General features: G+C 37.3%; 1 long non-coding RNA gene across 1 annotated transcript; it reads left to right on the top strand.

Moving 5' to 3' along the window:
• The first annotated feature begins 95168 nt into the window (after window positions 1–95168).
• LOC118921878 (uncharacterized) lies at window positions 95169–124840 on the top strand. Its single transcript, XR_005028537.2, has 3 exons — window positions 95169–95346; window positions 115632–115849; window positions 124605–124840. It is a non-coding gene; the product is annotated as an uncharacterized LOC118921878 (long non-coding RNA).
• Window positions 124841–144179: the final 19339 nt, after the last annotated feature.

Below are 144179 nucleotides of genomic sequence, written 5' to 3'. Positions count from 1 at the left end.
AAATGGTTAGTGGCAACCGAGATCCTAAATCATTTGAAGAGAAGAGTTCTACTCATTTCTTCTGATTTTGATTAATGTGTTAACACATTTTCATTTTAACATTCTTTCCTACAACAAAGATTTGTGTGCCTACTCTGTGTCAGGGTTTATACCCTGGCAAAAGAGCATGGGACACAAGAGATTAAGTGCCTGTCTTCATGGAGAAGGACATCTACCAGATATACTGATCTCTTAATTATCTCAGAACAGAATATTTATCATTCATCATAAGGTGGATATTATGTTATCAAGGAATGCTTCTTCATTGTCTGTTACATAGTACATAATCATCATATCCATGATGTTATACCATTTTCCACCTGTACTTGTCCCTATCGTATACTGCTGTGTAACCACCCACCCCAAAGGCTGCCACTTCTTTCTCAGCATTCCTGCTGGTATGCCTGGGTGTGCTGGGATGGGGAGTGTCTGGGGAGCAGGGAAGGAATGAGAAAGGAACAAATTTCAAGCATATTTATCTCATGTAATCCTTAAAAACCTAATGGGACAGGTTATATTACCTGCCCACTGTAGATGAGGAAACAAACTTAGTAAGATTATAATTTCAAATGTCATGCAGTTTATAAGTGGCAGAGCTGGGGGTTGAGCCCATGTCTAACTGACTTCAAAGCCTGTGATCCTCCCTGGGCTGTGCTGCCGCCTTCGGATGGAATGCAGGTGAAACAGGACACAGAACGAGGGCCTTGGGCAAATCCTCCCAAGCCAAATCTCCCTCTCAGGCACCTACTTGTTACTAAATTTCAAGCAGTTAGCCAACTCATCAATTTTCATTTTTAAGTTTCTTCTCAATTGTTTAGAAGAATAAATACCTTCCTTTGAGATCATTATTCCCCCATAAATTGGTTTTTAATGAAAAAAATAAGAAAGAGAGAGAGAGAAAAGAAGGGAGGCAGGCAGGCAGGGAAGGTGGGAGACACCGATGCCTGGGTAAAAACTGTTTGGTTAACTTTCCTTTCTCTTCCTCCCTCTCTTTCTTCTTTCATTTACTTATTCATTTATTCATTCCACACGTATTTGTAAAGCACCTAGATGCTAGGGATGCAATTATGAATGAACAGACCAGAAGACAAAAAATGGGAACAGAGAGAGAATTTTGTGAAGAGAAGAGAGTGGGCAAGTTTTTAGACAAGCAGTTCTGTCAGAGGAACCTGGAGGGCGCTCACACCTAGCCCAGGAGGGGGAAGGGCAAACGGTTCACGGGATTCAGACAGGGGGCATTTCCAGGACACTTTGTGCTCCCCCATTTTGCCTTAGGACCCTGCTTCCAAAGCCAGTCACCCTCTCAACCCTGATTTTCATTTTAAATCAATTTCATTGAGGTAATGTTTAATTTAGTAGCAATAAAAGTCATCCATTTCAATGTACAGTCGGATGAGTTTTGAGCAATTATTATACCCATGTAAACAAATGCCCAAAGTATGGAACATTTCCAGAAGCCCAGAAAGTTCACTCATGCCATTGGCAGTGAGTTCCCACCCCGCTGTATACTCTGATCCATGGTGACTGTGACGTCTCATTGCCGTAACTTTGCCCAGCTTCTTGGCTGCTCACTGTTTCTCAGAAAAAGGACAGACTTCAAAGTCAATTGATGCCAGTCATTTCCCACAGGTAGCTACAGAACCTATTATCCCACAGGTAGGGATTTCTTGGAGGCGGAAGCTGGCCGCAGCTCTGGCTTCTGGGAATGTGGCTGAACTGGTTAAGGAGGTCTCCCTTAGGTTGCCAGGAATGATAGTCACAGTTGCCTAAAGAAAAGCTGTCGGGTGTTTGAAAGTCTGTTGGATGCTGGGTGCTGAGGTTGTTCACCCCTCTTGCAAGAACTTCGGTGAGGACACGGCAGGTATTTGTTCTTGCTCTCTTCTAGCCTTCAGACAATCGCTCTGTTCCATGATTCACTGCCCGGGAGTATCATTCACAGTACTAGAGGCCCTAATATATGTGTAATTGCTGTACAAGAACAGGAACAAACTGTTTTTGTATTAAAAGCAAAAGCAACTGTGTTTCTGCGAGATAATAGAAGCATGTATACATTTACCTTCTGAGATATAATAACCGAGAATCCTTATCCTTCCACCCTAGCAGAGAATTCCATTAGGAGAGAAAATTAAAATCCATTAGAATCCATAAGACCCTCTGCTTTAAATACTGATGATTCATATACCTGCCTTCTCTAATATTTACCTTTTGGGAAATATATGAGAAGTTTATGTACATTCTGAGACAAAGAAGGGGATGTTATTCAGAATTCAACAGATTGTATTACTTCTATTGAGCAATCAGACCTATGAACCAAAACTCCTCTTACAGAATTAATACTTATAAGGGACAGAAAGGAAAAAGGAAAAAAATCCTGGAAGTTTTTTGTTTGTTTATTCAATTAGAAATGCTATTAACATACAATTTTAAGCAGCTCCATAAATCAGTTCTTCCTCTTATTATTTTTATATACACATATAAGAATAGTTTCTACTAACGTATAAAGCTGTAATATTTTTTGCAACTGAAACTTTTGGTATAGAGACTGCCAGACACCTCTATGCTTCAAAAGTATTTATAAAGTTCCAAGAATTCTCCAATCCCAGCCAATCTTTGTAAACCTGTATTCTGATGACAAAATAAAATGAGCAGAAAGTTAGGGTGTTAGCAATTCTTTATCTTGTAGATTTGCAAGAAGAGAAGGGCCCTGTATTTCCACCCCAATGTTGAGAAACCACCCTGTTTGTAAGCAATTGCATCATGACTTGATAAGGATTATCATGAAGGAAGTGTAAAGGATTACCAGGAAGACAGAGGAGGAAGAGATGTATAACTTTGCCTTTATTTTTCCACATAGAAAATGTGACATTTAAGGTAGGCTATTTAAGGTTTTTACTGTATTTTACTGCCAGTAACATAATCCAATTTGAGCCAATTTAATAAAAAGATATGTTTTATGAAACAAATTAATAACACTAACAAGCATATTGGAAAGATAGCAAAGTGCAGATAGCATCACTGGATTGTGTGGGTTTAAATCTCCACTTTGCTGCTCATTCGCTGTGAAACCTTGAGCAAGCCACATAATCTCTCTGTACTTTTTAATTTTTATTTAAAATTATTTAAGTGGCATTTTATGTGTAAATGCTTCTTGCTAGGTTCTTGTTTTCAGGCTGTAAATCAGAGGGACTTGGAAGAACCCAAGGAAGAGCAAACCGTAAAGAGCTTTATACACAATGCTGTGACACTTGAACTTACTGTCAGATAACAAGAAGCCAGTGTGTTTGAAGCACTGGAGTTACATGCCCACTCATGGTTGTTTTGATGCTGAAGAAAGATCACATAGGAAGGCCTACAGATTAGAAAGACAGCTGAGACCAAATTTTGTCCTTCAGATATCTATTTATTATGGGTAAATATTTTCCCTTATATTTTGTAATCTAAATAAGATGAAAGGGAGAAAGAGAGAATGTGGGTATGATGTGCTATTAGGGAAGACTAGAGGATCTTTTTAAGGAAGATATACTAGTTGGCTAGAGCTGCCATAACAAAATGACACAGACCAGGGGACTTAAAAAACTGAAATTTATTTTCTCTTTCCTTCTTTCTAGAAGCTGAGGCCAAGATCTAGGTGCTGGCAGCTGTGGTCTCACCTGAGGCATCTCTCCTTGGCTTGCATATGAACACCTCTCTGCTGGGCCCTCCTGTGGCCTTTTGTCTATGCAGCACATCCCTGGTGCGTCAGTGTGTGCCTTAGGTACCCGTTTAATAAGGATGCCAGTCACACTGGATTGTGGCACACCCTAATGGCCTCGTTAGATAACTTACTTACCTCTTTGAAGGCATCTTCCAATACAATCACATCACTAGGCACTGGGGTTTAGGATTCAGTGTATGAATTTGGGGGCAAGGGCACAATTCAGTCCATAGCAGAAGGTGTAGTATTTTTGCTAGGAAGACAAGAATATGTAGTGATAGTTGTAATACAAAGAAATGGATGGCAGATCATTTTTTTCAGGTGGAATTAAGAGGATTTTATGATTGATTTGATGTGGAAGGTGGGCTAGAGGAAGAATTGAGGATGTCTCTAAGTTTTCTACTTTGGCCAGCTGGATGTGCCGTGGTTCACTTATATGAAAACTATACAGGACAAAGTAGGACAATCATTTATTAATTCAACAAATATTCAGCATGTTTTCACTACATATTTAGCACACTGTTTGAGAAACAAAGTCCCCAACTTCACCAAGTTTAAACTCTGTGATTCTTGAAATCTGTAATCTTTGAGGTATCAATTAGGTACTGAAAAGATGAGATACAGAAAAGTGGAGATGTTGAAAACAGATTAATGTATAAATCCAGAGCCCAGGGGTTGGGTCATACTGCAGTTACGAATCTGGAAATCAGAGTATATGTGTTATTAAAGCCAGGAACCTGAGTGAGTTCATGTAAGAACTTAGAAAACTGAGAAAGAGTCTCTGAATTAGACAAATGTGTATCAGCTATAAAGAAGAACAGTAAAGGAATGAGACAAAAAAAAAAATCAGCAAAGTAGGAAGAAAAATAAATAATGACTTCAGTTTTGACTGTATCCAGTTGAGATTATATGCAGAATTTTCAACATGTCCCTTCAAATTAGCATTATAGAATAATACTTTTAAAATCCACAGTTTATATATTCAGGTCATACCAGTAACTCTAACTGCTGCAAATGTAGACATTCTAAGGAAAGGATCTCAGTGCATCACCTACAACAATCTATGACCAACAGGAAGCAGCCCAAGCCCTTACGGAGGGAGTCTGTTTTCTTGTGCAGATGTTACTCTGCCTGTGGCAGTGTTTAGAACACTAATTTGCTTGATGTCAGCTGTGCAAAGGTAAAGTGGAGTCAGTTGGCCTCAATGGCAACAACTTTAAACATCTCTTACAATATTGATAGGTGTCCCCCCACCGACTTCTGCTTGCCCATCTCAATTTCCCTTGGTCCCCATTGTCCCCTCTGAATCCGCAGAATGCAATAAGAATTTGTTTTCCTGTTCTTTTAAGAATTAGGGCAAAATTATGTCTTTGTCATGTTAGTCCATGTGAGGCTGGGCCAAAGAGGCGGCTGGCAATGTTCCTTCGGGAGAATGTTAAGTAGTCCTTCCTCATCAGTCACAGCTGATAATGATAATTCTGGGGAAAATTAAAAATGAAATTTTTTTGGCTCCCATGGTCGGAACTTCATTTCCTGCTGGACATTGTTTTTGCACTGCCATCCCCACATCCATGCTGCTCGTGGGGAGCCCTTTACCGCGACCTTGTTGGTTTTCTCCCAATTCTCTCCCACTCCCCAAGTCATTACACACAATCCACCTTTTGATTAGTAGTCATCTTTTCCAAAGCTGTTCGAAATTTTGCTTTCCTCAAAACGTACACAAGAATGATTTTCTTAAAGAAATACCTAACTATTTTGGTTTCCTTTCTGCTCCCTTGTGATTATAAAGCTCCTATACATTCTCCGGTTCCCAATGTGGTGAAAATTGGAAGGGGACTTAGATTTTAGAACCCTATTTTAAATGAGTGGCACATTATAAATTAAATACAAAATCAGCACGAGCTTGTTCTGACAGATGAGGGAGAACGGCCAAAATGCTGGTTTACTTCTGTTCTCTACCATTTCCTCTCAAGTCTCCTTTTCCCACCTCACCCCCTGCCCCATTTTTTTTCTCTGAAGCTTCTCTCCTCAATTTGGGCACAGAGCAAAGACAACCTACGGCCCTCACTCAAGATGCACACCTTAGTCCAGGAGGCACAGACTAGTCTCAGGCTCTCTCAAGCTGGTGAGGTGGAGCAGGGAAGAAGCAAAGCCTGGGGCAGATCAGCAATCCCTGGGGGTAGGGGCGTCAGGAGAAGAAGTCCCCCAGGAGATCATGTCATCCAGGAGGAGCAGACGCAGACATCTTCAGGACCAAGAATGTGGCATAAGCCAGTAAAGTGAAACAAAAATGAGTGTGGCCGACTGCAGAGAACACATCTCAAGTAGATAGAGCTGCCTCTACTCAACTCCACAACCAAATATTGCCCTTCAGAACTGTGGGGTCGGTGTTGCGAGAGCTCCTGATTATTACTATTATTTTTAAGAGAGTCGTAAATAAGTTAGGTTTTTTAACTATTATTTTTGAGATAACCAGAAATAAGTTGGTTTCTTTTTTTTAACGTGTGTATAATAACCCGAGTTTCTAAGTCAGCGAGTTTTTTCTTGACACTTTATGCTTAGGGATCACTTAATTGAAACTTCTTTTCTTACAACAAGAAAAGAGTTATCCAGATGTCTAACCAAAGTCACATGATGATTAGCAGGCAGAGCCCAGATAAGAGAATAAATCCCATATTCTCAAATATTCCCCAATGGTTATGGGGATGAGTTTCCCAATTTATCAAAAATTTAAAAAGAAAATATTGGAGGCAAGGGTAACAAAAAGTTTCTTTAAAAAAAGAGATAACAAAAGGAAGAATATTAATATTCCTCCCCCATCCACTATTTTGACATACTCTTTGGTTTCTTTCATTATGCATTTTTTTTCAGAAAAAGAGAGAGAGAGAAAGAGCACAATGCTCCTGAAGAAAGAATTAGTCTGTTTTGAAGGCTTGTCATGTACCAAACAACTTCCATAGGACTCCAGGTATATTATATCTCTTAAACTTATTTAAGGCATTAGAGAGTAAAGAAGGCAAACAGGAGATGAAATGAGACCCCAAAAGCATAAACAGTGTAAAAATTCCTTCAGGTAGATTAAAAAAGAATTAAATAACTGAGGAAATTTAATTCCTTAAACACATTGTAATGCAACTCTTGGAATCTGGGACAGCTCTAAATGTATGCAAGATCATCTAAAGGTCACTTCTGATAGTGAGAGTTAGAGCTCTGCCCTCTGACCCTCCCACCTCCACTTGAGGACATTCAGGATTAAAGTATTTTTAGTGTGCATCCGAATGGGGCTGTACCAGGAGCAGTGGAAGAGGGACGTCTCACTAAAGGCTCAATTTGCTGTGTTAATGTGAGCACATAAGGGTGCAAATTAGAGTGTCTTGCCCACCCATAACTATCTAGTGATTTTCACTGTCATTCTTTCCTTCATTCATTATATTCATATTTGTTATATTCAGCATTAATTATATTTAGTTCCAAGGATAAGGAGATATACCAATGAACAAGTCACAGGAGACCCCTGCCCTCATGGAGTTTATATTCCATCAAGAACAGACAGACAATAAACAAGAAAAGCAAATGAATGAATGACATAATTTCAAATAATGTTAAGTGCTAAGAAGAAAAATAAAGCAGAGTTCTATAATAGAGAATGAAGAGCATGATGATAGATGGGAACTGTTTTTGGATATTTGCATCAGAATGATTATAAACCAAAACTGAGTAAAATAGGGGCTATAAGAAAGGAGGGATAAAGAATAGCAAATACAAAGGCTCCAAGGCTGGAATGAGCTTGAAAAGTGCAAGGGACAGAGGAAGGTTGATGGGGTTAGAGGATCCTGAGCAAGAATCAGAGAGGTCATGGGAGTAATGTTTTCCATCATGGGGACTTATGACTTTATTATAAATAGTACAGGAAGCCACTGGAGAGTTTTAAGCAGGAAAATGAGCTGTCTCTTGGTGAAGACTGAAGGATTTGAAAGTCTCAGTGATAAAGTAGGAGCCATCACTTCTCTACAGCCTAGAACAAAAGAAACCCCTGAAACAAAAGGTGTTTCTAGCTCTCTGTGCATGTGACCTTGAGGCTAGAGATCTCCAAGGGAAGTTTCTTTCTGACTTTTGGCACCTCTGTGCTAAGGAAGGGATTTGGCTGGCTGAATAAGCACTGGCCAGACCTGGGATACTGCTCAAACCTTGCCTGAAAAATACCACATAGTGCTCCTTAAACATCCTGTCTGCTTCTTCAGAACATGGATTTAACAACAACCACTAGAACCAGTTCTGACCTGAATACAAACAGCCTTCTCCAAAGACAGCAATTCCTACTGTGGAGACCTGTTCATCTTACCTGTTACCATTATGGTTTGTGTCTGCTTTTTAATATAACCTTTATAGTATGTGCATAGATTGCTTGTGGGAGTATAAATTGGGACAATCTGAACAATTACATCAAGAATGATAAAAATGTACATTTGCTTTGATCCCACAATTTTTCTTCTATGAATTTCTCTTACAGAAATGATCAGAGATGCTGTGATAAGATAAACAAATGGAGGAAGCATAAATGTTCAACAACAGTACACACATTCATCAATGTTATGGTACTTTTGTAGCCATTCAGTGTCATATTCTGGGAAGATATTTCAAGACAGAAAATAATTCTGCAGCACAATTTGAAGCAAAAAATGGAGACTGCAAAATACTATGTATCGTGAGCCTCATTTTTTTAGCTTGTACATTTATACGTACATTTTCTTTTACATTTTGTATTTTAACATACTAAAGTGTTGTTAACAGTGAGTCTTTCTCAGTAGTTAGACTTCTTAGTCAATTTTCCTTCTCATTTATTCTGTATTTTCTAAAGATTTTGTAATGACCATATTTAGTTTTGTGATTCCAAACAAATCTAACAAATGCACCAATACCTCCCTTGAAAGCTTTGTTTCCAAAATGCTTACCTGTGGCATTCAGCTCTAGCTTGACCAGTGGGGCTTGGGGAGACACTCTGTTCAAAAGAATCATAAGGGACCTGCAGTGCAATCCAGGTCCTTCCAATGGCCATTCGTCACAAGAATTACATATGTAAGTGTTCCAGTGGTCCCCATAACTACATCAAAATCAGAGATCAAAAGCAAGCCATTACACCCTGTGGGGTAAATGGAAGTTTACAACCAGAATTTCCCACCTGGCCTTGATAGTGATACACATATAAGGGCCTGTTTGCACTTCAGTGGGATGTTTACCACAGCAGAGCCACCTGTCCATCCGGGGTATAGGGATGGAAATTTCCCTCTGTTCCTGGTATGTAACTGGTCAGGCGACCACCATTCACCAGGGACCCACCCACGGGGATTCATCCTGGTGTAAGGGTCAGGGGGAAGCAGAGAGCGAGGCACAGCTGGAGGGACAAGTCTCAGAGAGTGGAGCAGAGCAGGAAGGGGCAGAGACCAAGTGGCAGCTGGAAAGGGAGGACTTGGGAGTGAGCCCTGAGAGAGACTGAGCCGTGAGAAATAAAAAACGCTTTTCCCAACTTCTCACCCTTGTCTTCCCTCAGTCTCACTGGATTTATAGGGAACTTACCCAGAGCCACACACACCTACTTCGTAATTCCAAATTATAACTTTTATGATTTTTATTTTTGGACTGAAGTTTTTAAAGTTTTGTGTGTTTGATAGTGATATTCTTCTTTTCCTACTAGAATGTATGTTCCACAGAGTAAACAAAAGTCTATTTTGTTTGTGCTTTATCTTCAGTGCTTTGAACAGAGCCCAGCAAATACTAGGAACTAGGTGAGTACTTGATGAATAAACTAAGAAAGAATGAATTCAAACCCTATTAATGGAAAATAAAAAGAAATGTGGCATGAAAGCAATTATAAATGTGGGTGCATTCAGGACATTGTTCAGCAAAAACAAAAGTATAATGTTTAGAAGGACTGAATTAAGCTTTTTGCAAGGGTGTACTATCCTACAGACATAGCTGAAAAATTTCTTTCGGCCCAGAGGTATTTTAGGAGCTACTAATTTCTCGTATGAGTGGCTGTAGAGAGTGGTTTCTTTTCCACAACAAGCAAGAAGATTAAGGCCTCTGGAAAAAATTTGATATTCATAGACTGGTATTGCTGCCAACTTACCCATGAAGGCAGAGAATGAAAGGTTGGAGGAAACCTCATAAAGAAGAAAGAGAAGTAAAATAAATGAGGCTATGCAAATCACAAGAATTCTGTAATTATTTTTCCTATGCTATTCAATTTAAAAATTATAAATGCAGGGAGCACGTTACAAAGCCCCATGGTATTTTGTATAACCAAATGAGTGTCAAGTATCTTGAAAATGTTATTCCTGGAACAGTGATTCCACTTCAAGGATACAAACTAAGGACAGAAAATAAATACAAATATTTGTGTACAAACAATGTTGAACTGTAGATTGAAATAAAAATTATATTTTATACATAAAACCTAGGAAGATAGAGCTGAGCTGAAAGAGGCTTAAGCTGTATTAGTCAGAGTTCTCCACAGAAACAGATCCAATAGTTTGTGTGAGTATGTGTGTATGTGTGTGTGTGTATGTGTGTGTGCAGGTGTGTGTGTGTGTATAGAAAGTGAAAGAGAAGTTTATTTTAAGGAATTAGGTCATGCAATTGTGGAGTCTGACATGTCCCCACATCTGCAGGGTAGGCCAGCAGACTGGACACCAAGGGAAGAACTGATACTGCAGTCCAAGGCCAAAGGCAGACTGCAGGCAGAGTTCCCTCTTATTCAGAAGAGGTCAGTCTCTTTCTATGAGGACCTTCAACTGATTGCATGAGGCCCACCCGCATTATGAAGGGTTATCTGCTTTACCCAAAGTCTACTGATTTAAATGATAGTCTCATCTAAAAAGCCTTTCAGAGCAACATCCTGATGTGTTTGACTGAATATCTGAGTTCTCCAGCCTAGCCAAATTCACACAAAATGGACCATCACATTAACCCTTATGCACATTTGGAAGGACTCTCAGAGAAGTGAACTTCCCACACTGTTGATGAATAGACCACTGGAATTTTTCCTTAGTGTTGGCATAAATCTTTTCCTGAAGTCTACAAAATGCCCTTGAAAGTCATATGTAGAGCTAGAAAATAGTATACAATACTTTTGTTCTTTTATTTTAATTTAAGTGATGGCATGCCTTATTCCAAAAACTTATAACTTATCTCTCAGGGATATAGATCATCACTTTGCATCCCAGGAGGTCTTCATGCCATGGTGTCCATGTCCCAGACATGCAGTATCTGCTTGTTCAATCAAACTCAGCTTTGTTCTAAATGAACTATCAAAAAGTTGTCTTGTCACATCACCTACCTTCTCTGACTTTCATTTTCCTTCCTATAAAATAACAGAGTTTACTAATAATTTCAAACAGCATGTAAGTAGTAGCTATGCTAAGTATGTAGAAGTTTAGCATAGAGAAATGTCAAGGAAAGCTCTTCATGGAGAAGGTGAGACTTGAAATTGAAGTATGGTACATATAGTCAGGGAGGAATGTGGAGTAGTGCAATGAAGGAAAGTAGTGCATGAGGTGAAGGTGGAAATTTACAAGGCATGCTCAGTGGATTCTGCAGGAAGTTGTTGAAAATGAAATGGCAGATGTGACTGAAGAAGTAAGTATGTGATGAACTTGAAGACAATGTAAATAGTTTATACTGTAAAGGGTTTGGGATGTTATTGATAGTTTTTGAATTGGGTAGTAATATGATTAAAGTGGTATTTTACAGACAGAAAAAGAACTATTTTGGCCATATGAATGTATCCTCTTTTAATTAATCAACTTGAAGTTTTCTTTCTGTTTCCAATTCCTCTGACTGTTTTTGTAATTGCAGACAGAATAACCCAATTCCATGTATAAACTATGTAATATTAAACTGAAAATCCATGCACTACAAAAATAAGTTAGAAGTAATTTTGTCATAAAAAGTATTTCAATGCGCTTGTCACAACCAAAGCCTGTTATTACATTTTTACACCAGTACTTGTCAGAGAAAAAATTTAAACAGGAAAATGTGGGCTGTGGAGAACCCCATTAAAATGAACTATAAATTAAAGTTGAAGGGAAGAGCAGGTTGAAAAATTAAGAAAGAAGACATACAGGCTGTACGCAGATGTCACATTAAATCTTCCAAGGAGGAATAAAGATTGGTGGCTTGAAAGTTATTTCAAGCAGTAAAAAAATTGACTGTTTCAACATATCTGATGGTGTGGCTGGTATTTGGAAAAGAAAAGAGTGTGTGGCAATAGCAGAAGTTGCTTTGGGGCCTGAGTCCCATCCCTGCTACTATCTGGCTTGGTGACTGAGCATATATCCTTATCTCTAGGCCTTAGTTTCTTCATAACTGTATAGTAGAATTAATATGCCTAGCATATTGGGTAAAAGTGCCTAGTACATTGCCCCACACATAACAGGGCTCCTTAAGGACACAGGTCACCATCCCCCACCTTCTTTGCTTTTGCCATCATTGCCTTAATTTATAAAGTGGTAAAAACATCATCACAATGATTCTGTGTTTCTGCACTTTGTTCCTTTTCATTGCTGAATAATGTGCCATTGTATGGAAATACCACATTTGTTTTTCCATTCATCAACTATTTGACATTTGAGTTTCCACATTTTGATTACTATGAATAATGCTGCAGTGAACATTCATCTTTATGTAGACATATGTTTTTCTTTCTCTTAGGTAGATAAGTATTATTTGAATTACTGACTCATATAATAAGTCTATGTTTGGTTTTTTAAGAAACTGGCAAACTGTTTTTCAAAGTGACTACATCATTTTACTTCACCACAAACAGTGTATCAGTGTCTCAATCTCTCTATATCTTTGTCAGTACTTGCTATTTTTGGTCTTTTTGATTACAGCCATCTTAGAGGGTGGGAAGAGATAATGATTTGCATTTCCCTGATAACTGATGTTGAGCATCTTTTTATGTTCTTATAACCTATTTTTATATATCCTTTGGAAAAATGTCTATTCAAAAGCTTTTTCCACTTACTAGCTTATTATTTAGTTGTACATGTGCTTTATGTATTCTGAATAACAGTCCCTTATGGGATATATGATTTTTAAATATTTTTCTCCCAGTCCATAGGTTGTCATTTCACTTTTTTGAATCATATTTTGAAGCACAGAAGTTTTTAATTTTAATTGAGTACAATTGATCTTTTCTTTGATTGTTTATACTGTTAATGTTTTATCCAAGAAATTATTGCCTAACCCAAGATCATTAAGATTTACTCCTGTGCTTGCCTTTATTTATTATTATTTTTTAAATACTAAGTAATGTAGGAGCAAGGGCTTTTCAGAAATTTGAATAAGTTGGAAGTGAAATTATCTAAATGACATAAAAGAAAGAGAATACAGAAATAGCCACTTAGTAATATGCACAGAGAAAAACTTTATCATCTACTCTGCTATGTTAAAGTATATAAAATACAAAACATTTCCTTTAAAATCACTTATAGGCAACCGGCTCAGAGCTCAGTAAGACTGAACCAAGAGGGCTAGAAAGAGAAGCTAACCAATAAGAATGCCAACTGAGAAGCAAGGACATATCTAACCTTTACTCAGTCTGGACAAAGTCAAACTAGAGAATACATGTAATAAGATGCTGAACCTATAAGAGACATCCAAGTCCATAGTCTTTTACTCTTTGATGAGTAAGAACAGGTAACAGGAAATATGGGACAAATGTCTGTCAACTGAGAAAGCTGTTGAATTTCAAAGCATTGTATTATAAAAATAAGGGCCATTTTTGTAAACAGTAAATTCTAAATTGTTTGCAGTTTAAAGAAACTTTAATCTAAAAACTTCCTTTTTATAGATGAGGCTGCTTAGAGAGACTAAAGATTAGAACCCAATCTGATGAGCTACCTATTACATTATTCCATATTCAAACTACATAATCCAGTAGTATTCCAGGATATCATATACATAAATTTCATTCCTTTAATAATATCATAAGCTTTTCAGGTCAAGGATTTTTTTCTTTCAGTGCTGGTATCTAAAAGAGTGTTTGGCTCAAAAAACATTGTTTGAGTATAATGCTTTAGCTATCCATAGAAAGCAGAATTATTTCTTTGGAACTAAATTTTCTATACCCAAAACCTCACTATTGCTAATAAAGAAATTTTTTAAAATAAAAAAATAAATAAACCTCACTATTGTTTTAGATTTTTCAGCATTGTTCTCTTTTATTCACTGTCAATTTTAACTTTTATTCAATGTTCAACTTTTATTCACTTATTTGTTGCTCTTTTTTATTTCAGTAATCACATAAAGAATTCTAAAACTAATTTGACATTTAAAATATTTTTAAAAAGTGTAGATTGAACAGAAAGAAAGGTTTTTATCTTTGGAAGAACAAATACTCAAACAAATATGCTAGTCAAAGGGAAACAAAAAATAATGTGGTAAAAGCATTAAATTAATCAACCATCATTTATGCAACTTTTCTTATGTCTTTTGCACTGAAGATACAACTGTTAGGCAGAAGAATAGACATGAGGGGCTAGAGAGAGAATAAGGTCAGTAAAACCCACTACCTGTCCTACCTGTCAACTAACTGCCACTTATCAGTCAATTTTATTATTTCTTACAAATATATCACCAAAATTAGAATTTAAGATTTGCTGATTATTTCACATTAGGAAGGTAAATCTATTTTTGCCTTTGACAGACTCCTTATACAGAAGCAGTCTGAAGATTAAAAATACCTTTACAAATAGATGACATCATTAAAACATGATTTTGATTTGATGGAAAGACATATTAGAAGAATAAACAACTGCTACAGCACATACATGCATTCCTGAAAATCTTGCAATATGCTACATTGCCCTCAAACTTACACAGCTTATGGGGAAAAATAGAATTAATATAGACCACTCAAAACCTATGCCACCTTATGGCCCCAGCACTAACACCATCACCAACAAAAATTCATACTTAAAGACAATGTGCCAGTTTTTTGTAAATGTTAAAATCATCACAAATAAATACTGAAGTAATTGTAGGACTTTATTCTACAATACAGTGAAAGTAGACTGATGGCAAGAGGTTAAAGAAAGGCTGCTGAATTGGAAACATGCACAGCATCACAGATTGTGGTTGGATAAGCAAATGCAGACTTTGCACACACTGGAGCAAAGATACAGATCGATGGGTTTGCATCATCATCTTGCCATGGTTTCTTTTGCACACGATCAACCTCAAGAGAAGGCGGGATGGATGGATGGACACCACGCACAGCACTGCATTCTCCTGTGGGTTGCTGATTTCAGCTTTGTAAGTAATACTTCACATTGTGCTGCTGTTACTGGCAGCACCAAACATTAGAATGCTGGGGGAGCATCACATGAAAACCTTCTGGTCTTCCGAGTTACATTGACATCATCTCCCTCTGTACCAGTCCCATTTGAATGTTATGCACATTACAGAGCCTGTGCTGTAGCAGGAAAAAAGTGTATTTGGAATGGATTAAAATGAATGTGTAGCCTTACCACCAGAAATATTTCTTAATTTAGGTTCCCTTCTCCTTTTCCATTAAACACACTTTAAAGTTGAAATGGATATTTTATTCAAAGCGAAGTACTAAATCAAGTCCAATTACAGCTAGAAGCCTGTGGGTCATTGCACAGAGTCCTGCTTTCAGTCCCAAGCCAGAGTGTCCTAGAGGTTATTCAATTTCAGCATGATTGCATATTTTCTTCTTTCATCCCCATCGCCATTAATAAAAATTAAAAATAACATGGCACGACTATTAAAGCCTTTCATTCCTGATAGCTGTATTTAAGGGCTGAGGGATTAGGTAAAATCCAGTGTCATTTAAAAGAACAGAACAAAATAGGTAGAATATGGCACTTTCCCTAATCATTTCAGAAGAAAGGTTTTTCTTTGTTCAATTTACAATACATTTCTGCTGTTTAAAACCTACTGTACACAGTCCAAGATGATGTTACTCTCAAAGCTGTTATTTGCATAGCCAGTTAACTTTCTACAAAGAACCAGGCCTGGAGAACTTGAGTTGTTTTCTGTAGTGTTGCTTTAATTTGGCCCTGATCAGGAGTTGAGCCCTTCTGGTAGCTCTGTTCCTCGGGTTGCTGAAGGATTGATACTCATCCCAGTAAAAGTCCCTGCTTGTTCACCTCCTTCTCTGAACAAAGACTGATTTTCATAAGAAAAGAGTTGGTGAATGTTTTCCCTTAGGCATTAAGACTAGCTTTTCCCAGAGAAGTGGGCTGTTGCATTACTTTTTGTCATCTTTCATCACAGAAATATTTCAAAAGGCTGCTGAAACCATGATAGTCAAGTTGGTTTCCACTTTCCTGAAGAGGGTGATGGAAATGAATTTTAACAATTTTAGCAACAAATGTTCACTGGCACGTGAGTCCAGATTTATAACAATTAGAGAAATGCACATTTTGATAGAATAGTCTGGGCATAGTCCCTCCTGCTTTGGTGTACTAGGAGCTGAGTCCTCAGTGTTGTTTTGGTTTCCCTGTTACAGCTGATAACATCAAACATTTAAAACAGAGCTGCCTGCAGCTCCGAGAGCAGCTTCAGGTTGAGTGATGTTATCGGTGGTTTACAAGAGGAACAGAGAACTCCAGGGTCTGGACTTGGTCTTGGCTTGTAAAATGTCTTTCAGTTCTACCTCTAGTATGTTTATGTGGAATGTAGCTTGGTATCGGTATGTTACTAAACACTAGGAATTGTTTTGAAAGAAACTAAAGAATTTTGAAACATTGAAGAGATGGTGATAAAATGGACACTTGTACATATATATTAGCAACAAATTTGGGGCATTCTGGACAACTCTTAAGGACCTGTTTACAAGCATTTTCAATGAGAGGGAATTTTTCACCCCTCCTAATAAAGCCACGTCTCATGACTTATTGATCATTTTGTACGGCCTTGCTGCACAAAACGGGTTAATCCCAGAGTACAGGGCAGCTGAAATGAGGGAGTTAAGGAGACTGAGAGCTTTCTCGGGAGTGCCTGGATTTTTGGGGTCTGTACCTGGGAGCCTTGGGAAATGCAGATGACCTAGGAGAAAATGAGAACATGCATCCTATGGCTCTAAACCCATTGCCAGAGTCCCTGCTCCCAACCCTGTTCCCAGCAAGGGACCTGACAGTTTGCACCAGGACCAACAGAAGACATCTAGCTGCTAGGGGGCTGGCTGTGAGGCAGCCACACAGAGAAAAGGCTAAAAAATAAACTTTGAGTAATCTTTTTTAAAATATAACTTTCTAGAACACACAGGCTTTCCCAGAGAAAAATGTTTAACAAGTTAGTGTTCAAATATATTAATTCAAGAACAGTGTCAAGGTATTTAAGTTTATATAGTATTTGCATCTAATGGAGTACCAGGAAGAATAATAATGGGGAAAGCAGGAAATGATGGAAACCACCTTCCCCTGATGTAGTTCTGACCTAGAGCAGAGTTTAGACCAAGTGGTTATCATGTACACCCACTGGATCTCTGATAGAATTTCCTGCATTTGTTTCATTTTTATTCCTTTCCTTTGGGTTTAAAAAAAGAAATGGATGATTAAAATTGTATTATTATAATTCAAAATATTGGGGTGAAAATAAAAGTTTGGAAATAATATTTCTCAATATTGATGAACATATAAAGATGTGGAATATATACACAATGGATTATTACTCAGCAATAAAAAAGAATGAAATCTTGCTATTTGTGACAACATGGATGGACCTAGAGGGTATCATGCTAAATGAAATATCAAAGAAAGACAAATAATGCATTATTTCACTTACATATGGAATCCAAAAAACAAAACAAATGAGTAAACAAGCAAAAAATAGAAACACACTCAAATACAGAGAACAAACTGGTAGTTGCCAGAGGGAGGAGAAAGGAGGAATGAGGGAAATAAGTGAAGGGGATAAAGAGGTACAAACTTCCAATTAGAAAACAAATTAGTCACAGGGATGAAAAGTACAGCATAGAGAATGTCATCAATAATATTTCCATAACTTTGCATGGTGACAGATGGTAACTTCACTTACTGTGGTTAGCATTTCATTATGTATATAATTATTCAATCACTGTTGTACACCTGAAACCAATACAATATTGTATGTCAACTATATTTCAATTAAAAAAATGTTCAAGTTAACTTTTTTGGATTTGGCCAGTTTACTTTAGGCAAAGTGCATAGATAATTCATCTGTAAAATGATCAAAGGCATTATAATATCCCAAATCCCTGAAGTCTGCCTTGACTCTTGTAGCAAGGTACATTAGCTGACTAAGAGTATTTCCAGATAGAAAAATAGAAAGGAAAATGCTGAGCCTGACACACAGAGAAGAGCTTAATAGACTTGTGTACATACATTAGCTTTATGCTCATGATTGATTTGCAGAGCACCACTGCCAATTTCTATCTCAGAGGGTCCGTTATTAACACTTCTGATCCCTCCAGCCTTTTCTCCCCTCGAATTACCTTAAAAGCTGTTCAAGTAGATGCTTTAACTCAACATTTCCTCAAGGTTGAGAAAATTCATCAGGTTCAAGACAAATCAGTTTGAAATCTCATTTTCTTGGCTGATTTCAACAAATACTAAGTTCAGGATTTTGTTTTATTTATAGAGTCTATATCTCTACTAACCTACAAAATCAGCTATTACTGAGTTCTTAAAAGACTGAGAGGAAAATAAAGAAAAACAAAGTTCTTCCCTGGTCCTTAATTAATGACAAATTTCTTTCCAAATTTTAAAGTTTAAAAAAAAATTTTTTTCAAACAAGTTAGATAATATGTAGCTAAAATGTATCAAACACACAAAAATGGAATAACTGGTAATAAATTAATTTAATTTAGTTATCAAAATTGCTTCTCCCATCTCATTTCCTACCATCTATTATCCTGAGAATAGAGACCATTTTTTTAAATCAGAAATTGATAGTTTCTATTACCATCGATCAAGTCCAGAAATGATGATCTCCAAATCCAAATATTCATTGAGATTTGTGTGGTGGTTTCTCTTCCCCTTTCATACTTCCAGAAAGATGCTGTAAAGACATCACTTACAAGAATCATTTAAACATTCTTTCTACTATACTGTTTCTTGGTGTGAGGTAGGTAACTTGCATCTCTTCTAAACAAAACATTGACAGACTAAAATTATATCAATAATCTAAAATGTAAAAAGAAATAATCAGAAACTTCTACAGACCACTATTTATGAGTTCTCTAGATACTAATGCTATTTCGAAAACAGCTGGAAGAAAAGTCTGTTTAAAATGGCTTCTGTTAGGTTGCCATTTATCTCTCCTTTAGATGGACTTTTCTACTTGTCTCAGGTTTATTAGGGAATTTCATCAGCATCTCCTCCCTCTCCTGTGCCTTCAATTTCTTCCTTCTGTATCCCCACATTCTAACTGCCTTCAGCAGATAATTATCTGGTTTCTGCCCCCATTCTGCTAATAGGTCTTGGTGAGGTTTGGCCATGATCACCTCATATCGCTCCACACACTGGTTTTAGTTACATTAGCTGATACCCTTTTACTGTTTGACACAGTTGATCATCCCATGCTTCTTAGATTCTCCCTCTCTCCTCTTTATGACCACATACTTTATGGTTCTCCTTTGTATTTCAGACATTTCCATTTCACTCTTCTTCCCTGATCCTATTTTTTATTCATCTCCTAAATTCCTGTGATCTTGGAGGGAGTTAAAGTAGTAAAACCAGGATTCAGAGGCAGACAGTAGAACTCCAGAGCTCAGCAATACAGACTCTGTATTGCATAATAGCTAAACCCACTGGATACAGAGCTAAGCAAAAAATGTTCAAATCCCAGCTCCTCTACTTACTAAATGGATGCTTTGGGGCAATTTAGTTAGCTTCTTTGGTAACTGATTTTCTCATGTAGAGAACATAGGTAATAATACTTTTCGGATGGCGTTGGTGGGAGGAATATTTTGGTAATAAATTCCAAGTGCCTGTAAATAATAGCTTTTCAATAAATGACATCTATTATTATTTTATTGGTTTTATGTTTCCTCAAATATTTACCTTTGTTTTTAGAATCAAGCATCAGATAAAACAGAAAGATAGGGAATAATTTAAGGCATCATTCTTGCTATAATCCAATTGAACCAGTTTAACAGTTATCTGAGCTATTTACCTTTAGCTTAATTCTCCATTAAGTTTAAGAGGTTTCCATTCTTTTGAGGGGCACACTGACCTGAATACATCACCAGCACTGTTAGCCAGAGCTCCTCACTATCTCCTTCATCTTAACTTAGACTCCTTATAGACCAGTGATCCCGTTTACAACTTCCAAAACCTATCAATACATCATCTCATTATATTTAGGACTATCTTTGAACACAAAAGACAGAGAAATTTGATAAGAATCAATTAAGCAAGTCAGAACACTTCAATTCTATGGAGAGTTTCTCTACCTATAGGATTGTAATTCAAAAAAGAATAAGTCTATAAAATGTTTTAAGTTCTTGATAAAGGGTAATTTTTTTAAAAGGGTTGAAACCATGATTCTCATATAAATATAAAGCAAATGTGTTAAATATTTTATTTAACTCATTAATGAATGAAGGAACCAATAAGATGTTACAATCTAGTCATTTAGAACATATATATAGAGGTCCCCAAGAAAGTGGAAATGAATGTACAGATAGGTATGAAACTATCAATATCCATCTGGAAATAGCTAAGTTCTGCCACACACAATACATCTGTATTTCTATGGATAAAATTTGCATGTGTGTTATTATTAGAGTTGTAAAAGCACAAAGACAATGAAAGAGAGAAACACCCCTAATAAAACACACAGTGATATTTTGCCCATTTCAAAGTTTTTCACATTTTTTTTCTTACAGTTTCTCTCTTTAAAGCCAGGAAGGATCACAAATATACATCTTGCTGTATCCTGATACTATTCATAGAAAGAAAAGTTCTTACTCAATAAGATAGATTTAGCATGTGCTAGGAGATTCCAAAAAACTATTAGTCTGAGTAGGTTAGAGAATTCCCAAATTCTACTCCTAGAACCAGTGCTTTGAACACTATGTGTCTCCATTACCTTATCTATAAAATGGCATTTAGATTTGTTCTATCCTAATTTTAGAGTAAATGGCAGAAATTACAGAAGCAGGAAAAATAAGATTCATCACTTTGGGATGTAATAGAAGAGCATAGAGCCTGTTCTGACTCTCGTTCCCTCCTCATTCTTCCTCTCTTCATCACCCTTCTGGGTCACATTTTCAAGCCTGTTACAGGACGTCACAGGAAAGGAGAGGGGTGGGTGTTGGTGCAAAGTACACCAAGCTTGCAGAGAATCATCAAGGCATTTCCATAACGAGCTCACAAAGGAATCATTGTCAGAACTCCCTTTGCTTTGACCCTGATGCTGAACATTCAGTCAGGGCACATGCCCCGCAGTTCATCCAGCTGGAGCTCCATGAGAGCAAGGATGGTGATGTCAGTCTTGGCACTCTGTTTAAGGGCAACAAAGCCTGCGCCTAGTGAATTACATGAAGATGGATCACAGCCCACAGCTCTGTGTTTACAAAGACTTCAGCAATAAACACACGTACCTTTTCGTAAAAGGAAACCACAGCCACTTCAATCATCATGAGAAAAGAAGAATCGATTATTTTCCTTAAAAATCATGGGTGATTTAGAAAATATAATAAATATAACATGAGACACCCTCTCCCTTTGGTAGTTAGTCGATATCATAACAGCATATGGAAATGCTATTCTGCCTTTGTTTTCCATGAACTATAGCCTTTTGTCACTTTTAGCCATAGTTATAAACAATTATAATGTCAGCCTTCAGAAAATTTTACAACCTTCATTCCAATAATAATGTGGAAAAAACAAGGATTTAAGCTCTAGAAGTAATTCAGGTTAGGCTCTCTTCAGCTTCCCAGAGCACTGCTGGCACTTCTGAAGAGACTCCACTCTTTCTCAAGGCGCAAAGTTGATACCGGGTTTCAGCACCCCCATATAACAACAGCAAGTGATTGAGCAGAAGTGTTTTCATTCTCTATAAATGACTTTCAATTCTAATCTGCTCCTTCCAAGAAATAACTAGTCACTGTTTCTTTTACAATTGTACCAATTAGGCACGGCTTTTAAAAATAAAGTTAATATATTTAGGTGCATCATTGGAGAAGACTGTCAAGGTAAAACAGAGGGGAAGGACTTACCGTAGAGACCTCAACCTGATGGAGTTTAAGCTCATTTAATATCCGGTTCAAAAACAAAATTCAACCAAGTAAATCTGAAATCTAATTGGCTTTACTAAGCAAGTAACGAATTAGGCAGCTTCCCATCCAGCAAGCAGAGAGATATTCCAAAGGGCTGCAGAAAGGGAGACGTTTTTAAAGGCAGGACAAGGAAGTCACAAACAGGAAAAAGATTATTTTGGCTGAGGTCACCTTTGGGGACAGAAGGGTCTCATTAAGTGGAGTCCTTTGGGGGATGGAGAGGACACATGTGACAGATTATCTAATTAATGCTGACCAGAAAATCCCTGACCGACCGTACATATCTGGGGAAGGTAAAAGCTGCAATTTGATTAGGCATTAAGCCTCAGTTTGGTGACTTGGCCTAGCTGAAGTGACCCCATGTTAGGCTTGTGCTTTGCTTTTTAACAATCTTAAACCAGTCTTTCCTCTTTTCATGAAAAGAAAGAAAAAATCCTATTATTCCCATATTGCCTCTCAAACTATTTCTTTAAAGGACAATTGTGTAAGTATTTAATTGAAAACAAAGTTAGAAACACTTGTGACTATATTGTTTCCCTAAGCACACATGCTCACAAAGCCTCAGAGAAAAAGAAACTTGCATATTACTATTGAATTTCTACAGAGAGAAACAAAAGGTTGAGAAAGAGAGCTGTTTGGAGAATGAAAGTGGAAGTGTTTAATGATTAAAAGCACTATAGAACCGACTAACTCAAAACCTCCAGTCAGTTTCAGTTCTATACAACAAAAACAGTTCTGCGGTTTTTCTAATTCTTGCCTTTCAATAGATAACATATGATGAGCATTTAACACATGACAGACACTGAGCTAAGTCTTTTACATGCATTAACTATTTCTAACCCTTAACAACAATTTATGAGGCAAGTACTATGTTATCAATCTCTTACCCTGGATAAGGAAATTAAGGATTTGAGTAGTTAAAACTTGCCCAAAGTCACATAGCCATAGAGACCCAAGGCAAGCATTATCTTTTCTTTGTTCTGCTACAATGAGTGGCTTAAAAATGCAGTAGTTACAGTATTGAGATTCTGGGACACAAGTAACTATGCCTGGAAATGCTTCTTAGGCTCTTTAGCAATGTTTCCAAACTCTTTGCATTTTTTCTTAGGGTTCCAACATGCACCATACCTTAATTTCTTTGTGTTCATTAGTTTTATTCTCATTCTCTTTAGCTCAAATATTGCCTGCAAAGGTCCTTTTCCAGGTCCTCCTGTGTCCTTTCTGTATTCCTCTGACTACACTAAATGTTTAAGTAATACTGTCCTTTTATCCTTTACTTTTACTTATCTTTTTTGCCCTTTAAGGACATGAAATCCTTTAGACATCCTTTTGGTCTGGTTCAACAGGAATTGAGGTATGCCACAAAAAATAGATTCCCTTTTCAAGCCTTTAATTGAAGATTAAAGCCCCCCCTCCTCCCCACTCTCACTCTCCTCTGGCTTAGCACAGTGCTTTTCTTTTCATTCTCCTCATATTTCTGGATGTTTAACACAGTTTCTGGAGTAAGGTCCCAGTGATCACAGCCCTGGACACTTGTCAGATAATGCCAATCAAATATTTGATCCTGAATTAAAGTCCACTCCCACTTTGCTGGGATCCCTTTCCCATAAAGGGAGTCGTAGGATGGAGGAGCCGCGGAGAAGGCAAAGGGCACCGAACGGTTTCCCGATGGTTGTGACTCGCCAGCGGAAAGGGCTACAGCCCCGCTGGGCATGGGCATCAGGCTTCGCGCCCGTCACCGGGGTGCTGTGGCCTCTCCAGCAGAATTCGAGCACCTAAATATTCGGTTGGTTTAAGATTAGGGCCAGGTAGGTGGGGCAGGTGGGGTGTAGAAAAGGACAGGAAGTAGAAGTGAAATGTCCCCGCTAGCAAAAGTGACTAAAGTGATAAGGAGAGCTGCGGCCTTGCCGTAGGGAAAACCGAGCCTGGGTGGAGTCCTGAAATGAGAGGCGAACCAAATCGCTGAGGCTTCTGTTGGCTGCAGACCGGGGGTATGGAAAGAAGGGTGTTAGAAGCTTAAGAAACTTGACTCATGCTGAATTATTCTATTGAAGAGCGTAAAATGATATCATTAAGGCCAAATTAAGTTATTTATTTAGTTTTTCAAAACGGTTTAAAAAAATTTAAAGCGACCTCAGTTGGAATCTGATTCAGGCAGAAATGGCTTTTCTAGTTAATACTTATGAATAAAGTGGTTTGAATAATAGCAAAGGGGGACTTAAAAGTTATGCACTCAGCCGCCTGGCTTCCAACTAACCTATTTGGGGTTTTTGCCATTTGAAGATGGGTTTACTTCAGAGCTCAGATATGAGAAACTGAAAGGAAAGAAAAGTAGTTTGGGGAGATGTAATTTGTGTTTTTTATGAGCTGCTGGACGTTTTGAGAATGTTATACATAGGGGGCAGTTAATGTGTATTAAAGACTTTTGAAGCTAAGTGATGACTCAATCAATATTTTAGAAATACATTATGCCACAGCATAGGCAATGGAGAATTAAGAACTAAGTCAGTTGAGCCAGTTAAGAGTGTGTGTGTGTGTGAGGCTCCAAATAGTTCCGTATGTTTTCGCATTAGTTTTTAGGAAAATACCATAAATGGATGTTGTAGTCTTTTGGTAGGTGTCTGTTTAACATTTAAATAAACTGTCAAACTATTTTCCCAAGTAGTTATATCACTTCACATGCCCCCACCAGTGTATAAAAGTTCAGGCCCTCATATCCGCACTAACACTGGATATGGCCAGTCTTTAATTTTGGCAATTTTTATGGGTGTATAGTGACATCTCACTGTGGTTTTATTTTGTGTTTTCCTGATGACAGGTAATGATAAGCATCTTTTCAAGTGCTTGTTTGTGATGTGCCTGTCCAACTCTTGTCCCTTTAAAAACTAGGTTTTCACTTTTTGTAGCTGAGTTTTGTTAAGTTCTGAACATATTCTGGATATTAGCCCTTTTTCAGACACATGCTTTGCAAATGTTTTCTCCCAATCTATGGCTTATCTTTGTATTCCTTGAGCAGTATCTTTAAAAGAGTAGGAGTTTTAAATTTTGATGGAGTGCAATTTATTGTTTTTCTTTTTGGGATTCTGCTTTTGTTGTTACAGGCAAAGAAATCATTGCCTAATCCAAGGTCTCATTTTCTCCTAAAAGTTTTATAAGTTTAATCTTTACATTTAGGTTTATTGTGCATTAAGCAAAATTTTTTACATGATGCAGGATATAGATATGCTTTTTTAAATTTTGATAGTGAATTGTTCTACCACTGTTGGTTAAAAACACTATCATTTTTTCATTGAATTGCCTTTAAACCTTGTTAAAAGTCAGTGCCTGTATGCCTATGTGTCTATTCCTGAGCTCCATCCTTTACCTGTGATCTCTGTCTATCTTGATGCCAGTGCCATACTGTGTAATATGTTTGTAATTATAAAAATGTTTATAATTTGTTTTGAAGACAATGTTAGCCCTCCAACTTTGTTCTTCATTCTTCTCTGTTAGCTATTCTAGGGCTTTTGCATTTCTGCTTGAAATTTAAAATCGGCTTGTCAATATCTACAAAAAGGCTACATTGTATTTTGGTCTTTTGACTGGAATTGCATTGACTCTATTGATCAGTTTGGGAAGAACTGACATCTTAACAATACTGAGTCTTCCAAACTATGAACAAAGAATGTCGCATAATTCATTTTTGTTTTCTGTAATTTCCCTAACAGTGTTGAAAGTTTTCAATTTAAAGATCATTGTCAGATTTATCCCTAAGAATTTTTACATTTCTGATGTTTTAAATGGTATTGTTTTTTAATTTTAATTTTAATTTTCAAAGAGACTTATTAACATGAGTTCACGTCACCCATTTAATGTTCTAGGACACTATGTTCAAGTCCCCATTAATTCAAAATTCCTGCAGAAATTTTCAAGTCATTGCATGGCCACTTTTCTCTTTTCCAGTTAATCCCTTGAAAAAAAAGTCCTGCTTTTCATCATACAAATATACCCATCCTGCTGAGAGTACCTTTGGGAAAGGCACTTAGTAAGAAACTAAATGAGGTTATTTACTCTATTGTGAAGATAGCTTTAAGGGAAATTTCTTTTTATAAACCAAAAGTGATTCATTTGATAATAATACCTCAGATATTGAGCTCCTTTCAAGGACAGAAAAGAAAATAAGAATATTTTGATTAAGCTTCCTTTGAACTGCAATGGATAAAATACTCTAGGGGTTATGTGCTTACCTACCTATATTGTGTTAATTACTGGGATATTAGAGGGGCCATTTAGTAAGTTACTCTTTTTCAGATCCCTGGATAGTGTTTGGTTCTTTAATGGGATTAATTTAGCTAAGACAGTTAATTGAATCAATTCATTCCCCCAGAGAAGGTTTTACTCACCCTCATTTTCCACCAAATTAAGGGTAGAGTGCATTTCCTTTCTTTCATGCATATTCATATTTAGCATTATTCCTTTAATAACAATAGCATTTAAGTTACAAAATCGGTTAAGTAAAAGATTGACTGTGGACTTCGGCAGAAGCTGTAAAGCTGTTTGATAAAAGCTTAGATGTAATTTATTTCTAAAGTCACAAATGAGCATGGTCTTTTCCTAAGACTCACTGAATCACTCTCTGGAATGTGGGTCTTGAAAAATGAATTGCTACCCAAATTTAATAGATTTTTAGAAATCATGTGAACTGGGAATCTGAAAATAGACAGACCCATTATTTTATGTGTGAATATTCATAAATGATTTGTCATATTCCTGTAGTCAGTGTCAGATTTAGAGCCAATTTTACAGACGGATAAGCATAACCAGAAGTTTTAAGTGGTATGCTAGTCAATCACAATGCTAACCAAAACACTGTTCAAAATAGCATTTTAGGTAGTCACATGTATGACCCAAGTTAATGGCTGCATATGTGAATCAGCAAAAGCACTGGACTGTGACTTAGATTGGGATTTGGGCCCAACTTTTGCCATGGATAAAAGTGTAATGTTGGAAAACCAATCATTATATATATAATAAATGTTATTCTTTATATATATTATATATAATAAAATGTTATTCCTTTATGTTAGTTTTCTAGGGCTGTCATAGTAAAATGCCAAAGCCCGGGTGGCTTAAACGACAAAACCTTATTTTTTTGGGAGTCCAAGATCAAGGTGTCAGTGGGTTTGACTCCCGCTGAAGCCTCTCCTGGTAATGCAGATGGACACCATCTTAGTCAGTTCAGCCTACTGTAACAAAAATATTATACATTGGATGGCTTAAACAACAAATAGTCATTTCTGACATTTCTGGAGGCCAGGAAATCCAAGGTCAAGGTATTGGCAGGGTCAGTAACAGGTGCAGGGCTGCTTCCTGAGTCTTGGAGAGCTGCCTTTTTGCTGTGTTCTCACATGGGTGGAGGAAGGCCCAGGAGCTCTCTGAGGCCTCTTTTATGAGGGCACTAATCCCATTCATGAGGGCTATGCCCTCAAGACCTAAAAAACCAATCACCTCCCAAAGGCCTTACCTACAAATAGCATCGCATTGGCAATTAGGTTTCAATACGTAAATGTAGGGGAATGCAAACAGGCATTCTATAGCAGATACCTTCCCTCCATGTGTTCACATGGTTACCTCTCTGTGAATGCATGTGATTGGTGTTCTTGTCTGTGTCCTAACTGCCTCTTCTTATAAGAGCACCATTCATATTGGAATTAGCGGCCAGCCTAACAAGCTCACGTTAATGTAAGTACCTCTTTAAATGCCTTCTCCGCACATAGAGTTGCAGTCTGAGGTACTAACCAAGGAGGTCAGAGCCTCAACGTGTGCATGGGATTGGGGACACCATTCAGCCCACAACAGTATTTAAGCCATTGCTTTTTCATTCACAAAACAAATGAATTGGTTAAAATATCACTGAAGACTGTCCAAGGTCTAAAAGACTAACATTATTTTTAGAAGACGACCATTGTATTTTCTACAAATAACTATTGTGACCCTCAGTGTCCTTGGTTGCACACATCACAAAGTGACCTTAGCTGCCTTAAAGTAGAGGGAATTTATTGACACCCTGGGCAGTCAGAGAGGAAGGGCAAGCCAGAGGCCTTGATGAATCAACAGGAGAGATCTAGGGAGCTATTCAGGGCCAGGTGAAGGGCACCTAACTCTTCCCCATTTCCTTGGGTGCAAGCAGGGAGAGGAGGTCTGGCACAAGGGGTGCTCACTGTGGGAGGCTGGTGCCGACTCCCTTCAAGACAACGAAGGGGAGGCCAGAGACTCCTGAAAGGCTGGTGAGGAGTCACAGCGAGATGGCATGATGGAAGGGGCACTTCCTCCCCTGAGAGCGACAGACAACCACCGAGTATCTCCCAGGATATTTAATTAACATTCAGTTCAGTGAGACTGGAAGAGCTGACAAAACAAGAAAGCAAACAATCTCCTGACATTTTTAATGACTCTTGGCAATCATATTTGATGATAAATTTTCTACATAAAATTCAAATTAGAAATGGAAGAAGAGAGTGCTAGGTTAAAAAGCTGCACCACTTTTTTTCCACTGAGACTTTAATAAGCTCATCTGTAAAATGGGAATAAAGCTTCTTTATTTATTAAAAGCAGGATTTAGAAATAGATGACTTCTGGGTTTGTACCTTACAGCTGTATGCTTTATGATTATATATTGAAGAAGGGATATATTTTCTCCCCACCTTCCATCAGTGCCCCCACTATTAATCTTTCATTGGTTCTTTTGGGAAGGTTACTTTTCCCAAGGGAGGAAGCCTGCTTTTTATAGATTGTTTTTTTTTAATTGATTTCCATAACCTCAGTTTTATTATAGATATTCTCTTATGATTAATTCTGCTATACATTTTTTCCCAACAGGCTTCCTGGAAATTACTATCTATCTTGTATTAAAATGCTAGTAATCACATGTAATTATCCCTTCTTCTGTAGATTTTATTACCTTTCCTCCTTCCCTCAATTCTACTCTGAAATATGAAGTGTTTGGGTTTTTCTTTAATTTTAAAATATGTTCTGTTTTTGGTCCAAATACCATATACATAAAACAATTATTATTATAGGCTAGCTATTCACAACTTCTCTTCAGATACGAAACTTTATTTTGGACATTCTAAGAATTTCAAGTTTTTATTGAACTCTGTTATTCTCATTTCATTTTTGAACTTTTTGAAACTTCTTTATTCTGATTCATATTTTACTCATTTTTACTTGAGTAAATGATCTCTAAAACCCTGTTTTCTCTGTATTTGGCCTTTCCTTTCCATCCCCAGCATGTATTAATATTTTGAATTCTCATCATTCCACATTTAATGAGCTGCTACAATGCATCAATTGCTGTTCTAGACATAATAGTGCCCACTGATATTACTTTATAAGCCATAATTGCACTATTTTAGTTTTGCTTAGTTGTTTTTGTTGTTAACAAAATTTTACTAGTGAAAACAAAAATCTACTTCGTTGTACTGTTTTTATTTTATTCATAAGAATACTGGGGGTTCTTTTCTATCCATGGACTTCTAGGAAACACACATCAAGGAATAGGGAATTCTTTAAAATCAGAAGGGATAATTAAATTATCTATATGGAAAGGATCTCATAAAAGTTTCCAATCTTTTAAATTAGCCTTTTTTCCTATAAGCAAAAGTATACATAGTGCTCCATTTATTTAAAACAGTCAGAATTGCTATTTTTCTAGTAGAGATACATAGAACATACTTAAATTTGTAACTTTTTATAATTTCCACATGACTAATGAAAGCAATGAGCCAGTTTTGATAAACAAGAAGTTGTAAATTGGAGTGACATTAGGAGTGACACAGTCATATCAACCTCATTTACTTTTTAACTTTGTTAAAGTTACACAATTTCACAAATATATGTAGTGGCAACGCAGTAATCTTTATTGGCCACTTTGCCTCACACGTGAAGAATACTCCTCAATTTACTCTAATCTACATGCTGGAAACAGGAGAGTGTTGGCTGTTTTTATTGTATGGTTAAATCCCTGACAACATCTGCCATCTGTTCATGTTCCTCATTACAAAAAATAAAAGTCAGACAAGCAAGAAGCTTACAAAACCTTAATATAAAAAAACCTGTGAAAGATATCCACGACTTGGCATGCTGCCCACCCTGTCGCTCTTACACTACTGCTAGGCAGCGGTGAACACATGTACGGAGCAGAGGCATCTGAGCCTGGGCCACTAATTAACTCGACTTGGCACACACGTGCTATGGCAGTGTGCTCACTCACATGTTTTCATTTGAAAGAGCAAGCACAGGCCTGAATTTAAGACAGAAAAAGAAAACAAGTCTTCCTAATCTGTGCACATTTGCAAGAAGTTCAAGTATATGCCTATAGATTGTAGGTCCTTTTCCCAAGGATTTTCTTCCAGCAAGTTAACTTAGAACTATTTAATTGGTCGACTGTGTCTTAAGAGATGTAGTTTGAAAGCTGCATCTTGTCCAACTAGTTCTTTTTATGGGTGAGGCAGAGACCAGGGGAAATCAAGTGAAGCATGTGATGCTCTTCTTTCCCATCACTCAGGCTCTGGAGTTAACTTCTGCTCCACATCCTTTCAATCCTGTCAGACTTACTCTCTTTTTTATAGCGTCTCTCAGATACATTTACTCTATGAAATTTTTATTTATCCTCAAACAAATCTCCAATCATTCTCTTTCTGTGGAGCCCCAGAGCATTTGAATCACAATTAACACATTCTTTTATTTCATCTTGTATCTGAGAGCAAAATCGTCTTGCTCCCACTTTGTTGTAACTCTTACTACACCTTACAGCAGGCCCTGCACATGGCAGTTGGACTAATTAAATAATAAGTTTAATTGCTCACTCAAAAACATAATCCTTAACAGATCATTCACATCAAAATGGTTTATTGTTTGCTTGATTTAATGAGTGTTTTCTGCAATCTCTTTCACATTCTTAAAATTCTATATACCTCGTCCAAGTCTTCCACAATACAGTATTTTTTCAGCTGCTTTGGTTCTTTTTAATTAAATTCTCTTTAAAAAATATTACTATTTAAACTGGAAATTTTTATAGCAAAAGAGCAGATGCTACAATCAAGATAGACAAGTGTCAACAGTGTATAATTTGCCTGTGTTTTGACTGAGGGTTGACAGATTAAACAACTGACACAAGAGCTTTTGGAAAATTATAATAAATAAGTCTTTCTGTTTGTGTTTCATAATAAATTCTTTCTTAATTTTTCATAATCTTCCAATGTGTACAGATGCATATTTTTCATAATCCCTCCCCAAATAACACCAAATAGTATATATCTCACTTTATCTTTTGTTGAAGGTCTTATTCTCCAGAGGCAGACACCAAGATGGAATTTGGCCCACACAGTTATTAGCCATCATCATCCTTGGAAGACAAGGTGGGGGAAGCAGGATGGAATGGAGGGAAAATTCCCTGTGGAGAGCTCAGGAGTGCTTATGTCCCATAAGTGGTGACCCACAGTGAGCTGAAATGTCTGGACCTTTATACCCAATCTTGATCAGTCATTGCCTGTGTCCTGCTGGGAAAAACATGTGCTTAAGCAAACTGGCTCTCTGCAGATGGGTCAAACCCTGGGGCAGCTGAAACTGGAGGCTATCTTCTGGGGCAGAAAGTCCTTCCTTGGGGGTGATCTGGGTGCACATCAATGCCGACATTTCTTTATGGAGCTCTTCACCCTGAAATGGGAACATAAATTATTATTTTTTAATCTTGGGGGGTTGAAAAATAGAGACAACCAGTAAGCTGCCCTTAAGCATTCTGTGGCCCCAGCTAGGTTTTCGTTAATGAGCCCCCTGGCCCTCTTGACAGGCATTGGGTGTTTATTTCTCTATAATCGGAATGCTGTAGTTTCACAGCACTGATTATGTTTTGGTTTATAGTTCTACACAGCATATCCTGGCTTCACGTGACATTGGCTACACTGAAATTTCCAAACTGAAAATTTGAGAGAGTGTCAGATTTTCTAAAGATTTCAGTTTCTGAGATAAATAGAATTAGCTAATTAGCCAGAGCACATTTATTCAATTTCTATGAGCATATCAACCATTTTAATACTTAGGGATTTGGGTCACTTTCCTTTGAAATGTGGCAATTATGACAATGTGATATGAATGATTAAATAATTTTGATGATAAGCTGCTTTGATGGAATCACAGATCAATCTGACCTGTAACAAGCCAGTCCCTAATAACAGGGGATCTACTTCCTTAGAGCAATTGGATTTGGATAATGTCTGAGGCCAAACCTAAATGGGAATATTCTGTAATATTTCAATAATTCAAATATCTCAACAATTCTGCACTATTAATTGGTAGCTGGGAAATTCTCAAAGTGCTTTTTTAACATTGTCTATAACACACTGATCAATTTATTTCTTTGGCCTCTGCTTGTATTTATGTTTTAAAATCTTAAGGATAAAAATAAAACCTTTACAATGAAGTAGTTTGGGGGAATATTAACTTTTATAAGAACAATTCTACTAACAGTTCTACTACTCAAAGTTATTGGTTGTTCTGTTGTAATTTCCTATGAAATAGTACTCTGAGAATTATCAGTGATGAAAACTTTAACCAGAGAAAGGCTGGATCGAGGAGAAATGACTGAAGACATCCCTGGAAAAGTCAATGAGATGCAACAGGAAGAAAATTCCCAGGCTGTAGCGACAACATCTGGGGTCTACTGCACAGCCCCTTCTTTGAAAAGAACCTGGAAATAAGTTAAAGGCAAGATGATGCATGGTTATTTTTTCATCATAGATATTGTCTTATTCTGATCTACAGTTCACTCCTATCAAGAGAATCTTTTTTTACATATGTTCTTGAAATTCTTGAAGTATCTATTAAAAATGTGTATGCACATTCTCAAAGTCTCATATATTAATACCCAACATTCCAGTTGGTTTCAGGATCACAGAGAGCCTTCTTAGTGTCTTATCGTTAGTGTTCAGTAATTTTTTTAATGAATGAATAAAACCTAGCCCTTTAATTTTTGGTTATCAAGGAATCTAGGGTAAATTTATAGACCTATCACTATATATAACTATACAGCATTTTCATTAAAACACCGCACAATATTCAAAGAAATATGAAACATTCTCCATTCTGATCCATGGGATATGTTCTGATGATTACACCTGCCTCATCCGCAGATCAACATTCTTATGCTTTAGAATTTGAAATAATGCTTTTTTTAAAAAAAATGCAGGGGGTGTTTAAAGAGAGAGGTTTTTCTGAATTCATATATTTCATTTGCCACTGTTACTCTTCTACCCATCCATGTTTATCTACTAAAGCTGTTGTCAAAATGAGAGTCTTACATGTCCACTTAAAACAATTCATGTTCTTTGAAAAAAATTAACTCTACAAAATATAATTATTAACACATTCTTCCTCCACTTCTTAATTCACAGACTAGCATCAAGTTTCCTGGCCAGGGCAGATTTGTGAGGTGCCAGCACATCGCACAGTCTGAAGAGGTCACTGCTTTCTCTGCAGTCCAAACAGATGGCTGCCCCAGGAATGACCCCGTGCACAGCCACACACTGTAGTTCTGGCAAATAGAATGAAAAAAGGCATGGGTAAGGGCTCAGGACAGACAAAAAGGCAAAATGTAAATGTGATACAGTTAGCAATTTTGATTCTGTGCCTCTTTGTAATTAGATCTGGGCACACTCTGGAGATTAAGAGGCTAAGGGGATAAATAAATGATAACAGCTGGTCCAAAAAGCCCAGAGTGAGGGAGGCATCAAGACAGAGTTCCAGAGAGCCCAACACTGATGGCTGGTGACTTTACAGTTGATATAATCTGGGAATTGGAAGGATATCAGGTAGGTTTCATGGTCTGAGATCACACACTAAGAGCTGGGAATGCTGCTGCTCACCTCAAGCAGGGCACAGAGGGCAAAAACTAACAGCGAGCACTTAGAAAAGAATTGCCCCAGTAAAGGTTGTGTGGGAGATTTCTATTTGGCCTCTTGTTTCTAGCAGTCCCTGGATCTCACAATTTTCTCTTTCCTGAACACTTCCATGTAACATGTATCTGTACATTAAAACATGGGATGTTGAAGGACCAAAATATAAATTTGAATGAATTTTAAAACTCCTTTCACCCTTCCAATTCCTTTCTTTACTGGCCAAGAACCATCATGCCACAGGTATTTTTAATAAATGAAGTCTTTATTAATATGGTTATGAATATATATCTCTGCTCAAGAGAATAGTTGTGTATATATCCGTGTGTTTGCTTTATTAAGAGAGAAATAAAAGCAAGCCCTGGAGAATATGTTGACTCAATCAACTGCAAGAAATTCTCAAGGAAACTTGTGGCTTTTAAGAAAAAATATGCCAAAGTAGAAAGTCAGGCTCATTTCAGCCATCAACAAACACTGATGGCTAGGTAGGTCTGCAGGAATTCCATGACTGGTGTAGGAGAGATGAGGTGTGCCTGTGAGGTACGCAGCCCAAAGGGCAAGAGCACCACCTCCCAGTGAATCAGACTTGGTATAACTACTGGATCTTCACTCTCTGGCTCTGTAACTTGGGCAAGTTATTGAGTCTTATTAAGACTCAGTTTCTTCTTCTGTAAAGTGGAGATGAAACTGTTCACCTCATAGGGTTATGGTGAGGGTGAAATAACATGATGCATATAAAATTCTCAGCATAGGGTCGGGCCAGGGTGAGCAACAGCAAAGATAAATAATATTATTATCAGATACCATTTAGAATGATCAGCACCCAGGAAAAGATACAACAGTGAGAAGGGGTGAAGAGGTGAGAATACCCAGGCAGTCCCAGAAGCCAGAATGAACTTTAAGAACAGGTGGTCAAGAATAGATTCTTGGACATCAAAGACTGAGGGATAATAGGAGAAAGAGCTTGAAAGAGAAACTTGAAAAACTTGTAAGGGAGGACAGGGGTAGAACCTGATCAAAACCCAGGGTGAAGACAACATCAGGCGTGATTAACAGGGTTATACAAAGGAGATTTACATTTGTCTATCAGATTTGGTAAGGTGGAGATGGTCAATGGCCTTTGTCAAAGTGGCCTTGGAGGAAGGAAACAGAGGCAGACTGTATTAAGCTAGTGTTTGGAAAGTCAGAAAGGAGAGTAAGCCACTGGTAAGGTTGAGTGAAAATTAAAAGAAAAGGATGAGGTAGCACTCAAAGGAGAATAGAAAAGAAATTAGAGAGTCCTGCAAGTGTTTCTATGGTGAGGAAAAGGGAACAGAGAGGATCCTGGGGTGTGAAAAGAGAAGGCTTTGTGAACTAAGGTAGAGCAGATGGTCTGAACCAAGGCAAGATTGCCTTCATCCTGTGAATAGAGGTGGAAACAAGAAAAGATGGATTTAGATGCTATTAGTACTACTACTAATATAATAATAATAATAGAAAGAGGTTCAGAATGTGGACTGGGCACATGCCAGCTAACCCTCCCTCCCAGAATCCCATAAATGATAATATATAAGTATTCAAAAAACAAAATGATGAACTGACGACACTGAAAATTTTCTATATTGGGGTCACCAAAAGAGGTTCCAACAAATTTCTTAAAGAAGAAAGCAAAGGGATCATTTTGAAGCCCCAACTAAAACAACACAACCTATAGAATACGCTACTGAGAGATGCCCAGCAGCCCTCAGAGAACAGAAGTGCGGCTGACAAACAGGGCTGCTTTTTAAACTCAAGGAATGGCCTCATCAGTCAGCACCTCCCTTCTTTCCTCTGCTCTCACCTACTTGAGCAGAGGCCTTAAATTTTCCTGGAGGCAGAAAGTGGAAGCCTCTTATCTAAAGAAAAGGAATGAACAATTAGCAAAAGCCAAAATTTTAGTGTGAGTGTTAATGTCACAATTAAGAAAGCTGAAAAACTGCCCTCTCACCTTTAAGCAAACTCTGGAAGTCACATGCCAGGTCCCTGTGCACAGACTTCCCAGTGATCTTCTGTTCCAAGGGGCTTCCCTGGAAACATGCCTACTTACCAAGGAAGAAGAACCACAACCCAGGGCTTCATTCATGAACACAAGTGGGCAACTGAGGACCAACAAGAAACCAAAAACACACAGACAAAAGACCAGAATCAAGACAAAACTGGGCACTGGAGTAATGCAGAGAACAGAAAAGAATATGACAATAAAAAACAACCACTAGTAAGTAGTATAGTCACAGAGACCAAAGACAGTTTGTTCTAAATAAAAATAGCATGAAAACAAAGACTTATAAATGAAAAGTATAATTACTGTGATAGATATATTCATATACTCATATATATGCACACACATAAACACATATGTATATACATACATGCATATAACATAAATGGACACATATATTGCATATATAAATGGAAGAGCTGCGGAAGAAAATCCAACAAAACTTTTGCCACGTGGGACAAAATATGAGAAAAAAATGAGATTAAAAAGACCAATCTAGAGAATCCACTAGTCCACTAATTGGAGTCCTGAAAAGGTAAAATCTTAAGTGTAAGGAAGAAAATATTTGGTTTTTCCAAAGAAAAGCATTAAAGAAAATAAAAAGTAGAAAGAAAAAGGAAAGAAATGTAAAAGCTATCTAGAACTAAAGAAGAACTTAAGAATTCAACTTAAGAGACTCTAAACTTAAAGAAATAAAGAAGAAAGTAAAATATACTAAGGGTATAGTAAAAATGCAAATTGAAAAACTAAAATTTATTTCCATTATAATAAATCAGTCACCATAAATCAAGTCACTCATAATAAATATAAACAGATTAAAATTTCCTATACTGAATGTAGTTTTCTGTTTGGGTTTTTTTAAATCGGTCATATATATATATATATATTTTTTAATTAGCTATATCTCCATGCCTAAAAAGTGGAAAATTAAAAGCAAAACAACTGAAAAATATATATGATGCAATTTTGAACCAAAAGGAAGTTGATGGCTCTATTAATGTCACAAAAAATTAAAACAAAAGTAAAGCAAGCTCACAGTATTTGCTTTAAGAAGAAAAAAGTTCAAGCACCACTTAATGATAAAAGAAACAATCAAATAAAAATATATGATGATTATAAACTTGAATGGACATACTCTCAAAATATATGATCCAAAATAAATTTCTAGAATTATAAGTAGAGATAGACAAGTTTTACAATCATGATGAGAGAATTTAACACAACTCTTATTTAAAAAGCAATGACTCAAATTAAAATAAAAATATAGAAGCTATGAACAGCACAATTAAGTTATAAACAGAGATCCAGTAGATAAGCAGAGACCCATGACTTCTGTTTAAAAGTTAAAAAATTAGTTTTAAATTATTTTCATGTATACATAGACACTAACCAAAAATAATCATATCATAGTTTTCCAAAGTAGCCTCAACATATTAAAAAAATTAATATACAGTTTCCTGACCATGTTGTGATTAACATGCAAATCAATAATAAAAAAGATAGTAAACATTTTTCTAACTAAAAAATATATGGCAAAGTAACTCATGAGTTAAAGAAGAGGAAATCATAATGGAAATTATAAACTATTTACAATCAAGAAAAAATGAATATACAATATGTCAGAACTTGAGTAGTCTTAGAAGGAAATATATTACCTCAAATAGATTTAAATACTCTCATTTTTTAAAAAAAGTCAAGATGGAAAGTAAGTTAAGCCTCAAGTAAATTGAAGGAATAAAAAATAAAAATAATGGTAAATGTAAATGAATTAAAAACAATAGAAATAATTAACAAAACAGAATCCAGTCTCTTTGAAATGAGTAATAGGTAAATGTCTAGCCAAATATGTCAAGAAAAAAATGATTGAACAAATATTAGAAGGAACCAAAATAGGAAGGCATACTTATAAAGATTTTTAAAATAATTATACAGGATTTAGAAAAATTATTATTAGGGACAAGAAAAGGTTACCATCTACCACTGCTTCTATCAACTTTATAGTGAAAGTCCTAGGCCAGGCCATAAGAAAATGAAATGAGATAAAAGATATAGGAATTGGAAAGGGAAAGGGAAAGATAAAACTTTCAATATTTGCATTATTTCATTGCCTAAAATATCTATGAAATCTACAAACTATGAGACATAAGAGTGTTAATGCAAGTACTAACCCATTACAATGTAATATGGAAAAGAAAATATAGCAATAGCAAGAAAAATATGAAGAACCTAGGAAATACATTTTCCTATATGTAAATTATTTGCGAGTGAAATCACAAAATAGTATACTTGTGGACATTAAAGAATAACTTCAAAATAGAGATACAGAGCATGTTCTTAGAATCCATGATGCACATAAAGCTTAAAAGCAGGTGAAGCAACGGTATAAGTTGCTTTAGAATATATATATGTACTTAGAATATATACACGCATAGTGAAAGTACCCTTAAAAGCATGAGAAATTAGTAGTGTAGAAGGTACAGAAACGGAAACGATGGATGTGTGTGTGATTAGGAAGGTGTTAAACAGTTACCTCTAGCAGTTTTGCATTTGTATCTTTCTCAGTCTGTTTGGTGAGTATATGGATGGGTTATTTTTCTCTGAACTGTCACAGCCATACTGATTTTATATATTTTATTACTATCTAAACAATTATTTTTATTTTATATATTTTATCATTTAAAAATAATTCTTTAAAATTTTGAAATATCTCTTTAAGTGTTTCTTTTATAGGATTTAAAAAATACAAGCAAAAAAGGTGTGTTATGAAATTTTTAAATGTCAGTAGGCTGACATGCTCATTATGTCAAACTTATTCTTTTTTTTTATCATTAATCTACAATTACACGAAGAACATTATGTTTACTAGGCTCTCCCCTACCCCAAGTCCCCCCCACAAACCCCATTACAGTCACTGTCCATCAGCAAAGTAAGATGTTGCAAAATCACTACTTGTCTTCTCTGTGTTGCAAAGCCCTCCCCTTCCCCCCACCCCCCACATTATACATGCTAATCACAATACCCCCTTTCTTCTTCCCCACCCTTATCCCTCCCTACCCTCCCATTCTCCCCAGTCTCTTTCCCTTTGGTAACTGGTAGTCCATTCTTGGGTTCTGTGATTCTGCTGCTGTTTTGTTCCTTCAGTTTTTCTTTTGTTCTTATACTCCACAGATGAATGAAATCATTTGGTATTTGTCTTTCTCCGCTTGGCTTATTTCACTGAGCATAATACCCTCTAGCTCCATCCATGTTGTTGCAAATGGTAGGATTTGTTTTCTTCTTATGGCTGAATAATATTCCATTGTGTATATGTATCACCTCTTCTTTATCCATTCATCTACTGATGGACACTTAGGTTGCTTCCATTTCTTGGCTATTGTAAATAGTGCTGTGATAAACATAGGGGTGCATCTGTCTTTTTCAAACTGGGCTGCTGCATTCTAAGGGTAAATTCCTAGAAGTGGAATTCCTGAGTCAAATGGTATTTCTATTTTGAGCATTTTGAGGAACCTCCATATTGCTTTCCACAATGGTTGAACTAATTTACATTCCCACCAGCAGTGCAGGAGGGTTCCCCTTTCTCCACAACCTCGCCAACATTTGTTGCTGTTTGTCTTTTGGATGGTAGCCATCCTTACTAGTGTGAGGTGATATCTCATTGTGGTTTTAATTTGCATTTCTCTGATAACTAGTGATGTGGATCATCTTTTCATGTGTCTGTTGGCCATCTGAATTTCTTCTTTGGAGAACTGTCTGTTCAGTTCCTCTGCCCATTTTTTAATTGGATTATTTGCTTTTTGTTTGTTAAGGTACGTGAGTTGTTTATATATTTTGGAAGTCAAGCCTTTATTGGATCTGTCATTTACAAATATATTCTTCCATACTGTAGGGTATGTTTTTGTTCTATTGATGGTTTCCTTTGCTGTACAGAGGCTTTTCAGCTTGATATAGTCCCACTTGTTCATTTTTGCTTTTGTTTTCCTTGCCCAGGGAGATATATTCATGAAGAAGTCACTCATGCTTATGTCCAAGAGATTTTTGCCTATGTTTTCTTCCAAGAGTTTAATGTTTTCATGACTTACATTCAGGTCTTTGATCCATTTTGAGTTTACTTTTGTATATGGGGTTAGACAATGGTCCAGTTTCATTCTCCTACATGTAGCTGTCCAGTTTTGCCAGCACCATCTGTTGAAGAGACTATCATTTCGCCATTGTATATCCATGGCTCCTTTATCAAATATTAATTGACCATATATGTCTGGGTTAATGTCTGGATTCTCTAGTCTGTTCCATTGGTCTGTGACTCTGTTCTTGTGCCAGTACCAAATTGTCTTGATTACTATGGCTTTATAGTAGAACTTGAAGTTGGGGAGTGAGATCCCCCCTACTTTATTCTTCTTTCTCAGGATTGCTTTGGCTATTCGGGGTCTTTGGTGTTTCCATATGAATTTTTGAATTATTTGTTCCAGTTCATTGAAGAATGTTGCTGGTAGTTTCATAGGGATTGCATCAAATCTGTATATTGCTTTGGGCAGGATGGCCATTTTGACAATATTAATTCTTCCTAGCCAAGAGCATGGGATGAGTTTCCATTTGTTAGTGTCCTCTTTAATTTCTCTTAAGAGTGTCTTATGGTTTTCAGGGTATAGGTCTTTCACTTCTTTGGTTAGGTTTATTCCTAGGTATTTTATTCTTTTTGATGCAGTTGTGAATGGAATTGTTTTCCTGATTTCTCTTTCTTTTGGCTCATTGTTAGGGTATAGGAAAGCCACAGATTTCTGTGTGTTAATTTTGTATCCTGCAACTTTACTGTATTTCGATATCAGTTCTCATAGTTTTGGAGTGGAGTCTTTAGGGTTTTTTATGTACAATATCATGTCATCTGCAAATAGTGACAGTTTATCTTCTTCTTTACCAACCTGGATTCCTTGTATTTCTTTGTTTTGTCTAATTGCTGTGGCTAGAACTTCTACTACTATGTTAAATAACAGTGGGGAGAGTGAGCATTCCTGTCTTGTTCCTGATCTCAGAGGAAAAGCTTTCAGCTTCTCGCTGTTCAGTATAATGTTGGCTGTGGGTTTATCATATATGGCCTTTATTATGTTGAGGTACTTGCCCTCTATACCCATTTTGCTGAGAGTTTTTATCATGAATGGATGTTGAATTTTGTCGAATGCTTTTTCAGCATCTATGGAGATGATCATGTGGTTTTTGTCTTTCTTTTTGTTGATGTGGTGGATGATGTTGATAGATTTTCGAATATTGTGCCATCCTTGCATCCCTGGGAAGAATCCCACTTGGTCGTGGTGTATGATCCTTTTGATATACTTTTTAATTTGGTTTGCTAATATTTTATTGAGTATTTTTGCATCTATGTTCATCAGAGATATTAGTCTATAATTTTCTTTTTTGGTGGGGTCTTTGCCTTGTTTTGGTATTAGGGTGATGTTGGCTTCATAGAATGAGTTTGGGAGTATTCTCTCCTCTTCTATTTTTTGGAAAACTTTAAGGAGAATGGGTATTATATCTTCTCTGTATGTCTGATAAAATTCCGAGGTAAATCCATCTGGCCTGGGTGTTTTTTTCTTGGGTAGTTTTTTTATTACCACTTCAATTTCTTTGCTGGTAATTGGTTTGTTTAGATTTTGTGTTTCTTCCTTGGTCAGTTTTGGAAGGTTGTATTTTTCTAGGAAGTTGTCCATTTCTTATAGGTTTTTCCATCTTCTTAGCATATAGGTTTTCATATAGTCTCTAATAATTCTTTGTATTTCTGTTGGGTCCATTGTGATGTTTCCTTTCTCATTTCTGATTCTGTTGATGTGTGTTTATTCTCTTTTTCTCTCAATAAGCCTGGCTAGACGCTTATCTATTTTGTTTATTTTCTCAAAGAACCAGCTCTTGGTTTCACTGATTTTTGTTATTGTTTTATTCTTCTCAATTTTGTTTATTTCTTCTCTGATCTTTATTATGTCCCTCCTTCTGCTGACTTTAGGCCTCATTTGTTCTTCTTTTTCCAATTTTGGTAATTGTGACATTAGACTATTCATTTGGGTTTGTTTTTCCTTCTTTAAATATGCCTGGATTGCCATATACTTTCCTCTTAAGACTGCTTTCTCTGCGTCCCACAGAAGTTGGGGCTTTGTGTTGTTGTTGTCATTTATTTCCATATATTGCTGGATCTCCATTTTAATTTGGTCATTGATCCATTGACTATTTAGAAGTGTGTTGTTAAGCCTCCATGTGTTTGTGAGCCTTTTTGTTTTCTTTGTAGAATTTATTTCTAGTTTTATACCTTTGTGGTGTGAAAAGTTGGTTGGTAGGATTTCAATCTCTTTGAATTTACCGAGGCTCTTTTTGTGGCCTAGTATGTGGTCTATTCTGAATAATGTTCCATGTGCACTTGAGAAGAATGTGTATCCTCTTGCTTTTGGGTGTAGAGTTCTATAGATGTCTATTAGGCCCATGTGTTCTAGTGTGTTGTTCAGTGCCTCTGTGTCCTTACTTATTTTCTGTCTGGTGGATCTGTCCTTTGGAGTGAATGGTGTGTTGAAGTCTCCTAAAATGAATGCATTGCTGTCTATTTCCTCCTTTAGTTCTGTTAGTATTTGTTTCACATATGCTGGTGCTCCTGTGTTGGGTGCATATATATTTGTAATGGTTATATCCTCTTGTTGGACTGAGCCCTTTATCATTATGTAATGTCCTTCTTTATCTCTTGTTACTTTCTTTGTTTTGAAGTCTATTTTGTCTGATACTAGTACTGCAACACCTGCTTTTTTCTCCCTATTGTTTGCATGAAATATCTTTTTCCATCCCTTGGCTTTTAGTCTCTGCATGTCTTTGGGTTTGAGGTGAGTCTCTTGTCAGCAGCATATAGATGGGCCTTGTTTTTTTATCCATTCAGTGACTCTATGTCTTTTGATTGGTGCATTCAGTCCATTTACGTTTAGGGTGATTATCGATAGGTATGTACTTATTGCCTTTTCAGGCTTTAGATTTGTGGATACCAAAGGTTCCAGTTTACTTTCCTTACTATCTAAGAGTCTAACTTAACTCACTTAGTATGCTGTTACAAACACAATCTAAAGGTTCTTTTCTCTTTCTCCTCCTTTTTCTTCCTCCTTCATTCTTTATATATTAGATATCAAATTCTGTACTTTTTGTCTATCCCTTGATTGACTTTGGGGATAGTCAATTTAATTTTGCATTTGCCTCATAATCAGCTGCTCCACCCTCCCTACCATGATTTTACTACCTCTGGTGACTGCTATCCAACCCTAGGAACACTTCCATCTATAGCAGTCCCTCCAAAATAGACTGCAGAGATGGTTTGTGGGGGGTAAACTCTCTCAGCTTTTGCTTATCTGGAAATTGTTTAATCCCTCCTTCAAATTTAAATGATAATCTTGCCGGATAAAGTAATCTTGGTTCCAGGCCCTTCTGCTTCATGGCATTAAATACATCATGCCACTCCCTTCTGGCCTGTAAGGTTTCTGCTGAGAAGTCTGATGTTAGCCTGTTGGGCTTTCCTTTGTATGTGATCTTATTTCTGCCTCTGGCTGCTTTTAACAGTCTGTCCTTATCCTTGATCTTTCCCATTTTAATTACTATGTGTCTTGGTGTTGTCTTCCTTGGGTCCCTTGTGTTGGGGGATCTGTGGATCTCCATGGCTTGAGAGACTATCTCCTTCCCCAGACTCGGGAAGTTTTCAGCAACTACCTCCTCAACGACACTTTCTATCCCTTTTTCTCTCTGTTCTTCTTCTGGTACCCCTATAATGTGAATATTGTTCCGCTTGGATTGGTCACACGGTTCTCTCAATATTCTTTCATTTTCAGAGATCCTTTTTTCTCTCTGTGCTTCAGCTCCTTTGTATTCCTCTTCTCTAGTTTCTATTTCATTTATTGTCTCCTCCACCGTATCCAACCTGCTTTTTAATACCCTCCATCATGTTCTTTAACAATTGGATCTCTGACCTGAATTCATTCCTGAGTTCTTGGATAACTTTCTGTACCTCCATTAGGATGTTGATGATTTTTATTTTGATCTCCCTTTCAGGAAGAGTCACGAGGTCCATATCATTTAAATCTTTCTCGGGAGTTTTATTGACAATTTTACTCTGGACAAGGTTCCTTGGACGTTTCATGTTTGTATATGGCGCCCTCTAGTGTCCAGAAGCTCTATACTGGAGCTGCTGAGCCCCTGAAGCAATGTTGGGGGTTGCAGGGGGGCGGTATTGGTGCCTGGGGGTAGGAAAGAGCTGTTCCCCACCTCCTGGCTGCTGTGCCTATCCCCACTGCCTGAGCCAGTGGGCCGGTCACACAGGTATAAGTTTTTGTCCCAGAGCAGCCAGATATGGATCCCTGCTTTCCACAAGCAGCTGGAATCCCAGTCTCCCCAGGAACTCTGCCTGTATTAACTTTCCAACCCAGTAGTCATACGAGTCTCATGAAAGCACCATGAAATGTAGGTTTGTGCTCCCAGAGCAGATCTCCAGAACTGGGTATTCAGCAGTCCCAGGCCTTCCACTCCCTCCCTGCTCCGTTTCTCTTCCTCCCGCTGGTGAGCAGGGGTGGGGGAGGGGCTCAGGTCCTGCAGAGCCACAGCTCTGGTACATTACCCCATTTGCTGAGGTCTGCTCTTTTCTCCAGGTGTGTGCAGTCTGGCACTGTCCTCTTTCCTGTTGCTCTCTCAGGATTAGTTGCCCCAATTAAATTTTCTAATTGTATCCAGTTTTAGGAGGAAGCCTCTGTCTCTCCTCTCACACCGCCATCTTTAGTCACCAAACTTATTCTTACACTGCACATTCAAGGTCTAAACCTATTAAACATATAGGTACAATAACACAGGCCATTTTATTTATTTCAAGTGCATTGATTCTTTGATTAATAACTCTCATTATTGTATAGGAAAAAACAAACTTCTTTTCAGCCACAATAATCTCAGAGTTACCAAGTTTCTTATCATTTGACAGCTTTCATCACAGGAGAGATTATCATTTTTATCTCAAGGGAAAAAAGAGAACATACTATAAAATGTTCAATTCTGGATTCACTGAAGCGTTAAATACAGGCTATAAATCTGACTGATACCACAACAGTCTCTAAAGTCCAGCTATCATTAGAATACAAACATTTAAACATCTAACTTTTCCCAATTTAGAAACCCTAAGTGAAATATTAAGCCAGAACATTGGAAAGAATAGAACATAATGAAAAGTGTTTTTTTGTTTTGTTTTGTTTCACTTTGCTTTCTTTTGTTTGTTATTATAACATATGGAACAGAAGGAAAATACCCCAACTGAAGAGCAACTGTTAAAAAAAAAAAGCTGAGTGTATTAAAAAAAACTCTTTATCAACATTATCTGATAATTCCTGTGTTGATTTAAGAACATTTGACATAAAAATGAAATTCAGGTCTCAAATCTTTTTCTAAAGCTACTTCTAATTTAGTGTCATTGATCTTTGATTTTAAACTTAGAAATCACACCACTACCCAGAGGTTGTTTTTTTTTATGCATTCAACCCCTAAAAAGACACCTACTATGTGCTCTTTGCTGTGCTCTGTCTGAGAGATTGCAAACTTAAAAAATTCTGTCTTACCATTGGAAAGTTCTCAAAACACAGAATATTCATAAATGTCTAAGACATGCAACATTCAGTTGATTGGCACATTAAAATTTGAACTGGGGTGCATATTCTTTATGGTATTCCTTCACAAAATGTTGATGTTTTGTCAGTATTTTGGATTCTGGCACCAGATTTTTACAGTCTTCTGATTTTCCACATTTATATTATACTATTATATTTTCCTGTGGATTTATGTGTTTAAATCTTATATTCCAAAGATGATAATGCTGGCTAACATTTATTGAGTGCTTGCTTTGCCAGAGCTTACACTAAACCCGGTGTGTAAATTGGCTTACTTAATCCCTATGACTCCCTAAAATAACTATCACTACTATTCCATTTCACAAATGAGGAAATTGAGGCACACTCAGGTTAACTTGCCAACATTACTAAGCTGCTAAGCAGCAGAGCCAGAAATGAACTCAAGCAGGTTGGCACTGGAACTGTAAATATTAATCACCTCACCAAAAGTTAGAGTCAGGTATATATGTCTTGGTGTCCCTTCAGAATATATAAAAGTCATGCCATAGTCATGCCTTTTGAATGTGATGAAATTAGACTACACGATTAGGGAACAACTGACATTCCTCACATCAGCTAATAAGGACTAAATTCAGGTGCATTCGACACCAGATCTAATGATTTTTCTGCAGTATCATAGCTACTACAAAATATGACCATTTAAGGTGATGCTTCAAAATCCAATTTCCAACTAGTATTGAGACACTAATACATGGAAAGCAAATTAAGGTTTAACACTAAAAAAAAGTGGAGGGGATAATTCGGGAAGAGAAATTTGTATCAACTCAAACAAGCACACTTTATTTGCAGAGTTCTAAACTAAAAATCTGACCTAAATTCCTTGGAGAGACATAACAGATTTTAAAGACAGAAGAAGAAAAATAATAGATAAAGAAAAGTTAGGCATTAGACTGCCATTCGACAACATTAACCCAAATCTTTGTATAGGTGTTATGATGATAGACAGTTTCTTCTCTTTAAGTGTTTCCACTCCATGATGGTATATTATAATCACAACAAATGTTATTTAACCTCTCTGTGCCTGGCATTGTTGTAAGCAATTTAAATGACTTGAAGATTATCTTTAAATTTTATTTCACAAAGACTCTATGAGGTATATATTATTATTATCACAGTCTTCAGGAGAGAAAGGAAGCATAGAAAAGTTAAATAATTTGTCCAAGATCAGATAGGTAGTCTGGCTCCATAGTCAGTGCTCTTTACTGTATGTTACATAACAATATAAGTGCCTGACATGTGCCGTGGGCCTTTAAAATTTTTTTTTATAAATATTTTAGCTAACCCTTGCTACAACAGCATTGCAAAATAGATCTGCTTAACCCTACTTCACAGACCATAACATGAAGATCAGCAGGGTTAGGTAATTAATCCAAAGTCACCCATCAACTAAGCATTTAAGCTAAGATTCAAACCTAGGTCCACCTTAATTGGAAGTTCATGTTCTTTCCACTTTACAACATACCTCTCCACTCTAGAAATAAAATCCAGTATGAAAAAAAAACATGTTAGTTAGTCATACTTGATTATTACATTTGTTAGCATGTTTTACATACACATCAACTGCACAAACATTAACAAAGGCCACTGATATATGAATTGCCTTTTTCTCCTTTTTTTAAGTAGACTTTATATTTTAGTTTAGATACAGAGCAATATTAAGCTAAAGGTAGAGATTTCCCATAAGCCTCTTCCCCTACACATGCATACCTCTGGGTTCCTCCATGTTTTTTCATGGCATTTCTTTTTAGCACTGAATAAGAGTCCATTGTCTGGATGTACCATAGTTCCTTTACCCATTCATCTATGGAAGGATATCACAGTTGCTTAAAAGTTTTGGCAATTACAAATAAAGCTGCTATAAATATCCACATGCATGATTTTCTGTAGACATAAGTTTTCAACTCCTTTGGGTAAATACCAAGAAGCCCAACTTCTGGATCATATATTAAGGGTGATGTAGTTATTTAAGAAAATGTCAAATTGTCTTCCAAAGTAGCTCTACCATTTTGCATTTCTACCAGCAATGAATGAGAGTTCCTGCTGCTCTACACTCTCACCCACATTTACTATCAGTGTTCTGGATTTTGGTCATTCTACTAGGTGTGTAGTGGCATCTCATTTTTTTTATTTGTATTTTGAAGTTGACAAATTAGATTGAGAACCATTTCATATGCTATATTCTTTGGTAAGATGTTCATTTAGGTCTTTTTGTAATTGGTTTGTTTTCTTTCTGTTGAGTTTTAAGAGTTCTTTGGATATTTTGGATAAAGATCTTGACCAGGTATGTCTTTTGAAAATATTTTTTCCCCCTATGTAGCTTGCCTTTTCATTCTCTTAACAGTGTCTTTCACTGAGCAGAAATTTTTTGTTTTAATGAAATCCAGCTTACCAATTCTTTCTTTCCTGGATCATGAATTTGGTGCTGTATTTAAAAAGTCATTGCCAAATCTAGGGTCATCTAGATTTTCTCCTATGTTATCTTCTAAGAATTTTATAGTTTTGCATTCTATGTTTAGGACTATGATCCCTTTTGTGAAGAGTGTAAGGTCTGTGTCCAGTTCCATTTTCTTTTTGGCATGTGAATGTCTAGTTTTTCCAGCACTCTCTGTTGAAGAAACTATCCTTGGTCCATTGTATTGCTTTTGCTGCTTTGTCAAAGATCAGTTGACTATACTTATTTGGGTTTATTTCTGGACCTTGTATTCTGTTCCATTGATTTATTTGTCTATTCTTGCACCCATACCATGATGTCTTGATTACTGGAGCATTCCAGTAAGTCTTAAAGTTTGGTGGCATTAGTCTTTCCTTTGTGCTTCCCCTTCAATACTATGTTGGCTCTTTTCAGTCTTTTGCCACTCCACATAAACTTTAGAATCAGTTTGTTGATATCCAAAAAACAACTTGTTAGAATTTTGATTAGGACTGAATTGAATCTATAAGTCAACTTGTAAATAACTGACATCTTGACAATATTGCATTTTCCTGTGTCTGTGAACATAGAATATCTCTCCATTCATTGAGTTATTTGATGTCTTTTCTCAGAGTTTTATCATTTTCTTCATATAGATCTTGTCAATATTTCCCTAAATTTAAGCCTAACTAGTTCATTTTTTTTAGAGTGCTAATGTAAATGGTATTGTTTTTTAAACTTCAAATTCTGCTTATTCATTGCTAGTATACAGGGAAACAATTGACTTTTGTATTTTAACCTTGTATCATGCAACCTTGCTATATAATCTCATCAGTTCCAGGACGGTTTTTTGTTGTTCATTTTTTCAGATTTTCTACTGATGTAATCATGTCATCTGTGAACAAAGACGTTTTATTTCTTCCTTCCCAATCTGTATACTTTTCATTTCCTTATTAATTAATTAATTAATTAATTAATTCTTTTGCCTTATTGCATTAGCTAAAACTTCTAGTATAATATTGGGAAGGAGTGTTAAGAGAGTATATCCTTACCGGTACCTGATCTTAGAGAGAAAGCTTTGAGTTTCTCACCAGTAAGTTTGATGTTAGCTGTAAGTGTTTTGTAGATGCTCTTAGAGGAAGCACCCTTCTAATCTTAGCTTACTGAGTTTTTATCATAAGTAGGTGTTGGATTTTGTCAAATGCTTTTTCTGCATCTATTGATATGACTGTGTGGCTTTTCTTCTTTAGCCTGTTGATGTAATGGACTGCGTTAATTGACTTTTAGGTGGAATCAGCCTTGCATACCTGAGATAAATCCCACTTGGTCATGTGTATAATTCTTTTGATTCCTTGCTTGATTCAATGCACTATTTGTTTTTGAGGAATTTTGCATCTGTGTTTATACTAGATAGTCATCTATAGTTTTCTTATAATGTCTTTGTATGGTTTGGTATTATAGCAGTGTGGCTTCACTGAATGGGTTAGAAAGTATTCCCTCTGCTTGCATCTTCTGAAAGAGATTATGAAGACCTGGCATAATTTATTTCTTAAATGTTGGCAGTATTCACCAGTGAGCCCATCTGGGCCTGGTGCTTTCTGTTTTGGAAGAGTATTAATTATTTATTCAATTTTTTAAATACATATAGTCCTGTTCATATTATTTATTTCCTCTTGGCTAAGTTTTGGTAGATTGTGTCTTTCAGGAATTGGTATTTTCTTTATCTCACCCAAGATTTAAAGTGAAACACATCACTTCTTCATTTTTGTGACTAATAATAGAGTTAAAACAAATAAAGTCCAAAACTAGGAGAAGAGAAAGAAAAAGGAAATGAAACATTTTTGTTCAGAAAGAATGTCATCAGGAGTGGTAGCCAGACTGCCTGGAAACAACAATCTTCCTGTTGAAGAAAAGTCCCAAAGGGAGTGCTGGCCCAGTGCATCATTTCCCTATTGAAAACAATCTTCTCTCTTCCAACAGCTTTAGTTGTAATTTTTAATCAAAAACATATAATTTAAATAATGCTTCTTGTGCTATCAAAATTTTTTTAGACTCTGGGGAAGATCAGTTGAATGAAGTTTTTGTAAAAGCTCTGTGCAGTTACAGAAGTCTGTAACTTAGGAAAGATAACAGTTACCTTCCTAATAGTTCCTTTCATACTTTATTTTCACTCCCAAAGTACAAAAGAGTTCCCAAATGCCTTCCTCTGCTTTATAGATTTGTTCTGCTGGCCATTGCCTAACCCTCAACTTGTGTGCTCAGCAAAATTTGAATGAACTTCTCTACTCTCTTGTTCTAATTCTAGCTTACAGACACTTGTTTTGTTAACAAAATAAGTAGGTGGTTAAGTAAAGATGGACATTGGGGTTATTGGGTCTGTCCCTGAAACCACAAGAAATGGAGATGTTAGCCAAACATTCAATTTTCAGTGCTGCATACATAAATTTGGGCAATCTTTTGCTTCCTTCCTTAACTCTTTGCAATCATCCCCAATATTTTAATCTCATAATTTCCTGAAACAACCTATGCAATGTGGTTTCCACTCCATACACAAAATGGCTTTGGTTCTTCTTACAGATGCCAAAGTTCTATAGTACTTTTTGAATTCTAGTTTTTATCTTAGCTATCCTGTACCTCATGAAAATGAACCTACTGCTATCACTAAAGCGCTGCTTGATGGTTTTAGCTGTACATCTCTAAAATGTTTCATCTTACCCACTCTTTCTGCCACCCTTGCTTTTACTCCCAGGGTCCCTATCTTTGTTTAAGAATTGATAACCTCTAGTATAAATATAAATTGAATTTGTTTTTATTCTTTTCATGTTGTCTTTTACTTATTTAATCTGTGGGTTGTTACCCTTTTGTATGCTTTTGCGTCGCTCTGGTTTCTGCATTATTTTCTGGTAATTTAAAAAGATTCTTTATGTATTTACCATGGGATCATATAGTTCCTATGGCAATAAGAATATAGTAGATAGATATTTATCCTAAAGAAAGATGACTTAGGGAGATAATGAGATTTGTTCATGTACTGGTTGTCTTGGCACACTCAGCTAGACTTAGACCTGTTCTCCCTAGCCCCAAAGGATACAAATTGAACCAATGAAGGGAAGTTGCATAGATGTAGGTTTGGTCCAAAGAATGAACTTTCTAATAGTTTGATCTGTCCAACAATGTGCTAAGAACATGAAATCATATGTGTGGCGGCATAATAGGCAAGACCAAATGAGTGTGCCCAGTGGGACATAAGGTCCCTCCCAATCCTAATATCCCATCATTCTCTAATTCATCATAGGTCCACGCACAGAATATGTATGCCTATACTATTCACAGAAGTCATGGGGAAAATTCAGACCCTCATTAGAACTAGGATTCATATGGTGCTTTTCCATCCCTGACTCTGCCATGACTTGAGTATGGAGATTTGGGGTGAAGGATTTAATGCTTCAGTGATTGTAATTCACTTGTAAATGAAAAGTCAGTCCCTGGGGTCACAATCACTGGAAAAGTAAGACCTGAATTCTAGCCTTGGCTTTCTCGCAAGTACACTGTGGTCTGAATTTTCTCACAGGCAAAACAAATTGGATTAGGAAAACTCTGAGGTCCTTCCTGCTTTGATATTCTAGAATAAGAACATATCTCAGGACTGTTGATTAAAAAGCAACAGGTAAATACAATGGCACTTGAATTTACAAAGTACAAAATTATAGTTGTTTGGTTAATCATTCTTATATAGTGAGAATGACAAGAGTTATGATTGCCTCTCCTGTCTGACCTTGGGGGAAGGGTTGTCAGTAAGCAAGCAGAAAAAAAAAGAAAGGCATTTCTAAATTATTAACCTCCTGTTTAGGGGTAACTATCAACTTGCTCTGACTAGCAGGAGATGTTTTCAAATATTCACCTACTCAGCAACTATTTATTGAGGACCTAAAGGGCCCCAGACACTGGGGGACCAAGCGCTGGGGTTAAAATGGTAGATCACACACAAGAAAAAGCACATGCTTTTTTCACCTGAGAAGTTCACTGTCTGTGGAAAAGACAGACATGTGGTAGGCAGTAATAATAAGCTAGTGTGCTGCAGCATAAACTACGATTGAGAACTAGTGACAGGAAAACGTGTGTGACTTGTTCTGGGCACTCCAAAGAAAAACCACCTGGATGCTGAGTTTTCCGCCCCCAGTTGCTAGGAAGAAGGCTCGGCGCGCTGAGTCATCAGGGCTTAGAATTCATCGGCGGTAACGCCTTCCCTCATGTGGTGCAGAAAGTGCCCAGTTCGCCGCCACAACTTGTTACAGAAACAGATCACCGCTCAGCAAGGCTAATCCACTTTGAACATGATAAGGCACGAAGAGGTGGCACCCAGACACTTCCCTCGGATCCATTCAAATACGGCCCAGAGCCGCACAGCCAGCCAGCATATGTGCTGTTTGAACAAGACATACTTCTCTTGTCTTCAGCTGGCCCATGATTAATACCAGCTTTAGAGTTTAGTTTGGAGAATCAGATAAAAAGATATCAGTTTTCTGCTTTTCTTTCCCACCTTCTGTTCCAATCCACCTTTCCAGCCAGTAAGGATCTCTTCTTTCTGTGGCTGGGTTAAAGAGTTTTGGACAAACAGCAAAAGGCTCCCTTACTGGAAGATTTCAGCTGGGGACTGATGTTTTCAGCCCCTGGAGAACACTTGGACAGTGAATTGCCTCATTGTTTTCAGAAAGAGCCATTCAGTGAGAAGTGTGGGTGTCTAACTGAAAGACTGCGGTTCTTCAGAGCCAGCCTGATGTGACGCTGGCCTCAAGGAAAAGGGGTGGCTCACCATCTAATTCAAAAAGGCTGTTAAAAATGCAAAAACAAAGCAGGCATTTCACATGTGCAAAAGGTCACTTGTAAAAAAACCCCATGGAATTCAGATTAATTTAGATGTGATAATTTTTTGATTTGGACATCAGTGTTCTGCCTCTAAAGTAAGTAAGGCATTAAAAGAGTATTTAAAAATCCTATACTTTTATCATAATATAGTCAAGGCAGTTCTGGACTATCTGTACTGAAGTTTGCATTTATTTATTCTATTTATACCAACTTTGTTTCAGAAATTATTTCAAACAGCCAGGCTCTTATTACGAAGTCTACCCTAATTACAAACTCAAAGGAGACTCTGTTACATTTGGGAACCCTATCCTACTTAACATTTTAGTCCACTTGCTGAGATGACAATGAAATGAAAGCCCCAGGCAGTCCTGAAGGGCTGCCCTGACAGCCATAAAAGACCCAGGACTTAACTAGACATCTCAACTGGACTGATGCTTCAGCAGCTCTAACACTGTCTGGAAAATACTCTTGGCACAAAGTTGGGGCACCAATTGGGATTAAAGCAGCGCCCTCACAGGCTCTCATATCACTCAGGCAGTGAAGCTGAACAGAAAGACAGACCCCATGTTTGCCCAGGTTTTTCTCTGCCTATAGTCAGAGAAGTGGTCTCTACAAATTCAGCCTACTTCAGCATTCCCAGTTGTGAACCTTACTGAATGACTATACTAATTACCTCTTCTATAAGAGCTTGAGTTATTTTCCCAATGGCAGGCATTTCAGGTAATGTGAACAAATGTAAACACCAGACATGTTTTTTAAATAAGTAGCTGCACTCAAGTGTACATTTTCCCACTCCCTCCTTGACTCAATTCATTTCTTTATTTCTATCTAAAAGGTGTTCTGGCCCTAGCACTCCACCAGCATTCTTCTTCTCAAAATTGTCAATGGTCATTTTGAGAAAGTTATATTACTTGACTTCTCAGCAACATCAGGCGTTTTGACCATTCCCTCCATTGCAGCTCTCTTCTATGCATTTTGGCCTTTTCTTCTCAAAGTCTACTTTCTATTGTAGCTTTATCCTTTACCTTTTTTTAAATGTCATATTTTCTCAGGTCTTGATTTTAGCACTCTCCTAGTTTTATGTTTTCTTCTTGACTGTCACATCTGCTCCCAATACTTGAGTTACCAAGTACACTGGGTGATTTCAACAAGCACTACCACATTAGCCCTTACTGAGCGCCAGATCTATATAGTCAACTGTCTCCTGGAAATAACCAGAGAAACCCCATAGACCTCTCTACATGAGTATCTCCAACATGCAACCCTTCCCCGTTTCCTATCCCCAATTTGCCCCCTTTCTTTGCTATCCTATATTCCCTTAAATGGTGCACCATCCGCCAGAGAGAGAACTGGGTCATCATTCACTCTTCCCTTCCTGCTGCTCTCCTATCTACTCCACCACCAGGTAATGTCTCCTGAATCTGTCTATTCTTCTTTTTGCCCATGCCACCAGCTGTCACCTGAATTGTTGATCTCCCTTAGTCACCCGGGGTCCCCACAACCTAATACATTTTCCTGTATTAGCCAGATTATTGGTTTTAATAAATATTTCATTTAAAACGAACAAATGGTTGTCCAAGGCTCTTGGGCTTAACTCTAAAATCCTAAACATGTCCTTTAAGGTCCAGTGTTCACCTCTCTCCGCTCACATTTTGGGCCACAACAGTTCATTAGCTGTGATGAGGCTCAGCTGGTTTCTTTTACTGTATGATCTTTCCAGCCTCAAGGCCTCTCACACTCCATTCTCTCTTCAATATAGAGAGATTTACTCTTCTACATCCTTCCAGTTTCAAACAAAATCCCACTTCCCTGGCCCAAAGCTCTGTCAGCTCCAGACAGCAACCCTGTGATAACAGTCATTGTATTTTATTCTAACAGCTTAACAACTGTTTTCTGTCAGTACATTACACACTCAGTAAAGAGTGCAGGGGTCTAATTTATCTTAAATTCTAATTTATCTTAAATATTGGGGACATAATAGATAATAAATGTTACTGAGAGAATAAATTAATGGGTTTTTAATGCACTTCTGTGTCATGATGAGTGTGCTTATAAACAATTTTTAAATGCCTTACAGAACTTTTGGTTAGGAACTAAAATGTACCTTTGCATTTATTTATAGAAAGACATGCTAACATTTGTGTTGGTTCTTATTTAAAGGAGATAAAAATAGGGTCATGTTTCTATCACCCCCTTAATATAGAAGCCATCTATTCTCTGTAAAACAACTTCTTTTTGCAAAAAGGAAAAACTAAACCCAAGTGAGTTGTGGTAAGATAAAATTTGGACATTTTATGTCAGTTTTTTTGTTTTCTTTCTCCAAATTATTGATGTTGCTGCACATCTCTGATGGATATAGGGGGAGAAAAGAGAGAATGGCACACGTAGGTGGCAGGTGCAGTGGGAGCAGAGGACAAGGCTTAGGGCTAAGGAGGGGCCACCGCTCAGCAGAGGCCAGGGGACGGAAGGACAGGCACATTCCCGTTCCCTCAGCGCGGCTCCTGAAAGCCTCACCCCTGGGAGATCGCCCTGGGGGAAGGAAGGGCACACCGCTGAGGGGAAACAGCTGCGCCTGGGAGGCTTCAGCTGACCAGGTGGAATCCTGACGCCGCTGAACAATGACCTGAGACTGTTGCCAGCCAAGAGAGACGGAGTGACTGAGTTATCCCCAAGTGTGACTCTTGGTTGTCATTATGGAGCAGAAACAAGGGACTGGGAGCCAGTTGGATTTCCTTGGGGGGAAGTGAAAGAACACGACATTTCTGGTCATCTGAGTCATTGTGTGTAAGTTTAAATCTAATACAGAGAGAAGTTGAGTCCTCAGGGAAATATTGAGGAGCTGCCTGCTCATCCGGGTGAGCTCTCTGTTTTCAGCTATGTAAGTGACTTGAAAAGAAAAGTCTCCATTTCAGATGTGACTTCTATTCCTTTTCAAGCTCATTTTAGTAAAAATATAAGAACAGTGTAACATCGCAAGAGAGACCAATCAAACTCCTACAAAAAGGGCCATGTGTTTTCTCCGACTTTGAGTAAGGCTTCTTTGTTTGTTCCATGTCACCTCTTCTCAGCACCTCCTACTTCTCCCTCTCTCTGTCTCTCAGTCTCCATTTTTAACTCTCTCTCACTTTTAAAGGATGAATAGATATTTAAATTTTTCAAAAATGAGTTTCTAAATCGGTTGATGTTATTCCCTTCTAACTTCATGTTAACTCTTTGAAAATGCTGGCTGGGCATATAAATCAGGGATTGAGAAAGAAAAGTCTTAAGATAAAATATGAATGGTGTATATAAATATCACTTGAATAATCGTTTTTCTCTCTGAATAGTAATTTAACACAGAGCAAGCTGATGTCATTTATTTTGTTAGTATTTAATACAAACTTAGAACTATTGGTAATAAAACAATAGCTGCATGTTGATTACTTTTACTCTGTAAAACTAAACTCAGGGCAGACTCTTGTGATTGGCACTCTTGATTAAAATTTATCAGCAAGGTAACTTTATCACATAGTAAAGGAATATCCCCTCCCACTCACTAGATGTACTAAAATTTCCAAACCAGTCTGTGTCCTTAGTGTTATGAAAAACCCTTGCAGAATTCCCCAACACCTTCTTAGAGGATCCATGAACAATACCAAACTTATACAAACACATGAGAAAAACTGAATGTAACTCTGACCGCCCTGTCCAGGAAAGATACACATTGTGATCGAGCATCATTTTCATTGCTGTATTCCATTCCATTGTATGGATGTGCATGTACAATATGTAATCGTGTAACTGTAGAGTTAGGAAACTGCATATCTTCAAGGACAGGCATGAAGCCTTAGCATGTGCAAAACTCCTCAGCAACCACTGAGTGCCATGTACACACTGGGCCTGTAGCAAATGAAATGGGCTCTGACCGCATCAAGCATGTCATGTGACAGCAGCGAGGCAGGTCCTTGAGAGTTCGCCACCTCGGTTGGCCTCTCGCAGCCAGGTGTGGCTGAATTCTGCAGAGAAACAACAGGAGAGGGCAGCCACAGATGAAGCTGCAGCGCGGAAGGTAAGATGTGTTAAGTATATTTAAAGTCCTGATTTTTAAAATGCAGCATGCTCTTGCTTGTAAGGGTATGGATAGGAGTTATGATTCAGGGAAGTTCAAACTTTCTGAAAAATAAATATTAACGACCAGGAAAAGTAGGATTTTTGTAATTAATCCTCTCAGTACTGATGTATTTTTAGTGCAGGACGCTAAAGTGTTAGATTCATCTTGGATAGAAGAATTAGTCCTTTATCACCACAGCTTCCAAATAAATCTCCTTCTTCTGTAAAGCCAGATTTGGCTAGTTTACAAAGATTGGCCTCCTTGGGCTTCTCCCAGAACCTTCACTTCCGGCAGGGCCAGAAATACAACACAGAAGCCCGTCTTGTGATACTTTGGCTTCTCCTCTCTGACCACCAGCCAGAAACTGGGGGTGGAAAAAGAATCGACATCCATAGAAACATTTCCAAGTTTTATAAAACACAAGGTTCAAGCTAACCAAAAATATGGGGGAGAGGTGAGAGGTCAGAAATAAGCGTTAACAAATCACACTTGCATTCTGGCAGCAGAATCATGTAAAAGACATTAAATTCTATGAACTCAGTGGCCGTGTTTGCTGCTAGTTTGTTTTTCTCCAAAATCTAGTATAGGACTTGTACACTGCTGAGCAATCAGTAAATATTTGTGGTATGAATGAATGAATAAAATGAAAGATTAAATTATTTGCAGTATGACTGAAGGACAGAGACTTTAGTCAGCTAAATGCCATTTTCCTGTCTATTTTCTTCAGGTGAAAGTATTACATGCTGGATTTAACTAAAATTAAAGGATTAGTGTAATTACTAGCAAATAGAATCATTAATGCATGATATACACTGCCCTGAGGTGCTTAAGAATCAAACACAAGGAGCTTTTTCTATCTAGTATTTCTACCCCTAGAATCCTAACCTACGTTTCCACTGACCAAAGCCAGGAGGCAGATACTCTTTGGGCTCAGCGTCATCACTGATTTTACTTTCAGAGACGAAGTGCTTTGAAACTTTACCTACAACCAACGTCCTTAAAGTAAATGGGGAAGGATGTGTGAAAGATCCTATCAGATGTGGTTGCAGGCTGAAGAGGTTGAAAGTTGGAGCAAGAGAGGCTGAAGAGAGGCTTCATCCATTCATTCACAGACATTTGCTATTTTGAGTGTTACTTTGTACAAGCAGTGGTTGCACAGAAATTTAGACACCCACCTTTATCCCCTAAAGATCTTATATTCTGCTGATCTTTTGCCAGCTGGCTGTTTCTAACTAAAATTTCTTCCATTCAAAGTGTAATTTCTTTTACTAAACTGTTTAACAATTCTGTTTTTATATCCACATACTGTTTTACAATTGAATTATGTTCTGGTTTTCAGTATTTTAATAATTAACATTTATTTTATTAAACCTCTTCTCTATCCTAACTTTTTTGATTAGTATTTTTATATTCAAGTATTGTTAAATATATTAAAAACAGAAAGCATTCCTACATGGTTAGAATAATACTATCACACTTAACAAATGGCATTAACTCCTTAATACTAGTAATATAAAATCCATATTCAAATTTTGCTTTTCACATCAAAATGTTCTTTACAACCAGCTGTCTTTTTAACTATACATCTTAAAGCTTCCACCCACATCTGCGCCTCCCATCACACATGCACACACACACACACACACACACACACACACACACACACACACACACACTTGTATAGACATTTCAGTCCCTGTCTTCTTTCTTCAGGCTACAGAGAATGGTGATACTCTAAAGTCTGTCCTTCTCTTGCCATTCCCTCCGTGGTCAGCTGCCCCCAACCCATCACTTCCTACTCAGCCCTGCAGGACAGCATAGAAAATGCAGGTGGTCAGTTTTATAATTAAAAACACATTTCTGAATGCACTGTTCCAGAGAAGCTCTTTTCTGCTCCAAACCCATCTTAGGACTTGGACTGTTTGAGCCGTTACAACAGCTTTCAAAGAAGCACTTGTACAATTTGGAAGAAAACTTCCCTTGAGTTTTGGCTGAATTTTTGTACTCAAGGAAGCACACAGGAAGGACAAACAGCTCTCCCTTGTATTGGCGCAGATGACAGAGCTGGGCAATTGTCCCCAGAAAGCCTGGGTCTGCTTTCAGTTGTGACCCTCTGTGATTCCTTCTCTCCTGATTCTGGTTTCTAGAACACACCACAGATAAAGTTGGCATGCACAAATATTTCCAGCCACTAAGAGTTTTAATATGAAAGTGAATCATGTGCACATGAAAAGGATGCTCAAACACACACTCCTTCTGAGGCAGATGTGAACTTCAGTTCTGAACCTTGGGACTTCTACTGATACTCAGAGAACCAAAAATTTAATTGGTTGGGGGGACAGGGGAGCATTTTCTTATTTACTAGAATATGTTTTGTGGAAAGACTTTATCATAAAAAGCAATCTCTACATTTTAAAGTGACCTATTAGTAGCAGAGACTGCTTAATTCGCAGGATCCAACCTGCAATCTTTAATCCTTGAGAATTTAACTCAGAGGGTACTCCTGCAGGAACTCATCCAGTTGCAGGTATCTGCCATTACATGAGGCTGCGTGTGGACAGACTGGGGAGAACAGGAACATGGACGGAAGCAGGGAGTGGCTGTAATGCACAGACTGGAATCCTTTGCTGACTCCAGGCTGTGTGCAATCATTAGAGCACAATCCCTGTGGAGACATATTGCAAATATTCAATGTTTTTAAGTCTCTAGGTTTACCAAAGCAATGCCATTATCCAGAAATCCTTTTTCTTCTAGATTTGCTCTCTCCTGTCTTGTTAGTTGCATTCTCCAAGATCATGTGCTCTCTCAGGTGTCCTATGAGATACTAAAGGACCTTCACCAATTAAGGGCCACCTCTAGCCGCTAGGGTCCTTTTGTGTTAATTAGAAAGAGAGCTCTCTCTAGGGAGACGAATAAGAAGAAATGACCCCCTCTTCCCCCAGGGAATAGCTAGACAACAGAAGCACCTTTGTGAAAAAGAGAAAGCCTTCCTACTTCAGGGGAAAGCAGGGCTGTGTCTCAGTCCCAAACTTCTGAGCTGGTCCAGGGCTCTGTTCAGACTGCACAGCCGTACTTGGCTCTTCTGCCCCCAGATTCCTAACTAAGTAAATCCCTGAAGGTGCTGGCCTTTGTATAAACTTGCATTTTAACATGATGCATCATTCTGTCTCTTTGTACTATCTTAGCATCTGTAGCTTATCATCCATGGCTTTATCTGCATTTGGCTTCAAAAGAGGGAAAAATGCAAAGAAAATGAAATCATAGGGGAGTAAGCAAGGAGGTTAGAGGAAAATGCACCCTTTGCACTCATTACAGGAGAAAGCAGAAAGGAGTCACTCTCCTGGTCTGGCTGATGGCTATGAGACAAATGATATATTATATGTGCAGTTCAGTGCAGAAACAGAGCACTGGGCTAGTACATGTGTTTCTGAGATGATCAGCAGTAATGGCACTGTTGGAGACAGCTCTAAATAAAGGGTGTCAGTAAGCATGGTACAGACCCAGCCTCACATCTTCAGGTAACTCCATCACACAATGGATATATATGCAGGCTGCATATTTTCTCTTTTACATAAAAATGCATTTTTTGTTCATAGCCCACATATTAACTGATCACAATTTAAACAACAAGCAAGCGAGTGTTCATGTCTTTCATGCTTCTTTCAGAAGGTTCCTTTGATCTCCCCAACTCTAATTGTCTGGTGGGTGGAGCCAAAGTAAACCTTACTTTAAATCTCTTTTCTATCATGTTAATGGACAAGATTACATGGGAATTATTTATATTCCAGACAGTCAGATTATAATGTACTGTAGTGATTTCAACAGGGAAAAAAAAAAAATGTGTAAAGCTTGTAGACAGTGGTATGGGACAAGGAAATAACACTTGCAGAAGAAAATATTAACAATTGAAACTGTTCATCATCCCGTGCCTTTGGTAGGTGTTCAGAGATGTTGTAGAGGGAGGAAGTGGTTTTGACTAAATTGGCCCCCTCCCCCTGGAAAAATGAACTCCAAGCCTTTGTAAATGTCGAAATGGAAAACCCTGTATCCTTATTCTACTTTCTTAGGGCCTAAATCTAGCGCCCAGAGCAAATACTAAGGGCACAAATATATAGTTATTGAGTTTAGAGTAATGTAAGTCTACTTCCTCTATATAAGTAAAAAATTTCACTGCTTAGAGTCTGCATTATTTGGACTCATAAACCCCATTAAAATGTAATGTACATCATCCTAAGTCAGGATACAAGGGACTAAGAATGGTGAAGGAGTTAAAAATGAACCTTCCCAAATATGCCACTTTGGCATGTGAATTATTTTGAGCTGAAGACAGTCAAGGCTCAAAAGACTCAGGAAGAGCTTTTTACCTCCCCCTTCTCTGCCTCTAAGAATTTAGAGGGAAGCCCTGGTCCAGGAAGAGGAAAGCTAGTACAACAGGTGTGGTAAGCTGGTGGGGGGTGGGGGGAGGGGATCTGCACAGCCCTTTCGTTCAAATTCTTGTGTCCCATTGCCTCTTCATGGCATGACAAACATCAGTTTACCAACATCTGCTCTTCCTGTAAATTATGTTTCTTTGCTGTGGAGGCCCAGACCCCTACTCCCTTCTCCTTAGCTCAGGATTGCATAGAACCTTCAATTGCCTGCCTGTCTTTGAGTCTCATATCTTTGGAACTCCTATCCATACTAAATGAAATTTGTTTTTCTCCTATTAATCTGTCTTATATCAATTGAATTATTAGACTAGTCAAAGAACCTAGAAGAGCAGAAGGGAAAGTGTTTCTGCCCCTATAATAACATGAAGAAACTCAAAACCCATTCAAAGTCCCTCAGTATTGAGTATGGCTTTTCCCTGGCTGTGGTGATACTCTGCACCAATCTGACAACTTATCTGATTGTAGTAATTCCAAGGAGCTTTGGGCATTTAAGGATAAAATACGACCTATGATAAACTCTGCCTCAGGATTTAAAAACTGAAATGGTCCCTGGCCTACAGGGACCAGATAGAAATATGAGTGAAGTGAGGGGAGGATTTGCCTATTAAACATGTAAAACTGTTTTGTATTTCCTGACGAAATGCACACTCCATTTTTCTTGAAACGTGGTGGTGTTGGCATGGCCAGGCATTTGTTACCTTGTGAACTACAGAGACAGGAGCAGAGAAATATTCCTAGTGCTAAGAGGGAAAAAAGAAACCAAGCCTGACTGTGCTGGCGTGCTGATTGGCAACTGCTACCCGGCCTCAGTATCAGAGAGGCAAAGAGAGCCAGCAAACCCGTGCTGCCTGTGAAAGCTCACATCCTGTCCAGTGGGGGTGGCTGCGTCCCAGCCCAGGACACGGTGGTCACACAGAGACAGATAAACTCCGAGTTTCCCTATCTTCCAATTTTTCAAGGGAAGATGGAAATCCAGATTCTTAGGTCATCTCCCAATTTTAAAATGTTAGCTTAACTTCTTTAAAATTGAGTAAACCAAGGAAAACACACAGAGCCCTTTATTTTGAAAGCTTCTGGTCTACACTGTGCAGGCTGAAATTAAATTGACTCCAAACAGTCTCGGAATTCACAAAAGCTTAGAAGAGAAATCAGTGAGCAGCATTCATCCTGGTGTAGAAGATTTGCTTTCACATCTGATGCACATGAAATCTTTTGGCTGTTTGCATTCACTGCAGAATAAAAAGGGTGTGACTGTCTGACTCACTGCTTGCAGGTTTTCTTTCAGCATTCAGTGTCTATGTCATGTACTTGGAGGAGACATGTTCCTATTTTTGTGGTGTGTTTCCATTCTGGATATGCATTTGTATCTATAGATCACTAGGTAAGAAAGTTCTTTAATGTCTCTCCACTGCATCAAGGATTCTGCCTATGCTGATAAAAGTTTGCCTCAGGAGCTCCTCTAAGGCATAGGTGCACTTAGGGGAGACAAATTGTCAGATGCATTAGTTGCCTGTTAGAGACATGGCTGAGGCCAAGATCCCAGACTCCTGATCTCTCACTGGTACCCTTGTGCTCCGGTATATAGAATATTCCAGACAAACATACACACCTTTACTAGTTTGAGCTTTAGACACAAATCCTCCAAAGTTCAACAGATAGGCTAGACTTCTTGGATAACTCAAAGGCCCCTTGAGCAGGAAGAGGCCTAGACTCTAGAGGAGGCTGCTCCCAGCCCTCTTACACTCCCGTTGTTTCTTCCAAGACCTCTAGACCTCACCTGACCACATCCGCTGTGTTGTAGCAAAGAGCAGTGAAACAGAGATCAAACAGAAAGTCTTTCTTCCTGAAGGCTTGGGCAAGGTGGACAATGGTCCAAGATGGACAATGAGTGCTTCCTTCCTTTCAGGTACTATTCTTTGGGCCCACTTGGCCTTCCAAGGATGAGGACATCTCTAAAACAGAGTATTGCATAAATTGCACTTCTGAAATATCTGCAAACGTTTCCTTTGCTCATCTCCACCTCTTTCTTTCTCTCCCCCACCCTCTTTTGCTCCCATATATCATATCCCACAATAGCCCAGAATAAAATGGCAGTAATTCCAATGTCATTGATTTCTTCTAAGTCATACAACAAGCTCTGAGGATAAATTTAGAATGGTAACTAAACAAATAATACTGCTTGACTTTTCCAGCATTGATCTCTTCTTTCACCTTTAGCCAATACAAGACTTACCTGGATTTGGCAAGGTAGACATTTCCAATCAAGTAACAATTTTTTTGAGACTCTAATCAAGAAACAAAATTTGCTAACAAAAACCAGAAAAGAAAGAAAAAATTCAGAGTCTTCATCTATTTTTAAACGTAGCCCAATGCCCCACATATGGAAAAGTTTTTAGTTGAAAACTCATCTACCTTATGATGCTCAAAGTCAGTCCAGGCAATTCAAATCTGAACTCTTGCTATATAAATGACCTGTTTCCCATTTCCTTTAGTGATTAATCTTCAAGATCCAAAGAGAATTCTTAATTGTATAGACTGTTCTTGGGGAAAGCAAACCAAATCTAACAGAGAAATAAATCATACCCTCTTACACCTTTATTAAATTGCTGGCATTTAACATAAATTCTATAAACACTGGACTGTTGGTAAGTTCTTTAGGAGACTCTTTACAATATGATTCCTTTCTAGAAAGGAATGGACAGACAGGCTGGACTTGCAGCCACTGTTATGTGGGTGTCCAGAGATTCCCTATGAAATGTCAGGCAACCGCACTTAGCTCTGGGCAGAAGATGCCTGCATTCGCGGGAGAATGACAGCATCTGTGCTGAAAGCAGAAAAAGCCTACCCATGGGTGCTGCCCAATCTGTTGCTGGAGAGGAAAGAAAGGTGATGATAAAGCACTCTCTATTCAGTACGCAGACCCCATTCTCTTCCTTGCCGGAAGTTGCTCCCACAGATCAAAGTGAGAGGACACACTTCCGCACACTCAATCTTCAGGTGATTGTCACACTTTTGCAAGTCTTCCTCTGCCAGTTCAGGGATAGCTGTGGTTTCATGAGAGCCATGTAGTACATCATTTAGTTAATCAGAATGTAGTTCAGCCACTTGTATTGATGGAGCAGGCATGATGCCAGTTGAAACATTCTTACACAACCCAACCACTAGGGATGATTTGTGCATCTTGGAACCAGGCACAATAAGCAGCTTAAGATACTTGGAGCTGAGAAATCAAAACAAAGGATGTGGTCTCCCTGTGGCTCCCTGACCTTAGAGATCTGTGTGGTTTCCATGAGTATAAGTTACCTTAAAAGAAATTGAGTTTTAGGTCCAGAGAAATTATTCCGAGCAGCAGGATTACAATGACTAAATTGCCATGCCAAAATATCAGATAGTCACTCTGGTTTTGTTCCTTTTAAAATTTTGTTGTTGTCATGGCTTTTTTATCCCTCTGTCACCTTTTGGCTTGGCAAAAATGAACTGCAGATGGTAGGATATCAAGGAAGTGAGATTTGAGCTTCCCAGCTGTGTTGCTGTAAACGTTAAATAAACCTCCCCTCCTCTTTTTTTCCTCCTCACTTAGAGCCCCGATGACCTCCACCGGCACAGCTAGGCAGGATAAAGTTCACCCACGGGGCTGGAGTTTTGCTAAAAGGACTCCTTCTGCTCAGGCTGATAAGGAAGCATGCTCCCTGTATCTCCCTGAGGGCAAGAAACTTAAAGTTCAGCTTCAGCAGGGCCACAGACTTTCACGTCCTAATTTGAGGCTCCAGCCTTGCTTTTGTTAATCTGCCTTCGGCTGAAGATCTCCTTGGCATCCTCAGTCTTGCTGTGGAGATGAGGAAGGGGCCAGCTGGCCTCTGTCTTCTCCCCCTGACACCAGACTAAAGGGATCCCTTAAAAATGTCAGAACATAGAGGCATGTTACTTTATTCACAATTCTACATTATTATGTTACTATTTTTAAAATGATATGCTTTTACCACAAAGCTAATGTATCACTAAACACTATCTACTCTTCTTATAATGAGCATGTGTCCATTTTTTCTGGTGCCCAGAATCCAATCTTCTTATGCATGAGGAATTATTTTTATGTATATCAGTGGGAGGCAGAGACCTCCTCCCAGAAAAGAACTTGAACAATTGCTTCCTCAGTGTCCCCTGAAGCCAGGGCACAAGCATGTGCCAATCATATGCTATCTGGGGCAATGTTGATTTGCAAACCATGATGCAACGACATATACAACAGGCCAGGGCGGCAAGCCCTTCAGTGTCTGGCATGATGAGTATCAGAGGCTGTGACTAGAAATGGTGGCATCAGTGTATATGTAAGACCAATTCCATTTGGCTTGATGTTAGGCAGAGGAAAGTGGAGTCTATTCCTGCTAAAGTTTCCAAGTCTACCTGAGCACAAATGATATTTCTGCTTAAATAAACCAAATTAATTTCTGTTGCTTGCAACTAAAAACTCTGACTGAGTCACCTTCTGAGCTGCAGTCTGAAGTCTCTCCCCAGCTATTCTCTTCTTTTCTTTCCTTTCCCCCTCCTCTTCCTGTCCTCTCACCCCTTCCCTCTCCCCCTCTCCTCACCCCACTTCTCCTCCTCTTCTGTCTTCTCCCCGCTCTTTCCCTGTCCCCCTCCTTCTTTCCCACCCCTTACTTTCACTTTCTGCCTCTCTCTTTGCTTTGGCTCTTATCACCAAGCAATTATTGACAATCCTATCTTGAAAGTGGGAGAACTAAGAAGAACCCCTCTTCTCTTAACTATTTTGTATTGATAAAACTGAGGCCTAATAGATTAGACAGAACATTCCAATCAAACAGCTGGAATTGAGGCTGCCTTCCTTCCCAGTTAATGCTCCTAGCACTCCTATATTACCTAAAGAGCATACTTGTTTTTGTTAAAGGGAAAGACACAGGCCCAATCTGAGGTTGCTTTGGCTAGACCAAGTCACCAGACCAGGGCTGAATGCCTGACCTGATTGCAGTTTCGACCTCCCCCTAGACATGCAGCCAGTCAGGAATTTTCCAGTCAACACTGCTAAGATAATGTCACAAGGGTCCTCTCCAATTCCCAAACGAATTCACCTAACAAGAACCTTTGGTCCCCAGGTGAAGGTGACCTCACCTGAAATAATCCATTTTTCTGTTTGTGACTTCCTTTTCCTGCCTTGAAAAAAACTCTCCCTTTCTGCAGCCCTTTGGAGCATCTCCTTACTTTCTGGATGGGATGCTGCCCAACTCATGAATCACTTAATAAAGCCAATTGTATCTTCAAGTTTACTTGGACAAATTTTGTTTTTTAACATTCTGTTCCCTGAAGATGAATGAGCTATTGTTTTAATTCTAGAGATATAAGAGAATAAGGAGAAATATTTAGTAGAAGGAAATTTCCAAAGTATTATATATTTCTATATTTTTCCATTGTCTTTGAGATAGAAAACAGTAGATGGATGTGTGTGTTTGCATCTAGCCCATGTGTATTCATGTGGTTTTACTTGCGTGGTTGTGGGTTCGTATGAAAAAAATGGGAGTGGAGACCTGGGAAATCACCTTTGTTAGCTGTGGGAATTGAGGGTGTCTCTTATCTGTATTGGTATTATAAACAGGGAAGAACCATTTAATATTTTGCATAAACACTTACAGTGCTCCTTCAAGAGGTTAATCTTATCTTTCTCTAGTTTCAAATCAGCCTGTGGCTTCCCACTGTACTTGAAACAGAATCCAAAGTCTAAGAAGAATTGGCCATATCACTTGGAGCCCACTCTGGGATGCTTGCCAGATGAAAGGGGCCCTATAAGTCAGCACAGCAGGGTAGCAGGTACTAACTGAGACCACATCAACGAAGGGAGGTGCATGGCTGCCGTACCCACATGGCCTGTGCTTTCTCCCCAGCTTCATGCAGTGCCACTGATCTCCCGGCTCAGTTTGCTTCCTTCCCTCTCCAGCCCTTGGCTCTCTCTTCAACTAGGTTTCCTCCCAGAGCCATTGCACTTGCTGAGCCCTCCTCCTGGAACTCTCTCTCCCTGTCTGTTCACTTGGCTGTTTCCATGTCATTCTGGACTCCACTCAAATTTAGTTTCCCAAGAGTAGCTTCTTCTGTATCCTAGTGCTGCTCACTGCTTCCCTATTTCCCCTCCTAGTAATCCTTTATTTGAAATAATTGTGTTTATTTATTAGGTTAATGTCCATGAAGGGAAGGACCCTGTCTCTCAAGACTACTTTTTAATCTGCAGTACCTAGAACAGTAAGTAGTACACAGCAGATATTCAAGTTTATCTTTGTCAAATGAATGAATGCATGAGAATAGAATTGGAAAAGAACATTATGCAACATTCCTAATGATGAGTGCAGATGTGCAGTCAAGACATGCTAACATTCCTACATGCACACAAATACAACATAGCAAAATCGTAATTCCTGTGAGCATCTTTCTTTAATTTATAGTAACATTATGGAAGATTATATTCACATTAATGGCTGAGACACCAACCTATTTCAGAGAAGTTCATCCACAGCATAGATGAGATTCAATTAATTCATAAACCTCCTCACCAAATTTATAATTATTCACTTTCGCTATTCTTGTTTCATTTCTCCCTCTGCACTCCCCAATTATTTTTTCAGAGAAATCCCAGATAGCACATCATTTTACCTATAGATGCTCAGGTATGTATCTCTCTTAGGTAATTCTTGTTTGTTAGCATAACTGTAGCACTATTATCATACCTAACAAGATTAATAAATAATTCATCGTTATTTAACAAATAGACTGCTTCAGTTTTCTCCAGTTATCTAAAAACATGTATTTTATAATTGGTCTGTTTGAATCAGTGAACAAACAAGAACCAAATACAGCTTTTCATTCAGATGTCTCTTAAGAAGTTTCTTCGGATCTGTAACACCCCTTTCTATGCCATTTAATTGTCGAAGAAACTGGGTAATTTGTCTTATGATGTGTCACATTCTGCATTTGGCAGACTCCATCTTCATGGTGTCTTTAATGTGTCTTTGTTTCCCATATTTCCATAGCTAATAATTCAGAATCTTTTTTTTTCTTCATGTTACATACCTCCCATTATAGCAAAATCAAGAAGAACCAGTGTCTGGATGTCACACTCCCCATAATGCTCAGGTTGATCACTGGGTTTAGATGTTGTGAGTCTCATGCATCAGCCATAACCCTCCCCTCACACATGACAACTTTTCACCTAATGGTTTTAGCAGTTATTATCATTGCCTAAACCCATTACTTCATTAGGAATTTCAAAATGAAATTTTTTTTAAGCCTATAGTTTCTCTTTCCTCTGTTAAGGAGAACTTTTCTTTATCAACTATTTGGTTGCTTAAAATGTGGTCCTTACAAGAAAGCCAGCACAAATGTTTAAGTCTTTCCAATTTTCAGAATAATGAGTTGGTATTCTAGCAAACTACAAAAGTGACCATTGGGATTTTACTTTTAAACATCATCAGAAATTCATTGATTTTTAAATATTTTATTTAACAGTTCAGTTCATAGCAATTATTTTTCTTTTTTTGATACTCATGTTCTCTGAAATCTGGTTAATGGGAGCCCCTTTATGTTTACCTCTGTGTTCTTTGGACACCACCCAGTTTTCTTTGATAGTTTCTTTACTTCCAGGCATGACAATATGCTCAAAATTCATCTCATACGTTTCCTGCCCCAGATCTGGAATCAGCAGTTTTCCAAGGAGTCGTCTTGACTTTTAATGAGAAATACATTTTTTAAACCACAATCTGGGCACCAGGAGTGCTCATTGCTTCTAGGCTTTTTTTAGTGGAAAGAGAAAAATATGTATTTTTTCAGAAAAATAAACATCATTCCTAAGTTCATGCTGATATTTTCATAAATTCAAATGAAAGATTATAGCAATTTTTACTTAAATTCCTTGGTTTTATATTTATATCTCTTTTTCCTTCCTTTGAAAACATCTTGGCTCATGAAAACATTAACATAATTCATTATTTGCCTTATTTAAATACATATAATAGTTTCAAAATAAAAATAACATTATTTCCAGTAATAACAAACCTAGTGAATGCATTTTTAATTTCTTTGTGGTTTTCTTTTCTATCCTTAGAATGTACAGTCAAAATATTCGGGTTTAAAGCCATTTGAAATGAATCTTCTCCATGTCATTGCCACCTACTTGATAAATAGTTTGGCTCACTTATTTCAGATTTTTACAGTCATTATTTTTGCAGGTTGGTTTTGATTTAACTTTTTTAATTGTGCGAAATATAAGCATGATTTCAAAATCCAAACTATGAAACAAGGTATTTTCAGTTTTAGAGAAGTCTGGTTTCCATTCCTGCCCACACCTTGTTTTCTCCCTTCCTTATAGGTAACACGTTTATCAGGTTTTCCTTTAATCATATACATAATCCCCCTAACTTTGTGCACAAAAGGTAGTATATTTCCACACTCTTGTAGAACTTGCTTCCTTTCCTTTTAATTTTCAATTAAAAATATATCTTGACAATAGTTCTATTGAAGTCTAGAGAAATATTCCTAATTTTTTAAGCCTGCATATTTACTGTACAATATAGGTATACTTAGTTTATTCAATCTGTCCTTTACTTTTGGCGATTTAGGTTGTTTCCAGACTTTTTCTATTACAAATAGTGGACCAGTCCAATTTTCAGACTTTATTTCCCTGGGAAAACAGAAAACCATGCTCTGTCATAGTCCATTCAATGACCCTTATTGAGTGCCCACTATCTTAAATGTCCTAGACAGACATACCCATATTGCAATATTGTTCCTGCACTAAAGGAATTCATACCCCAACTGTAGCAGGAGTACTAGATGCTTTTGTATATATGGCTCTGTTACCAAACCCCCAAATCCTGATATACGTGCCCGATACATAGTTAGCCAATCTCTGAATCACTGGGTTTGAAGAAGAGAAAGCTTTACTATCAGAAGGGCAGCCCAACAAGAAGGCAGGGGACCTTTCCCAAATCTGCCTTTCCCACTTGGGCCAAGGGATGGGTTATATACTATAGCAAAGGGATGTGGGGTTAGGGCAGGAAATGGAAGGGCCTTGAAACTCCTTTGGATCACGCACCTGTCTGTCTTCCTGGAACCACCTGAGGGTCGTTGGCATTGCTCATGTTGACTCCACGTCGGGCATCAGCTCTGTAGCAGAGACGTCATCCAGGCACATTCCCCCTGGTCTTGTGGCCGGCTTCAGGGAAGAGAACAAAGGACAGAACAAGTTCATGATCCTCACAAGTTCATATGTCATGGAAGTTTACTCTGTAGGGTGAGCCTAGTAAGGTCTATGTGAATAAAGATAACTATGTCTGGATTCAGTTTCACCACTATTGAGCTGTTTCGCTATGTGGTCTGTGATCTTGGCCAGGTCACCTCTGTAAAATTTAATTCACCTCTGTGTAAAAAAGTGGTATGTGATCTACCTCCCACTGTACTAGGTATACTGTGCAATACTTTATATAAATCATCTTCTTTAACTTTCCATGACAACTGTATAAGGTAAATATAATTTCATTACAATTTTAAAGATGAAGAAATGAATTACAGGTTTGAGATTCAACAAGCCAAGGTTCAAATTCTGGTTGCACCACTTACTTGTTATCTGCCCTTGGGAAGGTTACTTAGCCCCTGAGCCTACATTTTCCCATTTAAGTTAATAATACCTACTTCTAGAATATCACGAACAGTTGTAAAGCTTATGTACCACACAAAAAAGTATGAATCGACACTAAAATCCAGCCTATACTCACCTCACTAAGCCACTTTGCCTTTACAGATTTCCAGGAGCCTCTTCTAGTCTGCACAAAAGCATTCTACAGGCTAGCAACAGCCAGCTTTGCAACCCAGTATTGTTCATAATTTTTGTAAATATTTAGGGATATAAATGAAGAGTAGCTTGTTCATAGACAGCATGTAATTAATGTCTGTTTTTTCATTCCCTATAATATCTCAGTAAGGGATTTTTCCTTCAACAGAAACTGTAGATGGCTAGTAGCAACAAACTGTACTTTAGAATTACTCTGGCCAGCTGGCTTTGCCCTCTTAGCAGAGATATTCAAATTGAGAGTTCAGTCTCCAATAGCTATTAGCAGGAGATAATCAAGAAAGGTGGGTCCCCTCATCCTCTAACTGTATTAAGCAGATTGTCACCCATGCTACTTGTTTACAAGGGCAACACTTCCTGTGTAAACTGGTATCTTCACTTAAATCTGAAAACTTGTCCCAGCCTATCTCAAAACTCCAGCCTACTTCCTTATATATAAAAATCAGCTTTGCCAATCGTCTGCCAAAAGAAAAATTTCCAAGTCTATTAGATCCATAAAACTCCATGTGAACTAAATAATTTTCATTAGCACAATCCATGTTACGGATGCCACCATCATTTCCTTGCACTATTTTGTATGTTAGCAGTATCTTTAGCAGATTCAGCAGACTCAAATGTATCCTTGCAGCATGCCCTTAAACAACTCTGTATCTCCAGAGATTCAAGGGGAAATAAACCTGATCCCATGACAAAGGGTAGAGAGGAGAGATTTTGTTTCCTTTCCAATTACATGTGCTTCATGCCATTGATTTTTAACCTCTGGGAATCTACTAGTACTCATTTCTATGATCATAGAGAGAAAGAATCTATAACATAACAGTAACCACTCTGCAAAATATATTTTCTTGCCATCTAGTCAGCAGTATGGCCAACGAAGCCACAAAACATTAAGCTATATTTGTGCTGAAAGGCATGAGTGTTTCCAGCAATGGTAGAAGCAAATGGGAGGTCAAAAGATCTTTTGTCATGGGATGAGGCAGGGTGATGCCAAGCATAGGTTTCCTTCAAAGGCATGGGAAAGGGGTAACTGTGGCTGTGTCAATGCCAGGGACTCCAAATCAGAATGACTTGAAAGACTGTCCTCTGCCACGCTTCTGGGAATTCTTATTCCTGCCTGAGAACCTCTTATTTGAGGTTCTCCTGAGTCATCCCACAAATGCTTTCCCATCCTCTTACTATCCACTTTGTACTTAGTTCATGTAGTTGCACAATTTCCCAGAAAAGACATTCCATCCTTAGATACTACGCTTTCTTTGCTATCGCTCCCAAACAAGGGATAAATTCAGACAGGATTTTACCATCCTCAGACTTCAGTTCAACTCAGTATTACCTTGCTATAAATGCCTGTACTCGAGGAGCTTATAAATTTCTCAACCGAATCAGAAATATGTGTCACCTTGTCTGTGTCCCACCACTAGCCTGGGAGCCACAGCAGGCCCAGAAATAGACTTCTTCAGTCCTCAGGAACCTGGTTGGCACTAGTTACACACACAATGAATATTTATTGGTTGGATAAGTGAATTGACCAAAGGTTCCCAAGGATGTGCCTTGGTTGGGGTAGCAAATACTTCTGGTGGAAAAGAAAAAGCAAGATAAAACACAGAAATGAGATGAGGTATAATAGGAAATATATGAAGCATCAAACAGCTTGATCCAGAAACAGTATTGGGAGGCAGTGGGAGAGAGAACAGGATGGCCAGCACTCAAGCCTTTGGTTTTGGGTAAAGGAGTTGGGACTAAATTCCATCTGCAGAAAGTTGCAGATTTTATGTTCATAAACAGAACTTAAGTAGATTAACCATGTAATATTGTGCAGAATGGAGAGGTGCAGATGTGTTCCCCTTTATTCATAGTACATGTATACTTGTACAAAAGGAAGAATATAAATATAACATATGTCTGGTGACTATGGAGAACTGAGATTGGTCCCCTTACCAGTGGAGGCAGTTGGCTACACAATTTTATGGCTTCCCTGTGAGAACTTTCCTTCAAGTGCCATTGTAGTAATTGTTGTTTGTTATTGCATCGTCAACCAATAATCAGGAGTTGAACCAAAGTGTGATTTCTTCCCTTGTTACTGAGCTGAGGCACTCAAAGTCTCCTGTTAAGAAAAACTGTGGAAATCGTGAGAATGTAGAAAGGAATTGCTACGGTCTATGTTTTTTTTCACAAGGCTTATCTCTACAAAGCTTCAGTCTGACAGGATCTATGATTTACCTGAAGTAGCTGTTCTGTGTAGAATCTGCTACAGCTAAGTTCGATGTTCATTTAATTAACAGATTTACAGTAAGTTGGAATGATACAGATTCGGCACTCCTAGCCCATATCCTCTTCCCCACCTACCTCCATTCTGGGTTGAGGTGCCCTAGAGGTGGAATGTGTCCTGACTTAAGGCATTTTCCACCTTGTGAGTAACGTTTTGGGAATTGCTACAGTAGTTAATTTAATCCCACACATGTTCTAAACCTAGACTCCACAGTAAGGACAAAAGTCTAGTCTCCAACTCACATCTATTGGGAGGTCAGACATAAGAGATAACGAAATAATATCTTCATAATAGCTAACTTTTATTGGATGCTTGCTGTGTGTTAATTAAATCATTACATTAACCCTATAGGCTAGATATAATTAATGTGGTGTTAATATCCCCATTTTAAAGATAAGAAAACTGAGGTTTAGATCAATCATACAAATTTCCTAAAGTCACACTGCTGGGTCTTGATTCATCTTTCTCTGACCCTAAAGCAAAATTCTGATCATTAAGGTTGTGCTCACTGGCTATCCTTTGAGGGTATTTTAATGAAGGAAAAGTCTCAGGTTTGCATGTTCAGAATGGCTGAGTCTTTTCCCCAGTGAGTAATCAAATAAGGGAAGATTGCTAATTATTTCCATTTACTCTGGAGGTATCTTGTGTGGGGAGACTATCTCAACATGGGTAAATTTGTAATCCAGGGCTTTGGAAACTGGTTCTCAGTTTGCAGATCCATAAAAGAAGTACTTGAAATGCTCTTAAAAGTTTCTTCCCCTTTTTAAACGTCTGTGGTCTCCAACTTGTAAGCCAAGATTCTATTGCACTAACTTCACTGATTAAGAACTGCTGACGAGTTTAGAATGTTCACTGGCTTCTCTTACAACAAAGAATGTAGAATTCGATGTTAGAAACTGTCTATATTGGATATCATTCTATCAGATGGCTAAAATCAGGACAGAGAGACCACTTTAATGGAAAACACCATTGGTCTCAGGTATACGCTGTTCTTCCCATCAACCCTAAAAAAATAGAGCTGAAAAGGCATCATGCTACTTATACTGAGCCTGGAGTTCTGCTCAGAACACTAATGCTCTCTCAGTCATTATCTTTCTCCACTGCCTTCTGCTGTCCACCTGCTGTTTTCTTACATTAAAGATACATTTTCCCCCCTTGAAATTGGGAAGATATTGTTACCCCATCACCAGTAAGCCCACAAGCAAACCCACCCAGGGGCTGGGCTACTCTAAGCAGTGAACTTCATTTAACTGCAGCAGGAAAGGCTGACATTTTCCTGTACCTTGGTGCCAACTTCTGGGGTGACACCCTGTCTGGAAACTACAGACCATATGTACTGATAACGAGGAGACTTTGTGTAAAGGAACAGACTTTTCCTCCCCAGCTGTCTGTGGAGAACAGCAAAGGAAGTGTATCTTTCATGCAGCATGTTTATGAAGTGACCATTCATTGTAAAAACAAATTCATAATTGGTGTATGTGGGTAGGAGATGTCTGCTGGCCATCAGGGTGCTAATATGAGTAAAATTCAAGGGCATTTGGAATTTGGGAAGCTGTGGCCTTGATGCCCAGCATTGCTCATTTTAAAAAATCTTAGTTATCTGACTTCTATTTCTGCAACCTGATTTTTTGACATTGCAACATCCAGGCATTTTATCAGGAAGACCAACATCAAAGTACACCACATATAGAATATTTTATTCAAGAATACAAAAATCGGGGTGGGGGGGAAGGAGAATGATCTGATATTTCATAAGCCTTTGAGCACTCTCTAATTCTCTGGGAATATGTGTGTCATAACCAGCATAAAGTAATCAAATGGAATAAAAGGAAGTAGAATTGCAGTAGACAGAATCCCTTAAGTACTATAAAAGAAAGTATTATGTTGTGAAATTTTCAGTTACATGTGTGTGTGTGTGTGTGTGTGTGTGTGTGTGTGTGTGTGTGTGTACTAGAGTGAAAAGTAAAATGCATTTCTTATGTGGGCTATGGTTGTTTTAAAGCCCATATGTTATGGACAACCTATCAAACTTAGCACAGTTGGATAGAAAGAGGTTGTAGCCTGATTTCATGCTCTTCCCTAGTGGTCTATAAAACAGACTAAGTAAAAATTCACAAAAATATGCAGGGATCCAAGATTACATACAGAAGATCTGTATAGTATTTACATTAGAGTTTGCATGAGATGTGTGTCCTGGCTTCCAGAATGAGCAGCTATATTTCATACAGTTTCGGTGGCCCTTTGAACTCTGAGGTATGGGCAACTGGCTGGAAAATAATCCTTATAAACATGTTCTTTTGCCAGCCAGGATTGCATGGATGTAAAAAGATCAAGGATGGAGCAAGTACATTCTAAACCCAATGATTAGTAGGAATAAGTCCCACCAGGGCCCAGGGGATGATAGGACCAACTCACCCAGGGACAGGGGCAGAGAAAACCTTGCTGAGGAAGGACTGGTGGAAGGGGTCAGTCAGAAGTGTCTTTTCTTGTTTGCGGAATGCGGAGCAGTGATACAGGGATATTTCTCATACCTCTTGTTTATGCAATCACACAGAATGAAAGGATGTGAAAAGTGATTTGTGAAGAACAAGTTTTATAATGTGCATCAATACACAAGTATTTCATGTCATGTTCATGGTTTATGGTTGGTCGCAGATGTAGTTAACATCTGGTTGATGCTTACCATTTGTAGGCCCTCTACTAGTAACTTTACATGTATAATCTCATTTATTTCTTATCTCTACAACCTCATGTAATAAACAGCTTAATTTCCCTTTTATAAACAGGGCAAATAAGCCAAAGAGTGGCTAAATAACTATCAAATTTATACATTTTGGAAGGTGGGGAGTTGAGTGCAGACCTAGATTCATCTGACTTTAAGGTTAACTCTTCTAAGAACCACCTGATTCTTAGTAAGAAACTAAGTCCAGTTGGAAGGTTTTCTGGCACTCTAGTTGCCCATGTTTGAATACCTTCCTTAGCTAAAGATGCGGCAAACTTCCCTGGAATTTTTGTGTTTCTATTATTAAAAGAAGAATGTCTTAAAATTCCCCCTTATATGAATCAATGCCATTTCTTAAGTTGTGGCTTCCAATATTCAAGTGATTATTTCTTGGGTATTACCAATGACAAGTCAAGTCAAAGAGCTCCGTGAAAGGCACTGTCCCCCAGTAGAATCACTCTCCACATTGTGTTAAAGGATTGATTTTGAGAAGAACTTAATGCAGGGTTTTAAGATTTTCAGAAGATGGATATTTTGAAAACATCTGATTTAAAATGAAAAAGACATGTCAAACTATGACATTCCATTTGGCTCCTGCCTTGAGGTTAGTATTTCTATTTAAAGTGATAATTTTTCTGGTTTCATTTAACAGAAAAATCTCCCCTACTTGCCTCAAAAGGCTAGTAGAGATCCTCTTGATACTGGGAGACCCCCCTTCACCTCCAAGGGGGATGCTGTGATCTTAGTTCAGATGTGAAGGGAAATCAGATGTGAAGGGAATGAAAATAACCTTTATGTCTTCTTTGGAACGTGAGAATGATATGTCCTTTAATTCAGTTTTTTCGAAGTTCTCTTTCACTAACAGCATACTCTTTTTAACTAGAAAGTTTTTCTCCACAATTTTATGATTTTATCAAATCTTAGCTAATATAACTAATATTTATTGAGTATTTACTCTGTGCCAGATGCTGTTTGGAATGAAGTTTATAATTAAACTCTAACACAAAATCTTTAAGAAAGATAGTCTTATTGTTCCTTTTTTTAGATAAGGAAACTAAAGCATGACAAGATTAAATGATTAAGGAGCTATAAACCTGGGTTTGTACCCAGGAAGTCTTATTTTAGCACCAAAGCTTTGAAGCAAGCAACTTAGCAGTGTTTCTTGAACTGAGTTCTGGGGAATGTTAGTTATGCAGGATATTAACAGTTATTTTTCAAAATCAGATTCCAAGGTCTGAGAAGTTTTCCAACGCACTAAAATGTATTGGGTAATTTTGCAGAATTTTAATGTAGTAATAGGCATTGTGAATCTTCAAGAAAGAATATTATATATGCAATTTTTCTCAGATATATTTTCATGTTTGTGTGCACATGCAAACACATGACCTGAGTGCATATATGCGTTATCTTATTTATATTATTATTATTGTAGGTTATAATTACATACCTATATGTGTCTTTTACAGTACACTTCATAAGGAAACACAAATATATATTCATCAAATGTTCACATCAGTAAGGCCTGATATTGACCTTTGCACACCCGGTCATTTGTATTCCTGTGCTCTAAATATAACACAACTCAACAATGAATAGTAAGTTCCTAATTTTGTAGGGCATAGCATTAAAAAGAGAGCATTTGATACTCCCTTAAATGTTGCATAAGAGTGATAGCAAGCTCCTAAATATTTCAGAGTACAGCAGACAAAGAAAACATTTTGATACTGCCAAATTTGCAACCCCCCCACAGGGTGTAATACTCAAGGGGTTAACAAACACTGACCAAGAATAGTTACCTATTTGAAGCGTTAAAATTACAATAGCCCTTAACACATCTGGCCAGCTGTATAGAAATTTTCAAGATACACTGTTGATTTTTCAGAGATTTCCAGCAATAAAAGTATGTAGGTTCCATTTTTAAACCCTTTCCTGAATTATATTGACCTAGACACATAAAAGTGGCTCTTAGTTGTAAAAACAATTCCCTGCTTCCCCCTCCCCGCCGTTTTGTTTGAAACCCTGCCTTTAGAATTGGGGTGGTTACCCTTAGTTCTCTCAAAAAAGTAAACTTTATAAGGGTAACATTACTAATGCTCTGTTTGAGCACAGCACTAGTAAATGCACTTTATGATAATCAGAGTAACTATTGTATCAAATTATATGATCTACACAGCACAACCTCAATGTATGTACACACAGGCATACACGCCACACGCATGCACAACAGAGGCATGCACTTACCCTTTCAGTTTTCTTTGATATTTTCACTTTATGACTGACCTAGGAAAATGTACTATAGTCCACTAAAAGTCCTTTAACTGAGGGTCATACCACCGTGCACTTAAGAACACTAAGGATTTAGGAGACCTAGATTATAGTTTGACTCTAAAAACTATTGGTCATTTGTCTTTTCTACCAAGTGGCTTTTGAATATCTTATAAGAATAACTGAGTGCTTAACTTTCTATATAGGGCTGCCAATCAAATATGCAAATGTAAAAAGTAAAGATGAACTGTTCCTTGTACACAGGAAAAAAAAAACCCTATGATATGTAACTAAGAGTGCAACATGCAGTCCTTAGGAAGTCATTTTCTACTGTCTTCTGTAAGACATAAGCATTTACTGAGATAAGGACAGGCTCCTACAAGTAGAGGAGCCTTGGATGAGCACAAACCAGAGGTCATCAAAAGAAATAAAGTCACTGTGACTTCCTTATCTCTTCATGTCTTCTCTTTTAAAAAAGTATTGGACCCCTTCCCCTAAAACAGAAAATAGCTAAAATTAAGGCTGATGTCAGCCACCAGGTGGCATCGGTGCCTCAGTAACATTACTTGAACAGTAAGGGCACAGTGTGCCCTGCTTTCTCCACCTGTCATCTCCAGCTTCAGAAGCATTACTTTTCTATTAATACTTAAACTATTGCTAGTAAAATCATGAACTCCATTTATAATTTCATTAATTTCTGTCCTCCCCTCCTGAGAGGAAAACATAACCCCCATTTAATTAACTTTAACCTCTCTTAGGCTCTGTATGCTGTCTTTATTTTCTAAGGCTTGTCTTCACAGTTTCACTTTTGTTTCGCCTTTATTTTATTTTCAGTTCCTTTCTTCCTCTGTGTCTTCTCTTGTATCTGAAAGCATGCTCAGAAATATTTCTAGAGTTCCACGCAGCTAGGCATTAAGATCAATCTTGGCTTTTCTTCCTTCTCTCAACCTTTCTCCTGCACCACAGGAAGACTTTCTGTAAGAAGAACAGGATGAAATATTTACTTATAGTTCTGCAAAAGCATGTCTGTTGCCTCACAGATGAAGAAAAAGAAAGCAAAATTACTGAGCATGAATCTCTAGTGACTTTGTCTTTTCCCAACAGACATTTCTGCAATTTGCCTCTAAGGATGTTAAGTTCTGAGAATTTGTTCATCTTATTCCTTCATTTTCTTTCTTCAGCTGGGGGTAAATGAAGGCCACACCCAAAGACACTTCTATGAGATGTTACTGCCAACATCAACTTCAAATATAAAGTGACTCAGTTAAAGCCTCTGTGCCTCTATAGAGAACTGAGCATAAAACCAGAAATAAAGCTAAAAGTTAACTGGGAAATTATTTTGACCAAGCACCTGAAACCTTTTTCGAGAAGTATACACTTATATGTTCTCCAGCCTGCAAGTTAAGAGGGAAGGCTTCGGTAGGGCTTTAGTGAAATCAGAGTCTGACACGGAGTGGGGAAAAAGCCATAACTGTTGATTATGTTTCCTCACCAGCAGGGAACCTGCACGAGACATCCATGCTGGGTTATGGAGGACAGCATTGTGTGTAACGGCACTAAATGCTGGGGAATATCTTAGACATTTTCAGTTTCATGAGTGGAGACTATATCTTTGGTTGGGTATTCATGAGCCAAAGGCTCATTTATCTAAAAAGTTGGTCCTTGAATGGTTACATGTGTTTCCCTAGGTCACATGTCCAGTCTGGGAGGAGAACTCAGATTTCTGGGACACAGATCGCCTGTCTGTATAATGGCACTATTAAATGTTCATCTTAAGTAGCACTGTGGTGAGTAATAAATAACACGCAATCATCCTGAGGAATATGTGACAGTGAGTAGGAAAATCAATACTATAACTCCCCTTCCCAAAGTGGTAAATAGGAAACGGTTCTAAGTGTAGGCTTCAAATAAGAAGCGTCTGTGTTAAAATTTTGCTTCCTCCATTTTGCAGCTTTATGTTTATGCCTGTTTAGGTTTAGTTTTCTTCTCAGTAAAATGAAAATATACTAGCACTTGACTTACAGGGAGGATCCTTTTTAGGATACATTATATGCTCAATGAATTGAATCTGTTAGTATTATTATGGATATTTTGAAGTAAAATTGATGAAACATCTAAACAATTGAAAAGGGAGAATTAAGCTGGGCATTAGAACTGATCATTAAGCTGGGCATACAAATAACTGATTATTAAAAGCTCTAGGACACGTCATTAATACACTAATTTCTTCTCTAGAAGGAATTTCTCTCTAGAAAAAAATTGAGAATAAATACAATAATTTTCTCTTGTTTTGGCAAAAGGAAAGGTAGTTAAAAGATTAGGTGATAAGGGTAACTCGACTTAATAGAATTATTTAATATCCATTCTGTACGTCTTTTTACTCTATTACTATTTTTAAATGTGCTTAATTCCAGTCAAGAACTTGATTGTTTAAAAATTCATAATAACTAAGGACATTTATAACTAAGGACATATTTTTCCTTAATTAGAAAAGAATTTCAAAGTAAGGGCTAAGTTTGATTTTTTTTATGCTTTAGAACTTAATGGATATATTAATAGATATATATACTTAAAAATGACTGAGTTTTGTAGTAATAAAGAAAGCATTCAATTAGCAAAATAGTGCCAGAGTAGGATTGCCAAATATCCATCTGTCAGGCTGTAGCTTAAATACTTTGGTTATAAAGATAATTTCCCTACAGTAATGACAAATTAAGCAATAAAAGTTAATTGGAGACAGAAGTGGCCAGTTATTGCCAATACATCCAATCTTAAAAATTCAAAGAATATAATTTTCTCATTTAGAAAAAAAAAACATTAAAACGGCATTGAACTTAAAGCATAATGCATTTGTGCACATCTGCAAATGAAATTTATATTTTTTCATGATTTTTTTAATGTTTAGAACTCATTTCAAATTCATTTCATTATTGTCATCCCTTCTAGAGAAATCAGAAATAAAATTTTGTCCTTAGCTGCTCATGGTGGTGAATCACTCTGGAAATAAAAACTCACTTCAATCACAGTACCTCAAAATAAAATCCTGTGAATCAAATTCTTATTGAACAGCTGTATATAGTTTAAAATAGGAAATTAATATATATGTTTATGACATTAGTTTAATTGCAGGGGAAAAGTGTAAATTATTTGCCATTTCTTTGCTAAGCTCCTCACAACTTCTACATTTAAAATGATGTGTAAAATGTTAAAGAACAAAGAACATGTTTGAACATGAAACACACACTACATTTTATGAGGAAGCTTATTTATTGTGCATACATACCTTGGCCTTTAAAGGTAAAAACTCTAAAAGCTTGAATCTGTTCTTGTTCTCTCTCTTTGTTTCTATAAAGGAAGTTTGAAAACCCTAAGTTTAGCACAATGAAAATAGAACAGCAAGTCAGAACATAGCTATCTTATTCATAAAAACATACTAGATATGGATAAGAAGTTGCTTATAATGGTAGGCATATTTTTGGCTTCACAAAAAAATAATCAGGGAAGTGCAATATTTGGAGATGTTTAAGTGAGTAATAGTATGCTATCACCACATTCTATCTTTCGCATTATTATTCTTAGCAAGCTCATCATTCCTTTCCCTGGGCAAAAATATGAGCACTATAGAGCCCCAAATATCAGATCAGATTGTTCTAGATCTATTCCATTAAGCATTTTCTATAATGAAAAGTTAAAAAGCCATTATATGGAAGATGTATTAAAAACAGTACATAAAAATAATTTCCTAAATAGGGGTTTCTAGAACTAATCAAAGTATGTTACTGGTGCTTCTGTTTCCTTTTAAGGAGATGGTATCAGTTTAATTTCATGATTTTATAGCTAAATCTTTTCAAAAGAGGGAACAGGAGACCAATAGAAGTAAATGAAAATTATGGATAAAGTTGAAAACTAACATAGTGATCATAGTGTAACTTCAGAATTCACTCTATCCCAAACCATGGGTTATGTTCATGTCTCTTCTTTCTCAAATCTCTTCTAAGTTTCCCATTCACTGGTGGCTCTATCTTTTACCTCCATTTCCTGATGATTAAAGCAATAAAGATATTCTGCTGATCATTTTGGATGTTTGATGTGGAAAGGAAAATGTCTTGCTGATTTTACTTAACAATTCCTATGACCAGCCCTTTGAGATCTTCCTATGTGCTGGGGACATAGTTCTGGGGAAAACATAATAAAAATCAACGTCCCCATACAACTGGAGCTTTCGATCCTGGTAGGGACAGAGAGATAATAAACAAATAATATATGCAAGGTAATAATTAAAGGGTATCAAGAAAAATAATGCAGGGAAATGTAACAAGTGATGGAAGGACAGAAGATCTTATTTTAAATTGTATATTCAAGGAAGACCTCGCCAATAAGGTGACGTGAACGAGAACAGAGGGAATTTAGGGAGAGGACTGAGTGGCTGTATCTGAGGAAGAAATTCCAGGCCCAGGATACAATACTTGCGAAGTCCTTGAGACCAGAGCATGCCTGGTCGCTTGTGAGTGGCAGGAGCCTGTGAGAGGTGGGCGATGGGTAGATGAGGTCTGAGGGGTAGCCAGGGGCAGTCAGGGGGCACTTGGGTTTGCAATCCAGTAAGGTAAGGAAGGAAGGGGCTCATGTTCTGACATATTTTAAAAGGGAGAATGATTAGTCTTTAAACTTTTTCTGTCTCAACAGGCAGCAATCAGAGCAGCGAAAGAATCAGCCTTAGTTCTGGCCTCTTCACACGAGCTCTGCCTCTTCATCTGAGCAGGTGTAGAGGGAAAAGCTCCACGGCAGTGTGCAGGCTCTGGGAGTCCTCATCCTTACTTGGTTGTAGAGGAGGCAGGCTATGTCATTCCATTTGCTTTAAATCTATTTTATGACATTTTCCACTAGTTTTATGACTGGTGTGTTTCTTTGCATTCCAAGACTCAAACCTGACCAAATAAGACCGTTCAATGATGCATAATAAAGTTTTAAAGTTACAGATCCTTTTTCATCAAAATAAACAGGATCATATGACTCCTTTCGGGATGGATTTTTGAAGAAGCAATCAGCAATAAACATAAATGAAATCTTTGTTATAACAAAAAGAACCAAAATATTATTACCAGTAATTCCTCGTTTTGTTGGTCAGTTCCTTGAAAGAACCTTTTGTTTCACTGACGGCAAAAGTCAGCAAGACACTGTTAAGTTTTAACACAAAGAGTGATTTACGGAAATGAAGAAAGAGTTTTTTAAATTGTAGAAGGTTCTCTAAAAATGGAGTGAAAAGAATTTTAAATCTATTCTATCCCTCAAAACAGTGAAATGAGTGTTTCTACAGGTGAATCTATAAAATGTATGTCCATTGTGCCATTATCCTAAGAACACTTGCACATGTGTTAAACTGAATAGAAAGCCAAGAGGGAAATAATCTATCAGTGTTTCTGAGAGCATATTTAGGTAACTGAATTTATGAATTGCTCCTTTCTTTAACTTATTCCAATGATAAGATTTTATAAAGAATGAACTTAGAACTAAAATGTAGTCACATTTACCGTGCTTTGTTAACTCATAATATAAATTCACTGGTTCCTATAACTGTAGCTATTATTTTTTAAACTAAAACATGGGATGGTAGAAGGAGACTGTAACAGAAATGTGTTGGAGAGATTTGAGAATGACTCTCTCATTTGCAGCTTAATAATCCTATGATCCTGAATAAATTTCTAATCAATTTTGAACCTGTTTCTTCTTCCAAAGTACATGAACAATAATATATATATTTCAGTGGTGTTATGAGAATTCAGTGAATTACATCCTACCATTTTATCATTAATTAATAGAAGTAGTTGTAACTCTGGGGGGAAAATAACCTTTAAAGCCAAAATTAGATAGAGGGAGAAATAAACTGGGAGAAACCTGTTGGTTGCTTACAAGCAGTCATCTACTTCTGCCCGCCCGTGTCTCTTGCGACCTGGCTGAAAAAAGGGGCCCCGCCAGACCTCCCCGGTCTAGACATGCCCTTGCTTCCCCAACCCCTGTAATTACCTATTGGTGTGGAAATGTTCTAAGGCCAGGTGAGAGATTCTGGAAATGCTGCAATTTTAAGGGGACTGGCAAAACAGGGACAGAATGAAGGAGAGAGAAGTTGAAGATAAGATAAGAGAGACTTAATTTAATAGCCGGGAGAGAAGACCCATTTCTTCCATAATGAGTAAAAGTATTTTCTTTAAATTTTTACTTGCTGTTGTAAACCGTAAGAGCTATCCTTGCCACTCCCCTCAGAACTCCATATGGGAAAAACATGGCACTCTCAACATGTGGCACGCCATGGCTAGCCTGCCTAACCCTCCCCTAGCCTGTCTCGCCATCATCATTTTCTGCCTAGCTGTTTTCTGGAATTTCTATCTCCAAGAGGTAGTAATGAAAGAGGAATAAATGAACAAATGAGATAGGATTTGGGGACTTAGGTAGAGGCAGCATTATGATTTACTCAAAGAGAATCATCATGCAGTACTAGCTAACTGCTCAGTTTTCAGGTAGTCCCAGTCATTGCATTTATGCATGGGGGCAAGTAGAGACAGATTTTTTTTCAAGCTACTGTCCTGTGACGAGGCTGACACTGGTAGCTATGTAGCACATGTCACCAAGAGCATATTTCAATAGACTCACTCAACATTGTAGTCAGTGAACAGTTATTTTCTATTAGAATTATCCAATCAACTGACTGTGTGTGCATGCATGTGCAAATACATATTTTCCTTTATTCTCTGATGTCCTTAGTATATTAGGTGGACATTAGGAAAGGCAGTACCAGAATATACTAATAAGCTACCATTTAAATCCAAAAGTGAAATGAGCCTTTTAGATTTGTTTAGGTGTACTTCAAAAGCTCAGAAAATGTATACATATACTATCATGGCCTGAGACTCTGAAAAAGGTGGCAATGTAAGAAGGTCGGATATCCACATGAAAGTTGTATTTTATTTAGTAGACTCAAATCCTCCTCAATAGAAGAATGGGGAAAAAAAACCATAGTGAGTTGGAAATGACAGCAAAAGTAGTTATATAATGAGCTCAGCTACTGTAGTTAAACATGTTGGGGAAAAGAAAGAAAGGGCATATAACTTAGAATAAATAGAGAAGACAGCCACAGACATGTAAAATGGGCCAGAGAAAGTTTAGGCTAAAGAAGAACATGGAAAGTACATAAAATGTATATTATTAGGTATGTTCAGATGAAGAACCAAAGCAGTTTGCTTGGAGGTAAGAAAGTATAATGCAAATGGCTTTTCATTATTTTTGTTAAATAAAGCATTCTTAGACTAGAAATTCGGGGAGAAAGAAACATTAATAAGAAGAAGCTGAAAGTCAAAACAGATTGAAAACATCTTCAGAGAGCACCTATCAACTTGTAACTAGATCAGGTCGCCTGTCTTAAATTCATGACATCCCAGGGGCTGAAGGAACTTGCAGAGAAAATTGCTGAGCAGCTGCCCATAACCGTGAAGCAAGACCAAAGTTATTGAATAAACAAGTAAAATCCAAGCAATTCCCATGCTAGGTTTTAAAGAAGTAGAAAACATAAGCCACGAAATATACCCACTGAGTCTAAGAACAAATCTAGGGAAATTTTTAGAATGAATTATTTACTTAGCAAAGGAAATGACTACCAATGAAGTCACCATGGATTCTATAAGAACAAATTATTCCCGACTATACTCTTTTCTGAAAGAATTACTGGGGTAGTGTTTCAGTAAGAGGTAACTTCTTGCCAAAATTGAGGTTAGAAGGGTCATGTTCTTATAAAAAAAGAAAACAGGAGATTAATGAAAATAATAAAAATGTCATTTATATGTGTACTTATTGAATCAAATAATGTATTTATATATATATATATATATGGACATATATATATATATATATATATTTTTTTTCTTTTTAATGATCTCTCCTTCCAGAAAAAAATCATGTCATCATTACAATCCTGTACTGAATTCTTGAATTCTGTCCTCTTCAATTGTCCAGGAAAAACAAATTCTGGAATTATTCTCTGCAGAGATAGATCCTCTCAGAATATTTATGACTTATGTTTTCTCTTGCTTCATTTTTGTAGGTTATGTCAAATTTAACTGAAAAACCATGAGAGGATTCAGTAAGATGGCTAAAGTACAAAATAAATGCATAAATTCAATAGCATTTGCAAAGCAAAACAGCTGCCATTTAGAATATTATGGATAACACACAAGAGCAACAAATCATATAAAACACTTAGGAATGAATGTGACTAGAAATGTGTGAAACTTATATGTCAATGAATCTCTATCAAAGGACTAAATGCAATACATGAATATATGGACACATAGCCAAAATCTAGAAAGAGAAGATAGTATTGTGCTCATGTTAATCATCCCCAAATTTATATACTACATATCAGTTTACTTTTGATCAGGACCTTCTTTGATGTTTGGCATAAGTGGTTCTGAAGTTCACCTGGAAGAAAAAATGTAAAAATACCCAGGCAAATTTAGTTAAAACTAAGAAGTTGCATTACCAAATAATCAGTTGTATTTTTAAGATATAATAGTAAAAAAATGTGGTATAGGTGTTAGAGCAGATAGATGAATGGAACAAATAAAAGTTTAATAAATTTTTTCTTTGCATTGTAATAATCATCTTCATTATCATCACTTACATTTGTTGAGTACCTGCTATGGGCCAGCCACCATTCTGAGTTCTTCCATTAACTTACTTAATTCTCATGATATCCTGAATGATAGCCCTAACTTTGTTTTCATCCTCCAATTTCTGTTAAGGTTATTTAACTATAGAAAAATGCCAGTGTGACTTTAATGAAAGAAATAAAGGAAGGTTGACACTAAAGTGTTCAATCAAAGAGAATAAAAAGACTTGGACTGGATTGCAGGAATGGAGGATATTACTCAACCTGGGGGTTGGGGAAACCATATGCCCCCTTCATTTCAGCCCTGCCAGAATACCAAAGGATTTCTGGTGATTCACATAGGAAAATGGGTGCAATCAGGGTTCTTCCTCAAAACAGGTTCACTGCTGACCACTTGGTACCATGCCGAGGATGCTCAGAGTAAAGCAACGTAGACATCAGTGGGGAATCTTGATATGTGTGGTAGACACATCCAGATGGTGCAGGGCACCCAGCTGTGTGAAGCATCTCAGTCTAGAAGCAAAGTCAGCAAATTGTTAAGCAATTTGAGCAAAAATAACCCTGATCAGTGTCCAGAGGTCTCTTCCAGATAGCTGTCTTAAAAGTTTCTCGATTTGCAGGAATAGGATCTTTGACATTCACAGTTAGGGAGTCACAAATTCTGGAATACAAATATCTTTCTTCTGTTTTCATACCTAGTGATGAAAGAAATTCCTCTATCCTGTCTTTTGGGTAATCATAACTTAGGACCACTCACTAGTCATCATATGACAGTGTCCACCCAGACTCAGCACTCTGCTGGAATGTGTGGACCCAATGGCTAGAGCAAGGTGGGACAGTCAAGGCCAGGACTCAGGGAAAGAATCATATAGTTTGTGAATAGGGAGTCTGGTTTGCCATGAATGGGTTTTTAATTTTTTCCAGTTTCCCGATACTACAGTTGGTCAATGTGGTAGGAGAAACTAGGAGCCATTCAAAGTGGAATAATAGACAACAACCAGTAGAGGGCATGCATTCCCCAGAAATGCCATAAAATACAGAGCTAAAGAAACACGTGCAGATAGTTAAGAGAACAGATATCTCAGGAAGCCAGAAAACCTCATGATGCTGGATATATATGACTGTGTGCATATGTGTATTCCTCTGGGGAAGATAGTTTTTGAAATGCACCTCATAGTGACTGAATTAGGTATTGCTGACCTTTTTTTTTCTTTTTAGTATACATATACATTTTATGGTGTAATGAATATAATAAGGAGATATCTTTAGACTAAAATGAACTTAAGTCTATTCATATAAACTTATATTAATAATATCACTATATGTCCTGTACTTGTGGGACTTATGTGAGTAGAATATTCTAGCAAAGGCATTCTTTCTTGACCAATCCCTACCCTCCTTCTACCTTGAGAGCCAACATCCTCCCTAGGAATTGGCCACCTGCCTGCGTTCACTTAAATCAAGGTCCAGACATCTCCCCTCATCTCTGCCTCAATCCCCAGCCCAGTGTTTCTGAGCAGGACTTGTTTTTCTCGTGGGGCTGAAGCAGACATCGACAGAGAGCAGGTACTTGGCAGAACCCATTGGGTCATCTCCCTGGTTCCCCAAGCATACCTTAGTTTCTACTTTACTGCCTATGAAATGAGCACCTTTCCTAAACTCTTGATGGATGATGTTGAAACACTCCTTCTCAAAAACATAACAGTGCCACACAAAGACGAGTACATGAATGTTCACAGTAGCATGATTCATAAAAAAGCCAAAAACTAGAAGCCATCCAAATATCCATCAACTGGTGAATATACAGTTTTTTTAAGATGGTATATCCATACAGTGGAATACTAGTAAGTAATAAAATAAAAGTACTGATACATACCCCAAAATGAACCTCAAAAGCATTATGCTAAGTGAAAGACAGCAGATGAAGACTACATGTTTTATTACCCCATTTATATGAAATGTCCAAATAAAAAAAATCTAGAGACAGAAGGCAGATCAGTGGTCACCCAGGACCAGGGTGGGAGCAAGGACTGACTAAAGGGGCACAAGAGGACATTTATGTAGTAATGGAAATGTTCTAAGAGTGGATTGTAATGATGATTATACATAAATTTACTAGAATCATTGAATTGTATAATTACAGTGGGTAAATTTTGTTATGTAAATTATACCTCAATGAAACTACTAAAATCTACAAAAGCATGGCAGAGATCTTCTAGATTCACCATGGAATAGGATCTCCTGCCTTACAGTTCAAGCATAATCCCCAGGCCACCAGATGACCTGAACATTAAGGGAATATAGGGAATATCTAATGGTGGGGTGCTGGTTGTCATTTTGTGCTCAATCAGGAACTGTTCGCCATACCTGAGAAGTCCTTGGGCATAGCAAGCACAAATTTCAGCCCACAAACTTTTGTATGCAAGGATGATCACAACTCTTTTGTTTATAACTCAAATCAACTTCTATTTTCAACCTTCATCCTGCCTGACTGGAGAAATAATTATCCTTGCTGCTTATTAGAATCTCCACTTTGTGCTCACACTCTTGAGTTAGGCCATGGGGCTAAACATTGATGGTGAAAGTGCCTTCCTGCCCTTGGTCATCTGTTTGCCTACTACCCAGGCCTCCGTCTGCAGGACCATTCAGACAGCAGTGCTCTGCTGTTCCCACACCACTCTCAGGGACAGGAACGTTTGCTCTGATGCCCTGGGGTCCTGCCAAGACTACGGATTGCAAGTCAGTAGCATGGAGGCTACATCTGGCCTACAGATGTGTTTTGTTTGGCCTATGCTATGTTTTAGAAACATTTAGCCAACTTTTAAAAGTCAGGAGAGTTCACCAACAAAATTGAAATTTCTGGCTTTTCTGGAAAAATCATAAAATCTAGCAATAATGGGCCACCTTTCCACATGGCAACAATCACAGGAGCTGAGAAGGGGCTGCACTTTCAACTCTTTTGCCAACCTCAGTTACTTCTTCAACCTTGAGGCAGGGTGCCAGTTGACATTTTTATAAAATTTGCAAGATTTTATTTTACTTTTTACACCAGACCCTTTGCAAGCATTATTTAACCTTCCTGTGTCATAGCAGGTGCTTGAGATCTGTGCCAGCTGCACCAGGCAGGCACCCCCTCTGCCACCCACGCCCGCCCAGTAGACTGGACAGAGTTTCCTGCTTTGCTCTCCCCGGCTGGTGGTCATCTCTTGCTAGTCTGTGAAAGAGCCTTCTCTTTGCATTTTTTTGAAAACCATTTTACTTTGGCCAACAAACTCATTTTTAGCTTTCTGGTTTTATCCTTTTAAACACCCAAACCAGGAAATGCCTTTTTCTCAAGCAGCATGGGCTGTGGCCCCTCCATAGACCTCTCTTGGGATGATGGGGAAAGATTCAAAAACTCCCACTTAAAAAGAAAAGAGAGAAGAAAACATACGGAGAGAGGGAGTGTAGGTTAATATCTCAAAATATTAGGCCACCAGAGTATCTTTGTTTTCAGGTATCTTACTGAAGGACTATAAGTAGAGTCAAATAATCCATGAAGTTATCACAAACACATTCCATCTTTAATTTAGAATCACAATACAATCTGCTCACTGAGTTAATACTCCCTGGACTTAGAGTAGTAACTGCCTGCTGGACTATGAATGTGAGAAGAATGTGCAATTATGTAGCTAAATGCCAAGGCCTCCCTCAAATGGGGAAAGGGTGCGTCCACTGTGACCTTGGTCTGGAACTAGCTTCTCTACCAAAACAAGCTAAATTGCTGGGTGTCCCTTCCTATCTCTGGCAAACCCAGCACAGAGCAGAAGGCTGAGGAGGCCAGGAACCCAGGCGGGGAAAGGGCCGTGCCCGTGAATGCTCAGGTCAGAGACGACTGCAGGACGCCAAGGAAAGAAACTCCATTACTGGCGGGAACAATAAGAAAGCAGACGGCCAGTGGGCATTTAGCCAAACGTACTGGAGAGGAGCAAGAGACTCTATAGACTGCACTTGGAGTGAACTTTGAGCATTTACAGATGGGAAGGCTGAGGGGAGGGCTCTGTGTAAACAGTCCTGAGAGTGCACAGCGTGGGAACAAAGAAGCTGCGTCCAGGACAGCATGTCATCACGTCACAGGAAAGGATCCCTGTGGCCAACAGTTCTTACGCCGGAGTTCAGCTTCAGTGATTCTCCTAAAAGCCCTTTTGTAAATTTTATATGAATGGATGAAGGAAGAAAGAAAGAAAACACCTTTCTGCAGCTACTGATCATGAGACGTCTGGTCTCCCTGAGGATGATACCCCCCATTTCAATTCTGAAGGGAAACGCAGTCTCCTGGTGAATCCTGCCACAGCAAGGCCCGGGTCAGTCTGGGGGCTCCACCAGTCATCCACACACAGCTCCAGAGAGCAGTGCCAACCTTCACGGAGATTAGTCAAATCACTTTTCTGCATACTAGCTTCTTTCCTAGGAAAATCTGGACAATAACAAGAAGTCACTCAAATATTAACCATTCAATGATCAAACTCCAGCTGAGAGACAAATATCATTATTCTCATTTGAATGTGACTGACACAGAAGCAAACCAAGAAGACTTAAAAACAACTTCCAGTCCCTGGAAAGAAAATAAATTGTGTCAAAGACAAAAGTTGGAAAGTAATATGGGGAAAAGCCATGACAGGACTTCAGGACTGACACCTCCATGGGAATGTCAAATTAGCAAATATATAGGTTGTTAAAATATTGGGGTATTTCTGTGCTGACTAAGAATAGTGTAAGAGCAATGGTATTGAAAAGCAGTGTGAATGAATCAATTAACAAATAGATATAGTGTGCCCATTGTGATCCCAAGGCAGTGTTTTCCTTTGGGCACTAAAGCTGAGGTTGAGGCAGGTGGCCAGACAGAAATCTCCTGTTGTTCATTTTAAAAGCTGGTGGGCGTGGGGTAGGTGGCACAGCTAAATTGAGGAAGCACAATTCTTTCAACCCATGAAGAGATGCCTCACTGCCCAAGAGGTATCACATGCCCCTTTCAGCTCACATATTAGCCGGGAAGGCAGCCAGCAGCCAAAGACATAAACAGATGATTGGATGGGATATATTCCCACACCAGTGTGTTAATGTGCCATCAGGTCGGTTGGGGGAGCTCTGTTTGATTGGACAATATAATTACTGGAGGACACAAAAATCTCTAGGTAAGGGGTGGTCTGTAGGTATATATGGCCCAGAGACTCTGGTTAAAACCCAGAAGAGCACACTCTCCAGCAAGTGACACCTAAGTCCGCTTCTGACCCACGCCATGATTGGTGCCTGGGCAGAGAAGCCTCGCGTGAAGCGGCCATCCCTCCCCATGCCTGCCTGATCTGCTGCTTGCCAGGGACAAATGAGCCTCAGGGATGGCCCTGGCTGAGCTCTTGTCCATCCTAGTCCACTTTCTTGCTTTGAATTTTTTTTTTGTTGTCTCCCTTTTATTCTTTCCCACGTGTGCTTTTTCCCATGTACTAACTGGACTCGACCTAACGGTGCCCCTGCTTTTGTGTAGAGTGAACCCCGGTCTTAGCCAGGTACTGGCTCTGATAATCTAGCCCACCTCATCCCCTGTCCTAGCTCCTAGTGCCTTCCCTATCTTGTCCTTTGGTGCAAGCACCAGCTGCTGGCATGTGAACAGCATCTGGGCAATATGGTAAGTTTCATTGTTCATGATAAGAGGGTCACTGGGAGGCCAGGAGGACAGTGGAGAAAACAAAGCTGAGGTGAGGGCAGCAGGTGAATTTAGGTGTCTGGCAGGATCCCCAGTAATTAATGACCATAAATCCAATGAAGAAACCACTGGAGGAGTTGCAGCCAAAACATGGCTCTGGCAGAAGTACCATGTTGTTAGCCAAAGGCCTATTAGAGTTGGACATTATTAGAATAATCTGATCAATGACTTTGGCTGCAACTTGTATCAATTGCTATGTAGTACTAAAATATGTGTAATTTAGACTTGTTCAATACGGCAGTCCAATGTGACTATTTAATTAAAATTAAATTTATTTATTTAATTTCAATTATTTAAATTAAAATTAATTATGATAAAAAATTCAGTCCCTCAGTTGCGCTACTCACATTTTAAATGTTCAGTAGCTACTGGTCACCATACTGGACAGCACAGACATAGAATATAGAAAATCAAAAAGTTCTGTGTATTTTCATATACCATGTTACCTTTCCCTCCACACCCATTGAACAAGTATATTGTGTACTGCTTGTAGCTCTGACCATTGTGAGAGTTCTCCTTGACCACCATGGAAGTAACTGACATGGTAGTCGGGGCCATGTATTTATGCAGTCTACTTGTGATTTTTGTTTCTGATTTGCAAATGTCATATGTATTATTTCCATCATACCATAGATGGGTGATACCCTGTCCCACCTTTGGATCTGTGGATTTGATATTATTTTATTTAGGATAAACAACTAAAGTTTCATTGCCACTTTTACCACCGGGATCAGACTTTGAAACTCAGTCAAGGTCCATTGGTTTTCAAGGAGCTGTTTTTGAAGTGGAGATTAGCTCTAGAATCCTAGAGGTCTGTCCGAATTGCCACTCTCCTACCAGAGCTTGCTGAAGACTCCACATATTTTCCATCTCTAGCTCTAGCATCATCAGATCTGCAGGACTACACTGCCAAGTAGCTAGAGAAATTGTACCATAGCCTGGATTGCTGCAGAGTCATCTCTAATCTGAGCCATAATTAAATTTTAATATTTTCCTATAATCTGATAAATGAATTGGAGGCCATTCTCCCAAGTATGGCATAAACTGAAATTTTAAAAATATAAATAATAAATAATAATTTTTTAAATGCATAAAAAATAAAATAAAGTAGGCCCAATCAAATACCATTCCTCTCTCTTAATGAAGGCCAGCGATGCAAAAACGTGTTCTTAGAAGAGAATTTTCTGGCATATCCCAGATCAGTGGATATCTAAAAAATTTTTAAGTGTTTCAAGACTTCTGGTACACATGTATGTATCTAGGATATCTTGGGTAATTGCTCCTTCCTGCTAGCCAAGTCCACATAGCATAATGTTAGCAAAATAGAGGACCAATATGATTATTTTGAGGAAAGTAAAAACAATCAAGATTTCTCAAAACTCTAACAAAGAAGAGAGTTGGCATAAAAATCTTGACTCAAAACAGCGAATGTATACTGACCTGCTATGTGAAATGAATTCTCTTGCATATTTCCATACTCAAGGGATGGAGAAGAAAGCATTGTCTAACAGCAGCCAGAGGCTGTGTTATATCTGCTCCAGCAAAGATAGCATTTCTGGCAAAGCAGCTGCAATTAGCTCACTATCTGATTACATTTGTCCATCTCTCCTGTAACAGATCTTTTTCCTAACAGACCAGGAAATGAATGTAAGAGTTGATACCTAACTCTCCACTCCAATTATACATTTTGGAACTGGGGAAATAAGGACCAGTTGAGCCTACAAACCCATTGAAACTCCTGTGAATTTGACTTGTGCGTGCTCTCCACTTACTGCCAGGCGTCTAGAAGTCCTCACTAACCTGAGGTCCATGATAACAGTGTCAGCCCATATCTAATGCTTGTGAAACAGGGATTTTCCTCTTTCTGGAGTGTGCCCTCACCCTGCAAAGACCAAGGGAACAGCACAAGCTGCTGTGAGCAGGGCAAGCGCAGTTTCACACACAGTCTGTACATGTCAGCGATTCGTTTCAGAACTCTTTGTATTCTGTGGATTTATGTATCTATTTTTCTGAAAATACCATGGTGTCTTCACTGCTGTAACTTTACTAAAATTTTGTTATCTGTTAGAGCAGTTTTCTCTTTTACAAATGTCCTGAACTTTCTTGACTTTTTGCTCTTTAGGTTTCAAAATCAGCTTGAAAACTCCATGAAAATCTCTCTTGTGATTCAGAATGGATTTGCCCTTTCTTTTACAAATGTCCTGAACTTTCTTGACTTTTTGCTCTTTAGGTTTCAAAATCAGCTTGAAAACTCCATGAAAATCTCTCTTGTGATTCAGAATGGATTTGCCTTTGAGAGAATCATCATTTATGTATGGGACAGCAGTTTGGGATTATTGGTAGCTACAGAATAGAGATTGTCATTGGAGTGGGAATGAAATCCAAGAGACTCTCGCAAGATGCTGTTCTCACAACAGGTATTTATCCCTACAAACTTTTTGCTGTTGTATAATGTTTTAAATTCTTGTATATACAGATCTTTTGAGAAGACAGGTGATAAAAGTTAGGAATGAGAAGGGAATATAACTTGAAAATAAAGCTTGAAGTTTGAAAGAATATATTTTGGTTTTCTCTGCTCTTGAGCTAGGAAAATTTGAAAGTATAGATAAAGGAAAGAAGCCACCAAAAAGGTGGAGAGTAAAGACTAAAGAAGAAAGAACAGGATTGAGGTGGCAACAGCCCAGAGAACACAGGGTGAATAATTAATGTACTTTTCTTAAAGCATAAGCAGTAAGTTTAAAATAACTTAAAATAACTGTGTGTAGCTCTTTCCACCCACCCCTACCCATGTGTGTGTGTGTGTGTTGTGTGTGTGTGCACATGTGTGAGCATGCAGCACCCAAATCATTATGCTCAGAATTTCAAGAGTTCACACTATTAAAGAGGAAAAAATTCCAACAAAAATCATCCCCAAAGAATGCCATTATGTATGATTGCTCTAATAGAATGGAAAAAAATCACTGGATTTGAAGAGATTGAAAAATGACAGAACAAAGAACTGTTGTAGGGGTTTTTTTAATAAGGAAAATGAGGTATGTGATTTGACAAGTAGATTAGACTGTGAAGAGCAGACTGGGTTAATATTCTCAGCCAGTTTTATGACCTTTTATGTAATTCCTTAAGATCTACTTAAATTTCTCTGTATAACTATAATTTTACTCATCTTATTTAGGAGGAAAATTTCTCTACTCCATCATTCAAGTAGAAAATTTTCCTAAGTTAGAGCTTGGGTTTCCTTTTAAAAAAATATTAAGAATTGAACAGAAAAAAATCAACATTAAATCACTTTCTCTTCAAATGCACACATATTTTTTTGGAACTTTAAAAATATATTATAATGAAAGCAAACTCTACAATCAAATGATGTCAAGGAAATACAATAAGGAGAGCATACTAAAAAGGGAATGGTCCTTTTAGATTTCTTGCCAGAGGAATTTCAGTTTTACAGCAAGCATATTTAAGAAGTTTGTGATCTACACCCAGTTGTTTTAAAGTTACTGCTTATGCTTTAATCTAATATTTATTAGCTTTATCTGAGAAAGTGTGTGTCTATGATTCTATAGCTTATAAAATTATTTTAACAATATAAACTGAAAATAAGAAGAGGATGTGTTTTCTTATACATTACTCAAAAATTTCCTATAAAGTTGGTATGAGTATTAATTTTATTAGTGTTATACAGGATTGCAGAAATATCAGTCCCTTATGCTATCTTTTCAATCATCTTTGTCTTTAAATGGCCACATAGGGTCTTGCTTTTATGTTGTTTCATTTTGGTATTTATTTTGGGGAGTGATTTTACCCTCCCACTTACCACATACATTTTTAATTATTTTGTAGCTCTTTGAACAATTTATAAATAAACTATAAATAACTATTAAATTAGAAGATAGCTAATTCCTCACTGTATCTCAAATAGATGGAATAATTTTTCTGTAAGCCATTAATTCTGTGCTTAGAAATTATAGTTCCAAAACTAAGGATCACATGAGGGAGTAACAAACTGTAACACATATAACATCTTGCTCACTCAATCAGATCTAATACAGTAGTTGACTAACTTTCACAAATGTGTGAAAAAGGAAAATGGATGCTGATTTTATTATTTAATATGTAAATGGGGAGTTTGAGATACAGTAAGTCTGATGTCACTCAGTTACAAACTTTCAGAGCTGAAATTAGTGTCACCAGTTCGCAACCTGATACACTCTAATGCAATAGCTGTATTTGTCTGCATGAAAATAGAATCATAAATGTAACTTCATAATGGTGGCATGAGGATCCTCTTCCCAGCAGAACAACCACAAATGATAAAAACTACTTAAAAAACAATTACTTGAATTCTTTGAAAATTGTCCTGAGGAAATAGAGAAGATGGCAAAATGTTTATTCAAGAAAATAGACTAAATCTTTTTTTAGAACACCAGAGTCTATGGAGATTGGGCCATAATCCCCTGGTCCCTCAGATTAACATCATGGAAACTCTACTGCTGGTGGATGCAATCAAGAACACAGAACTCCTCTATACCCTACCCCCATCTATGGCAATGGTATCTTCCCAGGAGGAGCAACACCAGCCATACTGATCGTCCCAGATCCTTGTTTTAGAATCTATTCAAGGAAAGGGCATTTGAGGGATCTGCAGCTCCCTTCCTCCATCCAGCTCCCATCTGTAAGGTATAAACAATACATCTGCCATGGCAGGCCAAGAATACTGAGCACTAATCACTCTTGCCCCTTCTTGCCCATAGGGTGAGGTTTCATGCTGAAACTGTCAAGATGAGAAGACTAGAATTCATTGCACAGCAGGGCTGTCACTCAAAGAGAAACTTGGCACTGTCCCCACTTCAATTTCCTAATAGCAGCACAGAGGTCTTGCACAAGAGTAGGGAGGCAGGCCAAAAGAACAGATAGCTCCATAGCTCTCCCCAAGGGAACTGACTTTATTTAGAACAGATCTGAGGAAATTTAAGCCCATGGACATTGTTGAACAATGGGGATTTTGGTGATCAGAAATTAAGAGGAGGCTACTAGCTCCTTGAGAGCAGCTAGGAATTCAACAGAACCAGGAAAAGAGAAAACTAAAGAGTCCTCCTGGGGTCAGAACAAACCTTAGTTTAATTCAATCAAATCCAATATCCAGGAGCATGAATTTAATTGAACCAAACTATGGAACAATTTATACCCAATAGCACTGTTGGAAACAATAGAACAATAGCTGGCAATTAGTGTTGTATCAAGTGGGGTACACAACAGAGGCCAAAAACTTAACTGAAAGACCAGGTAAATAAATAAAGACAGACCTGATAAGACCACTGACAGCCTGAGTGATTGTGTGCATACCCCAGACTGAGCCCTGTAAGGAACTGCATCAGAGGATATACACTGTGGGGAAATAGATTGCATGAAAATTGCGTATTTCAGCAAACATTACGAGACATGAAAAGAAACAGGAAAGTATGAGCTACATACAGAAAAAAAATAGAGGCAAAATTGCCTTTGAGAGGGCTCAATAATCAAACTTAGCAGACAGACTTCAAAGAAAGTTTTATAAATATATTCAAAGAATTGAACGAAACCATCACATGAAGAAGTAAAGACAGATATGATGACAATGCCTCATCAAATTGAGAATGTCTAAAAGGAGATGCAACTATAAAAGAAAACTAATTAAAAATTCTGGAGTTGAAAAGTAAAATAATTGAAATAAGAAATTCACAAGAGGGAGTCAATGGTAGATTTAAACAGACCAAAGACAGAATCAGTGAACTTGAAGATGATTTATATAGATTATTCAATTGGAATACACAAAGGAAAAAAAGAATGAAAATATAAATAAACAGAGCCTCAAAGAACAAACACACCAAAACTTATGGAATGCAGGTAAAGCAGTGGTTAGAGAGAAATTTATAGCACAAATACTTTAAAAGAAAAAATATCTTAAACCAATAATCTGACCTTTCAACTTAAACACTAGAGAAAGAAGAGCACACTAACCTAAAAGCAAACAAAAGAAAGAGAGTAATAGAAATCTGAATGAAAATTAATGAACTAGAGGATAGGAAAACAATAGAGAAAGTCAATAGAAAAAAAATGATGAAATGATCAACAAAAATAGAGAAATCTTTAGCTATCCTATTGGGGAAAATAGAGAAAAGACTCAAATGAATAAAAGAAGTAACATCACTACATCACTGCTGACCTTATAGAAATAAAGATTATTTTAAAGGAATAGTTTAAGCAACCATATGTAAACAAATTAGATAATTTAGATGAACAAATTTCTAGAAAGAAAGACACTGCCAAAACTGACAAAAGCAGAAATAGATGTGAATAAACCTATAATAAGTAAAAAGAATTGATTAGTTAATTAGAAACAACCCACAAAGGAGATTCCAGGACCAGATGGATTCACTGATGAATTCTACAAAAATTTTAAAGAAGAATAAACACCAATTCTTCAAAGACTCCTTTTAAAAAATGGAAGAGGAGAGAATACACTTGACCAATGTGGAGATAGGGATACCAAAACCCCACACAGTTGAAAATCCACATATAACTTTTAACTCTCCCCAAATTTAACCACTAATAGCCTATTGTTGACTGGAAGCTTTATATCAATAACAAACAATTGACTAACACCTATTTTTGTATGTTATATGTACTGTATATTATAACCTTACAATAGAGAAAGCTAGAGAAAATAAAATGTTTTTTTTTCAAATTGTCACAAATCTCCAAACATTTTTCCAGTATATTTATTGAAAAAAATATATGTAAAAGTGGACAGCACAGCTCAAACCCATATTGTTCAAGGTCAAGTATAATTCTTAACCCATTGTATAAAACTATTGTTAACTTCATATCAAAATAAGACAAAACCATTAAAAAAAAAGAACAGATTAATATCTTTTCTGAACACAGATGAAAAGATCTTCAGTAAGATAACAAACTGAATCCAGCAATATATACATCATGACCAAGTGGAATTTGTTTCAGGAATGCAAGGTTGGTTTAACATATAAAAACCATTTAAGATAATATACCAAAAAAATATTAAAGGATGTAAACTATATGATTATCTCAGATTAAGAAAAGGCATCTTCATGATAAAAACACACAATAAACCAGGAATAGAAAGGAATCTCCTCAACCTGAAATATAACTTCAATGAAAAAACTGATAGCTAATGTCATCCTTTACTTTCAAGTCATAGTCTTACTTTTTTTCAAGTCATAGTCTTACTTTCCTCATTGATCGTTTTACTTCAAATCTCTCCATTTGTATAATGTGAGAGAGGAGAAAGCAAAGAGAAGAAAGTGATAATTACTTTTCTAGTAGACTCTAACTAGGTATATTTGCCTAAATCTTGAGAAAAACTAGAAAAACTCTAGCTCAGAATGTTACCAGGCTTGAAATGAAAGCCTAAGCATATAACCTACTTATTATAAAAATCAAAATTACTTACATGATCACTGTTTAATGGTTCCATAAGATTTACTGAAAATGTATGTAGAAATATACTTATTAAAATTTCTCAGATTTTAAAAATCAACTATCATACTTATTGGTTCCTCAAAGGAAAAAAATTGTACTTTATTTCTTAGAGCTGCATAAGTCTTAGATAATTAAGTTATACCTTACAAAATAGTGCCTCCAAATGGTAAATGAACTCTGGCTTTGAAATGATTATTTTAAAAAACTACTCCACTTGGAGTGTGAATTGTGTAGTATTTAAGGAGAGTTCAAACAAACTATCCATTAAATTCTTTTACCAAGATTACTAATATTCCCTAAAGTACTATTTGTCTTCTAACTTGTTATTTTCATTGCTTAATACACTATTGGGAATACTTAATCATAGGCCATGTCTAGACATACAGACGGTTTTGATAAATTCATTTTGAAAAGAGGGTGAGTTCAGGAAAATGGTTAATTACTTTTTTCTAAGCATATTTTCTTCTAAGGAATTCCACAAAATCATCTTGACTGAATTATTCCCTTTTCAATTGGTTATTTTGGCACAGGTATTTAAGAAACTTCAGTTCTATAATGAGAGTTTAGTATTTAGCACAGAGATACAGTATTCCCCTCTTACCTGGGTTTTCACTCTGCCAAGCATTATACATGGTCAACTATGGTCTGGAAGCAGATGATCCGCCTTCCAAGATATAATCAGAAGCTCAATAGTAGCCTAATGCTACATCACAACACCTGTATCATGCATGTCACTTCATCTCATCATGTAGGTATTTTGCCATTTCAAGAAGAGGGAGTAGAGTACAATAGAATATTTTGAGAGAGAGACATTTGCATAACTTTTATTATAGTATATTATAATTGTTGTTTTGTTATTAGTTATTGTTGCTAATCTCTTATTTATAACAAATATGTACCTAATTTATAAGTTAAACTTCATCATAGGTGTATATGTATAGGAAGAAACATAGTGTGTATGCATATATATATATATAATATATATATACACATATATATATGTATACACACACACATATATGTGTATATATATATATGGGATTTGATTACATCTGTGGGTTCAGGTATCTACTGGGGGTCTTGAAACATATCACCCTGCAGATAAAGGGGGACTACTGCACTTAACAGAGACATGCCCTTACATGGGAAGCAGGAAGGGTGCAGGGTCGTGGAAAGGGGCTTGCTTTTAATGATTACTAGATTAAATAAACAAATTATTAATTTATTATAATTAAAAAATTACTTGCCAAATAAATATGTCCCTTGTTTTCACAAACAAAATCATATCCAAATTCTAAACAACATTTTATTTCTAAGAGAAATAGATGTTGTTGAGGAGTCTATCAAAGACTTACTCCTTGAACTATACATTGAAACACATCTTTAAGACAGATAAGTAATAGACACGATGAAAAAAGGTGCAGCTTTCTCTTGTATCAGAAAGTAATGTTTTATTTGCTACAACCAAAAGATAAAGGTCAGAACATGACAAGACTCGCTGCTCATCTCTTGGCAGATATGGAAATTATTACCTCCTGTTTGTCAGATGTATTGTTGCTTTCTAAATTGAAGAAGGGTGTGCACTGCTCATTCATTATGATTCTAGGACTGAAGGTTGTGATTGTTCCTTTAGTCATTCATTTATTCAACAAATGTGGGCATAAATGTTTGTTGAGCATCTACCACGTGGCATTTCTAAATTAGGTGGACAATATATATAAGTGTTATTCAATTCTCAGAGAAATTCTGTGATGGAGGAAAATGGAGCCCAAGAAAATTTGTAATTTACCCATATTATCTGCCAAGTGTAAGAGCCAGAATGGGAGCAGTTCCCTCAGACTGTAAGGATTTTGGCTTTCTACTCTGCTTATTTATTTCTTTAAAGACATTGTTTTTTTAAATTACAACATATATTATATATTAAAAAAAGAATACAAATAGCTTGGCATCCAACAACCAGATTTAAAGAAGTCAATACTTGACTGAGTTTTCTTCAGATTTTTTATAAGAAATTAAGTATTATAGATCTAGTTCTAACTGTAATTCCATTCTTTATCCTTCTTGATTTCCTGGAAGTGTCCATTTTCCTGAAGATGCTTTATATTACTCCCATATATACCTTGATAGCTAGTGCCTATATATTTATATATAGTAATGGTGTTTTAAGTGTTTAAATTTACATTAATGCTATCATTTTATGACTCTGCACTTCCTTTTCCTTTAATATTATACCTACCTGATATCCATTTTGATATATGAATACTTTACTTTTCTTTTTTAACCAATAAATTATATTAATGTGCCTTTTAAAATATCCAAATGCCTGTGTCTTTGCAATTGATTTCTAATTTTATTTCTATTTACTTCTGATTTTTTGAGAGCTTCTTTATAAAATATGTCCATTTTTAAAAGGATTTCAGGTGCTTGAAAAAGAATGTATTTGTAACTGTTTAATGCACACTCCATGTATAGCTATTTTAACAATATACGAAGGTATTGAAAATTGGCAAAATTCGATGTTGTGAAGAAAATTGATAAATATAGGATATGGAGACATAGATATCATCTATGCTATGCGTGCAGTCATATAAATATACATATATTTGTATGTGTATTATGTGTGTGTGTGTGTATATATATATATATGAGAGAGAGAGAAAGAGATGAACATATCCATCACTCTCTTGCATGTACATAGAAAAGCAAGTATCTTTCAACTTGAAATAGGAAATTTCCAGAGATAATTAATAACATTGGCATAAAGAATAAAAATCATCAAAGATTACCAAAATATAATTAGATGCAAATAGATCATATGAGCCTGGCAGAGAGAACATTAAGTGCAGAAACAAACCCAATTTAACTTGTGTTATGGGACTGAATGCTTGTGTCTTTCCAAAATTCATGTGTTGAAATCCCAATCCTCAATGTGACGGCATTGGGAGCTGGGGACTTTACGATGTAATTATACCTAGATGAGGTCCTGAAGATGGAGCCCCGTGATGCGATTAGTGCAACCTGTCAGGAGAGGCCAGAGAGTGAGCACATTCTCCCTCTACCCCGGGTGGATAGAGAGAGAAAATGGCAGTCTGAAAGCAGGAGAGCTCTCAGCAAGAAACAAATCTGCAGATATCTTGATCTTGGATTTCCAGCCTCCCAGAACTGTGAGAAATAAATGTTGTTGCTTAAGGCATCCAGTCTAAGATAATTTGTTAGAGCCACCTGGGCACACTAAGACAACTAAATAGGGAACCAAATCAGAAATGAAGTAAAATATTCTGATCATAGATGACACAGAATCAAAGTTTGGATGGCAGTGTCCCTTTTCCTAAGTAATCCAGACATCCAGCCTAGACGAGCCAGTCCACCAGCCCCCATTTATATTTGCCAAAATGTTTTAAACCTGGAGAGGAAAAAATTATATACTATAATCTATAAAAATAGTGAGTTTTTAAACCCAGAAGTCTTTAAGACAGGGAAAGCTCATGACTTCCTGAACAAATGCTCTAAATACATTTTGTTCTTTCACAAATCAAGTGAGAATCACTCGCTTGGTTTCTCTAATCAAGGACGGGATCTCGCCTACCCATTAATTTAGTCTAATAAAATTTTCTCTTGTCATTTCTTAAATATGTCTCCCATTCATCAGGGAACAGGCAAGAGATTTTGAAATATTTGCCAAATTCTGACCCTAAAATATTGCACAAGTCAGAGTAATTAACACTAACTGCCAAAACAAGAAATTCAACAACTCAAGGATTTGTAGTAAAGATTTATTGCTCTCTTATGAAATATCACAATAAAATTGGTCAAATGAATTATTTAGTTTTCCAGTATATATAAAAGTTATGTTTATGCTATGCTGTCTATTGCTGTCTAAGTGTGCAATAGCACTGTTTCTAAAAAAATACGTACCCTAATTAGTTGTTAAAAAATGCTGACCAGCATCTGAGCTTTTGGCAAGTCACATTGTCTTTGCAGGTGGAAGGTCTTGCCTCAGTGCTGATGGCTGTTGACAGGATGATGGTTGCTGAAGGCTGGGGTGACTGTGGCAATTTCTTAAAATAAGACAACAATGAAGTTTTCCATATTGACTGACTTTTCTTTCCATGAACAACTTCTCTGTAGGATGAGATGTCATTTGATAAATATTTTGCACACAGAACTTCTTTCAAAATTGGAGGCAATGCTTTCAAATCCTGCCACTGCTTTATCAACTAAGTTTACATATTATTCTAAATCCTTTGTTGTCATTTCAACAGTCTTCACAGCATCTTCACCAGGAGTAGTTTCCATCTCAATAAACCACTTTCTTTACTCACCCATAAGAAGCAACTCCTCATCCATTAATGTTTCATCATGAAACTGTAGCAGTTCAGTCTCATCTTCAGGCTCCACTTTCAAGTTCATTTATCTTGCTATTTCCACCACATCTGCATTTATTTCCTCCACTGAACCTCCATGCTGAACCTCCAACTTGTAAAAAATAGAATATCTGCAAAGCACAATAAAAGGAAGTCCAATAAAATGAAGTATTAGATGTAATTATAAATTACATAAAATATATAATTATATGTTATATTATATTATATGGCCTTATTATACCAAAGTGCCTGTGACAGGGGAGGATAAAAATGTTGGAACCATACCAACTCTTAATTTGCTTTGTCTGGAAGAGCACATATCACTTCTTATGATTCATTCTTTGAAGAACTAGTCACATGGACCCACCCCAACTGAAAGAATGGGTGGGAGATATTATGAAATAATGGGTATTTGGTGAACACTGATGATCTCTCCTACATACATACTCCTGGTTTAAAAGATAAAACAAAGCATTTGAATGCTTTTCCAGTTTGTTATATATCAGAAAAGTTACCACAGGAGTCATTGTTGACTTATATGAAGAAAATGGCTGTCTTTTGTGAGCATTCCTCTCATCGGCATTTAAACATACTCAAGTTTCTACCTTCAAAAAAATATTAAAATCTCTCTCTCCAACCCCATATTCTCCAGTTATTGCCCCACTTAAGCCACTGGGGTATAATTAGCTAAGACTAATTAAAGCAACTGTCTAATTATGTTATAGTCTAAGACTAACTCTTAGCAAGTAATGAGAAGGCTATTATGTGAGCTATCAATTGTTCATAATTTAAACAAATGTTTTTATATACATTTTATAAATGAACCAACACATATAAGATTAATCAATAGCCCAATTTGGGTTATAGAACCAACACATGGTCTTTGGACTCTGAATCCTAGTCTTTTGTCATCAACTTAACATAATAGGTAAATGATCTATCTCCTTAGGCTCTTAACATTGCCCTCAGATTTTCCTCTTTTACTTGGGATCCCATGGGAGTTCCGTGCCAGAGAGGAAAGGGCCTCACCCTGGGTACTTCCTCCCACACTTGCCCTACCCTGAAGTGCCCTACCATCAAGACTACCTTTATTCTCTGCCTACTAATCAGGATTTTCTGTCCCATGTTCCTCTTGCAAGGAACACTGAGGTCAACAAGATACAACAAACACATGAACAAAAGAATAATATAGCCCGTCATCTTAAAGAGTAACTTATTTTATCTAGGGAAACAATGACTTGACAGTCTTGCACAGTAGAATTTGGCAATATGACAGTGTAATAATTTGAGCAACCTGCAAATCTCACCTATGCTGTCTCTGTAGAGGGCATGTCCTGAATATTAATGATTAGCATATCCCCATTAAATCATTATGATTAATGATGATTACCTAATGTTAATATTATGGTAATTCACCTTAAATTACACAGTATATATTAGTTTTAACTAAACACTCTATTATATTTTCCAAGAGGAAGTTAAATTCATGAAACATTTAAATACATGAACAAAAATTAATTAATTAATTACAAAGCTACTATCAAATATTTAGATTTTATTTAATGGAAAACTCAAAGAAATTAACCTAACATATGTAGATTTTTCTGACATAATATAAAAGCCTGGCTGAAGTCACAAAAAATAATTTTCTCATGTATTACTATGCTTTTGTTAAAATAGAAGTAGCATCATGAAAAATTTCATCAGAATTATTATTGATGTCGGTATCAATGAGGCATAAAGTTTTGCCAAATCTTGTAACTATTTAACAATGCGTCACTGATATTAATAGATGTTTCCATATTTTATCACTGCCAATCATTTGAATATTAAGTTGATACTGTTTTTACATAGTCCAATGTGCTACGTAAGCTGAGGATATTAAAATAACCTGCAGTTTGCAGTGCTACCATTAGGTGGCAGTGTTTGTTTCCCTGTAATTCACAGAAGGATCTAAGCTTAACATTTTTAAGTGTATACCTCAGTTCACTTCAAAAGTTCTACTATATCAATGGTAGCCTACAGAAAGTGAAACAAAGGTGTTAAATAGTTGATCCAAAATAAGACCAACCAGATTAGGGTTTTTAGAAGCCCCAAATCACTGAAAACATTGTGGTACACTTGATTTTCTTCCCTTGTATAATACAAAATGAATACATTTAAGTAAAATGGATATGTACACAGAGTTTAAAACTTTTTTCTAGATTTTATGTTTTGAAAATCCTGGATAAAGTCTTTGAAGTATAATTTCTCCATCTTTTTCCTCAACTTCCTTCCTTCCTTCCTTTATTTATTTATTTATTTATTTATTTGGGTAAATTTAGTGCCCCTGTATTCATGCTCAATTGGGCAACTGGGTAACCCTGTTCCAGCCCGAAGACACACACTACATAAAGACCATCCAAGTTTATAATGAAAGGCTTGCTAGTTTTCAATTCCTTAATGATTAATACTAATTTTTCACCAAATAGGTTATTTTTTCTCAAACCAAAGTGCATGCATGCACACACACACATATTGCTTCATACTCCTTTTTTAAATAGTAAAACCTTAAATAAAAATTTTATGGTATTCCATTATAATTAGAAAAAAATGTATTAAAATTCACTGTGACTGTATCCCAAACACATTTATTATTCAATATGAAACAGTATTACTAGTATTATTAATTAATATTAATAATATTAATAACATATATAAGTACTTTATTTGATGTAAAAAAATATTTATTATCTCAGACTCTGGTGGAAATTTGCGCTCTTATTCTGGAGGGTAGAGACCACGTCTGTCTTGTTACCTGCTGTATCTCTTGTGGCTAGCATACTGCCTGACCCATAGCAGGCCTCATAAATATTTGTGGAAAAGTTAAATGAGAAATTATCAAGCTCCCAGTTTTCATAGCAATGTATAATACAGAGAATAGAGTTTACAAACTCAAATGGAGCTAGATTTAAAATTCTAGCTCTGAGACCTACTAGCTGTGGGAATTGAGCAATAAATTGACATGAATTTTTTACCATTTTAATATTTATTCATGATTAACATTAATTGAGCTTTGATTTTCTCATAAGAAATATTGGAAAAATAATGTGTGTAGAGCTCCTGATAGAAAGATGTTTAACTGGTAACTATTATTTCTTACTCACAGTTACTATAATTTGTTATTCTCAATCCTGATAAAAGAATTTATACAGACAGCTAGTTATTTTTTCTTCTGGACAGCAACATATTAAGACCTTTCAGCATTATTTTATCCCCATGTAAATTCATAGCACCCCTAAATTCTGAGTCTGCAAATCCAGGCTTGAAGTCATGCTTTATCACCATGGGAAGATCAAATTGCAGTAGGAAAAACTTGGAGGCAACAGCAGCTGGACACCCCAGAATTTAGGTTGATATTATGCTTCCATGCACTCATAGCTCAAGTCAAATACATCCCATCCCTCTGCACCTCTTACCCTCACAATGACCAGCACATAGACAGTGTGGCAGGCAGAATTCCAAAATGGGCCCAAGATTCCCATCCTCTGGTGTACAGCCCTGTGTCCCACACTCTGAGTGTGGGAGGACCTAGAATATGAATGGTAGCCAGTCTTTTGTTTCGATTAAGTTATGCAAGACTGCCATGACAGACGGGAAAGAGCTATTCCAAGCAGCAGCAGATACTCCCCTGCTGGCCTTGGAGAAACAAATCGCCATCTTGTAAAAAGAGCCACATGGCAAGAAACAGTAAGCAACCTTTAGGAGCTGAAGGCCTAAGTCCTACAACCATAAGAACTTAATTTTCTCAATAACTAATGAGTTTGGGGGAGGATTCCCCTGGGCCTCAGAGGAGATTGCAGCTCTGACTGACACCTTGTTTCAACCTACTGATAGTCTGACCAGGAGTCCTTACTAACCCATACCTGGGTTCCTGCAGCATGAAAAGTCCAAGTGATAAATATGGGAATTGTCATATAGCAATAGTAAACTAGAACATATTTCTAAGAAACTTCTAAATTATTGAAATATCCATCTAGATAATCAAAGTAGTGATAGGAAGTATCTGAGAATATTAGCATGTCTAACCTGGAACAAAATAAATATCATTAACATGTACAAAAGGAGCAATTTTTAAAGAGGGCTAAATGGTAGAACAACAGCAAAAACCTCTAAATTAAATTCAATCCATCGGTCACCAGCTCTGATGAACAGTTAAGGAAAATCACAGTGTATTCCCTACTAAGGAGAGAATAGCCATGTGGCTAAAAAAAGCAAACTCCCTCGGTTCAGAAGATGGACTTTATAAGCTGAACATTTTATTAGAATTTGGCTTCAAATGTAAATCAGTGTTCCAAGAAGAAATTATGGTGATCAGTGGAGTCTGGTATTTTGGTCTATTTGATAATTAGTCATATTTCTCATTGTAAAAGAATAAGTTAGAATTCTCTGGAAGCCAAACCTTCTCTCGGCTGGTATTATCAAATGATTTTACTCACTTGTAATTATAAATGAAGTAACAATATGATTTCACAAACAAAGAGCGTATTTTGTGTGTGTGTGTGTGTGTACAGAGGATGAACTTTTCAATATTCAGGTAAAATACTTGGCAAACTGTGAAATGTAATTTTTTTTGTGCAGGGTTTTATCAGATGGTATGTATCCTGAGGGCCAAACCAAACATTTCCATCGGGCAATAATACTGATCTTCCTGCTCTGATATTTCACCATGTTTTTGGCATTACCTTCAAAATATGCCTGGAAAACAAATGTTTTGAAAGTAAATGTATAAAAATTATCAGGTAGTAGAGTCTTACAATAGTATATTAAAACTGTCCTCTTTAATTAGTGATTAGTTTTTAGGCTTCAAGCACATAAATATGTTTGAATATTGGAACTGAAAAATAATCAGCAAGCTTGAAATCTCCACATAAGCTAACATTTACTAAGTCTTTTCCATGTTTCAGGTACTGCGTAAAGCATTTTATATGGATAATCTTATTTAATCATCAAAACAACTTGATTATTTTGGCCATTAGATAGAAGAGGAAACTAAGGTACAGAGAGATTAAATAACTTGCCCAAGCTCATAAAGCTAAAAAATTGTGAAGTCAGGAATTCAACCTAAGTAAACATATTCCAGCTACACTATATATTCCAGTGCACTACATATGCTAGATATTATATTACCTAAATGCATTACCTAAATGCATGATAAATAATGCATAATCAATAACTATTGGCTAATGCATCAATTTGTCTCTTTTTAAACCAAATTATAAAATTGAAATAGTACATGCATGTGTATTACTTAAAATACTAAGTTGTACTCCAGCTCCAGATTCCCCATATTCACTTGCTTTCCTCCCTCAATTATCATAAATCTTTTGCATATTCATGCATGAATAATCTATGCATATATAAATATGTATCATGTATATTTTTTATACAAATGGGGCATTCACACACTGTTCTACACCTTGAGTTTTTTATTTAACGATGTGTCAGAAATTGTTCCATGTTGGCACATTAGATCTAGGTTTTTACTTGGAAACTTATGAACTTATTACCATGAAAACCAACAGAATTCTTAGAAGTACCTTCTTTTTCAAGACTGCCAAAGAAAACAAGAGAAGAGAAATGGCATTTTCTCCCTCTCTCACAGTATGGTCTAAAATTTCTTTCTACAGACAGAAAAAAATGAGCCCAGAAAGCCATGAGACTAGGAGTCTGATATTTCTTACATTAAAATTATTTCTGAGGGTTAGTATTATAATTTGCAGTTTTCAGCCCTTATGACTTTAAAAAGAAGGCACATTCCAATTAGTCATCAGAAGGGGAAATAACAAAATTTTCTCTGTATCCCTTCTGTAACAAATCAAGAAATGGAATGCCATGCTCAGCACAAATCTTCTGCAAATCTTAAACACATCATATTATTTTCTATCTAATAATTATGTGTGAGTGTAATTCTATATCCAGAAATGTGCATAATCAAGGCCTTTGGGAATCAAAGGATCAAATCCGATTTTTTTCTTGGTTTCAGTAACTCTTGCTCACAGTCACCTTTCTCCTTATGCTTTGTAATTTTGGGCTATTAACTCATGTTCAATGAGTAGGCTTTGTAAGTAGGATTTCAGTGAGATCTGATAGCTGGACATCGATTTGCTTTTGCTTCTACCAGGTGTCTGAGTTGTTACTGGTTTGGGAGCACATACAATTAGTTGCCTAATTTTGAGTTAGTTCCTAGTTTTGAGGGCCATGCAGGCAAGTGAAAAATGGATTCCAATCCTCCAAATTATTTCTGTCTAAAGCCTACAACCGATGACTTTCCTTTTTGTTTCTCTTTGCTGGTAAGCAAATTTTACAAGTTTATCATTTTCTGTAAATGTAAAATTTCATGGTTCTAAGGTTTATATGGGGCCTCCATCCAATCCCTGTTTGAATTCCAAAAGACCTAATTTCCTGTCCTGTGTATAGTTACAAAAAGCCAAGGCTTTGGGACATAGAGTGAATAGTACACTCAGCAGGGATGGTTTCAGATGTTACAGCCTCTGGCTTTGTTCCTCATTCCCTACATCTATTCTTCATCTTATGAACGAAGTTTAGCATTTAAGAAGAAGTTTATTTTACACAACATATATGAGGGATTTTAGAGTGGGAGTTTTTTTTAAGAAATACAGTTACATGACATGGCTAGTAAACTGGAGATTCAGAAAGTCTTTAAGCTGCAGTTTTCATTAAACTCTGGGCCTAAGTGAACCTCTGAGCCTATCTTATCGTCCCCCTTGAAAGGCAGAGTCATCGTTAATTAACACTGCACCAGGCCACAGCGGAGGAACAGAGAATATTATGGCGTTCAGGGGACTAAAGAAGAATCTTATGTGTGGTATGGGGAAAGGATTTGAAGTCAGTAGGTTATCCAAGTTTACATCCTGGCTTAGCCACTCCCTCTTACCTTCGACAAGGCATTTAACTTTTGAGTGGGGATAAGAGAACTTAATCTGCTATTTTAGGAACCAAATGGAATAACTCATTAAAAATTATCTGAACATCTGAACGGGCTACTCACTTACATTGGTTGAATTAAGTAGTCATCCGTATATGAACACACTGATCAATTAGAGGATTTGAGGGCTGATCGAGGAAAAAAACAGGACCAGGAGGTGGCAGTGTTACATAATGAGCTAAACTGGGTGGTGCTTTGACAGGTTGCATGAGAAGGGAAGTCCTTCAGAAACTAGAGGAAGCCTTCATCCAGAGGGTAGAAGGCAGGAAACTCCCGGAGAGAGGAGAATCAGAGACGGGGCCTGGATGATGTCGCTCAGCTACAAAGTGGGTAGTCTCTGGGTCAGAGGGTCCCAAGGCGCAGCAGGAGTTTGCAGTCTTCTATAGTCCCAGAGTTTGCCTTATCCATACCTAGCAGATGATGCGTGCAGCTTCATAAGGCTATACAAAGCAGGCAGTCTCTAAATAGCTAAAAATATGCTTACTTGGAAAATATCTAAAGCAACTGGATATATAAATGTTTGAGTCTCGTGCTGATAAGATCTGAGCTAATGATCCTAGCCTGTTGTGAAGAAGTAAACAACACAGGGGCCATCTTTATCTCATTTATATAACACATACGGGTGGACTTACACACACACTTAAGATGCAGTGTCATCCGTACTAGATTTTTTTCATTTGTTGCCTGGATTCATTCTCCACCCTTTGCTCCTCCTCTTTGTCCCCTAGGAAGATAACCATGGTGCAGAGGATGCCCAGGCTTCCTGGTTCCTTGGCTTCTGTTTGGCACTAGTAGTACATTGAGGGTGGAAGGACAGGAAGACTGGAATACTAATTCTTTTTGTTCCTCATTGTCCCCGCAGTTTGAGCAGTGGCTGCACTCTACAGTCAGAGCTCGTGCTCCCATGGCAGCCCCACCCCCATGACCCTCCCAACCTGACCCACCGGGGGCTCCGGCAGGCATACTGCTCTTGCTAGGTCCTCCTACCTCGCTCTCCCCCATTGATTCCCTTAAACCAACACATCCCCACACATGGGCCTTTCATTAACTCTCTTCCATTAACCCTTTAGTGAGCCATCTCACAGCCAGAGCTCCTTATTAAACCAGGAGAAATAAATAATGTATTTGCTGACAGAGGGAAAGCTTATTTCTCTTTAAGCCCTACAAGCTATGTATACGGGTTTAAGATATTTTTAATTTTAATTAGAGAATATGTTCACATGGATCAAGAAATGAACAACTATGAAAGCTAAAAAGTTAAAAAAAATTGTTCTTTTCATTTCAACCTTGTCCCTCATCTATCCAGAACCTCCCTCCCTCCCACATATATATCACTATTCTTAGATTCTATGGATCTTTCTAGAGTTATGCATACTCATATATATAAATATGGATTTTTATTTTCTCTTATTTTACACAAAAGTTGTATTAAACATACTGTTTTGACACATTTTCCCACTATATAGTTCCTAGGATTATTTTAACAGATAAATAGCACTCCATTGAAAATATTTGTCATAATTTATTTAACCACTCCCTATTGATAGACTCTGAGTTGATTCTATTTGCATTTACAATTTTGATAAATATTGCTAAATTGTTCTTCATAAAGGTCATACTAACTCACACACCCTCTCCTCAGCAAAAAAGAGAGCTTGCTTCCCTAGAGCCTCACCAGAGGAGTAGGGTGTCCAACCACTTTCTCCTATAGATATTTCCAGCAACATTGCCAGCTCTAGACGATGGGACAGGAGGTTTACACGCAACTGTAGATAGCAAAACACAAAAGCGCTTGAGGTGAAAAAAGAATTAGCTTTAATTTAATAGGCTCAATTTAAATACTAGATACAGAAAAGAAGTTATAAATCACCCTTTTAAATGATTCTTATATTGTTCTCATTGATTTTCTGTTTAACATTGCATCTTTATTCTCCAAAAATGTCTCATTTCCTTACCCTCCAAAGAGTGACAGTCAGTGAGGCAGAATTATTTTTTAACTACTGCTTTCTTTTCTGATGAGTGCTCCAAATTCACAGGGCCATAAACAAATGTAGAGTCCTTGGGGAAAACATATAGCAGTCCCTTTCCTTGACTATCTCTCCAAGAGAATAGTCACAGAAAAGGCATTTCTCTAGCTCAGAGCGGAAATATTCAGCTGGTGTTGCTAGAGGTCCCTTGAGAATTGTTGCAAGACATTAATAGAGACAAAGCGAGTCCCTCCCTCTTCTCGTGTGTTCACTGGTTAACCTTCTGGATGTGATTATAATGTTAGTGAAACGTTGAATTTGTCCCTACCCTGATCTCTATACTGGCCAGCATTAAAATAGAAACAGTTAAAACATTTTTGTTAATGTAAGGCAGAAGCATGCTGGTAAATGCTGACGGCCTACTCCCCAGGAAAGAGGGCCCACACTTTAGTATTTGTCAGCTTCCGTGGTGTAAATATTCCCTCCGTGACCAATTTTAAGTCACTGAATGCAAAATTGGGGAGAGCTGTATAGCAGCATACTACTCTATGGGTTTCCCTTATGTAGAACTTTCACTGTATAGAAACAACAGATGTACACAACCTCAAGGGCATAGATAATAGTAAATAGAGTAAAACAATTAGGAATTTATCTATTTTAAATATTTATTATCTTTGTTTCCAATAAAGTTTAATTCTGTTTATGCTATTTAATTTTTAATAATGACTATGTTTAATAACCAACTTGTTAAAATCTTGAAAATTTATCAGTTGGCTTTTGTAAGCCAGTATAAGCTGACTCTAGCACTTTCTGAGAGGGAAATATTATAGACACAAAGAGAAGCAAACTACCGAAAAAGGACTCATTTATTCATAGACCTCCAAATAATTATAATCACCATAATAACAGTGGGGAAGACTGCTAGCTTCCTACCCAAATCCAATTTTCCCTTCTTAACAACAGAATTATGTTTGTTAAGTTTGGGGATACATCCAGTTAAAATACATTTGCCATCTTACCTGAAAGAAAAGGGAAGACATGTGACTATGTCCAAAACAATGATATTTGAGCAAACATTACTGGTTGGGACTCTGGGTGAGTTTCTTTAAAATAATGTGGATTCAGTTGGCCTTCACCATTTTGTACAACCAGCTTTTCTCCTTTTACCTGAGTGTGATAGGTAAGATCATGGCAGCTGTATTGTGAGCATTAGATGGTTCTAAGGACATTAAGTGTCTGCTAAGAATAGTAAAGCAGAAAATAAAATTATTCTAAGATACTGATAATATAAAACATTCAATATGCTAGCCCTGAACAGCCTGTCTCTGGACTTTCATTGTACGTGAGAAAAAAGTTAATGTATTTTTAAGCCACTTATTTTTAGATCTTTGTACTCACAATCAAATATTGCTTTTAAATGTTAATACAGTTAGGATTTATTGAGTGTCTGCCATGTGCCAGACACCATGTTAAGTAATTTATAAATGTTACTCCTAGAAAATCAACACCTCTATGTGCAGATGAGACATGCCTAGTTTGTGATTTGTGTAGACTTGTTTGTCCTAGGAAGGACTGATTAACTTCAAGTTTGTAAGTATTCACACCTTCTCTACAACAGAAAGTAGGTGTTCTAAGAGATTTATCCTTTCGTGCCACGAAGGGTACTTAACTCAATTTCTGCTCCAAGTACTAACAATATACACAATTGTATTACATTTGAATTTCACACATGAATTAAATACTCAATTCACTGTTTGCAATAGTAAACATCTATTCACAATGACAAGAAGTAAGAGTGAATATAGACTATAAAACACAGTTTTGATATTCTATGGCTTTCTTATGAAGATTTAATTGAGGTAACTCTGCTGTATTTCTCCATACAGTTCCAAAATCTTCTAAAAATGATACGAAGTTAGGCGTAATATCCAGATACGGAATCCCTGCTGGAATTGCAGACACAGGGAACTAACATGTCCGTTTCCTTCCAACGAGTCCATGACAGTGCCTCAAAATACAACAACTCGTTGACATCGATAATCAGCTGGAAGAATGGAGACTTTGGTATGCTTGTCAGTCACATCTACTGTGGCTGCCTGCGCAGGTGGGCGATCAGTCCTGAATAGGATCACTTACGGAGGAAACCTGCTGCTATTATAATAAGGCTTTCCCCTAAATTTAGCTTTTGAAAAACATCGGATTCTTCTTTCCTGAGATACGAAGGGCCTCTTTTGGATTGTTCAGGCTATATAGCCCATTCTCTTTTTGTCTAACCCTAAAATTAAAATTGAGGCGTTTTTGCTTTGGCTTTGTTTTTTTAAGACCTCAGCATGTAGCCATTATTAGTTATTGACAACTAACAACCTTTGCCAAGTCGCTCTTGGCATCCACAGCTCCAGGCAGCAGCATCTCTATTTTGCAGCAGTCACAAAAGTATCCTGAACAAAGTCAGAATTTCTGCAAAAGATGGGGAGACATATTCCAAGATGTATTCTCCTTGTGTTTTTTGAACCACCATGAAAGGTTTCTTAAAGATAACCTTTCCTAAATTACCTCCACTTATTCTTTCAGTGTATTATGATTAAGAGGGAAAAACTCCCCTGAATTTGTCACATTTCTCCTCTGTATTTCTCCCTCATTGAATGGTGAAAATCCTAAGGAGATAACCAAGTGCCCATGTATACACAAGGATGAGGTAAAGGGTTTTATTGCTGCTGATAAATATTTGTTTGAAAATTCCAAGTATGTGTGAGTTAGCTACTTTTTTTTTTTTTTATAATAATTATTTTTTATTGAAGGGTAGTTGACACACAGTATTACATTACATGAGTTTCAAGTGTACAACACAGTGGTAGAACATTTATATACATAATTCTAGGTTCCAGCTATCACCCTACCAGGCTGTTACAATATCTTGACTATATTCCTTATGCTATACATTACATCCCGGTTACTAATTTATTTTACCATTGGAAGTCTGTCCTTTTTTTTTTTTTTTTTTTTTTTTTTTGTGAGGGCATCTCTCATATTTATTGATCAAATGGTTGTTAACGACAATAAAATTCTGTATAGGGGAGTCAATGCTCAATGCACAATCATTATTCCACCCCAAGCCTAATTTTTGTCAGTCTCCAATCTTCTGAGGCATAACAAACAAGTTTTTACATGTAGAACAAATTCTTACATAATGAATAAGTTACATAGTGAACAGTACAAGGGCAGTCATCACAGAAACTTTCGGTTTTGCTCATGCATTATGAACTATAAACAGTCAGTTCAAATATGAATACTGATTTGGTTTTTATACTTGATTTATATGTGGATACCACATTTCTCTCTTTATTATTATTATTTTTAATAAAATGCTGAAGTGGTAGGTAGATACAAGATAAAGGTAGAAAACATAGTTTAGTGTTGTAAGAGAGCACATGCAGATGATCAGGTGTGTGCCTGTAGACTATGTGTTAATCCAAGCTAGACCAGGGCAATAAAACATCCACGTATGCAGAAGATTTCTCTCAGAACGGGGGGGTGAGGTTCTAAGCCTCACCTCTGTTGATCCCCAATTTCTCACCTGATGGCCCCCCTGCGACTGTGCCTGTCTTAGGTTGTTCCTCCCTTGAGGAATCTTACCCGTCTCTGGCTAACCAGTCATCTTCCGGGGCCATACAGGGAAATGTAAAGTTGGTAAGTGAGAGAGAAGCCTTATTGTTTGAAAAAGTTAGCTTTTTACTTCTTTGCATATTTATGCCCTGTGGCTTCTGTGCCCAGCATTTGTCTTGAGGTATCTTTACCACTTGGAAGAATTATGATACTCGGTAAATTTGATATGAGGCACGAATTCTATTTAAGGGTTGTAATTAGGAAGGAAGAAGAAAAGCTATAGAAGTAGCAGGCGGAAGAAAACATGGGAAGATTGATTATTTCTTTGATATATCTTCTTGTAGAGTAACTTCAGCATGTATAGGTTTTAAGCTACTACTTAAATTGCACACACACATTAACATAATAGGAGTATAGTTACATAACCAAAGCATATCTGTAATTACCAGCCATCTGCAGTGAAACCAAGAAAACCAGTTAGGCACCTTAGGCATTTGTGAAAACTTATCTATGACATGGTGGATATTGTCCAAATGAACTTGAACAGTCTGAGAGAAATCAGACAAATTAAAACAACCCATTCCTGGGGACTGTTCACATGCCATATGTTCTTTTAACAATAAATAGTTTGTAGTTGTAAGACTTTGGAGCGCTACAATTTGCACTTCTCCAAATTCATGGTTGAGTTCCAACAGTATAGATCCAGTCCAATTTTGTTGTTTTACTGTATGCACAGGCCAGCTTAGATATCTCCTTCCTCATTCCCATGGCAGGTCCAGGAACTGGTGGGATGAGTGCATCTACAGCTGTAGCAGTGCGTGGATCTTTGTTGGGGTTTTTTGATGATCATCTTCTGGCATGAGTCTTCCAGAGGGTGCAGATGTTGGAAGTTCTTTTTCATATCGTATCTTAGTTCATTTTCGGGGTAGCCCAATTAGGCTTTGATCCTCTGTATAAACACAAACAGACCCTTTGCCTACACTTTTATATGCCCTTTATACCCTTGTGTAGAACTCGTTGGAGGTTACCACACAGGAACTGCCCTTTTTTTTTTGCTATCACTAATCTACACTTACATGACGAATATTATGTTTACTAGGCTCTCCCCTATACCAGGTCTCCCCTATAAACCCCTTTACAGTCACTGTCCATCAGCATAGCAAAATGTTGTAGAATCACTACTTGCCTTCTCTGTGTTGTACAGCCCTCCCTTTTCTCCTACCCCCCCATGCATGTTAATCTTAATACCCCCCTATTTCTTCCCCCCTTATCCCTCCCTACCCACCCATCCTCCCCAGTCACTTTCCCTTTGGTACCTGTTAGTCCATTCTTGAGTTCTGTGATTCTGCTGCTGTTTTGTTCCTTCAGTTTTTCCTTTGTTCTTATATTCCACAGATAAGTGAAATCATTTGGTATTTCTCTTTCTCCGCTTGGCTTGTTTCACTGAGCATAATACCCTCCAGCTCCATCCATGTTGCTGCAAATGATTGGATTTGCCCTTTTCTTATAGCTGAGTAGTATTCCATTGTGTATATGTACCACATCTTCTTTATCCATTCATCTATTGATGGACATTTAGGTTGCTTCCAATTCTTGGCTATTGTAAATAGTGCTGCAATAAACATAGGGGTGCATCTGTCTTTCTCAAACTTGATTGCTGCATTCTTAGGGTAAATTCCTAGGAGTGGAATTCCTGGGTCAAATGGTAAGTCTGTTTTGAGCATTTTGATGTACCTCCATACTGCTTTCCACAATGGTTGAACTAACTTACATTCCCACCAGCAGTGTAGGAGGGTTCCCCTTTCTCCACAGCCTCGCCAACATTTGTTGTTGTTTGTCTTTTGGATGGAAGCCATCCTTACTGGTGTGAGGTGATACCTCATTGTAGTTTTAATTTGCATTTCTCTGATAATTAGCGATGTGGAGCATCTTTTCATGTGTCTGTTGGCCATCTGTATTTCTTTTTTGGAGAACTGTCTGTTCAGTTCCTCTGCCCATTTTTTAATTGGGTTATTTGTTTTTTGTTTGTTGAGGCGTGAGAGCTCCTTATATATTCTGGACGTCAAGCCTTTATCGGATGTGTCATTTTCAAATATATTCTCCCATACTGTAGGGATCCTTCTTGTTCTATTGATGGTGTCTTTTGCTGTACAGAAGCTTTTCAGCTTAATATAGTCCCACTTACTCATTTTTGCTGTTGTTTTCCTTGCCCGGGGAGATATGTTCAAGAAGAGGTCACTCATGTTTATGTCTAAGAGGTTTTCGCCTATGTTTTCTTCCAGGAGTTTAATGGTTTCATGGCTTACATTCAGGTCTTTGATCCATTTTGAGTTTACTTTTGTATATGGGGTTAGACAATGGTCCAGTTTCATTCTCCTACATGTAGCTGTCCAGTTTTGCCAGCACCACCTGTTGAAGAGACTGTCATTTCGCCATTGTATGTCCATGGCTCCTTTATCAAATATTAATTGACCATATATGTCTGGGTTAATGTCTGGATTCTCTAGTCTGTTCCATTGGTCTGTGGCTCTGCTCTTGTGCCAGTACCAAATTGTCTTGATTACTATGGCTTTATAGTAGAGCTTGAAGTTGGGGAGTGAGATCCCCCCTACTTTATTCTTCTTTCTCAGGATTGCTTTGGCTATTCGGGGTCTTTGGTGTTTCCATATGAATTTTTGAATTATTTGTTCCCGTTCATTGAAGAATGTTGCTGGTAGTTTCATAGGGATTGCATCAAATCTGTATATTGCTTTGGGCAGGATGGCCATTTTAACGATATTAATTCTTCCTAGCCACGAGCATGGGATGAGTTTCCATCTGTTAGTGTCCTCTTTAATTTCTCTTAAGAGTGACTTGTAGTTTTCAGAGTATAAGTCTTTCACTTCTTTGGTTAGGTTTATTCCTAGGTATTTTATTTTTTTTGATGCAATTGTGAATGGAGTTGTTTTCCTGATTTCTCTCTCTGTTGGTTCATTGTTAGTATATAGGAAAGCCACAGATTTCTGTGTGTTGATTTTGTATCCTGCAACTTTGCTGTATTCCGATATCAGTTCTAGTAGTTTTGGGGTGGAGTCTTTAGGGTTTTTTATGTACAGTATCATGTCATCTGCAAATAGTGACAGTTTAACTTCTTCTTTACCAATCTGGATTCCTTGTATTTCTTTATTTTGTCTGATTGCCGTGGCTAGGACCTCCAGTACTATGTTAAATAACAGTGGAGAGAGTGGGCATCCCTGTCTAGTTCCCGATCTCAGCGGAAATGCTTTCAGCTTCTCGCTGTTCAATATAATGTTGGCTGTGGGTTTATCATAGATGGCCTTTATTATGTTGAGGTACTTGCCCTCTATTCCCATTTTGCTGAGAGTTTTTAACATGAATGGATGTTGAACTTTGTCAAATGCTTTTTCAGCATCTATGGAGATGATCATGTGGTTTTTGTCTTTCTTTTTGTTGATGTGGTGGATGATGTTGATGGACTTTCGAATGTTGTACCATCCTTGCATCCCTGGAATGAATCCCACTTGGTCATGGTGTATGATCCTTTTGATGTATTTTTGAATTCGGTTTGCTAATATTTTGTTGAGTATTTTTGCATCTACGTTCATCAGGGATATTGGTCTGTAGTTTTCTTTTTTGGTGGGGTCTTTGCCTGGTTTTGGTATTAGGGTGATGTTAGCTTCATAGAATGAGTTTGGGAGTATCCCCTCCTCCTCTATTTTTTGGAAAACTTTAAGGAGAATGGGTATTATGTCTTCCCTGTATGTCTGATAAAATTCCGAGGTAAATCCATCTGGCCCAGGGGTTTTGTTCTTTGATAGTTTTTTGATTACCGCTTCAATTTCGTTGCTGGTAATTGGTCTGTTTAGATTTTCTGTTTCTTCCTGGGTCAATCTTGGAAGGTTATATTTTTCTAGGAAGTTGTCCATTTCTCCTAGGTTTCCCAGCTTGTTAGCATATAGGTTTTCATAGTATTCTCCAATAATTCTTTGCATTTCCGTGGGGTCCGTCGTGATTTTTCCTTTCTCGTTTCTGATACTGTTGATTTGTGTTGACTCTCTTTTCTTCTTAATAAGTCTGGCTAGAGGCTTATCTATTTTGTTTATTTTCTCGAAGAACCAGCTCTTGGTTTCATTGATTTTTGCTATTGTTTTATTCTTCTCAATTTTATTTATTTCTTCTCTGATCTTTATTATGTCCCTCCTTCTGCTGACCTTAGGCCTCATCTGTTCTTCTTTTTCCAATTTCGATAATTGTGACATTAGACCATTCATTTGGGATTGCTCTTCCTTTTTTAAATATGCTTGGATTGCTATATACTTTCCTCTTAAGACTGCTTTTGCTGCGTCCCACAGAAGTTGGGGCTTAGTGTTGTTGTTGTCATTTGTTTCCATATATTGCTGGATCTCCATTTTGATTTGGTCATTGATCCATTGATTATTTAGGAGCGTGTTGTTAAGCCTCCATGTGTTTGTGAGCCTCTTTGCTTTCTTTTTACAGTTTATTTCTAGTTTTATGCCTTTGTGGTCTGAAAAGTTGGTTGGTAGGATTTCAATCTTTTGGAATTTTCTGAGGCTCTTTTTGTGGCCTAGTATGTGGTCTATTCTGGAGAATGTTCCATGTGCACTTGAGAAGAATGTATATCCCGCTGCTTTTTGATGTAGAGTTCTATAGATGTCTATTAGGTCCATCTGCTCTACTGTGTTGTTCAGTGCTTCCGTGTCCTTACTTATTTTCTGCCCAGTGGATCTATCCTTTGGGGTGAGTGGTGTGTTGAAGTCTCCTAGAATGAATGCATTGCAGTCTATATCCCCCTTTAGTTCTGTTAGTATTTGTTTCACATATGCTGGTGCTCCTGTGTTGGGTGCATATATATTTAGAATGGTTATATCCTCTTGTTGGACTGAGCCCTTTATCATTATGTAGTGTCCTTCTTTATCTCTTGTTACTTTCTTTGTTTTGAAGTCTATTTTGTCTGATATTAGTACTGCAACCCCTGCTTTCTTCTCACTGTTGTTTGCTTGAAATATGTTTTTCCATCCCTTGACTTTTAGTCTGTACATGTCTTTGGGTTTGAGGTGAGTTTCTTGTAAGCAGCATATAGATGGGTCTTGCTTTTTTATCCATTCTGTTACTCTGTGTCTTTTGATTGGTGCATTCAACCCATTAACATTTAGGGTGACTATTGAAAGATATGTACTTATTGCCATTGCAGTCTTTAAATTCGTGGTTACCAAAGGTTCAAGGTTAGCCTCTTTAGTATCTTACTGCCTAACTTAGCTCGCTTATTGAGCTGTTATATACACTGTCTGGAGATTCTTTTCTTCTCTCCCTTCTTGTTCCTCCTCCTCGATTCTTCATATGTTGGGTGTTTTGTGCTGTGCTCTTTCTAGGAGTGCTCCCATCTAGAGCAGTCCCTGTAAGATGTTCTGTAGAGGTGGTTTGTGGAAAGCAAATTCCCTCAGCTTTTGTTTGTCTGGGAATTGTTTAATCCCACCGTCATATTTGAATGATAGTCGTGCTGGATACAGTATCCTTGGTTCAAGGCCCTTCTGTTTCATTGTATTAAATATATCATGCCATTCTCTTCTGGCCTGTAGGGTTTCTGTTGAGAAATCTGACGTTAGCCTGATGGGTTTCCCTTTATAGGTGACCTTTTTCTCTCTAGCTGCCTTTAACACTCTTTCCTTGTCCTTGATCTTTGCCATTTTAATTATTATGTGTCTTGGTGTTGCCCTTCTTGGATCCTTTCTGTTGGGGGTTCTGTGTATTTCCGTGGTCTGTTTGATTACTTCCTCCCCCAGTGTGGGGAAGTTTTCAGCAATTATTTCTTCTAAGATACTTTCCATCTCTTTGCCTCTCTCTTCTTCTTCTGGGACCCCTATAATACGGATATTGCTCCTTTTAGATTGGTCACACAGTTCTCTTAATATTGTTTCATTCCTGGAGATCCTTTTGTCTCTCTCTATGTCAGCTTCCATGCGTTCCTGTTCTCTGATTTCAATTCCATCAATGGCCTCTTGCATTCTATCCATTCTGCTTATAAACCCTTCCAGAGTTTGTTTCATTTCTGCGATCTCCTTTCTGGCATCTGTGATCTCTTTCCGGACTTCATCCCATTTTTCTTGCATATTTCTCTGCATCTCTGTCAGCATGTTTATGATTCTTATTTTGAATTCTTTGTCAGGAAGAAAGCGCTCGCCAAAACAAAGCAGCAAAAAAGCAAAAAAAAAAAATGGTCGCGCGCTTTTCTTATGTCCTCTGTCGCTCAGCCTCCAGTGCCCGCTCACTGTTCTTGCTGCCCTGTTTTCCTAGTATCGAGGGCCCTGCACTCTGGCCCGGATGGCTGGGGCTGGGTGTTCGGCAGTCCTGGGCTCCGTCTCCCTCCCGCTCTGCCCACTCTTCTCCCGCCGGGAGCTGGGGGGAGGGGCGCTCGGCTTCCGCGGGGCCGGGGCTTGTATCTTACCCCCTTCGCGAGGTGCTGGGTTCTCTCAGGTGCGGATGTGGTCTGGATATTGTCCTGTGTCCTCTGGTCTTTATTCTAGGAAGGGTTGTCTTTGTTATATTTTCATAGATATATGTTGTTTTGGGAGGAGATTTCCGCTGCTCTACTCACGCCGCCATCTTCCGCCCCCAAGTCGAGTTAGCTACTTTTTTAAATGAGCTGTTACTTTTCTGGTGCCTGCTCACAAGCAGGAGAAGACTGGCGGGTGGGAGAGAGCTCTGTGGGGTCTATGGCTGTGCCTTCTTTATTTTTTTGGTGTCTTCAAAAAATGTCTTATCCAGAGCCTGAACTAGAGAATCATTTGCAGAAAAAGTACATGGAGTCCCTACTCTAGACCAGGCATTATGCTGAGCAGCTGATGTGCTTGATTTCACTCTGACCTCACAATAAACCTAAGAGGTAGTCACTGTTATGGTTATTATTTCACAGATGAGAAATAGGAACTTGGTCACAACTGCTAAATGGCAAAGCCTGAACTCAACCAGCTTTGTCTGCCTCCAAGGTCCTTGAACGTAAACCCCAGGGCCATACTGTGCAGACATGAGCAGATATTCAGTGTATGCTTGGAGACTGCGCAGTGGAGCCAAGAGCCGGCAACAAACACATCCCTTTCAAAATACTCTGCTTCAAAACTATCCCCCTGTGAAGTTCCTCAAACCTCACGTGCCGTTGTTGAGACCTTTACCCTTAGAGCGAGTTACTTTAATCTTCTGGTTTCCTACCTGCTAAAGAGAAACACTTGTTTTGATTTTAGGGAAAAGAAGAAAGTGAGCAGAGAATGGAATAATTTTAGATAATGTCAGCGTTCTGCAACGGTGGCCTGTGTATGGCCATGAGAGAGCCCAGAAGCAGTGAGGGATCCAGAAAAGGAAGTGAGAAGGCATCAAAAGTGTATTTATTGTGCTTTACATGAAGGCCTTTTTCTGCTGAAATAGAGCCACATGCCACTATCAGATCTGACACCTCAACAATAGATTTCTGATATTTGTTCTGGGCCTTGATGGATTTAACATTTTAAAATAAATCAGAACAATGCTGATGATAATGTTTATAAGTTGATTCCAAAACTCTTTTGGATCTTGGTATGGTCCAGAGTCACTATTTTGAAATCCATAAAAATATCATCATGATACATGTCTTTTGGTTGTTTGGAGACACTCACATCTGCACCACAGAAGGACAGGGAAGCAATGACGGTGTGTATTGTGCTGGAGAGGGTACCCTAGACGCTGAGGCTGGGCACATCGGCAGGCTTTCCCACAGTCTCTTTGGCAGAGGAAAAGTCCAGGGGCTCCATGGATGGATGCTCTACTAGTTTCCTATTGCCTCTGTAACAAATTACTACAAATGCAGTGGTTTAAAACAACGAATTTATAATCCTTCAGCTCTGTAAGTTAGAAGTCTGACACGGTATCACTGAGTTAACATCAAGATGTTGGCAAGTCCGCTTTCTTTGCTGGAAGCTCTGGAGGAGAATCCATTTCCTTTCAGCTCCTAGAGGTGCCCACATTCCTTAGCTTGTGGCTTCCTTTCACGGTCTTCAAAGATTACAGCATTGCCTCTCTCCAACTCCTGACCTGTCTTCTCTGACAATGGCTGAGAAATGTTCTCAGCTTTTAAGGACACATGTGATCAGATTGGGCCCACCTGGAAAATCTACCCCCCTCTCAGGGCAGTTAATATCCTATCTGCAAAAGTTTCTTTTTGCTGAGTAACTATATTGATAGTTTCCCAGATTAGGATATTAGCATCCTGGGGGCCATTATTCTGCCCGCCATCATTGGCTTAATTTGGAAATATTTTGATTAGCACTGCCACAGTTGCTGCACGCAGAGCCCCAGGAAGGGGACTGCACTAGAGCCCGGCGGGGCCTCCTCTTCAGAGCTGCTCAGAGGTTACCTCTCCCGCGGCAACCTCAGTGACAGCTAGTTCAGAAACAATTAAAACTCACCTGTGGTCTCCAGATGTGAGCAAATTTTGTAGCACACGGAGGAATACAAATGAACAAATGCTTTGATGCTTTAACATGAAAATTTTCCAAAACAAATTTAAAACATTTCTGATTTGGAGTGGGGCATTGTCAAACAAGCCATCAATTTAGGCAAATCCCAGAACTGGAATGAGACATCACCTTTACTATCCAATGCCGTAATCCCCCCTGCAATATTTCTGACCAATAAATGATATGTAAGCAGAGCAGGGCATGGTAACTCACTGCTCATTTGAATTTTGTACAGTTATAATTGTTTGAAGGTTCTCCCCACCACTGTGCTGAAATTGGCCCATCTGTTGTGTTCACATATGGCTTTCAGTTCTCCGTTTTGGAACCATACAAGCAAAAAATCTAATTCACCTCCTCACTGCTGACTGGTTTTTGAGGGAGCATATAGAGCCATTTGAGGCCACTGTATAGATCAAAGGAACTGATGAAGTTTCCCATTTTACAATTTGAGTCAAGAAAACAAAACAAAATTTAGCTTATGCAGCAAGAAATTACTTATAAGAACAGTTAAGAGATATATAACATAATAGATGTATTAAATTGTTTTTAAGCTATGCTATAATACCCTTTTTCAGATTTGTTACAAGAGAAAAAAAGTACCACCATGGACTTCCAGCCAGATAGTTTAAACTGGATACTTCCCTCCAAAATAATAAAAATCACCTCAGTCCTTAATACTAGGATTAGGAAAACAATCTTTCATTTTCTTTATGAAATATAGTTTGAAATTACACTTTCATGCTATTTTTTTAATTCACTTTTAAAGTCATCTAAATAACATTGCCCATGCTCTCTCTTAAGATATAGTTGTAACAACAAAAAAGAAAAAATTTGAGGGTTGAAATCCTAAAGGAATGGAAGAGATAAGGGCTAGCTATTTGCAGGCAGCTGATAAACAGATGTTTCCGTATTCGGGGGTATTGTTCTTGAAAAGCAATTCGATAATGAGTTTTTTAGTTTATCTCTCATCTTTTGTTCATGATTTTTCTTCCTCTATTTCAAAAAAATTAATCAATAGTAGTAAATATACAATAAAAGCTATAGAAATTCACTCAGCAAGTTTAAATGTGAAAGTGGCTTTGCTATTTGAAACTAAAAAGAAGAAACATTCTGATTCTTAAAGTTTGCTGGTTTATTAACAGTCAAGTAAACAAGCTGAATCCATCAAAACACCATTTCTTATTGTTTTTAAAAAATAATACTGAAAAACACAGGAAGTCAGGGGGAGAGATTTTTTAAAACAAGATGATCTTAATCGTAGAAATGTCAACTTCCCGAAATGATGAAAAGCAACCTGTTCAGAAAGGGAGCACTTGATTGACAGATGAGAATCTGCAAAAAAGCTCTGAGAGTTTGATCCACTGTCTTTTGTGAAGTTCTTGCATTATAAAAATATGGACATACCATGTTCTTCTGAGATACTTTATCAAGTGAAGTGTTATTTGGTTCAATTTTTTTCAGTATTTGTTAAATATAATTGTATTAAAGTGTCCTTTAAGTGTGATGGTCTAATGTTTACCTTTAAAATGGAATACAAGACAAATAAAATCCATATTTGCCATTAGACTCTGATTCTGCCTGGATGAATTTATATTAGCTGAAAAAATTCTAAATAGGATATAATTTAATTGAATGCTTTTCTTTAATCAGTTTTTTTAGATAGTTATAATAAATGATGTAAATAATACCAAATTCAATTTTACCATAGTACATCTTTTACTTTTTTTTTTAAATGGAAAACACTTTATGACTATATATTTTGTGACACAGAAAAACCAGAATCTGAGATGGAGATTTGAGTGTCAGAGGTTTAGTAGAGGATGCTCTCTGGAATATTTCTAAGGAAAAGGGAACAGAATTAAACAGAATGAGCTTAATTATGCCTTTTTACTATCTTTTTTTATTGAGGTACATATAATAAAATGCACAAGTCTTAGTGTGCGGCTTGATGATTTTGACAAATGTTTGTACACTCATATAACTAGAACTGTGATGCATGTGTGCAAAAGTGTTTTCAAATTGAGGAGATTGCTGGCCTACATGGGCCAGGCATTGGATGTGAGTTGCACACAGGGAGAGGGATGTGCAAGGAAGCCCCCTTCAAAAGGAGAGTAGTTTCCCTCAAACGATGAAGCCATGAGCTCTAATCACCCAACACTCCCAGCAGCGGGGAAATGAGTGCCTTCATCCTGAAGGCAGTGGGTACACAACAGTATGGCCACAATTTGCAAACTAAAAAGAAAAGAACAGATCCTCCAGGGTACCATTGGCATTTTGACCATGATATCATTAATATTCAAATTTAGACCTGAAAGGAACATCTGTCATCACCAAGCCAAACCCTCTCGAAGCACTGAAAAAAACAATACAGATGATATTCTACAAATCAAACAACTTTAAAAGACATTGCACTAATGCTGTTCAGCTGAATTCCAACTCGGAGATCCACCTGCTTACTCAGTATCCTCACTTGGATGCCTAAATGGAATATTAAAACATAAATCAAGCATTTGGTTTTCCTCTGTATTAATGTGCTCCTCTCCCAAGACTTCTCACTTCCAGTAAGTCAGTGAGTGGAACAGTCATTCTTCCTGGTGCTCAAATTAAAATCATCTGATTCATTGTACCATGTTCCCTTTTGCACATCCAGTCCCGTAGTACATCGTGCAGGCTCTTCCTACAGCACATAACTAGAATCAGACCACTTACGCACTATTAGTACAATGGCATAAGCCAGTATCTCCACTGGACTATTGCAGCCAACTCCTAAGTGGTCTCTCAGCTTCCCTCTTCCTTATAATCTATTTTCCACACATCAGACAGTGATTCTTTCACAACTAAGAAAAACCATGTCATTCCTTTGCTCAGAATCTTCAAAAGACTCCATATGCCCCTCACAGTCCCATTCACTGTCTCTGTCTAACCAGCTCCCAGCTTCCCCTCACCAACTCTGTCCTGGATTATGCTAGCCTTGCTAGTCCCTGAACACATGCACCAGACTCACGTGGTGCCCCAAAGGCCTTTTCACTTTCCCTTTGCTCTGTGCCTTGCATTCTGGGCAGAGTAAGATATCTGCATGGAGAGCTCTCTCACTTCCCTCAGATCTCTGCTCAAATTGTACCTATTGATAAGCTTCCCTGCCCTCTCTGATCATCATTCTTTATCTCTTTCCCAGACCCATGTAGTTCTTTGGTGAGCTTTTCACCACTTCTGCTATTCTGTTCCAAAGTTAAACATTGTTCTAGTATGGTTGTCGATACTGATGGCTGCTTACTCTAAGGTAAGTACCCAGCACATAAAGATCTAGAGAGACAAAATGGGAGAGAAAAAGTTAAAGATGAGGAGGAGGGAAGTAATTTTGTGGCTGTGTTCAATAATGTTCCAACAAGTACTGACATCTAGAGGGGACTGACCAAAGAGATGGTAAGTTTCCAACTTCCAGAGGCATTCCCAGGATACTAGAGCATCACCTACTGCTGATGATATTCATGGAATTGGAGTAGGGGTTGGCCAAATGAATCTCAAGGTCTCTTACATATCTGAGTTCATACAATTTTATTAGAATTTTAAAGATTGTTGTATTTTACTGTTTTATGTGTCCCTGAAATATTAATTCATGTTCAGATTTAACGAAACAATATATTTCAACATGCTCATGGTTTGCCATTAAGATGACTCTTCTCATAAACAAGGCAAAAAACAGATTTCTCTTGAAGCATTCATTATGCATATGAGCACTTGATTAGAAATGTGGCAATGGAAAACAAATAATCTCTTGGAAGTTCATTACTGAATGATGCTATCATGTTCTAAATAAACACAGTGTGAGTTTCAGACTGGTTCATTAATCATTAAAAGACAACTCTAATCAGTGGAATGTGACTCTAGCTTTACTTTAAGTCAACTGTGCTTGATTGAAAATAGCAGCCAATTAAGAAAAAAGTACAAATGATTGGCAAGAAGGGAATAGAGAACTTTAAAATCTTAGCGATAACGACTCCATTGATTGCTAAAAATTGAGTTGTTTAAAACTCAGATTGTGATAGCTGCCCTGAATTAAATGGGCACTGTGCAGATTGGAGAAGTAATTTCTTTAGTAGAGAAGGTATTCATTCTCTCCTTGCTTAGTTTAGAACCTCAACTATATTTGGAGTTACAATGCACTCATGTAATGGGCTACATTTCCAACCAGCCACTTTTATAATTAGGTGACAATTCTGGATAATGGGATGTCATTTAAGTAGTTTGGGGGAACCTTCTAGGGAGGCTGTTTTACAAGGGGCTGACTCAGCTGTGAGGTGCCTTCCTCCTTCCTACTGCCTGAAAGTCAGATTTAATGGGTGAAGTTCCAGAAGCCATCTGGAAGGTGACTCTAAGGAGGGTGGCCCGCTAATTGAAACAGTCCTGGACAACTAACTCTCTCTTCTATGTGAGAAAGAAATAAACTTCAGTCTTACTTAAGCCACTGTTTTGAGTTTTCAGATACATATAGCCAAACTGAATGTGATAATACTCTGATGTATGATGTTATATTAAGTCCAGGGGACTTAACTCTCTGAAGCCAACAAAGAACAAAATGCAGTGAGTATGAGTCACCTGTTATCTGTCCTTTTCTGTAATTTTCTTCCCTTACTCCTTACAAGTATTCCTGAGAGCCTTCCCTAATATACCTGTTACACTTAGAGCAATTGATTACAGTATGTATTTAACTTATTTATTTTATATACATCCATATACATATAACTGTGTTTGTTATATTACAGTATATATTTAATGAGATTGGTGTAATGAGCCCAGGTAGCTTTTCTCTGTTTTATGATTCCAGAATGTACCCTTAGTCAGAGCTGGTCATATCACAGATGATGCCACAGACCACAGCAGTACGTAGAGTGCATAAATTCATCCCCACTCTGGGAATAAAAAATCAAAGATCACATAACACAGATGCTAACTTGTTAGATTTTTAAAACATTTACTACAACTCCAGTGTAGCACCCTAGGGATTTATCAACCTGTACCAGATCTCACTATAGCAGAGACTGGACTAGAATATAAGCAGCCTGACTCTAGTTTCTGTGCTCTTTCCCCTCGACATAACTGTTGTGAGATAAGAGCTCTAGCTCTGGAGTCAGAGACCTAGGTTAGAGTCGACATTTTCTATTTTGCTAGCTGTATGACTCAACATAATGTATATAACCACTCTAAGACTCAGTTTTATCACTGTTCCTCCCTAAAATGGGAATGATTGAAAGAATTAATATATACATTGAGCTTAGACTATTACCTTGCACATGGAACTGATATAATATTATAAATATTGGTTATAATTATTAAAACTAACAAAATTATATAATAATAAGAAAATATCTTATATATTCTTATTTTCCATAAATCAATGCATAATTTAGCATCAAAACTAGTAAAGAAAAATAAATACAAAAACCTAACAGGGTAGAGGGTGTTCACTTATCTCTTTTAACTATGAAATATCAATTGGATGAAAAATATGTGAATTTGTTTATCTTTCTTAAATTCTTAGACCATCAAACCTTTTATTTCAGAACACCTAGAAAATATCATTCATTGCTATAGAACACTGTTTAAAGCTACACTCAGAGGAAATTTCATAGTCTTAAATATGCATATAAATCAAGAAGAAAGAACCAAAGTAAACAAACTTATAGAAATTCAAGAAAGTAGAAAAATGCCAAATTCCACATAAGGAAAATATAAGGGACTAATAACAATAAAGACATAAATTAATGAATTAGAAAAATGTAAGACACTTGACATGATAACTAAATTTAAAAGCTTTAATTGAAAAAGTCATAACTTCTGCCTAATCAAAAGAAGAGGAAGAAAAAGAAGAAAAATAAAAATAAGAACTAAAGCTGGGGACATGATCACAGATACAGAGAAAATTAAAAGAATCAAAATTTACTACTTGATCAAACTCCATGAAAATGTATTTTAAAATGTGGGTGACATGATTAATCTTCTAGGAAGCTATAGCTATGAGTTACTCAGATGACCTCGATAGTGGGAAAAAAATATTTTAATCCAATAATCACAGAAGAAATTTGTCACAGAGGTATCTATTTTTAAAATTTTGGTAAGCGGTGTGGGTTTTGTGAATAAAACCACTTTTCTACATGGCTCTTCCTGGTGCGGAAGTGTTGACTAGTCACTTCACATGCAGCAATGCAGAGCGCGTGTGGGGTCCAGGAAGCTGAATGGTGCGGCGCTGGTCTTCCTGACAAGCCTTACCACATGACACAGTTAAGCCGGGATAGAGGCTAGCTCTCCTCTGAAGCTTCGCTTAATTTCTTTAGAGATACACACCCTGTGTATGTTATGGGGGTAAAGCTCATCGGCACCTTAGGATCCTATTTGTCCAGTTTGGTTCCTCTCTCTGGTTTCCCATCCTCTTTCTGTTTTGCAGAAATAGAGTGAAATTTCTCATTCATGATAACTTCTCCCCTATCCTAACCTCCATGGTTCCTCTTTCTTTTATGGGTTTATTCCTATTCACACTCCTTACTTTTTTCTTTCTTTTTCTTTTTTTCCTTTCTATATATTTGTTTGTTTGTTTGTTTATTTAGCAGAGTCTTAACAGGCATAGGGGGCAAATGCACATGTCTGGTCTGCCACCTTTTGTAGAAAGAGTTTTTACTCTTGTTCAGAAGATGTTGGGCCATAACTACAGAACTATAAACACAATATGTATTTTAAAAATAAACAATTTATTTTAAGCACTTCACTGAGCTAAACAGTGGCTTCAAACTGTAACAATATAGTCATCATATCTATTTAATGTCAGTATAATCAATGCCAATATATGTTAGCCTACTACATATTATTAGTAATAGCAAATAATTAAACATACTAAAGTTTATCTACTTGGTTGAAATTTGCACATTTAGGTACAATCAATGATCTGTTTTAAAAATGTCTACATTTACTAAAAAATACACTTTATCTCCTAATTTTCCACTTTGCTACTTAGAAATTTTTATCTCCACTTTTCATCCCCACAAAGAGAAAAAAGAGGGATTGGATGAGAAGATATTTTGAAAGGTAGTCTTAGATTCTGTGTATCTCCAAACTGGTAGTCAGAAACTGTCAAATAGGCAGGCCATCCTTTAAAAAAATTCTAACATTTCATATTTCATATTAAATCCAAGTATAATACTTACTTATAATATTCAATGATTCAAATCATTTCTACATCTTGTATGAGAGACTGTATTTTTGGTTTTATTTTTAAATCTGGCTTAAAAAACATGGTATCCCCTAAACCAAAGTATTGTAGAACAAGCGCTAACAGAAAATCAACTTTAAAATATTTCTCCAGCAAACTAATCTAAGAAATTTTTCCAACAAGCTCATTTTCAAAAGCTCATTTCCTTACAAGACATAGTGGTATTTCTAAATGAGTGTTCTTAATTCTCTAATAAGCTGATTATAGAGTCATACATTAATCTTCATGTCTATTACAAATAAGGTCAGGTAAGCAAGTTTTAAAAGATTTGGCACATCAATTTTATATTAGATTAATATATTCTGGTTGTGGATTTCATAAATAAAAGGAAAATATATTACAATGTTGACTTCCTGATAACACAACATCAAAGCAATTGGTGTCTTGATTTAATGTGAAAGGCAATCTAAAACTTTATCCTGGTTTGAACTTCAACAGTGAGAAGGTATTTGTTTTTGGAATGTAATAGGATTTTAATAAATTTAATTAGAAATAATTTAGTTAATTCAGTGGAGAAAAAAACAGGAAAACAAATTATTTAACATTCCCTGATCCTTCTTTTCCAATTTCATCCCTCATACTGTCACCTCCAAAAGATTTTTATCCTTAATTACTTCTGCTCTCTTCTGCTACAACTTTACCAAGTTCCCGAATACAATGATGACTATCAATGTTAGTTATAGGTTTTCATCGTCCTATATCTTTTGGTGGCAACAATGAGTAAGGGAGACTGTTTTGGACGCTGCTCTATGGTACATGGTAGTGATTTTTTAAATATTTGATAAATAAGTATTTTAATAAAAAGATAATGATGCAGTAAGTAAGCACATTAGACCTAATAAGATGAGTATTACTTTACCCGCACATATGGCATTAAAATAAAGATAACAAAAACTATTTACAGCATGCCAGGAGGATTAAAGATGTTGGCATGAGAGGTGAGACAGAGGCTTTCTCCTAAAACCACATATAATATGAAAATATAATTAATACAACTAATCCTGAAAGAGCAACAGGAAAGAGGACTGCACCAAACTGCATACACCTGAAGAAAAGAATAAACCTCATGGAACAGGGTAACGTACCAAAGCTGTGACCCAGCAGGACCCAAGCTCTTCCCCCACCCCAGCGCACTGGCTGGAGGAAGAGAAACAGAGAGGGGAGGGAGTGGAGGCCTGGGACTGCTGAATACCTAACTCCAGAGATCTGCTCTGGGAGCACAAACCTACATTTCATGGTGCTTGCATGGTCCTCTTGTGATTAGGGGGTTGGAAAGCTAAGACAGGCAGAATTCCTGGAGACACTGAGATTCCAGCCACTTGTGGAAAGCAGGGATCCATATCCAGCTGCTCTGGGACAAAAGAAAGGCAGGAAGTTTGAAAGATTTCCTAACAGCAAGAGGGCTGCTAAAGGGGCAAGGATTGCACAGAGCTTACTGCTCAGGAGAAAGGACAGGTAGACAAAATTGCCTGGGGGCACTCTGCCCAGCAGGTTGGGAGCTTTCACGATCTTCAGCCACTCCAGCTCTCTGGCTGGCTACACAGCTCCAAGGACCCCCTCTGTGATATGCAGCCTACTGCACCTTTCTCCCCACCAGCCCCACCTGGCTCGCAAACTGGCAAACCCTACCCTGGCATTAGGCCAGCCAGAGGGAAGATCTGTCTACAGCAACTACAAATGCAAAGCATAAAGGTTTATACCTGTGTGGTTGGCCCACTGGTTCAGGTAGTGGAGACAGGCATAGCAGCCAGGAAGCAGGAAATAGCTCTTTGCTCCCCCGCCAGGCATCAATACCACTCACCTGAGACCCCCAACATTGCTTCAGGGGCTGAGCAGCTCAAAAGTGTAGAGCTTCTGGACACTAGTGGGCACCATATACAAATATGAAATGCCAAAGGAACCTGGTTCAAATTAAAATTATTAATACAACTCCTGAGAAAGATTTAAATGACATCGACCTCATGAATCTTCCTGAAAGTGATTTCAAAATAAAAATCATTAACATGCTCATGGAGGTAAAGAAAAATATTCAAGAACTCAGGAATGAATTCCAGTCGGAGATCCAATCATTGAAGAGCACAGTGAAGGGTATTAAATGCAGGTAAGATATGGTGGAGGAGATGATAAATGAAATAGAAACTAGAGAAGAGGAATACAAAGAAGCTGAGGCACAGAGAGAAAAACAGATCTCTAAGAATGAAAGAATATTTAGAGAACTGTGTGACCAATCCAAACAGAACAATATTTGCATTATAGAGGAACCAGAAGAAGAAGAGAGAGAAAAAGGGATAGAAAGTGTCTTCAAGAAGGAAACTGCTGAAAATTTTCCCAATCTGGGGAAGGAGATAGTCTCTCAGGCCATGGAGGTGCACAGATCTCCAACACAAGAGACCCAAGGAAGACAACACCAAGACATATAGTAATTAAAATGGCAAAGATCAAGGATAAGGACAGACTACTAAAAGCAGCCAGAGACAGAAATAAGGTCACATACAAAGGAAAGCCCATCAGGCTATCATCAGACTTCTCAGCAGAAACCTTACAGGCCAGAAGGGAATGGCATGGTGTATTTCATGCAATGAAACAGAAGGCCTCAAACCAAGAATACTTTATCCAGCAAGATTATCATTTAAATTTGAAGGAGGGATTAAACAATTTCTAGATAAGCAAAAGCTGAGAGAATTTACCTCCCACAAACCATCTCTGCAGTCTATTTTGGAGGGACTACTATGGATGGAAGTGTTACTAAGGTTTAATAGCTGTCACTAGAGGAAATAAAACCACAGTAAAGAAAGTAGAATAGCTAATTACTAAGCAAATGCAAAATTAAATTAACTATCCCCAAAGCCAATCAAGGGATAGACAAAGAGTACATAATATGATACCTAATATATAAAGAATGGAGGAGGAAGAAAAAGGAGAAGAAAAAAAAAGAACCTTTAGATTGTGTTTGTAATAGCATATTAAGTGAGGGAAGTTAACTTAGAACCTTTGGTAACCACAAATCCAAAGACTGCAATGGCAATACATACATACCTATCAATAATCACCCTAAATGTAAATGGACTAAATGCACCAATCAAAACACATAGAGTCACTGAATGGATAAAAAAAAAAAAAAGACCCATCTATATGCTGCCTAGAAGAGACTCACTTTAAACCCAAAGACATACACAGACTAAAAGTGTAGGGATGTAAAAAGATATTTCATGCAACTAGTAGGGAGAGAAAAGCAGATGTTGCAGTACTTGTATCAGACAAAATAGACTTCAAAACACAGAAAGTAACAAGAGACAAAGCAGTACATTATATAATGATAAAGGGATCAATCCAACAAGAAGATATAACCATTATAAATATCTATGTGCCCAACACAGGAGCACCTACATAAGTGAAACAAATACTAACAGAATTAAAAGGGGAAAGAGAATGCAATGCATTCATTCTAGGAGACTTCAACACTCCACTCACTCTGAAGGACAGATCAACCAGACAGAAAATAAGTAACGACACAGAGGCACTGAACAACACACTAGAACAGATGGACCTAACAGATATCTACAGAACTTTACACCCCAAAGCAGCAGAATACACATTCTTCTCAAGTGCAAATGGAACATTTTTAAGAATAGATCATATACTAGATCACAGAAAGAGCCTTGGTAAATTCAATAAGATTGAAATTATACCAACCAGTTTCTCAGACCACAAAGATATGAAACAAAATAAATTACACAAAGAAAACAAAAAATCCCACAGACACATGGAGGCTTTACAACATGCTCCTAAATAACCAATAGATCAATGGTCAAATATAAACAGAGATCAAGCAATATTTGGAGAAAAATGACAACAATAATTCAACACCGCAAAATCTGTGGGACACAGTGAAGGCTGTGCTAAGAGGAAAGTATATTGCAATACAGGCCTACCTCAGAAAAGAAGAATAATCCCATATGAGCAGTCTAAACTCACAATTAACGAAACTAGAAAAAGAAGAACAAATGAGGCCCAAAGTCAGTAGAAGGAGGGACATAATAAAGATTAGAGCAGAAATAAATAAAATTGAGAAGAATAAAACAATAGAAAGAATCAATGAAAGCAGGAGCTGGTTCTTCAAGAAAATAAACAAAATAGATAAACTCCTAGCCAGACTTGCCAAGAAAAAAAGAGAGTTTACACACATAAACAGACTCAGAAATGAGAGAGGAAAAATCACTATGGACACACAAAGAAAATACAAAGATTATTAGAGAATACTATGAAAAATTATATGCTAACAAACTGGATAACCTAGAAGAAATGGACAACTTTCTAGAAAAATACAATCTTCTGAGGCTGACCCAGAAAGAAACAAAAAATCTGAACAGACCAATTACCAGCAATGAAATTGAACTGGTAATCAAAAACCTACCTAAAAACAAAACCCCTGAACCAGATGGCTTCATCACTGAATTTTGTCAAACACTTAGTGAAGACCTAATACCCATCCTCCTTAAAGGTTTCCAAACAGTAAAAGAGGAAATACTTCGAAACTCATTCTATGTGGCCAGCATCACTCTAATACCAAAACCAGGCCAAGACACCACAAAAAAAAGAAAATTACAGACCAGTATCCCTGATAAACATAGATGCAAAAGTACTCAACAAAATATTAGCAAACTGAATTCAAAAATATATCAAAAAGATAATCCATCATGATCAAGTAGGGTTTATTCCAGGGATGCAAGGATGGTACATTATACACCACATCAACAAAAAGGACAAAAACCACATGATCATCTCCATAGATGCTGAAAAAGCATTTGACAAAATTCAACATCCATTCATGATAAAAATTCTAAACAAAAGGGGTATAGAGGACAAGTACTTCAACATAATAAAGGCCATATATGACAACCCCACAGCAACCCTATTTGCTCACAGAAATCAGTTTTTATGCCAGTTGCTGAACATAAATTGAACATATAGTAGAGACTAGACACTTTACACTGTCTCATTTAAAATTTATTTTTATCAGTCCTATGAAGTAGTTACTATTATCACTACCAGTTTAGAGGTAACAGAAGAGAAGTTTAAAGAGGGTAAATTACCAGAGGTCATACAGCTGGCTAGTGCTGATGTCAAAACTAGACCCTCTCCAGGGTCTTTTAACCACTGCAAGCCATCAACTATAGGTCACAGAGTTTAAAAAAATGACCTGTCACATAGAAGATGTCAGAGAATGGCTTAATTCATACTGTCACATGTCTAAGCTTTAGCTTTAGGCTGGTGACCAGAAAACACCCAAAGAACACTATATAGTTTGCCTTTCAACATAACTGAAGAGATAGAATTACAGAGATTTTCCTCATTATCCACAAAGTGGGCTGTGGTGGAATAAGACCTGGGCCTTCCATTCATCCTCAGTCTTCCATTAATCCACTAAGCGCCCACAGCAGGTTGTTTAAACTGTCAGACACAACATCCTCATCTTTAAAAACACCATTTATAAAGCTTTCCTTGGATTAAATGAGATTATGTGTGTAATGGACCTGGCAGAGTGCTTGATACATAAAAGATGCTTGATAGGTCTTTTATGCTTGAAAGGTTGCTATTTTAATGTTTGGTTTCTAAGATGTTTCTAATGTTTTGATTTGGACGTGTATTGTGTTAAATGCCTCTAAATGATTTGCTCAGGCTCTATCATTCCTGAGTTACTAAACTACTTAATTCTTGCCAAGCCTTTAATTGGAAGAAAATAATCCATTTAGAACTACTAACAAGTACTTATATATTGGAAACATTCCAGTGCAGACTAAATTACTCTTAGTGCATCTCTGGACAATTTCATGGCCTCCAAAATCTCTGTACCTTGACTATATTCATTGTGTAAATTCCTGAAATAGGCTTAAATAATTGATTGAGGAAAAAAATAAACAACCTCACACTGTTAACAAAATTGGATTCTCACTCCCATAAGCCTATAATCACCTCCCTGCAAAGTAGTCTTACTCTCTTTGGCTCCTGTCTCTTAAAACAATTAGCCACAGCCTTGATTTTCATTTCTGCTCATTTCCTATAGATTCTGTCTTCAGAGTAGATATGGATAATGGATTATTACTTTTTAACCCAACAGTGATATAGGTACAATTATATGATATTCATACTTCTTCTTTGGAAGCAATTTATTTTGTAGAGTCCTTTACAATCTATCTGTTGCTGATTGTATGACTTACTTTAAGGAGATGTCCAATGAAACACATTTCTATTCCATGTTCTGTTTGCTCATATTCTATTGCTGTCTGCAGGTGGATTGTAAGTCTTTTGGTCTTTCTCACATAGTCACAATCTTTCTCTTGGTATAACAAAGGTTCTGGCATTTCTTATCTTCAAATACAATATGATTTCCAAAATATGCCACACTTAGGAGCTAGAGTGACTTTATTTAGTTTCCTTCATTCACTGAGAAATAGCAGGAAGAATGTTTGGGGTATATAGAGGATAAATGGATTACCTAAATACATTTAAGGCTATTCTTGAATGAAAAATTTTTGAATAATTTTATTTAAACTAATACATGTATTACTTATTACTGAATTATTTATTATTTAAATTATTAAATAAGAATTTATTAGTATAGCAGTGCCTCTTGTATTATAATTACTGCCTGTTTGGGCTTTAACAATCCAATGCTTACATAATTAAAAGGACAGTGCTAATTCTTATTCAGGGTGCTTGGTATTTCTATTCCTACTATAATGGATAAATCATTTGGAGGACATAATCCTTAATAACCTTTAACAAGACCTCAAAGTGTGATCTGTCAGAATTATTCCCTGAATGCAGTTCATCCTTCTGCTTCTGCTGAACATTTATATAGCAATGAAATGTTAATGACTCCTGAGAGAGTTGGCCAGGTTTTATTTCGCTTTAGAAGGAACCATTATTTCTCTGAGAGCCCAGATTAAATCCAAGATTTAAATTAGATAGTCTATCCAAGGACCTTAGCCTCAGAGACTTCTCTATAAGTAGAATAATCCAGAAAAGCCACTTTGCATAAGCTTAAAATTTCTTGTTTTCTAAGGAAGCTACATTGGTGCTGATGACCTAACAGTGATGGGAATGTTCCTTTCCTGGCTGCCATACATTAAGCATGGAACTGTCCTGAATTTCCTCACTTACCACCTCACAAAACCCACATGCCTCTTTTCTGGGCCATGGTGAAGTTAAATGTCACCCAGAGCATCTGCTCATAGTATTTTGGCAGTAATAACCTAGCTACCTTGGAGCTGAGTGGACAGAGGTAATCCTTGGGATTTCCATGTGTGCAGGGCCGAGGTCAGTTTTCATGTACAGACTCCATCACCATCTGACTTTATCTCATCTCTGTTTCTGCTCTTGATTTGATTCTGCAAGTGCCAAGCACTTGGGTTAATCTGCATCTGTGCCTGCCATGGTCACCTGAAGCCCCACTGTAACTGTGGATAAGGTTCCTGGCATGTAGAAGAAAATCTTACATGCTGCTGTTACTTTAAAGGTGAGCATCTCTTCTCAGAAACCACTTAATGTCCAAAATGACTTTTTAGCTGCCTACTTACTATTCACAGGGTCATGGGACAGATATTTAGATTACTCAGATCTTTCTTTTCTGTGAGTTTTGAGCTCTCTTTCTGGTAGTAGGGTTACAAGAAAACATCCTCCGTGTAAATTCAACCTAAATCTATAATCTAAATATATGTGTATACTCAAATGCACATGCATATGTTTTGGTCACTCCATAGAAGGAGATGAACCCACACCCAGTATTCCCTTCGCATACTGAGACCGGTTTTGCCACACGCACACACCAAGAGATGGTGTGGTTTATTATTAAGGAAAGGTTTATTACATAATAAGGTTTTTGGGGATAACAGGGTATCCAAATTCTCTTTTCCTATAATCTTTTCTTCACTGAAAATATATCTCCAAAAAGAAAACCAGAACCATTTCTCCTTATTCCTAATGTATATATTTACACCTCACTTTCCCTAATGAGATGTGGGACTGAGAGGTAAATTAAGTATAGTGTCAACTTGGCATCATGAGATGTATTTACTTGTAAACATTAAGCTTCTGATTCCCACTTGCAGTGGTGTCAATGCTGAGCATTTGCCAAGAGTGACAGGTTTGGAAGCTATAAACTGCTATAACTACTCCCTCCCCTAACCTCCCAGGAAGATGCCTGCTTAATAGAACAACCTGGTAAATGTACTTGCTTAAGCTTTGTTTTGGTATATAAATAATTTGAATGATTTATATACAAATTTCAAGGCTTATTTTTCTCAAATTCTAGGTCATATGATTTTAAAAACAGCTTGGTATGTCCATCTTTTATGAGAGCAAATATTTTGCATGATGAGGAAGCTCCATAGGGCTACCCAATACCAAAAACTATTCAAACTTAAAATGAACTTGCCTCACCCAAATTCGCTAAAACATTAGAAGGTTATTTTAAAGGAAAAGCTACAAATAACAGTTTCACATTGTCAAATATGAAAATCAAAAATATTATCTTAAGCTTAAAATATTACATATCTATGATTAATGGATTTTTCTCCTTCATTAATTATTCTTTGTAAGTAATTCTTTTCAATTGATACAATTCAAATGACTAGAAGTGGTTTCTTGCAAAATGTACTCAAGGATCCAAATGAATCAATGAATATTTAAAATTAATTATTCTACTTGCTCTTTCCCTAAAGAAGAGAAATTAATATTAAAACAGATGATATAGCCTGATATATCCCTTACCCAAACTAACGCTGACTCAGTAAGCCAGATGAATAATTTCTATTAAAGTATTTGTAGATTAAATAATTATAAAACAAATTTTTATTACAAAATAATAAAACAGTTATCAATTAGGCTAACCAGAATTTGAAGTTGATTACAATTAATGACGTTTGTCTTGAGAAGCCCAAGGTTTTCTCAAAATCTCTGGAGTCAAAGAGACCTCATCTGAATTCTTGGTTAATTATGAATGTTATATTTGGCAAGGCGCTTGTCCTCTCTGTACCTTAGTTTCCCCACTTCCCAAATGGAGATAAAAACGCCTACCTCAGTAGATTAGTTGTGAGAATTAATTTAAATGAAATAATTTTCAGAAAAAAAGCAGAGCACATTGCCTGGTTCACAGTGGCAGGTAGGAGTTAGGTAGAATTCTCATTCTGGTACAAGCACATTTTCTGGCTAATACTAAAACTACAGGGCATTTTTTTCTCTACTTCTAGAAATACATTTTCTTCTGAACTAACATGTCATTTCCATAGTTAGCTTACTTTCAATCCTGTTTGATTTGTACATGTTTCAAGTGTGTATCTTTTATACTTACCTCTGTCTCTAATTTTTAATGCTTAGGGGTACATGATACAAAGACGATAACGCCAAAGGAAAGGAAAATAATACCAATTCTTCCTATTGTGAGGATGATTTTTTTGTAGGAAATACAATATTTTATGGAGAATTTGTTATATATGAGTTAAAAAGCTTTTGTCTCAAAGCATATGCCAAATACAATTGAATTTCAGAAAGTTTCCCCTTTCTAAAAGTCCCCAAAATGCTCAACTTGTTAATACAGGAGATTATTCTTACTTCAACAGTTTCCAGTCTAATTTTAATAAACTAATTTAGTGGAATAATAATTTGAGATGGTCTTTTGAGCTAAGAGATATGAGCTATCTGGCCCTGTAGACAGGTATCAGAAACCAAGAAGATAACACCATACAAAAAAGTAAACTTAAAATGGATTAAAAACCTAAGTATAAGACATGAAACCATAAAACTTTTAGGAGAAACTTTTAGGCAAAAATCTGTTGAACATAAGCATGCACATATTTTTTTTCTGGACATGTCTCCCAGGCAAGGAAAACAAAAGCAAAAATGAACAAGTGAGACTACATCAAACTAAAAAGCTTCTGCACAGCAAAGGAAACCATAAAGAAAACAAAAAGGCAACCTACAGTATGAGAGAATATACTTGCAAATGATATATCTGTTAAGGGGTTAACATCCAAAATATATAAAGAACTCATATAACTCAATAACAAAAAACAAGTAACCCAATTAAAAAATGGGCAAAACACCTGAATAGACATAGAGAAGACATACACATGGCCAATAGAAACATGAAAAGATGCTCAACATCTTTTGGTAATTATCAGGGAAATGCAAATCAAAACCACAATGAGATAGCACCTCATACCAGTTAGAATGGCCACCATCCTAAAGATAAGAAATAACAAGTATTGGCAAGGATGGGAAGAAAAAGGGAATCCTCCTACACTGTTGGTGGGAATGTAAATTGATGCAGCCACTATGGGAAACAGTATGGAGATTCCTCTAAAAACGAAAAATAGAAATTCACTTCTAGGAATTTAGCTGAAGAAATCGAAATCTCTGATTCAAGAAGATATATGCACCCCATGTTTATTGCCATATTATTTACAATAGCCAATATATGGAAGCAACCTAAATGTCCATCAGTAAATGAATGGATGAAGAAGATGTACATATACACAATGGAATATTATTCAGCCATAAAAAAGAAACAAATCTTTCTTGGGGACAACATGGATGGATTTAGAGGGTATTATGCTCAGTGAAATAAGCTAGGTGAAGGAAGACAAATACCACATGATTTCACTTATTTGTGGAATTTAAAAACAATACAAAACAAAATAAACAAAACAGCAATGAACTCACAGACACTGGTTAGTGATTGATGGTTACCTTGGGGGACGGGCTGGAGTGGGTTGGTGAAATAGGTAAAGGGGATAGAGAGGTAAAATCTCAATCATAACAAATAAGTCACAGAGATGAAAATACAAGCATAGAGAACATCATCAATAGTTTGGTAACATCTTTCTATGTTGATATATAGTAATTGGGGTGAGCATGTCATAATGTATATAACTGTTGAATCACTATGTTATGTACGTGAAACCCATATAACGTTGTATTTCAACTATACTTCAATTTAAAAAATAAAAAAAGAAAGTGAGGGGAGATCAAAGATGGACATGTTTTAGCTTTTTGATTCAACACCT

The sequence above is a fragment of the Manis pentadactyla genome, chromosome 1 (assembly GCF_030020395.1).
Source record: "Manis pentadactyla isolate mManPen7 chromosome 1, mManPen7.hap1, whole genome shotgun sequence".
Taxonomy (NCBI): domain Eukaryota; kingdom Metazoa; phylum Chordata; class Mammalia; order Pholidota; family Manidae; genus Manis; species Manis pentadactyla.
Note: the sequence above shows the minus strand (reverse complement) of the source record. Positions and strands in the feature narration are given on the sequence as shown.